Source organism: Megalopta genalis, chromosome 11 (assembly GCF_051020955.1).
Source record: "Megalopta genalis isolate 19385.01 chromosome 11, iyMegGena1_principal, whole genome shotgun sequence".
Lineage (NCBI taxonomy): Eukaryota > Metazoa > Arthropoda > Insecta > Hymenoptera > Halictidae > Megalopta > Megalopta genalis.
In genome coordinates this window covers 437,315-577,531 of record NC_135023.1, presented here as the reverse complement: position 1 = coordinate 577,531, position 140,217 = coordinate 437,315, and positions in this window count along the sequence as shown.

Below are 140,217 nucleotides of genomic sequence, written 5' to 3'. Positions count from 1 at the left end.
CTCGGCTCTCTAAACCGAGATCCGTGGGGGCGCCCATACAAGATGGCATTGGGACGATTGCGTCCCTGGGCGCCCCCCGTGACGGAGAGCCTGGATCCGGGGCTGCTCGGGCGGGTCGTGGACGCTTTATTCCCCGTTAGCGGGGAGGCGTCCCTTCCTGTCCCTCAGCCAGAGGAACATGAGTGGTCCCCGGATCTTGAGGTCGCGCCGGAGGAGATGGCCGGGGTCGTCAAATGGCTCCGGGGCAAGAATACCGCCCCGGGGCCGGACGGTATCCCCGGCCGGGTCTGGCTGCTCGCCGCGAGCGTCCTGGGGGAGAGGCTGAGGAGCCTCTACTCTGGGCTCCTGAGGTCGGGGACGTTCCCCGACCTATGGAGAGAAAGTCGGATGGTCCTCTTGAGGAAGGATGGGAGGCCGGCGGATTCTCCCTCCGCGTACCGGCCCATTTGTCTCCTGGATGAGGCGGGCAAGATCTTCGAGAAGATCATTGTTGCCCGCCTCTCCAGACACCTGTCCCGCGACGGCCCAGATCTGGCGGACTGCCAGTTTGGCTTCCGGGAGGGGCGATCGACGGTCGACGCAATCGACCGCCTCAAGTCCCTCTCGGACAATGCCGTGGCAAGGGGCGGGGTGTGCTTGGCGGTATCCATTGACATCGTCAATGCGTTCAACACCCTGCCCTGGTCCGCCATTAGGGAGGCCCTCGTCGATCACCAGGTGCCTCCCTATCTGAGGCGGGTGATCGGGGCCTACCTGCGGGACAGGTGGGTTGAATACCCGGGCCGGTGCGGGATGATACGGAGGGAAGTGGACCGCGGGGTCCCGCAGGGGTCCGTTTTAGGACCGCTCCTGTGGGACCTGGGTTACAACGCGGTCCTGGAGAAGGCCTCCCTGCCCGACGGTGCCACCCTCGTCTGCTACGCGGACGACACGTTGGTGGTCGCCGTCGGGAGTACCTTCGAGAGGACCATCCGACGAGCAGAGGTTGCGGTGGCAGCCGTCGTCGCGAGGATCCGCGATCTGGGGCTGAAAATAGCCCCGGAGAAGGCCGAGGCTGTCTGGTTTCACGGACGGCCTCGGTCTCGGCCACCGGCCAGATCGTGGATCCGGGTTGGAGAAGCCTGCGTCGAGGTGAAGTCCGAGTTGAAATATCTCGGACTGATCCTCGACAGCCACTGGTGCTTCGATGCGCATCTCGACCGTCTCGTCCCCCGAGTCGAAAAGGCGGCGGCCTCTTTGGGCCGCCTGCTGCCCAACCTCGGGGGACCGGGAGATTTGGTGCGCCGCCTATACCTGGGCGTGGTGCGGTCTATGGCCTTATACGGTGCCCCAATATGGGCGCCGTACGTGATGACCAGCCGGCGCAACACGCTGTTGTTGCGCCGGCTGCAGAGGCGGATGGCCATCCGCCTCATAAGAGGTTACCGCACCACGTCTACCGTGGCGGCGCTTGCTCTGGCGGGAGAACTTCCCTTCGAGCTTCAGGCGGCGGTGCGCGCCTATGTTTATGGGCGCACAAGCATCGCCAGCCGTGCTCGAGGGGCCCCGCCGGAGCGAGAGACGGTCGGGGGCTTCGAGCTCCAGGCCCGGAGATTAGCGCTCGCCAGATGGCGTGCCGAGCTTTGCTCCCACGCCGGCGAGCGCGTCCCCGGGGCTCTCCTGCCGCACTTCACCTCGTGGCGGGAGAGACGGCATGGCAGGCTCTCCTACCGAGCGACGCAGGTGTTCACCGGGCATGGCTGCTTCGGTGTCTACCTGTGTCGCATCGGGCGGGAAGCGACGACGGTGTGCCACCATTGTGGCGCGGAGGAAGACTCGGCGCAGCACACGCTGGAGGAATGTCCCGCCTTTTCAGCGCTGCGCCGAGTCCTAAAACGAGAAGTCGGCCACGACCTCGCACTCTCCAGCCTAGTTGGGGCCATGCTGGAGGGCCCGGGGAAGTGGGCGGCAGCAATCTCTTTCTGCGAGGAGGTTATGTCGCGGAAGGAGGCTGCCGAGCGGGATCGGGAGCTTACAGATCCCGCCCGACGTGCTCGGGGACGGCGTGCGCGCCCACGCCGAGAAACCCCGGGCAGCTGAGAGTGGGCGGGCGGCGGGTGTACCAGAACATGCTGGTTTCATTGCCCGCCGCCCGCCAACAGAGGAGGACGTCCACTGTTGGGAGTGGGGGATGACGAGTCGCCTGAAGGAGGCGACGGTAAACTGTGATCCTCCTCCAATATACTCGTCGTCCCCCCGGTGGCCGCTGTGATCAGGGCGGGGGCCCTGGTCACCTATCGCGCGGTCGCCGCGTCGGGGCGGTGCGGGGTGCGACCCCTCGCGCCGCGGAATTTAATTGGATTTTAGGGGGGAGGATTATATCTCCCCCGGGACGCGGCCGGCCATCCTTACCATCCTGATGGCCGGCCAGGCGAGGGGGAGCCGCGGTAGTGTTCTTCAAGAGTTCCCGTGGCTCCCCCGTTGAATCGCCAGCGATCGGTCCTGCGTCCTCAGGTCGCCGTGGAGGTTTTAGTGGGTCAAACCCCACACTACCCTCGTCCCGCTCCCCCGGGCGGGGCGGGGGTGTCTGGCGAGCAGATTTCCTCCACGTAAAATAAAAAAAAAAAAAAAAAGGTTATGTCAAGGTTATGTCAAGGTTCCCCCCCGAGTCCGCTACCTTGTCGTGGTGGGGGGGCTTCGTGCCCTAATGATCCTCAAGGCTGTGCTGGCGGGGAATTTATTCCCTGGCAGGTTCTACCATGCCGGAGTGGCTTGAGGTGAGGGGCCAACTAAAGTCGGACACATACCGTAAACCTGTGGTCATGTTTTACAGGAACGGGGGTCTTGCCTTAACCGGCCGGGCCGCGAGGATGACAACCTCTCTAAAAAATCCCTAGCCCCAAGCAGTGTTGCGCGGTGAAGAGGGCGTAGCTGGAGTAAGCGCCAGCTATGTTTGGTGGGTGCACCAATCGTTAGCGGACAACCCCGGGGTACCTGGCGACCCCCCGGGCGTATTAGCCTTCCCCGGGTATGGCGGCTCTACCCGGGGTGACCTCCTTTCCGACCACACTCGTGGGACCAATTATGGATTCTTTTTCACAAACAACCGGGGAGGGGGGAAACGAGCGTGAGGTGGAGGTGCGCGGGCCTATCGTGCGCCTCCAAAGATGTACACAGCCGGTGTCGCGGAGGCATCCTGCAACACGCGGCAAAAAGAGGACCGCAGCGGGCCTTGGTGAGTGCGATGACGGGGAGGAGTCAGATTTCTCTGTCTCCTCCCACCACTCATCGCAGAGTGTCCCGGGCTCTTCGTCGGCGAGGAAGAGAGGACGGCCGCCGACGACCGGCGAATATGTTGGCCTCGCAGAGGCCAAACTTAGGCTGGCCGAGGCTTCGCAGCTGGAGGCCGAGGCAAGGGAGGTGGCGGCGATATTCGACCCGGGTGCCCCCGTGCCGAGACCATCGCGGTCGAGCGTCCCGCTCCCGGACGAGACGGATATCGCGGAAAATTTCCGCAACCGTCCGACGCGGGATGTCGCGGCCGCTATATTGGAGAGCCTGGATGAGGTGGCCAGGATCTCCGGCGTTTCGAAGGGGCTGAAGGGCAACTTGGCCCGCGCCCTGAGGGTGGCCGCTTTAAACGGCAGGGTGGGGGTGTCCGAGCTTGCGGTTAGGTCAGCAACCGACGCCACGCGTGTCCTGGAGGCCGAGAATGCCGTCCTCAGGGGGCAAATGACGGAGCTGCAGGCGGAGGTGGCCCGGCTCCGGCAGGTGGTGGAGGCGAGAACGGCTGCTGCTGCAATGCCTCCGCCGCCACGCCCGGGAGAGGGCTCAGTATCGCCGCCGATCGTCGGCGCCCGGGATTGCCATCGCTCCGGGCAAGAAAAGTCCTCGCCGCCACCTGCGGCTGCGCCCGCAGACTTTCTGGCGCAAATAGGCGCCCTGATAGACGCCAAATTGGCGTCATTCAGGAGGGAGCTCGCGCCGCGAACGGACTCGGCCCTGCGATCGGTGGCCCCTGGGCCGTCCGTCCCCACACAGTCTTCGGACAGGGTGGGGCGGAGGGCGAAGAAGAAAAAGAAAGGTGGGAAATCTGGGGCGGCTATAGCGGCCCAGACGGAGCCCGCTCGACCGCGAGCAGAATCGGCGCTACCCTCTGCCGCGCCACCACCCCAGGAGGCGTGGTCCCAGGTGGTTGGCCGGAAGGCCAAAAAGGCGGCTGCCAAGGCCACTGCGGCCGCGAATAAAAAAGGACGGGTGGTCCCGGCGGCCCCCAGGAAGACACCCCTGCCTCCTCGACCGCCACGCACAGCAGCGGTTACCATAACGGTTCCGTCTGGCGTGGACATTACTTACGCGCAGGCGATGGCCACTGCCAGGTCCAAGGTGGACCTGGCAGAAATTGGCATCGCCTCGCTGAGGCCGCGAAGGGCGGTGACTGGGGGGTTAATTTTGGAGGTCCCTGGTACCGATGGGGCCGCCAAGGCCACCGTCCTCGCCACAAAAGTGGCGGAAGCACTGGCAGGCACCGGCGTAAAGGTCGCGCGTCCGGTCAAAAAGGCTGACCTTAGAGTGCGCGGCCTGGTCGATTCGACCACGCCGGCGGAGGTCGCAGCAGCTGTTGCCCGCGTGGGCGGGTGCAGCGAGGGGGACATCAATACCGGCGAAATCCGGTCTTCCCCCTCGGGATTGGGCACCCTCTGGGTCCGATGTCCTGCCGCGGCCGCTCGCAAGGTTGCTGTCGCGGGCCGGATAACCGTCGGCTGGACCCAGGCAGCCGTGGAGGCCCTGAGTGCCCGGCCTCTGCAGTGTTACCGTTGCCTTGGTGTTGGCCACACCAGTCAGCGGTGCACTTCTGCCGAGGATAGGTCCGACTGCTGCTATAGATGCGGCAGTCGGGACCATAAGGCGGCAGCCTGTACGGCCACGCCCAATTGTCCGCTTTGTGCGGGCGCGGGCAGGCCGTCTGGTCACCGCCTCGGCAGCCGGGCTTGCCCTGCCAGTGCGGGGCGGGGCAGGGGAGGCGGCCAAAGGCCGTCTGCCAGGTATAATAAAATGGGGAGGGAAACCACGATGGCCAAGGCAGCGACCACCGTGGCCAGCAACGAAAAGGTAGCATCGCCTGATGCTACCGCCGCGCCCGCGTGGGCGGATGGGGCCACTAAAGTCCCAGACGCCACCGCATGCGCGGCCGTGACGGCGATGGACACGGCTGTGTAATGGGGCCCCCGGGCCCGATAATACAAGTGAACCTCAACTGCTCGGCCAGAGCGCAGGAGCTCCTGTTTCAATGCATGGCCGAGCGGGGTGCCGGGTTGGCAGTCGTGGCGGAGCCGCACAGGGTCCCCAAACATCCACACTGGATGGGGGACTCGATTGGCTCCGCCGCGATTATTTGGGCTGGGAGGCCGGGGTCCCCGCCGTGCTCGCTTATCGAGCGCGGCCTGGGATACGTGGCCGTTGATTGGGGCGGCACCGCGTTTGTGGCGGTATACGCACCTCCAAGGTGGTCCCTCGAAGAGTTTGAGCAGTATCTGGACGGGGTAGGGAGATGCGTCTCCCGCTGCCATCCCCGTCCGGTGCTGGTCCTTGGGGACTTCAATGCCAAGGCCACGGCTTGGGGTTCCCCCGGGACTGACTCGAGGGGCCAGGAGGTGCTTGATTGGGCGGCGGGACTGGAGCTCCGTCTCCTGAACACGGGCTCGGTCCATACGTGCGTGCGGCATAACGGGGGGTCCATCGTTGACCTTTCGTGGGCAACGCCCCCGGCCGCGCGCCGTATTACGGGGTGGAGGGTGGCGGAAGGGGTCGAGACGTTGTCTGACCACAGATACATAGTTCTCGACCTCTCCGCCGCCCCACCGTCGACACTCCGTCGTCGCCCCGCCGATGAAGGTTCGCCTCGACCGCGGTGGGCGCTGAAGCGCCTCGACCAGGACGCTCTGATGGCGGCAGCCCACGTCGTGGCCTGGCCGGCAGCACCGGCCGGGCCAGTCGACGGGAATGGGGAGGCCCATTGGTTCCGGGGCGCAATGACGTCGGTTTGCGACGTCGCCATGCCCCGGGCCAGGGTCTTCCCGAGGAAGGCGGTGTACTGGTGGTCGCGTGAAATAGCGGAATTACGCACCGAGTGCGTCCGCGCGCGACGCCGGTACGCTCGCGCCCGTCGACGACGACGTACGGACGACGTGCTGGCTGCCCAGCTGTATGGGCGATATCGGGAGAAGGTGGTCGCCCTGCAGCTGGCCATCAGGCGAGCGAAGGACCAGGCCTGGCGCGATCTCCTCGGCTCTCTGAACCGAGATCCGTGGGGGCGCCCATACAAGATGTCTTTGGGACGATTGCGTCCCTGGGCGCCCCCCGTGACGGAGAGCCTGGATCCGGGGCTGCTCGGGCGGGTCGTGGACGCTTTATTCCCCGTTAGCGAGGAGCCGTCCCGGCCCGTCCCTGAGCCAGAGGAACATGAGTGGTCCCCGGATCTTGAGGTCGCGCCGGAGGAGATGGCCGGGGTCTTCAAATGGCTCCGGGGCAAGAATACCGCCCCGGGGCCGGACGGTATCCCCGGCCGGGTCTGGTTGCTCGCCGCGAGCGTCCTGGGGGAGAGGCTGAGAAGCCTCTACTCTGGGCTCCTGAGGTCGGGGACGTTCCCCGACCTATGGAGAGAAAGTCGGATGGTCCTCTTGAGGAAGGATGGGAGGCCGGGGGATTCTCCCTCCGCCTACCGGCCCATTTGTCTCCTGGATGAGGCGGGCAAGATCTTCGAGAAGATCATTGTTGCCCGCCTCTCCAGACACCTGTCCCGCGACGGCCCCGATCTAGCGGACTGCCAGTTTGGCTTCCGGGAGGGGCGATCGACGGTCGACGCTATCGACCGTCTCAAGTCCCTCTCGGACAATGCCGTGGCAAGGGGCGGGGTGTGCTTGGCGGTGTCAATTGACATCGTCAATGCGTTCAACACCCTGCCCTGGTCCGCCATTAGGGGGGCCCTCGTTGATCACCAGGTGCCTCCCTATCTGAGGCGGGTGATCGGGGCCTACCTGCGGGACAGGTGGGTCGAATACCCGGGCCGGTGCGGGATGATACGGAGGGAAGTGGACCGCGGGGTCCCGCAGGGGTCCGTTTTAGGACCGCTCCTGTGGGACCTGGGTTACAACGCGGTCCTGGAAAAGGCCTCCCTGCCCGACGGTGCCACCCTCGTCTGCTACGCGGACGACACGTTGGTGGTCGCCGTCGGGAGTACCTTCGAGAGGACCATCCGACGAGCAGAGGTTGCGGTGGCAGCCGTCGTCGCGAGGATCCGCGATCTGGGGCTGAAAATAGCCCCGGAGAAGGCCGAGGCTGTCTGGTTTCACGGACGGCCTCGGTCTCGGCCACCGGCCAGATCGTGGATCCGGGTTGGAGAAGCCTGCGTAGAGGTGAAGTCCCAGTTGAAATATCTCGGACTGATCCTCGACAGCCGCTGGAGCTTCGATGCGCATCTCGACCGTCTCGTCCCCCGAGTCGAAAAGGCGGCGGCCTCTTTGGGCCGCCTGCTGCCCAACCTCGGGGGACCGGGAGATTTGGTGCGCCGCCTATACCTGGGCGTGGTGCGGTCTATGGCCTTATACGGTGCCCCAATCTGGGCGCCGTACGTGATGACCAGCCGGCGCAACACGCTGTTGTTGCGCCGGCTGCAGAGGCGGATGGCCATCCGCCTCATAAGAGGTTACCGCACCACGTCTACCGTGGCGGCGCTTGCTCTGGCGGGAGAACTTCCCTTCGAGCTTCAGGCGGCGGTGCGCGCCTATGTTTATGGGCGCACAAGCATCGCCAGCCGTGCTCGAGGGGCCCTGCCGGAGCGAGAGACGGTCGAGGGCTTCGAGCTCCAGGCCCGGCGACTAGCGCTCGCCAGATGGCGTGCCGAGCTTTGCTCCCACGCCGGCGAGCGCGTCCCCGGGGCTCTCCTGCCGCACTTCACCTCGTGGCGGGAGAGACGGCATGGCAGGCTCTCCTACCGAGCGACGCAGGTGTTCACCGGGCATGGCTGCTTCGGTGTCTACCTGTGTCGCATCGGGCGGGAAGCGACGACGGTGTGCCACCACTGTGGCGCGGAGGAAGACTCGGCGCAGCACACGCTGGAGGAATGTCCCGCCTTTTCAGCGCTGCGCCGAGTCCTAAAACGGGAAGTCGGCCACGACCTCGCACTCTCCAGCCTAGTTGGGGCCATGCTGGAGGGCCCGGGGAAGTGGGCGGCAGCAATCTCTTTCTGCGAGGAGGTTATGTCGCGGAAGGAGGCTGCCGAGCGGGATCGGGAGCTTACAGATCCCGCCCGACGTGCCCGGGGACGGCGTGCGCGCCCGCGCCGAGAAACCCCGGGCAGCTGAGAGTGGGCGGGCGGCGGGTGTACCAGAACATGCTGGTTTCATTGCCCGCCGCCCGCCAACAGAGGAGGACCTCCACTGTTGGGAGTGGGGGATGACGAGTCGTCTGAGGGAGGCGAGTGTTAACTGTGATCCTCCTCCGATATACTCGTCGTCTCCCCGGCGGCCGCTGTGATCAGGGCGGGGGCCCTGGTCACCTATCGCGCGGTCGCCGTGTCGGGGCGGTTCGGGGTGCGACCCCTCGCGCCGCCGAATTTAAATGGATTTTAGGGGGGAGGATTTATTTTATTTCCCCCAGGGACGCGGCCGGCCATCGTTACCATCTTGATGGCCGGCCAGGCGAGGGGGAGCCGCGGTAGTGTTCTTCAAGAGTTCCCGTGGCTCCCCCGTTGAATCGCCAGCGATCGGTTCTGCGTCCTCAGGTCGCCGTGGAGGTTTTAGTGGGTCAAACCCCACACTACCCTCGTCCCGCTCCCCCGGGCGGGGCGGGGGTGTCTGGCAAGCAGATTTCCTCCACGTAAAATAAAAAAAAAAAAAAGGTTATGTCAAGGTTATGTCAAGGTTATGTCAAGGTTATGTCAAGGTTATGTCAAGGTTATGTCAAGGTTATGTCAAGGTTATGTCAAGGTTATGTCAAGGTTCCGCGAGCGTCCTGGGGGAGAGGCTGAGGAGCCTCTACTCTGGGCTCCTGAGGTCGGGGACGTTCCCCGACCTATGGAGAGAAAGTCGGATGGTCCTCTTGAGGAAGGATGGGAGGCCGGGGGATTCTCCCTCCGCGTACCGGCCCATTTGTCTCCTGGATGAGGCGGGCAAGATCTTCGAGAAGATCATTGTTGCCCGCCTCTCCAGACACCTGTCCCGCGACGGCCCCGATCTCGCGGACTGCCAGTTTGGCTTCCGGGAGGGGCGATCGACGGTAGACGCTATTGACCGTCTCAAGTCCCTCTCGGACAATGCCGTGGCAAGGGGCGGGGTGTGCTTGGCGGTGTCAATTGACATCGTCAATGCGTTCAACACCCTGCCCTGGTCCGCCATTAGGGGGGCCCTCGTTGATCACCAGGTGCCTCCCTATCTGAGGCGGGTGATCGGGGCCTACCTGCGGGACAGGTGGGTCGAATACCCGGGCCGGTACGGGATGATACGGAGGGAAGTGGACCGCGGGGTCCCGCAGGGGTCCGTTTTAGGACCGCTCCTGTGGGACCTGGGTTACAACGCGGTCCTGGAAAAGGCCTCCCTGCCCGACGGTGCCACCCTCGTCTGCTACGCGGACGACACGTTGGTGGTCGCCGTCGGAAGTACCTTCGAGAGGACCATCCGACGAGCAGAGGTTGCGGTGGCAGCCGTCGTCGCGAGGATCCGCGATCTGGGGCTGAAAATAGCCCCGGAGAAGGCCGAGGCTGTCTGGTTCCACGGACGGCCTCGGTCTCGGCCACCGGCCAGATCGTGGATCCGGGTTGGAGAAGCCTGCGTCGAGGTGAAGTCCCAGTTGAAATATCTCGGACTGATCCTCGACAGCCGCTGGAGCTTCGATGCGCATCTCGACCGTCTCGTCCCCCGAGTCGAAAAGGCGGCGGCCTCTTTGGGCCGCCTGCTGCCCAACCTCGGGGGACCGGGAGTTTTGGTGCGCCGCCTATACCTGGGCGTGGTGCGGTCTATGGCCTTATACGGTGCCCCAATCTGGGCGCCGTACGTGATGACCAGCCGGCGCAACACGCTGTTGTTGCGCCGGCTGCAGAGGCGGATGGCCATCCGCCTCATAAGAGGTTACCGCACCACGTCTACCGTGGCGGCGCTTGCTCTGGCGGGAGAACTTCCCTTCGAGCTTCAGGCGGCGGTGCGCGCCTATGTTTATGGGCGCACAAGCATCGCCAGCCGTGCTCGAGGGGCCCTGCCGGAGCGAGAGACGGTCGAGGGCTTCGAGCTCCAGGCCCGGCGACTAGCGCTCGCCAGATGGCGTGCCGAGCTTTGCTCCCACGCCGGCGAGCGCGTCCCCGGGGCTCTCCTGCCGCACTTCACCTCGTGGCGGGAGAGACGGCATGGCAGGCTCTCCTACCGAGCGACGCAGGTGTTCACCGGGCATGGCTGCTTCGGTGTCTACCTGTGTCGCATCGGGCGGGAAGCGACGACGGTGTGCCACCATTGTGGCGCGGAGGAAGACTCGGCGCAGCACACGCTGGAGGAATGTCCCGCCTTTTCAGCGCTGCGCCGAGTCCTAAAACGGGAAGTCGGCCACGACCTCGCACTCTCCAGCCTAGTTGGGGCCATGCTGGAGGGCCCGGGGAAGTGGGCGGCAGCAATCTCTTTCTGCGAGGAGGTTATGTCGCGGAAGGAGGCTGCCGAGCGGGATCGGGAGCTTACAGATCCCGCCCGACGTGCCCGGGGACGGCGTGCGCGCCCGCGCCGAGAAACCCCGGGCAGCTGAGAGTAGGCGGGCGGCGGGTGTACCAGAACATGCTGGTTTCATTGCCCGCCGCCCGCCAACAGAGGAGGACCTCCACTGTTGGGAGTGGGGGATGACGAGTCGTCTGAGGGAGGCGAGTGTTAACTGTGATCCTCCTCCGATATACTCGTCGTCCCCCCGGCGGCCGCTGTGATCAGGGCGGGGGCTCTGGTCACCTATCGCGCGGTCGCCGTGTCGGGGCGGTGCGGGGTGCGACCCCTCGCGCCGCCGAATTTAAATGGATTTTAGGGGGGATGATTTATTTTATTTCCCCCCGGGACGCGGCCGGCCATCGTTACCATCCTGATGGCCGGCCAGGCGAGGGGGAGCCGCGGTAGTGTTCTTCAAGAGTTCCCGTGGCTCCCCCGTTGAATCGCCAGCGATCGGTCCTGCGTCCTCAGGTCGCCGTGGAGGTTTTAGTGGGTCAAACCCCACACTACCCTCGTCCCGCTCCCCCGGGCGGGGCGGGGGTGTCTGGCGAGCAGATTTCCTCCACGTAAAATAAAAAAAAAAAAAAAAAAAAAAAAGGTTATGTCAAGGTTATGTCAAGGTTATGTCAAGGTTATGTCAAGGTTATGTCAAGGTTATGTCAAGGTTATGTCAAGGTTATGTCAAGGTTCCCTCGCTGAGGCCGCGAAGGGCGGTGACTGGGGGGTTAATTTTGGAAGTCCCTGGCACCGATGGGGCCGCCAAGGCCACCGTCCTCGCCACAAAAGTGGCGGAAGCGCTGGCAGGCACCGGCGTAAAGGTCGCGCGTCCGGTCAAAAAAGCTGACCTTAGGGTGCGCGGCCTGGTCGATTCGACCACGCCGGCGGAGGTCGCTGCGGCTGTTGCCCGCGTGGGCGGGTGCAGCGAGGGGGACATCAATACCGGCGAAATCCGGTCTTCCCCCTCGGGATTGGGCACCCTCTGGGTCCGATGTCCTGCCGCGGCCGCTCGCAAGGTTGCTGTCGCGGGCCGGATAACCGTCGGCTGGACCCATGCAGTCGTGGAGGCCCTGAGTGCCCGGCCTCTGCAGTGTTACCGTTGCCTTGATGTTGGCCACACCAGTCAGCGGTGCACTTCTGCCGAGGATAGGTCCGACTGCTGCTATAGATGCGGCAGTCGGGACCATAAGGTGGCAGCCTGTACGGCCACGCCCAATTGTCCGCTTTGTGCGGGCGCGGGCAGGCCTTCTGGTCACCGCCTCGGCGGCCGGGCGTGTCCTGTCAGTGCGAGGCGAGGCAAGGTAGGCGGCCAAAGGTCGTCTGCCAGATTCAATAAAAAAAAAGGGAAGGAAACCACGATGGCCAAGGCAGCGACCACCGTGGCCAGCAACGAAAAGGCGGCACCGCCTGATGCTACCGCCGCACCCGCGGGGGCGAATGGGGCCACTAAAGTCCCTGACGCCACCGCATCCGCGGCCGTGACGGCGATGGACACGGCTGTGTAATGGGGCCCCCGGGCCCGATAATACAAGTTAACCTCAACTGCTCGGCCAGAGCGCAGGATCTCCTGTTTCAATGCCTGGCCGAGCGGGGTGCCGGGTTGGCAGTCGTGGCGGAGCCGCACAGGGTCCCCAAACATCCACACTGGATGGGGGACTCGATTGGCTCCGCCGCGATTATTTGGGCTGGGAGGTCGGGGTCCCCGCCGTGCTCGGTTATCGAGCGCGGCCTGGGATACGTGGCCGTTGATTGGGGCGGAACCGCGGTTGTGGCGATATACGCACCTCCAAGGTGGTCCCTCGAAGAGTTTGAGCAGTATCTGGACGGGGTAGGGAGATGCGTCTCCCGCTGCCATCCCCGTCCGGTGCTGGTCCTGGGGGACTTCAATGCCAAGGCCACGGCTTGGGGTTCCCCCGGGACTGACTCGAGGGGCCGGGAGGTGCTGGATTGGGCGGCGGGACTGGAGCTCCGTCTCCTGAATACGGGCTCGGTCCATACGTGCGTGCGGCATAACGGGGGGTCCATCGTTGACCTTTCGTGGGCAACGCCCCCGGCCGCGCGCCGTATTACGGGGTGGAGGGTGGCGGAAGGGGTCGAGACGTTGTCTGACCACAGATACATAATTCTCGACCTCTCCGCCGCCCCACCATCGACACCCCGTCGTCGCCCCGCTGATGAAGGATCGCCTCAACCGCGGTGGGCGCTGAAGCGCCTCGACCAGGACGCTCTGATGGCGGCAGCCCACGTCGTGGCCTGGCCAGCAACACCGGCCGGGCCAGTCGACGGGAATGGGGAGGCCCGTTGGTTCCGGGGCGCAATGACGTCGGTTTGCGACGTCGCCATGCCCCGGGCCAGGGTCTTCCCGAGGAAGGCTGTGTACTGGTGGTCGCGTGCGATAGCTGAATTACGCACCGAGTGCGTCCGCGCGCGACGCCAGTACGCTCGCGCCCGTCGACGACGACGTACGGACGACGTGCTGGCTGCCCAGCTGTACGGGCGATATCGGGAGAAGGTGGTCGCCCTGCAGCTGGCCATCAGGCGAGCGAAGGACCAGGCCTGGCGCGATCTCCTCGGCTCTCTAAACCGAGATCCGTGGGGGCGCCCATACAAGATGGCATTGGGACGATTGCGTCCCTGGGCGCCCCCCGTGACGGAGAGCCTGGATCCGGGGCTGCTCGGGCGGGTCGTGGACGCTTTATTCCCCGTTAGCGAGGGGCCGTCCCGGCCCGTCCCTGAGCCAGAGGAACATGAGTGGTCCCCGGATCTTGAGGTCGCGCCGGAGGAGATGGCCGGGGTCGTCAAATGGCTCTGGGGCAAGAATACCGCCCCGGGGCCGGACGGTATCCCCGGCCGGGTCTGGTTGCTCGCCACGAGCGTCCTGGGGGAGAGGCTGAGGAGCCTCTACTCTGGGCTCCTGAGGTCGGGGACGTTCCCCGACCTATGGAGAGAAAGTCGGATGGTCCTCTTGAGGAAGGATGGGAGGCCGGGGGATTCTCCCTCCGCGTACCGGCCCATTTGTCTCCTGGATGAGGCGGGCAAGATCTTCGAGAAGATCATTGTTGCCCGCCTCTCCAGGCACCTGTCCCGCGACGGCCCAGATCTGGCGGACTGCCAGTTTGGCTTCCGGGAGGGGCGATCGACGGTCGACGCTATCGTCCGTCTCAAGTCCCTCTCGGACAATGCCGTGGCAAGGGGCGGGGTGTGCTTGGCGGTGTCCATTGACATCGTCAATGCGTTCAACACCCTGCCCTGGTCCGCCATTAGGGGGGCCCTCGTCGATCACCAGGTGCCTCCCTATCTGAGGCGGGTGATCGGGGCCTACCTGCGGGACAGGTGGGTCGAATACCCGGGCCGGTACGGGATGATACGGAGGGAAGTGGACCGCGGGGTCCCGCAGGGGTCTGTTTTAGGACCGCTCCTGTGGGACCTGGGTTACAACGCGGTCCTGGAAAAGGCCTCCCTGCCCGACGGTGCCACCCTCGTCTGCTACGCGGACGACACGTTGGTGGTCGCCGTCGGAAGTACCTTCGAGAGGACCATCCGACGAGCAGAGGTTGCGGTGGCAGCCGTCGTCGCGAGGATCCGCGATCTGGGGCTGAATATAGCCCCGGAGAAGGCCGAGGCTGTCTGGTTCCACGGACGGCCTCGGTCTCGGCCACCGGCCAGATCGTGGATCCGGGTTGGAGAAGCCTGCGTCGAGGTGAAGTCCCAGTTGAAATATCTCGGACTGATCCTCGACAGCCGCTGGAGCTTCGATGCGCATCTCGACCGTCTCGTCCCCCGAGTCGAAAAGGCGGCGGCCTCTTTGGGCCGCCTGCTGCCCAACCTCGGGGGACCGGGAGATTTGGTGCGCCGCCTATACCTGGGCGTGGTGCGGTCTATGGCCTTATACGGTGCCCCAATATGGGCGCCGTACGTGATGACCAGCCGGCGCAACACGCTGTCGTTGCGCCGGCTGCAGAGGCGGATGGCCATCCGCCTCATAAGAGGTTACCGCACCACGTCTACCGTGGCGGCGCTTGCTCTGGCGGGAGAACTTCCCTTCGAGCTTCAGGCGGCGGTGCGCGCTTATGTTTATGGGCGCTCAAGCATCGCCAGCCGTGCTCGAGGGGCCCCGCCGGAGCGAGAGACGGTCGAGGGCTTCGAGCTCCAGGCCCGGAGACTAGCGCTCGTCAGATGGCGTGCCGAGCTTTGCTCCCACGCCGGCGAGCGCGTCCCCGGGGCTCTCCTGCCGCACTTCACCTCGTGGCGGGAGAGACGGCATGGCAGGCTCTCCTACCGAGCGACGCAGGTGTTCACCGGGCATGGCTGCTTCGGTGTCTACCTGTGTCGCATCGGGCGGGAAGCGACGACGGTGTGCCACCATTGTGGCGCGGAGGAAGACTCGGCGCAGCACACGCTGGAGGAATGTCCCGCCTTTTCAGCGCTGCGCCGAGTCCTAAAACGGGAAGTCGGTCACGACCTCGCACTCTCCAGCCTAGTTGGGGCCATGCTGGAGAGCCCGGGGAAGTGGGCGGCAGCAATCTCTTTCTGCGAGGAGGTTATGTCGCGGAAGGAGGCTGCCGAGCGGGATCGGGAGCTTACAGATCCCGCCCGACGTGCCCGGGGACGGCGTGCGCGCCCACGCCGAGAAACCCCGGGCAGCTGAGAGTAGGCGGGCGGCGGGTGTACCAGAACATGCTGGTTTCATTGCCCGCCGCCCGCCAACAGAGGAGGACCTCCACTGTTGGGAGTTGGGGATGACGAGTCGCCTGAAGGAGGCGAGGGTTAACTGTGATCCTCCTCCAATATACTCGTCGTCTCCCCGGCGGCCGCTGTGATCAGGGCGGGGGCCCTGGTCACCTATCGCGCGGTCGCCGTGTCGGGGCGGTGCGGGGTGCGACCCCTCGCGCCGCCGAATTTAAATTAAAATGGATTTTAGGGGGGAGGATTTGTCTCCCCCCGGGACGCGGCCGGCCATCGTTACCATCTTGATGGCCGGCCAGGCGTGGGGGAGCCGCGGTAGTGTTCTTCAAGAGTTCCCGTGGCTCCCCCGTTGAATCGCCAGCGATCGGTCCTGCGTCCTCAGGTCGCCGTGGAGGTTTTAGTGGGTCAAACCCCACACTACCCTCGTCTCGCTCCCCCGGGCGGGGCGGGGGTGTCTGGCGAGCAGATTTCCTCCACGTAAAATAAAAAAAAAAAAAAAAAAAAAAAAAAAAAGGTTATGTCAAGGTTATGTCAAGGTTATGTCAAGGTTATGTCAAGGTTATGTCAAGGTTATGTCAAGGTTATGTCAAGGTTATGTCAAGGTTATGTCAAGGTTCCCCCCCGTGTCCGCTACCTTGTCGTGGTGGGGGGGCTTCGTGCCCTAATGATCCTCAAGGCTGTGCCGGCGGGGAATTTATTCCCTGGCAGGTTCTACCATGCCGGAGTGGCTTGAGGTGAGGGGCCAACTAAAGTCGGACACATACCGTAAACCTGTGGTCATGTTTTACAGGAACGGGGGTCTTGCCTTAACCGGCCGGGCCGCGAGGATGACAACCTCTCTAAAAAATCCCTAGCCCCAAGCAGTGTTGCGCGGTGATGAGGGTGTAGCTGGAGTAAGCGCCAGCTATGGTTGGTGGGTGCACCAATCTTTAGCGGACAACCCCGGGGTACCTGGCGACCCCCGGGTGTATTAGCCTTCCCCGGGTATGGCGGCTCTGCCCGGGGTGACCTTCTTTCCGACCACACTCGTGGGACCAATTATGGATTCTTTTTCACAAACAACCGGGGAGGGGGGAAACGAGCGTGAGGGGGAGGTGCGCGGGCCTATCGTGCGCCTCAAAAGATGTACTGTGCCGGTGTCGCGGAGGCATTCGGCGACACGCGGCAAAAAGAGGACCGCAGCGGGCCTTGGTGAGTGCGATGAGGGGGAGGAGTCAGATTTCTCTGTCTCCTCCCACCACTCATCGCAGAGTGTCCCGGGCTCGTCGTCAGCGAGGAAAAGAGGACGGCCGCCGACGACCGGCGAATATGTTGGCCTCGCAGAGGCCAAACTTAGGCTGGCCGAGGCTTCGCAGCTGGAGGCCGAGGCAAGGGAGGTGGCGGCGATATTCGACCCGGGAGCCCCCGTGCCGAGACCATCGCGGTCGAGCGTCCCGCTCCCGGACGAGACGGATATAGCGGAAAATTTCCGCAACCGTCCAACGCGGGATGTCGCGGCCGCTATATTGGAGAGCCTGGATGAAGTGGCCAGGATCTCCGGCGTGTCAAAGGGGCTGAAGGGCAATTTGGCCCGCGCCCTAAGGGTGGCCGCCTTAAACGGCAGGGTGGGGGTGTCCGAGCTTGCGGTTAGGTCAGCTACCGACGCCACGCGTGCCCTGGAGGCAGAGAATGCCGTCCTCAGGGGGCAAATGACGGAGCTGCGGGCGGAGGTGGCTCGGCTCCGGCAGGTGGTGGAGGCGAGTACGGCTGCTGGCGCAATGCCTCCGCCGCCGCGCCCGGGAGAGGGCTCAGTATCGCCGCCGATCGTCGCCGCCCGGGACTGCCAACGCTCCGGGCAAGAAAAGTCCTCGCCCCCACATGCGACTGCGCCCGCAGATTTTCTGGCGCAGATAAGCGCCCTGATAGACGCCAAATTGGCGTCATTCAGGAGGGAGCTCGCGCCGCGAACGGACTCGGCCCTGCGATCGGTGGCACCTGGGCCGTCCGTCCCCTCACAGTCTTCGGACAGGGTGGGGCGGAAGACGAAGAAGAAGAAGAAAGGTGGGAAAGCTGGGGCGGCTATAGCGGCCCAGACGGAGCCCGCTCGACCGCGAGCAGAATCGGCGCTACCCTCTGCCGCGCCTCCGCCCCAGGAGGCGTGGTCCCAGGTGGTTGGCCGCAAGGCTAAAAAGGCGGCTGCCAAGGCCACTGCGGCGGCGAATAATAAAAAAGGACGGGTGGTCCCGGCGGCCCCCAGGAAGACACCCCTGCCTCCGCGACCGCCACGCACAGCAGCGGTTACCATAACGGTTCCGTCTGGCGTGGACATTACTTACGCGCAGGCGATGGCCACTGCCAGGTCCAAGGTGGACCTGGCAGAAATTGGCATCGCCTCGCTGAGGCCGCGAAGGGCGGTGACTGGGGGGTTAATTTTGGAAGTCCCTGGCACCGATGGGGCCGCCAAGGCCACCGTCCTCGCCACGAAAGTGGCGGAAGCGCTGGCAGGCACCGGCGTAAAGGTCGCGCGTCCGGTCAAAAAAGCTGACCTTAGGGTGCGCGGCCTGGTCGATTCGACCACGCCGGCGGAGGTCGCTGCGGCTGTTGCCCGCGTGGGCGGGTGCAGCGAGGGGGACATCAATACCGGCGAAATCCGGTCTTCCCCCTCGGGATTGGGCACCCTCTGGGTCCGATGTCCTGCCGCGGCCGCTCGCAAGGTTGCTGTCGCGGGCCGGATAACCGTCGGCTGGACCCATGCAGCCGTGGAGGCCCTGAGTGCCCGGCCTCTGCAGTGTTACCGTTGCCTTGATGTTGGCCACACCAGTCAGCGGTGCACTTCTGCCGAGGATAGGTCCGACTGCTGCTATAGATGCGGCAGTCGGGACCATAAGGTGGCAGCCTGTACGGCCACGCCCAATTGTCCGCTTTGTGCGGGCGCGGGCAGGCCTTCTGGTCACCGCCTCGGCGGCCGGGCGTGTCCTGTCAGTGCGAGGCGAGGCAAGGTAGGCGGCCAAAGGTCGTCTGCCAGATTCAATAAAAAAGGGAAGGAAACCACGATGGCCAAGGCAGCGACCACCGTGGCCAGCAACGAAAAGGCGGCACCGCCTGATGCTACCGCCGCACCCGCGGGGGCGAATGGGGCCACTAAAGTCCCTGACGCCACCGCATCCGCGGCCGTGACGGCGATGGACACGGCTGTGTAATGGGGCCCCCGGGCCCGATAATACAAGTTAACCTCAACTGCTCGGCCAGAGCGCAGGATCTCCTGTTTCAATGCCTGGCCGAGCGGGGTGCCGGGTTGGCAGTCGTGGCGGAGCCGCACAGGGTCCCCAAACATCCACACTGGATGGGGGACTCGATTGGCTCCGCCGCGATTATTTGGGCTGGGAGGCCGGGGTCCCCGCCGTGCTCGCTTATCGAGCGCGGCCTGGGATACGTGGCCGTCGATTGGGGCGGCACCGCGGTTGTGGCGATATACGCACCTCCAAGGTGGTCCCTCGAAGAGTTTGAGCAGTATCTGGACGGGGTAGGGAGATGCGTCTCCCGCTGCCATCCCCGTCCGGTGCTGGTCCTGGGGGACTTTAATGCCAAGGCCACGGCTTGGGGTTCCCCCGGGACTGATTCGAGGGGCCGGGAGGTGCTGGATTGGGCGGCGGGACTGGAGCTCCGTCTCCTGAACACGGGCTCGGTCCATACGTGCGTGCGGCATAACGGGGGGTCCATCGTTGACCTTTCGTGGGCAACGCCCCAGGCCGCGCGCCGTATTACGGGGTGGAGGGTGGCGGAAGGGGTCGAGACGTTGTCTGACCACAGATACATAGTTCTCGACCTCTCCGCCGCCCCACCATCGACACCCCGTCGTCGCCCCGCCGATGAAGGTTCGCCTCAGCCGCGGTGGGCGCTGAAGCGCCTCGACCAGGACGCTCTGATGGCGGCAGCACACGTCGTGGCCTGGCCAGCAACACCGGCCGGGCCAGTCGACGGGAATGGGGAGGCCCGTTGGTTCCGGGGCGCAATGACGTCGGTTTGCGACGTCGCCATGCCCCGGGCCAAGGTCTTCCCGAGGAAGGCGGTGTACTGGTGGTCGCGCGAAATAGCGGAATTACGCACCGAGTGCGTCCGCGCGCGACGCCAGTACGCTCGCGCCCGTCGACGACGACGTACGGACGACGTGCTGGCTGCCCAGCTGTATGGGTGATATCGGGAGAAGGTGGTCGCCCTGCAGCTGGCCATCAGGCGAGCGAAGGACCAGGCCTGGCGCGATCTCCTCGGCTCTCTGAACCGAGATCCGTGGGGGCGCCCATACAAGATGGCATTGGGACGATTACGTCCCTGGGCGCCCCCCGTGACGGAGATCCTGGATCCGGGGCTGCTCGGGCGGGTCGTGGGCGCTTTATTCCCCGTTAGCGAGGAGGCGTCCCGGCCCGTCCCTGAGCCAGAGGAACATGAGTGGTCCCCGGATCTTGAGGTCGCGCCGGCGGAGATGGCCGCGGTCGTCAAATGGCTCCGGGGCAAGAATACCGCCCCGGGGCCGGACGGTATCCCCGGCCGGGCCTGGTTGCTCGCCGCGAGCGTCCTGGGGGAGAGGCTGAGGAGCCTCTACTCTGGGCTCCTAAGGTCGGGGACGTTCCCCGACCTATGGAGAGAAAGTCGGATGGTCCTCTTGAGGAAGGATGGGAGGTCGGGGGATTCTCCCTCCGCGTACCGGCCCATTTGTCTCCTGGATGAGGCGGGCAAGATCTTCGAGAAGATCATTGTTGCCCGCCTCTCCAGACACCTGTCCCGCGACGGCCCAGATCTGGCGGACTGCCAGTTTGGCTTCCGGGAGGGGCGATCGACGGTCGACGCAATCGACCGCCTCAAGTCCCTCTCGGACAATGCCGTGGCAAGGGGCGGGGTGTGCTTGGCGGTGTCCATTGACATCGTCAATGCGTTCAACACCCTGCCCTGGTCCGCCATTAGGGAGGCCCTCGTCGATCACCAGGTGCCTCCCTATCTGAGGCGGGTGATCGGGGCCTACCTGCGGGACAGGTGGGTTGAATACCCGGGCCGGTGCGGGATGATACGGAGGGAAGTGGACCGCGGGGTCCCGCAGGGTTCCGTTTTAGGACCGCTCCTGTGGGACCTGGGTTACAACGCGGTCCTGGAGAAGGCCTCCCTGCCCGACGGTGCCACCCTCGTCTGCTACGCGGACGACACGTTGGTGGTCGCCGTCGGGAGTACCTTCGAGAGGACCATCCGACGAGCAGAGGTTGCGGTGGCAGCCGTCGTCGCGAGGATCCGCGATCTGGGGCTGAAAATAGCCCCGGAGAAGGCCGAGGCTGTCTGGTTTCACGGACGGCCTCGGTCTCGGCCACCGGCCAGATCGTGGATCCGGGTTGGAGAAGCCTGCGTCGAGGTGAAGTCCGAGTTGAAATATCTCCGGACTGATCCTCGACAGCCACTGGTGCTTCGATGCGCATCTCGACCGTCTCGTCCCCCGAGTCGAAAAGGCGGCGGCCTCTTTGGGCCGCCTGCTGCCCAACCTCGGGGGACCGGGAGATTTGGTGCGCCGCCTATACCTGGGCGTGGTGCGGTCTATGGCCTTATACGGTGCCCAATATGGGCGCCGTACGTGATGACCAGCCGGCGCAACACGCTGTTGTTGCGCCGGCTGCAGAGGCGGATGGCTATCCCGCCTCATAAGAGGTTCCGCACCACGTCTACCGTGGCGGCGCTTGCTCTGGCGGGAGAACTTCCCTTCGAGCTTCAGGCGGCGGTGCGCGCCTATGTTTATAGGCGCACTAGCATCGCCAGCCGTGCTCGAGGGGCCCCGCCGGAGCGAGAGACGGTCGAGGGCTTCGGGCTCCAGGCCCGGCGACTAGCGCTCGCCAGATGGCGTTCCGAGCTTTGCTCCCACGCCGGCGAGCGCGTCCCCGGGGCTCTCCTGCCGCACTTCACCTCGTGGCGGGAGAGACGGCATGGCAGGCTCTCCTACCGAGCGACGCAGGTGTTCACCGGGCATGGCTGCTTCGGTGTCTACCTGTGTCGCATCGGGCGGGAAGCGACGACGGTGTGCCACCATTGTGGCGCGGAGGAAGACTCGGCGCAGCACACGCTGGAGGAATGTCCCGCCTTTTCAGCGCTGCGCCGAGTCCTAAAACGGGAAGTCGGTCACGACCTCGCACTCTCCAGCCTAGTTGGGGCCATGCTGGAGAGCCCGGGGAAGTGGGCGGCAGCAATCTCTTTCTGCGAGGAGGTTATGTCGCGGAAGGAGGCTGCCGAGCGGGATCGGGAGCTAACAGATCCCGCCCGACGTGCTCGGGGACGGCGTGCGCGCCCACGCCGAGAAACCCCGGGCAGCTGAGAGTAGGCGGGCGGCGGGTGTACCAGTACATGCTGGTTTCATTGCCCGCCGCCCGCCAACATAGGAGGACCTCCCCTGTTGTGAGTGGGGGATGGCGAGTCGCCTGAAGGAGGCGAGGGCTAATTGTGATCCTCCTCCAACATACTCGTCGTCCCCCCGGCGGCCGCTGTGATCAGGGCGGGGGCCCTGGTCACCTATCGTGCGGTCGCCGTGTCGGGGCGGTGCGGGGTGCGACCCCTCGCGCCGCCGAATTCAAATGGATTTTAGGGGGGAGGATTTATTTTATTTCCCCTCGGGACGCGGCCGGCCATCGTTACCATCTTGATGGCCGGCCAGGCGAGGGGGAGCCGCGGTAGTGTTCTTCAAGAGTTCCCGTGGCTCCCCCGTTGAATCGCCAGCGATCGGTCCTGCGTCCTCAGGTCGCCGTGGAGGTTTTAGTGGGTCAAACCCCACACTACCCTCGTCCCGCTCCCCCGGGCGGGGCGGGGGTGTCTGGCGAGCAGATTTCCTCCACGTAAAATAAAAAAAAAAAAAAAAGGTTATGTCAAGGTCCCCCCCCGTGTCCGCTACCTTGTCGTGGTGGGGGGGCTTCGTGCCCTAATGATCCTCAAGGCTGTGCCGGCGGGGAATTTATTCCCTGGCAGGTTCTACCATGCCGGAGTGGCTTGAGGTGAGGGGCCAACTAAAGTCGGACACATACCGTAAACCTGTGGTCATGTTTTACAGGAACGGGGGTCTTGCCTTAACCGGCCGGGCCGCGAGGATGAAAACCTCTCTAAAAAATCCCTAGCCCCAAGCAGTGTTGCGCGGTGATGAGGGTGTAGCTGGAGTAAGCGCCAGCTATGGTTGGTGGGTGCACCAATCTTTAGCGGACAACCCCGGGGTACCTGGCGACCCCCGGGTGTATTAGCCTTCCCCGGGTATGGCGGCTCTGCCCGGGGTGACCTTCTTTCCGACCACACTCGTGGGACCAATTATGGATTCTTTTTCACAAATAACCGGGGAGGGGGGAAACGAGCGTGAGGTGGAGGTGCGCGGGCCTATCGTGCGCCTCAAAAGATGTACAGAGCCGGTGTCGCGGAGGCATTCTGCAACACGCGGCAAAAAGAGGACCGCAGCGGGCCTTGGTGAGTGCGATGAGGGGGAGGAGTCAGATTTCTCTGTCTCCTCAAACCACTCATCGCAAAGTGTCCCGGGCTCGTCGTCAGCGAGGAAAAGAGGACGGCCGCCGACGACCGGCGAATATGTTGGCCTCGCAGAGGCCAAACTTAGGCTGGCCGAGGCCTCGCAGTTGGAGGCCGAGGCAAGGGAGGTGGCGGCGATATTCGACCCGGGTGCCCCCGTGCCGAGACCATCGCGGTCGAGCGTCCCGCTCCCGGACGAGACGGATATAGCGGAAAATTTCCGCAACCGTCCGACGCGGGATGTCGCGGCCGCTATATTGGAGAGCCTGGATGAAGTGGCCAGGATCTCCGGCGTTTCGAAGGGGCTGAAGGGCAACTTGGCCCGCGCCCTGAGGGTGGCCGCTTTAAACGGCAGGGTGGGGGTGTCCGAGCTTGCGGTTAGGTCAGCTACCGACGCCACGCGTGCCCTGGAGGCCGAGAATGCCGTCCTCAGGGGACAAATGACGGAGCTGCAGGCGGAGGTGGCCCGGCTCCGGCAGGTGGTGGAGGCGAGAACGGCTGCTGCCGCAATGCCTCCGCCGCCGCGCCCGGGAGAGGGCTCAGGTTCGCCGCCGATCGTCGCCGCCCGGGTCTGCCAACGCTCCGGGCAAGAAAAGTCCTCGCCCCCAGCTGCGGCTGCGCCCGCAGATTTTCTGGTGCAGATAAGCGCCCTGATAGACGCCAAATTGGCGTCATTCAGGAGGGAGCTCGCGCCGCGAAAGGACTCGGCCCTGCGATCGGTGGCCCCTGGGCCGTCCGTCCCCTCACAGACTTCGGACAGGGTGGGGCGGAAGACGAAGAAGAAGAAGAAAGGTGGGGAAGCTGGGGCGGATATAGCGGCCCAGACGGTGCCCGCCCGACCGCGAGCAGAACCGGCGCTACCCTCTGCCGCGCCTCCACCCCAGGAGGCGTGGTCCCAGGTGGTTGGCCGGAAGGCCAAAAAGGCGGCTGCCAAGGCCACTGCGGCCGCGAATAAAAAAGGTCGGGTGGTCCCGGCGGCCCCCAGGAAGACACCCCTGCCTCCTCGACCGCCACGCACAGCAGCGGTTACCATAACGGTTCCGTCTGGCGTGGACATTACTTACGCGCAGGCGATGGCCACTGCCAGGTCCAAGGTGGACCTGGCAGAAATTGGCATCGCCTCGTTGAGGCCGCGAAGGGCGGTGACTGGGGGGTTAATTTTGGAGGTCCCTGGCACCGATGGGGCCGCCAAGGCCACCGTCCTCGCCACGAAAGTGGCGGAAGCGCTGGCAGGCACCGGCGTAAAGGTCGCGCGTCCGGTCAAAAAAGCTGACCTTAGGGTGCGCGGCCTGGTCGATTCGACCACGCCGGCGGAGGTCGCTGCGGCTGTTGCCCGCGTGGGCGGGTGCAGCGAGGGGGACATCAATACCGGCGAAATCCGGTCTTCCCCCTCGGGATTGGGCACCCTCTGGGTCCGATGTCCTGCCGCGGCCGCTCGCAAGGTTGCTGTCGCGGGCCGGATAACCGTCGGCTGGACCCATGCAGCCGTGGAGGCCCTGAGTGCCCGGCCTCTGCAGTGTTACCGTTGCCTTGATGTTGGCCACACCAGTCAGCGGTGCACTTCTGCCGAGGATAGGTCCGACTGCTGCTATAGATGCGGCAGTCGGGACCATAAGGTGGCAGCCTGTACGGCCACGCCCAATTGTCCGCTTTGTGCGGGCGCGGGCAGGCCTTCTGGTCACCGCCTCGGCGGCCGGGCGTGTCCTGTCAGTGCGAGGCGAGGCAAGGTAGGCGGCCAAAGGTCGTCTGCCAGATTCAATAAAAAAGGGAAGGAAACCACGATGGCCAAGGCAGCGACCACCGTGGCCAGCAACGAAAAGGCGGCACCGCCTGATGCTACCGCCGCACCCGCGGGGGCGAATGGGGCCACTAAAGTCCCTGACGCCACCGCATCCGCGGCCGTGACGGCGATGGACACGGCTGTGTAATGGGGCCCCCGGGCCCGATAATACAAGTTAACCTCAACTGCTCGGCCAGAGCGCAGGATCTCCTGTTTCAATGCCTGGCCGAGCGGGGTGCCGGGTTGGCAGTCGTGGCGGAGCCGCACAGGGTCCCCAAACATCCACACTGGATGGGGGACTCGATTGGCTCCGCCGCGATTATTTGGGCTGGGAGGCCGGGGTCCCCGCCGTGCTCGCTTATCGAGCGCGGCCTGGGATACGTGGCCGTCGATTGGGGCGGCACCGCGGTTGTGGCGATATACGCACCTCCAAGGTGGTCCCTCGAAGAGTTTGAGCAGTATCTGGACGGGGTAGGGAGATGCGTCTCCCGCTGCCATCCCCGTCCGGTGCTGGTCCTGGGGGACTTTAATGCCAAGGCCACGGCTTGGGGTTCCCCCGGGACTGATTCGAGGGGCCGGGAGGTGCTGGATTGGGCGGCGGGACTGGAGCTCCGTCTCCTGAACACGGGCTCGGTCCATACGTGCGTGCGGCATAACGGGGGGTCCATCGTTGACCTTTCGTGGGCAACGCCCCAGGCCGCGCGCCGTATTACGGGGTGGAGGGTGGCGGAAGGGGTCGAGACGTTGTCTGACCACAGATACATAGTTCTCGACCTCTCCGCCGCCCCACCATCGACACCCCGTCGTCGCCCCGCCGATGAAGGTTCGCCTCAGCCGCGGTGGGCGCTGAAGCGCCTCGACCAGGACGCTCTGATGGCGGCAGCACACGTCGTGGCCTGGCCAGCAACACCGGCCGGGCCAGTCGACGGGAATGGGGAGGCCCGTTGGTTCCGGGGCGCAATGACGTCGGTTTGCGACGTCGCCATGCCCCGGGCCAAGGTCTTCCCGAGGAAGGCGGTGTACTGGTGGTCGCGCGAAATAGCGGAATTACGCACCGAGTGCGTCCGCGCGCGACGCCAGTACGCTCGCGCCCGTCGACGACGACGTACGGACGACGTGCTGGCTGCCCAGCTGTATGGGAGATATCGGGAGAAGGTGGTCGCCCTGCAGCTGGCCATCAGGCGAGCGAAGGACCAGGCCTGGCGCGATCTCCTCGGCTCTCTGAACCGAGATCCGTGGGGGCGCCCATACAAGATGGCATTGGGACGATTACGTCCCTGGGCGCCCCCCGTGACGGAGATCCTGGATCCGGGGCTGCTCGGGCGGGTCGTGGGCGCTTTATTCCCCGTTAGCGAGGAGGCGTCCCGGCCCGTCCCTGAGCCAGAGGAACATGAGTGGTCCCCGGATCTTGAGGTCGCGCCGGCGGAGATGGCCGCGGTCGTCAAATGGCTCCGGGGCAAGAATACCGCCCCGGGGCCGGACGGTATCCCCGGCCGGGCCTGGTTGCTCGCCGCGAGCGTCCTGGGGGAGAGGCTGAGGAGCCTCTACTCTGGGCTCCTAAGGTCGGGGACGTTCCCCGACCTATGGAGAGAAAGTCGGATGGTCCTCTTGAGGAAGGATGGGAGGTCGGGGGATTCTCCCTCCGCGTACCGGCCCATTTGTCTCCTGGATGAGGCGGGCAAGATCTTCGAGAAGATCATTGTTGCCCGCCTCTCCAGACACCTGTCCCGCGACGGCCCAGATCTGGCGGACTGCCAGTTTGGCTTCCGGGAGGGGCGATCGACGGTCGACGCAATCGACCGCCTCAAGTCCCTCTCGGACAATGCCGTGGCAAGGGGCGGGGTGTGCTTGGCGGTGTCCATTGACATCGTCAATGCGTTCAACACCCTGCCCTGGTCCGCCATTAGGGAGGCCCTCGTCGATCACCAGGTGCCTCCCTATCTGAGGCGGGTGATCGGGGCCTACCTGCGGGACAGGTGGGTTGAATACCCGGGCCGGTGCGGGATGATACGGAGGGAAGTGGACCGCGGGGTCCCGCAGGGTTCCGTTTTAGGACCGCTCCTGTGGGACCTGGGTTACAACGCGGTCCTGGAGAAGGCCTCCCTGCCCGACGGTGCCACCCTCGTCTGCTACGCGGACGACACGTTGGTGGTCGCCGTCGGGAGTACCTTCGAGAGGACCATCCGACGAGCAGAGGTTGCGGTGGCAGCCGTCGTCGCGAGGATCCGCGATCTGGGGCTGAAAATAGCCCCGGAGAAGGCCGAGGCTGTCTGGTTTCACGGACGGCCTCGGTCTCGGCCACCGGCCAGATCGTGGATCCGGGTTGGAGAAGCCTGCGTCGAGGTGAAGTCCGAGTTGAAATATCTCGGACTGATCCTCGACAGCCACTGGTGCTTCGATGCGCATCTCGACCGTCTCGTCCCCCGAGTCGAAAAGGCGGCGGCCTCTTTGGGCCGCCTGCTGCCCAACCTCGGGGGACCGGGAGATTTGGTGCGCCGCCTATACCTGGGCGTGGTGCGGTCTATGGCCTTATACGGTGCCCCAATATGGGCGCCGTACGTGATGACCAGCCGGCGCAACACGCTGTTGTTGCGCCGGCTGCAGAGGCGGATGGCTATCCGCCTCATAAGAGGTTACCGCACCACGTCTACCGTGGCGGCGCTTGCTCTGGCGGGAGAACTTCCCTTCGAGCTTCAGGCGGCGGTGCGCGCCTATGTTTATAGGCGCACTAGCATCGCCAGCCGTGCTCGAGGGGCCCCGCCGGAGCGAGAGACGGTCGAGGGCTTCGGGCTCCAGGCCCGGCGACTAGCGCTCGCCAGATGGCGTTCCGAGCTTTGCTCCCACGCCGGCGAGCGCGTCCCCGGGGCTCTCCTGCCGCACTTCACCTCGTGGCGGGAGAGACGGCATGGCAGGCTCTCCTACCGAGCGACGCAGGTGTTCACCGGGCATGGCTGCTTCGGTGTCTACCTGTGTCGCATCGGGCGGGAAGCGACGACGGTGTGCCACCATTGTGGCGCGGAGGAAGACTCGGCGCAGCACACGCTGGAGGAATGTCCCGCCTTTTCAGCGCTGCGCCGAGTCCTAAAACGGGAAGTCGGTCACGACCTCGCACTCTCCAGCCTAGTTGGGGCCATGCTGGAGAGCCCGGGGAAGTGGGCGGCAGCAATCTCTTTCTGCGAGGAGGTTATGTCGCGGAAGGAGGCTGCCGAGCGGGATCGGGAGCTAACAGATCCCGCCCGACGTGCTCGGGGACGGCGTGCGCGCCCACGCCGAGAAACCCCGGGCAGCTGAGAGTAGGCGGGCGGCGGGTGTACCAGTACATGCTGGTTTCATTGCCCGCCGCCCGCCAACATAGGAGGACCTCCCCTGTTGTGAGTGGGGGATGGCGAGTCGCCTGAAGGAGGCGAGGGCTAATTGTGATCCTCCTCCAACATACTCGTCGTCCCCCCGGCGGCCGCTGTGATCAGGGCGGGGGCCCTGGTCACCTATCGTGCGGTCGCCGTGTCGGGGCGGTGCGGGGTGCGACCCCTCGCGCCGCCGAATTCAAATGGATTTTAGGGGGGAGGATTTATTTTATTTCCCCTCGGGACGCGGCCGGCCATCGTTACCATCTTGATGGCCGGCCAGGCGAGGGGGAGCCGCGGTAGTGTTCTTCAAGAGTTCCCGTGGCTCCCCCGTTGAATCGCCAGCGATCGGTCCTGCGTCCTCAGGTCGCCGTGGAGGTTTTAGTGGGTCAAACCCCACACTACCCTCGTCCCGCTCCCCCGGACGGGGCGGGGGTGTCTGGCGAGCAGATTTCCTCCACGTAAAATAAAAAAAAAAAAAAAAGGTTATGTCAAGGTCCCCCCCCGTGTCCGCTACCTTGTCGTGGTGGGGGGGCTTCGTGCCCTAATGATCCTCAAGGCTGTGCCGGCGGGGAATTTATTCCCTGGCAGGTTCTACCATGCCGGAGTGGCTTGAGGTGAGGGGCCAACTAAAGTCGGACACATACCGTAAACCTGTGGTCATGTTTTACAGGAACGGGGGTCTTGCCTTAACCGGCCGGGCCGCGAGGATGAAAACCTCTCTAAAAAATCCCTAGCCCCAAGCAGTGTTGCGCGGTGATGAGGGTGTAGCTGGAGTAAGCGCCAGCTATGGTTGGTGGGTGCACCAATCTTTAGCGGACAACCCCGGGGTACCTGGCGACCCCCGGGTGTATTAGCCTTCCCCGGGTATGGCGGCTCTGCCCGGGGTGACCTTCTTTCCGACCACACTCGTGGGACCAATTATGGATTCTTTTTCACAAATAACCGGGGAGGGGGGAAACGAGCGTGAGGTGGAGGTGCGCGGGCCTATCGTGCGCCTCAAAAGATGTACAGAGCCGGTGTCGCGGAGGCATTCTGCAACACGCGGCAAAAAGAGGACCGCAGCGGGCCTTGGTGAGTGCGATGAGGGGGAGGAGTCAGATTTCTCTGTCTCCTCAAACCACTCATCGCAAAGTGTCCCGGGCTCGTCGTCAGCGAGGAAAAGAGGACGGCCGCCGACGACCGGCGAATATGTTGGCCTCGCAGAGGCCAAACTTAGGCTGGCCGAGGCCTCGCAGTTGGAGGCCGAGGCAAGGGAGGTGGCGGCGATATTCGACCCGGGTGCCCCCGTGCCGAGACCATCGCGGTCGAGCGTCCCGCTCCCGGACGAGACGGATATAGCGGAAAATTTCCGCAACCGTCCGACGCGGGATGTCGCGGCCGCTATATTGGAGAGCCTGGATGAAGTGGCCAGGATCTCCGGCGTTTCGAAGGGGCTGAAGGGCAACTTGGCCCGCGCCCTGAGGGTGGCCGCTTTAAACGGCAGGGTGGGGGTGTCCGAGCTTGCGGTTAGGTCAGCTACCGACGCCACGCGTGCCCTGGAGGCCGAGAATGCCGTCCTCAGGGGACAAATGACGGAGCTGCAGGCGGAGGTGGCCCGGCTCCGGCAGGTGGTGGAGGCGAGAACGGCTGCTGCCGCAATGCCTCCGCCGCCGCGCCCGGGAGAGGGCTCAGGTTCGCCGCCGATCGTCGCCGCCCGGGTCTGCCAACGCTCCGGGCAAGAAAAGTCCTCGCCCCCAGCTGCGGCTGCGCCCGCAGATTTTCTGGTGCAGATAAGCGCCCTGATAGACGCCAAATTGGCGTCATTCAGGAGGGAGCTCGCGCCGCGAAAGGACTCGGCCCTGCGATCGGTGGCCCCTGGGCCGTCCGTCCCCTCACAGACTTCGGACAGGGTGGGGCGGAAGACGAAGAAGAAGAAGAAAGGTGGGGAAGCTGGGGCGGATATAGCGGCCCAGACGGTGCCCGCCCGACCGCGAGCAGAACCGGCGCTACCCTCTGCCGCGCCTCCACCCCAGGAGGCGTGGTCCCAGGTGGTTGGCCGGAAGGCCAAAAAGGCGGCTGCCAAGGCCACTGCGGCCGCGAATAAAAAAGGTCGGGTGGTCCCGGCGGCCCCCAGGAAGACACCCCTGCCTCCTCGACCGCCACGCACAGCAGCGGTTACCATAACGGTTCCGTCTGGCGTGGACATTACTTACGCGCAGGCGATGGCCACTGCCAGGTCCAAGGTGGACCTGGCAGAAATTGGCATCGCCTCGTTGAGGCCGCGAAGGGCGGTGACTGGGGGGTTAATTTTGGAGGTCCCTGGCACCGATGGGGCCGCCAAGGCCACCGTCCTCGCCACAAAAGTGGCGGAAGCGCTGGCAGGCACCGGCGTAAAGGTCGCGCGTCCGGTCAAAAAAGCTGACCTTAGGGTGCGCGACCTGGTCGATTCGACCACGCCGGCGGAGGTCGCTGCGGCTGTTGCCCGCGTGGGCGGGTGCAGCGAGGGGGACATCAATACCGGCGAAATCCGGTCTTCCCCCTCGGGATTGGGCACCCTCTGGGTCCGATGTCCTGCCGCGGCCGCTCGCAAGGTTGCTGTCGCGGGCCGGATAACCGTCGGCTGGACCCAGGCAGCCGTGGAGGCCCTGAGTGCCCGGCCTCTGCAGTGTTACCGTTGCCTTGGTGTTGGCCACACCAGTCAGCGGTGCACTTCTGCCGAGGATAGGTCCGACTGCTGCTATAGATGCGGCAGTCGGGACCATAAGGTGGCAGCCTGTACGGCCACGCCCAATTGTCCCCTTTGTGCGGGCGCGGGCAAGCCGTCTGGTCACCGCCTCGGCAGCCGGGCATGTCCTGCCAGTGCGGGGCGAGGCAAGGTAGGCGGCCAAAGGCCGTCTGCCAGATTGAACAAAAAAAGGAGGGAAACCACGATGGCCAAGGCAGCGACCACCGTGGCCAGCAACGAAAAGGCGGCACCGCCTGATGCTACCGCCGCGCCCGCGGGGGCGGATGGGGCCATTAAAGTCCCTGACGCCACCGCATCCGCGGCCGTGACGGCGATGGACACGGCTGTGTAATGGGGCCCCCGGGCCCGATAATACAAGTTAACCTCAACTGCTCGGCCAGAGCGCAGGATCTCCTGTTTCAATGCCTGGCCGAGCGGGGTGCCGGGTTGGCAGTCGTGGCGGAGCCGCACAGGGTCCCCAAACATCCACACTGGATGGGGGACTCGATTGGCTCCGCCGCGATTATTTGGGCTGGGAGGTCGGGGTCCCCGCCGTGCTCGGTTATCGAGCGCGGCCTGGGATACGTGGCCGTTGATTGGGGCGGAACCGCGGTTGTGGCGATATACGCACCTCCAAGGTGGTCCCTCGAAGAGTTTGAGCAGTATCTGGACGGGGTAGGGAGATGCGTCTCCCGCTGCCATCCCCGTCCGGTGCTGGTCCTGGGGGACTTCAATGCCAAGGCCTCGGCTTGGGGTTCCCCCGGGACTGACTCGAGGGGCCGGGAGGTGCTGGATTGGGCGGCGGGACTGGAGCTCCGTCTCCTGAACACGGGCTCGGTCCATACGTGCGTGCGGCATAACGGGGGGTCCATCGTTGACCTTTCGTGGGCAACGCCCCAGGCCGCGCGCCGTATTACGGGATGGAGGGTGGCGGAAGGGGTCGAGACGTTGTCTGACCACAGATACATAGTTCTCGACCTCTCCGCAGCCCCACCATCGACACCCCGTCGTCGCCCCGCCGATGAAGGTTCGCCTCAGCCGCGGTGGGCGCTGAAGCGCCTCGACCAGGACGCTCTGATGGCGGCAGCACACGTCGTGGCCTGGCCAGCAACACCGGCCGGGCCAGTCGACGGGAATGGGGAGGCCCATTGGTTCCGGGGCGCAATGACGTCGATTTGCGACGTCGCCATGCCCCGGGCCAGGGTCTTCCCGAGGAAGGCGGTGTACTGGTGGTCGCGCGCGATAGCGGAATTACGCACCGAGTGCGTCCGCGCGCGACGCCAGTACGCTCGCGCCCGTCGACGACGACGTACGGACGACGTGCTGGCTGCCCAACTGTACGGGCGATATCGGGAGAAGGTGGTCGCCCTGCAGCTGGCCATCAGGCGGGCAAAGGACCAGGCCTGGCGCGATCTCCTCGGCTCTCTGAACCGAGATCCGTGGGGGCGCCCATACAAGATGGCATTGGGACGATTACGTCCCTGGGCGCCCCCCGTGACGGAGATCCTGGATCCGGGGCTGCTCGGGCGGGTCGTGAACGCTTTATTCCCCGTTAGCGGGGAGGCGTCCCTTCCTGTCCCTCAGCCAGAGGAACATGAGTGGTCCCCGGATCTTGAGGTCGCGCCGGAGGAGATGGCCGGGGTCGTCAAATGGCTCCGGGGCAAGAATACCGCCCCGGGGCCGGACGGTATCCCCGGCCGGGTCTGGTTGCTCGCCGCGAGCGTCCTGGGGGAGAGGCTGAGGAGCCTCTACTCTGGGCTCCTGAGGTCAGGGACGTTCCCCGACCTATGGAGAGAAAGTCGGATGGTCCTCTTGAGGAAGGATGGGAGGCCGGGGGATTCTCCCTCCGCGTACCGGCCCATTTGTCTCCTGGATGAGGCGGGCAAGATCTTCGAGAAGATCATTGTTGCCCGCCTCTCCAGACACCTGTCCCGCTACGGCCCCGATCTGGCGGACTGCCAGTTTGGCTTCCGGGAGGGGCGATCGACGGTAGACGCTATCGACCGTCTCAAGTCCCTCTCGGACAATGCCGTGGCAAGGGGCGGGGTGTGCTTGGCGGTGTCCATTGACATCGTCAATGCGTTCAACACCCTGCCCTGGTCCGCCATTAGGGAGGCCCTCGTCGATCACCAGGTGCCACCCTATCTGAGGCGGGTGATCGGGGCCTACCTGCGGGACAGGTGGGTTGAATACCCGGGCCGGTACGGGATGATACGGAAGGAAGTGGACCGCGGGGTCCCGCAGGGGTCCGTTTTAGGACCGCTCCTGTGGGACCTGGGTTACAACGCGGTCCTGGAGAAGGCCTCCCTGCCCGACGGTGCCACCCTCGTCTGCTACGCGGACGACACGTTGGTGGTCGCCGTCGGTAGTACCTTCGAGAGGACCATCCGACGAGCAGAGGTTGCGGTGGCAGCCGTCGTCGCGAGGATCCGCGATCTGGGGCTGAAAATAGCCCCGGAGAAGGCCGAGGCTGTCTGGTTTCACGGACGGCCTCGGTCTCGGCCACCGGCCAGATCGTGGATCCGGGTTGGAGAAGCCTGCGTAGAGGTAAAGTCCGAGTTGAAATATCTCGGACTGATCCTCGACAGCCGCTGGAGCTTCGATGCGCATCTCGGCCGTCTCGTCCCCCGAGTCGAAAAGGCGGCGGCCTCTTTGGGCCGCCTGCTGCCCAACCTCGGGGGACCGGGAGATTTGGTGCGCCGCCTATACCTGGGCGTGGTGCGGTCTATGGCCTTATACGGTGCCCCAATCTGGGCGCCGTACGTGATGACCAGCCGGCGCAACACGCTGTTGTTGCGCCGGCTGCAGAGGCGGATGACCATCCGCCTCATAAGAGGTTACCGCACCACGTCTACCGTGGCGGCGCTTGCTCTGGCGGGAGAACTTCCCTTCGAGCTTCAGGCGGCGGTGCGCGCCTATGTTTATGGGCGCACAAGCATCGCCAGCCGTGCTCGAGGGGCCCCGCCGGAGCGAGAGACGGTCGAGGGCTTCGAGCTCCAGGCCCGGAGACTAGCGCTCGCCAGATGGCGTGCCGAGCTTTGCTCCCACGCCGGCGAGCGCGTCCCCGGGGCTCTCCTGCCGCACTTCACCTCGTGGCGGGAGAGACGGCATGGCAGGCTCTCCTACCGAGCGACGCAGGTGTTCACCGGGCATGGCTGCTTCGGTGTCTACCTGTGTCGCATCGGGCGGGAAGCGACGACGGTGTGCCGCCATTGTGGCGCGGAGGAGGACTCGGCGCAGCACACGCTGGAGGAATGTCCCGCTTTTTCAGCGCTGCGCCGAGTCCTAAAACGAGAAGTCGGCCACGACCTCGCACTCTCCAGCCTAGTTGGGGCCATGCTGGAGAGCCCGGGGAAGTGGGCGGCAGCAGTCTCTTTCTGCGAGGAGGTTATGTCGCGGAAGGAGGCTGCCGAGCGGGATCGGGAGCTTACAGATCCCGCCCGACGTGCCCGGGGACGGCGTGCGCGCCCACGCCGAGAAACCCCGGGCAGCTGAGTGTAGGCGGGCGGCGGGTGTACCAGTGCATGCTGGTTTCATTGCCCGCCGCCCGCCAACAGAGGAGGACGTCCACTGTTGGGAGTGGGGGATGGCGAGTCGCCTGAAGGAGGCGAGGGTTAACTGTAATCCTCCTCCAATATACTCGCCGTCCCCCCGGCGGCCGCTGTGATCAGGGCGGGGGCCCTGGTCACCTATCGCGCGGTCGCCGTGTCGGGGCGGGGCGGGGTGCGACCCCTCGCGCCGCCGAATTTAAATGGATTTTAGGGGGGAGGATTTATTTTATTTCCCCCCGGGACGCGGCCGGCCATCGTTACCATCTTGATGGCCGGCCAGGCGAGGGGGAGCCGCGGTAGTGTTCTTCAAGAGTTCCCGTGGCTCCCCCGTTGAATCGCCAGCGATCGGTCCTGCGTCCTCTGGTCGCCGTGGAGGTTTTAGTGGGTCAATCCCCACACTACCTTCGTCCCGCTCCCCCGGGCGGGGCGGGGGTGTCTGGCGAGCAGATTTCCTCCACGTAAAATAAAAAAAAAAAAAAAAAAAAAGGTTATGTCAAGGTCCCCCCCATGTCCGCTACCTTGTCGTGGTGGGGGGGCTTCGTGCCCTAATGATCCTCAAGGCTGTGCCGGCGGGGAATTTATTCCCTGGCAGGTTCTACCATGCCGGAGTGGCTTGAGCTGAGGGGCCAACTAAAGTCGGACACATACCGTAAACCTGTGGTCATGTTTGGCGGTGGCGGTCTGTGGCCACCCAGGGTTGAGAGGCGACCCCCGAACTAGTCCTCGCGTAGGTTGTTGCTACTACCGAGTCGATGGATGCGTCGACGATGAAGGCATTTTAGACCGTCAGTGCGTCGTACATGTAGTACTTCGCATAATGGCGAGGCCCGAGATTAAGCATGCGGGCTGTGGCGTGTTCATGTACAGCATTGAATATGCTGTACTACTCCTTAGCGGGGGACTGTTGTCACTTGTGGCTGCAGTCCCCCGCGTCACGTTATGCGGTTTTTCTGGTCTAACTGGAATGCCGCATTTTCGTTGTCTGAACACGCCACGAAGCAACACGCCGTCGGATTGAATGTTGCTGCTGAGTCGATAGGTGCATCGGCGATGAAGGCACTCGAGAGACCGTCAGTGCGTTGTACATGTAGTGCTTCGCATAATGACGAGGCCCGTGATTAAGCAAGCGGGCTGTGGCGTGTTCTTGTGCAGCATTGAACATGCTGCACTACTCCCATCCGGGGGACTGTTGTCACTTGTGGCTTCAGTCCCCCGCGTTACGTTATGCGGTTTTTCTGGTCTGACTGGAATGCCGCATTTTCGTTATCTGAACACGCCACAAAGCAACACGCCGACGGAGTGAATGCTGCCGAGTTGACGGATGCATCAGATGCATCGGCGATGAGGGTATTTTGAGACCGCCAGTGCGTTGTACATGTAGTACTTCGCATAATGGCGAGGCCCTTGAACTAAGCATACGGGCTGTGGCGTGTTCATGTACAGCATTGAATATGCTGTACTACTCCCTACCGGGGGACTGTTGTCACTTGTGGCTGCAGTCCCCCGCGTCACGTTATGCGGTTTTTCTGGTCTGACCGGAATGCCGCATTTTCGTTGTCTGAGCGCGCCACGTAGCAACATGCCGCTGGATCTAGAAATCGGGATGCAACCAATCACCTGGGCAACCCAGGCCGCAAGGGGCAAACGTGCCCTAGCCACACTTGAGCCTCCACGAAAAAGGTACCGCTGGATAGCTCGTGTTCTCAAAACGCAGCGAACCGAACGAAGTGTGGTGGAGAGGAAGAGGCAGCCTCTCCGACTGCTGTCTCCCGCGTGTTTGCCGTGCGTGGCGACCCTTGTCGTCGGAAAAGAGGATCCTGGGATCTGAGGGGGCCCTCTCCTGCGGGTGAGACGTCCCCAACACGTACCTTTGGCCTCTGCTTCGGCTAGATGGGAGGCTGGACGAGAAAAGCAGCCCTGGTCCAGTCAATCGGCTTGGAACGACCATACGCTTCGGCGAGTGGGTTCTGACGGGCGAGGACGCGGGCTGGGTTGAGTAATCGGCCCAGTCAGCAGACTATGTCCGGTGCGTAGCCCTAACCCAGCCTGATGGCGGGTTCCAAAATGTGTGGGTCGGTGGTGGCCGGGGAGCGTACCGGATGAAAGAAAGATTCACATTATGGGATCTAAATCGAAAACACAAATTGAACGATCTAAGTCGGCGGGTCCAGCTCCTACTCGGAGTGAAGCCGTCGCCACAGACGCGGAAGCTACAGCAGCAGCTGTTAGCCCTCCTGCGTCTGCGAAAAAGACAAGGTCCGGGAAGGTGTTGAACATCGCCAATCCTCGTGTGACCTTGGAGAGATGCGTGACACCCACGCGAGCGGTCTCGGTGAAAACTGAGGCCACGGAAGAAGGCGCGCCGGACACCGGTAACGTGGGGACAGCGCCCAAGTCGGGGGACTCCCCCAGCCGCAAGGCTGGGAAGGGGAAACCCAAAAAAATCGAACAAGTCAAAGACACGCTCGTGAAGGTGCAACCGGCACCCGTGCGTGTCGAAGACCCCGAAGGTGGCGGTTGGAAAACCGTCACCAAAAAGTCGAAGCGTGCCAAGCCAGTCGCACCTACTGGCAAGGCCGCAGCAAACCAGGCCAGGAAATCGAAGGGGACGGTTTCCGGGCACAAGGTACGGCCTCTCGATCTCGTGAGAGACGAAGCCTTCAGGCGAGTATCGGAGATACGGACCTTTTGCTTTCGACCCGAGTCGAAAGTCAACAAGGAGTCCGGGTCGAAGATACTAGCAGAAGTCGGAGCACTCAACGAGTTGGTCCAGGAGCTGATTCAACGAAACAGCTTCGTCGAAGGGCAACTCGCCGCGGTCAGGGCGGACCTAAAAGCGCGCCCTGCCGTAATGAGTGCGGCGCGACCTGAGCCGTCCAAGGGATCCCTCCCGAAGACGGTCTCCAATGCCGCGCAGTTGACCTACGCCCAAGTGGCAAAGGTCAACCAGTCAGCGACTCCGGAGGCGAGAAGACCACCGACACAATACGTGGTGCGTATCTTCCCGCCAAAGGATAAAGGACAGAACAGCGATGCTACTAAGAGAGCTGTTCTGTCGATCGTAAAACCTGCGAAGGAGGCGATCCGTGTCAGATCGGTTCGACGCATCCACTCCGGTGGCATCGTCGTCGAAACCGATCGCAAGGAGGACCTAAAAGCCTTCGTAGGGAACAAGAAGCTGGCGAGTGCGGGACTGTCCGTCTCCTTGCCCAGCAAACGGGACCCCGAGGTCCTGATTTATGACATTCCGAAAGGGATGGGCAAGGAGGAAATTGCCTCCAGTCTTTGGAGGCAAAACCTCTCTGAGGCGTCCCAGAAGGATGTGCCTTCGGGTGTTCGGGTCAGTCGCATGGCTGGCAAGACCCCGGAGACAGCCAACTGGGTAGTGGCCGTCAGTCCGCAGATTCGTCGGCGGCTGGCGCAGAGAGGGGACCGGGTGTACCTTGGGTGGAGTTCCTGCCGTGTGCGGGACTTCATACAGGTCACCCGTTGCTATAAGTGCCAGCGCTTCGGGCACACCGCGAAGCGCTGTAAATTCAAAGAGGATGTCTGCGGACATTGTGCCGAAAAAGGGCACGGCTATGCGCTCTGCAGCAGGAAGAGCAAGCCTCCGGTTTGTTCCAACTGCAAAGACAGAGGGCGGCCACACGACCATAAGTCGCGAGACCCGGCCTGCGCCTCCTATCAGGAAGCGCTGGTTTTGGAGATGTCTCGCATTAGACAGGAATAATAATTTGAATCTCGAATGGATAGTACAAACGACCGGCGACGCTCGAGAGTCATACGGGTCATGCAGCATAACATGCAGCGGGCCCGAAACGTGACCGACGAAGTCCGGACTGAGATGCATAGGCGAGGGGTAGATGTGTTGCTTGCACAAGAGCCATATAGCTGGCGGGGTACTGTGCCCGGGCTAGGCTTGAGAACGAGGCTGATCACGGCAGGCGAACCGGTGATGGCTGCAATAGCGGTCAGAAACCCGGATCTAACCGTGGTCAAAGTCTCTAACTTGTGCGACACGCATTTGTCCTGTGTCAGCATCTCGGGTTCGTTTGGGAGCTTCTTCCTGATCAGCCAGTACTTTCAATGCTCCGATGACGTTGAATCAGGTCTGGCGCGGTTGGAGAGAGCTCTTTCCGCACTTAAGCATAACCGAGTCATTATCTCTGCCGACGTTAACGCGAAATCAGCCCAGTGGGGCAGCGCGGAGACGGACGTGAGAGGCCGTAAACTCGAAGAGTTTATCGTGAGCCATGGCTTGGTTGTCTTGAACGAGGCTGGAAACGCTCCGACGTTTTCCAGCCCTAGTGGACAGTCATACATCGACGTCACACTATCGACACCTGATATTTGCGACAAGGTGCGAGGTTGGAAGGTCCGCGAGGACCTGACGACCAGCGACCACCGAGTCATAGAGTTTTCTTTGAGTTTTTGCGCCGAGGACGGTGCTGCCGAAATTAGTAGCAACAGCAGCACCAACCGGAACGGATTATTACCAAGGTTCCGACTCCGAAGCGCAAAATGGCCCGAGTTCGACAAGGCGCTGCAGGAAAGTAAGAGGAGTATATCCCCCGATCCATTGAACAATAAGGGGGATGTCGAACATCTAGCACAGGAGATCGAAAGAATGATCGTCCAAGCGTGCGACTCCTCGATGCCAACCAAGCAGTGGCATTCAAAATCCGTCCCATGGTGGACGGCCGACCTGACGAGGCAAAAGAGGCGAGTCTACAAACTTAGACGAGCCTCGCAGAACGCAGCATGTTCAGAGGAGCAGAGGGCGGCCAAGAGGACCGAGTATCTTAAACAGAGAAAGGCCTACAAAGCCGCCATCAAAGCTGCTCGGTCGCACAGCTGGCGTGCATTCGTGACCGAGCAGGGAAACAAGGAACCCTGGGGCCTCATTTATAAGATCACGAGGCAGAAGATGACAGCCAGCACGGTCATCTCGAATATAAATCGTAACACTGCCCAGGGTTACACCACAGACTGGGACTCCACCGCTTCCGCGCTGCTGGAGGGGTTAATTCCGGACGATAGCCCCGCGAATGACTCCCCGGATCATGCGCGAGTCAGGAGGGAAGCTGCCATCGAGCCGGAGAGTGAGGACGCCAGTCCCTTCACCCTCTCGGAGCTCAGATCGGCGGTCAACCGACTGAAGAGCGGCAAGTGTCCAGGCCTAGATCGGATCGAGCCGGAGATTTTAAAACGTTCGTGTAATACAGTCTCACGCGAGCTCCTCCGACTCTACAACGGATGCCTGGCACACGGAGTCTTTCCCGTGGAATGGAAAGTCGGGTCCATCATTACCATCCTTAAAGGACCCGAGAAACCTGAAACGGAGATAAAGTCCTACAGACCAATATGCTTGCTTTCGGTCGTAGGCAAAGTCTTGGAGAAGCTAATCGCTACGCGATTAGCTAGTTTGTTTTTGCACCCCGACTACGCCTCCGATCGGCAATACGGATTCAGGCCGCATCGATCCACGACTGATGCCGTGGTAAAGATGAGGGAGCTTGCGTCCGGTCGAGAGGAAAAGTACGTCGTGGGTCTGCTCTTCGACATTGCTGCGGCCTTTGATAATGTCTGGTGGCCAAGCATACTCAACGCGTTGAGGAAGCGAGGCTGCCCAAAAAACCTATTTAGATTGGTGGTCGACTACTTCGACGGCCGCGTGGTGACTATGGTGTCTGATCGCGGTGCAGTGCGGAAGAAAGTCACTAAGGGCTGCCCACAGGGATCGATTCTTGGTCCGAGCTGTTGGAACTTAGTCTTCGACGAGGTTCTACAGCTCCTATCGAACGCCGGGCTCGCTTGCGAGCCCATCGCCTATGCAGACGACCTTCTTGTCCTGATCTTCGCGAACAGCAGGAAGGGTCTAGAAAGCAATGGCCAATTGGTTGTGGACACCATTTCTCGCTGGTGCGACCAGCAGAAATTGTCGCTGTCTGCGACCAAGACCGAGATGGTATTCTTAAAAGGCTCTCTCGACAGAGAGAGGCCACCTGTGATAAAAGTAGGAGGTCGGAATATTGCCGTCAAGGACTCTGTGCGTTACCTTGGCGTGCATTTTGACTCTAGACTGGGTATCCATTCCCATGTCGAGTATTTGAATGCTAAGTCCTTGCGAACGTTTAATGCGCTAGCAAGGATTGCTAAGTCGAACTGGGGATTGGGATATCGGACGATGCGTACTTTGTACCGCGGCTTGTTTGTCCCAATCGTCACGTATGCTGCCGCGGGCTGGGCAGACCGCCTTACCTCTGGGACGAGTAAAGTGCTCACCAGGGCGCAGAGGCATGTTCTGCTTGGCTGCGTCAAAGCCTACAGGACAGTCTCCACTGATGCGATCCCCGTGATCGCCGGGGAGATACCTGTGGACTTGGCGATAGCGGAGTTCAGCTGCGTGTACAAAGCCAGGAAGAAACTCGGGTTCCAACATGGAACCTATCAAGTGAGTCAGGCCGAATTGGCTGACGAAGTCGTCACCGAAGCCCAAGTTCGCAGAAGGCTGAGGGAGGCGACTTTAGAGATGTGGCAGCAGAGATGGTCGTCCTCGACGAAGGGTAGGGAAACCTTCCAATACTTCGGCGAGGTATCAGACCGTCTCTCAGCGAGCTGGATCAGAGTCGACCATGATGTAGCGCAGTTCTTGAGCGGACACGGAGACTTCCGTGCGAAGCTCAAGACGTTCGCCCTGGTCGACGACGAGTTGTGCGAATGTGGGGAGGAGGAAACTCCAAACCACGTCCTCTACGATTGTCAGCGTTACGTAGAGGACAGGGAACACCTACGCCAGGCGGCGATTCGAGAAGGATTTCAGTGGCCAATCGACAAAGCCAGCCTGGTGTCAGAGCAGCTGTTTCAGGAGTTCCGAAAATTCGCACGATCCGTAAGCAAGACTAAGAAGCGAACATAGAACGAAACTGCATACGGAGCGTGGACTCGTCCAGCTCCGTTGATGTACGGCATGCTGGGCGAACCCCTCGGGTTCGTCCCCTCGGGCCAGGCTGAAGCCCCTCTTGCGGAGATAAAAGACTTTAACACTACTCCGTAAGAGTGCCTGGATTGGGTTGGACTCGAGGTGGCAGTGGGAGTAGCACGCTGTCTTCCCCTGATACGATGGTGAACGAAGGTAGAGCCCGAACACCAGGCACAAGTCGCAAGAGCGGCCGGTATGGTCCACCAAGGACTTAGGTACGGCCCGTCTCTCAGAGACCACAGTTTGACGACAACACTAACTGTGGTCATGTTTTACAGGAACGGGGGTCTTGCCTTAACCGGCCGGGCCGCGAGGATGACAACCTCTCTAAAAAATCCCTAGCCTCAAGCAGTGTTGCGCGGTGATGAGGGTGTAGCTGGAGTAAGCGCCAGCTATGGTTGGTGGGTGCACCAATCTTTAGCGGACAACCCCGGGGTACCTGGCGACCCCCGGGTGTATTAGCCTTCCCCGGGTATGGCGGCTCTGCCCGGGGTGACCTTCTTTCCGACCACACTCGTGGGACCAATTATGGATTCTTTTAAACAAATAACCGGGGAGGGGGGAAACGAGCGTGAGGTGGAGGTGCGCGGGCCTATCGTGCGCCTCAAAAGATGTGCAGAGCCGGTGTCGCGGAGGCATTCTGCAACACGCGGCAAAAAGAGGACCGCAGCGGGCCTTGGTGAGTGCGATGAGGGGGAGGAGTCAGATTTCTCTGTCTCCTCCCACCACTCATCGCAGAGTGTCCCGGGCTCGTCGTCAGCGAGGAAAAGAGGACGGCCGCCGACGACCGGCGAATATGTTGGCCTCGCAGAGGCCAAACTTAGGCTGGCCGAGGCCTCGCAGTTGGAGGCCGAGGCAAGGGAGGTGGCGGCGATATTCGACCCGGGTGCCCCCGTGCCGAGACCATCGCGGTCGAGCGTTCCGCTCCCGGACGAGACGGATATCGCGGAAAATTTCCGCAACCGTCCGACGCGGGATGTAGCGGCCGCTATATTGGAGAGCCTGGATGAGGTGGCCAGAATCTCCGGTGTGTCAAAGGGGCTGAAGGGCAACTTGGCCCGCGCCCTGAGGGTGGCCGCCTTAAACGGCAGGGTGGGGGTGTCCGAGCTGGCAGTGAGGTCAGCTACCGACGCCACGCGTGTCCTGGAGGCCGAAAATGCCGTCCTCAGGGGGCAAATGATGGAGCTGCAGGCGGAGGTGGCCCGGCTCCGGCAGGTGGTGGAGGCGAGAACGGCTGCTGCCGCAATGCCTCCGCCGCCGCGCCGGGGAGAGGGCTCAGTATCGCCGCCGATCGTCGGCGCCCGGGATTGCCATCGCCCCGGGCAAGAAAAGTCCTCGCCACCACCTGCGGCTGCGCCCGCAGAATTTCTGGCACAGATAGGCGCCCTGATAGACGCCAAATTGGCGTGCTTCAGGAGGGAGCTCGCGCCGCGAACGGACTCGGCCCTGCGATCGGTGGCCCCTGGGCCGTCCGTCCCCTCACAGTCTTCGGACAGGGTGCGGCGGAAGACGAAGAAGAAGAAGAAAGGTGGGAAAGCTGGGACGGCTATAGCGGCCCAGACGGAGCCCGCTCGACCGCGAGCAGAATCGGCGCTACCCTCTGCTGCGCCTCCACCCCAGGAGGCGTGGTCCCAGGTGGTTGGCCGGAAGGCCAAAAAGGCGGCTGCCAAGGCCACAGCGGCCGCGAATAAAAAAGGACGGGTGGTCCCGGCGGCCCCCAGGAAGACACCCCTGCCTCCTCGACCACCACGCACAGCAGCGGTTACCATAACGGTTCCTTCTGGCGTGGACATTACTTACGCGCAGGCGATGGCCACTGCCAGGTCCAAGGTGGACCTGGCAGAAATTGGCATCGCCTCGCTGAGGCCGCGAAGGGCGGTGACTGGGGGGTTAATTTTGGAGGTCCCTGGCACCGATGGGGCCGCCAAGGCCACCGTCCTCGCCACAAAAGTGGCGGAAGCGCTGGCAGGCACCGGCGTCAAGGTCGCGCGTCCGGTCAAAAAAGCTGACCTTAGGGTGCGCGGCCTGGTCGATTCGACCACGCCGGCGGAGGTCGTTGCGGCTGTTGCCCGCGTGGGCGGGTGCAGCGAGGGGGACATCAATACCGGCGAAATCCGGGCTTCCCCCTCGGGATTGGGCACCCTCTGGGTCCGATGTCCTGCCGCGGCCGCTCGCAAGGTTGCTGTCGCGGGCCGTATAACTGTCGGCTGGACCCAGGCAGCCGTGGAGGCCCTGAGTGCCCGGCCTCTGCAATGTTACCGTTGCCTTGGTGTTGGCCACACCAGTCAGCGGTGCACTGCTGCCGAGGATAGGTCCGACTGCTGCTATAGATGCGGCAGTCGGGACCATGAGGTGGCAGCCTTTACGGCCACGCCCAATTGTCCGCTTTGTGCGGGCGCGGGCAAGCCGTCTGGTCACCGCCTCGGCAGCCGGGCATGTCCGGCCAGTGTGAGGCGAGGCAAGGTAGGCGGCCAAAGGTCGTCTGCCAGGTTTCTTAAAAAAGGGAAGGAAACCACGATGGCCAAGGCAGCGACCACCGTGGCCAGCAACGAAATGGCGGCACCGCCTGATGCTACCGCCGCGCCCGCGAGGGCGTATGAGGCCACTAAAGTCCCAGACGCCACCGCATCCGCGGCCGTGACGGCGATGGACACGGCTGTGTAATGGGGCCCCCGGGCCCGATAATACAAGTTAACCTCAACTGCTCGGCCAGAGCGCAGGACCTCCTGTTTCAATGCATGGCCGAGCGGGGTGCCGGGTTGGCAGTCGTGGCGGAGCCGCACAGGGTCCCCAAACATCCACACTGGATGGGGGACTCGATTGGCTCCGCCGCGATTATTTGGGCTGGGAGGCCGGGGTCCCCGCCGTGCTCGCTTATCGAGCGCGGCCTGGGATACGTGGCCGTTGAGTGTGGCGGCACCGTGGTTGTGGCGATATACGCACCTCCAAGGTGGACCCTCGGAGAGTTTGAGCAGTATCTGGACGGGGTAGGGAGATGCGTCTCCCGCTGCCATCCCCGTCCGGTGCTGGTCCTGGGGGACTTCAATGCCAAGGCCTCGGCTTGGGGTTCCCCCGGGACTGACTCGAGGGGCCGGGAGGTGCTGGATTGGGCGGCGGGACTGGAGCTCCGTCTCCTGAACACGGGCTCGGTCCATACGTGCGTGCGGCATAACGGGGGGTCCATCGTTGACCTTTCGTGGGCAACGCCCCCGGCCGCGCGCCGTATTACGGGATGGAGGGTGGCGGAAGGGGTCGAGACGTTGTCTGACCACAGATACATAGTTCTCGACCTCTCCGCCGCCCCACCATCGACACCCCGTCGTCGCTCCGCCGATGAAGGTTCGCCTCAGCCGCGGTGGGCGCTGAAGCGCCTCGACCAGGACGCTCTGATGGCGGCGGCCCACGTCGTGGTCTGGCCAGCAACACCGGCCGGGCCAGTCGACGTGAATGGGGAGGCCCATTGGTTCCGGGGCGCAATGACGTCGATTTGCGACGTCGCCATGCCACGGGCCAGGGTCTTCCCGAGGAAGGCGGTGTACTGGTGGTCGCGCGAGATAGCGGAATTACGCACCGAGTGCGTTCGCGCGCGACGCCAGTACGCTCGCGCCCGTCGACGACGACGTACGGACGACGTGCTGGCTGCCCAACTGTACGGGCGATATCGGGAGAAGGTGGTCGCCCTGCAGCTGGCCATCAGGCGAGCGAAGGACCAGGCCTGGCGCGATCTCCTCGGCTCTCTGAACCGAGATCCGTGGGGGCGCCCATACAAGATGGCTTTGGGACGATTGCGTCCCTGGGCGCCCCCCGTGACGGAGAGCCTGGATCCGGGGCTGCTCGGGCGGGTCGTGGACGCTTTATTCCCCGTTAGCGGGGAGGCGTCCCGGCCCGTCCCTGAGCCAGAGGAACATGAGTGGTCCCCGGATCTTGAGGTCGCGCCGGAGGAGATGGCCGCGGTCGTCAAATGGCTCCGGGGCAAGAATACCGCCCCGGGGCCGGACGGTATCCCCGGCCGGGTCTGGTTGCTCGCCGCGAGCGTCCTGGGGGAGAGGCTGAGGAGCCTCTACTCTGGGCTCCTGAGGTCGGGGACGTTCCCCGACCTATGGAGAGAAAGTCGGATGGTCCTCTTGAGGAAGGATGGGAGGCCGGGGGATTCTCCCTCCGCGTACCGGCCCATTTGTCTCCTGGATGAGGCGGGCAAGATCTTCGAGAAGATCATTGTTGCCCGCCTCTCCAGACACCTGTCCCGCGACGGCCCCGATCTAGCGGACTGCCAGTTTGGCTTCCGGGAGGGGCGATCGACGGTCGACGCTATCGACCGTCTCAAGTCCCTCTCGGACAATGCCGTGGCAAGGGGCGGGGTGTGCTTGGCGGTGTCCATTGACATCGTCAATGCGTTCAACACCCTGCCCTGGTCCGCCATTAGGGAGGCCCTCGTCGATCACCAGGTGCCTCCCTATCTGAGGCGGGTGATCGGAGCCTACCTGCGGGACAGGTGGGTCGAATACCCGGGCCGGTACGGGATGATACGGAGGGAGGTGGACCGCGGGGTCCCGCAGGGGTCCGTTTTAGGACCGCTCCTGTGGGACCTTGGTTACAACGCGGTCCTGGAAAAGGCCTCCCTGCCCGACGGTGCCACCCTCGTCTGCTACGCGGACGACACGTTGGTGGTCGCCGTCGGGAGTACCTTCGAGAGGACCATCCGACGAGCAGAGGTTGCGGTGGCAGCCGTCGTCGCGAGGATCCGCGATCTGGGGCTGAAAATAGCCCCGGAGAAGGCCGAGGCTGTCTGGTTTCACGGACGGCCTCGGTCTCGGCCACCGGCCAGATCGTGGATCCGGGTTGGAGAAGCCTGCGTCGAGGTGAAGTCCGAGTTGAAATATCTCGGACTGATCCTCGACAGCCGCTGGAGCTTCGATGCGCATCTCGACCGTCTCGTCCCCCGAGTCGAAAGGGCGGCGGCCTCTTTGGGCCGCCTGCTGCCCAACCTCGGGGGACCGGGAGATTTGGTGCGCCGCCTATACCTGGGCGTGGTGCGGTCTATGGCCTTATACGGTGCCCCAATATGGGCGCCGTACGTGATTACCAGCCGGCGCAGCACGCTGTTGTTGCGCCGGCTGCAGAGGCGGATGGCCATCCGCCTCATAAGAGGTTACCGCACCACGTCTACCGTGGCGGCGCTTGCTCTGGCGGGAGAACTTCCCTTCGAGCTTCAGGCGGCGGTGCGCGCCTATGTTTATAGGCGCACAAGCATCGCCAGCCGTGCTCGAGGGGCCCCGCCGGAGCGAGAGATGGTCGGGGGCTTCGAGCTCCAGGCCCGGAGACTAGCGCTCGCCAGATGGCGTGCCGAGCTTTGCTCCCACGCCGGCGAGCGCGTCCCCGGGGCTCTCCTGCCGCACTTCACCTCGTGGCGGGAGAGACGGCATGGCAGGCTCTCCTACCGAGCGACGCAGGTGTTCACGGGGCATGGCTGCTTCGGTGTCTACCTGTTTCGCATCGGGCGGGAAGCGACGACGGTGTGCCACCATTGTGGCGCGGAGGAAGACTCGGCGCAGCACACGCTGGAGGAATGTCCCGCCTTTTCAGCGTTGCGCCGAGTCCTAAAACGAGAAGTCGGCCACGACCTCGCAATCTCCAGCCTAGTTGGGGCCATGCTGGAGGGCCCGGGGAAGTGGGCGGCAGCAATCTCTTTCTGCGAGGAGGTTATGTCGCGGAAGGAGGCTGCCGAGCGGGATCGGGAGCTTACAGATCCCGCCCGACGTGCCCGGGGACGGCGTGCGCGCCCACGCCGAGAAACCCCGGGCAGCTGAGAGTAGGCGGGCGGCGGGTGTACCGGAACATGCTGGTTTCATTGCCCGCCGCCCGCCAACAGAGGAGGACGTCCACTGTTGGGTGTGGGGGATGACGAGTCGCCTGGAGGAGGCGAGGTTTAACTGTGATCCTCCTCCAATATACTCGTCGTCCCCCCGGCGGCCGCTGTGATCAGGGCGGGGGCCCTGGTCACCTATCGCGCGGTCGCCGTGTCGGGGCGGTGCGGGGTGCGACCCCTCGCGCCGCCGAATTTAAATGGATTTAGGGGGGAGGATTATATCTCCCCCGGGACGCGGCCGGCCATCCTTACCATCCTGATGGACGGCCAGGCGAGGGGGAGCCGCGGTAGTGTTCTTCAAGAGTTCCCGTGGCTCCCCCGTTGAATCGCCAGCGATCGGTCCTGCGTCCTCAGGTCGCCGTGGAGGTTTTAGTGGGTCAAACCCCACACTACCCTCGTCCCGCTCCCCCGGGCGGGGCGGGGGTGTCTGGCGAGCAGATTTCCTCCACGTAAAATGAAAAAAAAAAAAAAAAAAAAAAAAAAAAGGTTATGTCAAGGTCCCCCCCCGAGTCCGCTACCTTGTCGTGGTGGGGGGGCTTCGTGCCCTAATGATCCTCAAGGCTGTGCCGGCGGGGAATTTATTCCCTGGCAGGTCCTACCATGCCGGAGTGGCTTGAGCTGAGGGGCCAACTAAAGTCGGACACATACCGTAAACCTGTGGTCATGTTTTACAGGAACGGGGGTCTTGCCTTAACCGGCCGGGCCGCGAGGATGACAACCTCTCTAAAAAATCCCTAGCCCCAAGCAGTGTTGCGCGGTGAAGAGGGCGTAGCTGGAGTAAGCGCCAGCTATGGTTGGTGGGTGCACCAATCGTTAGCGGACAACCCCGGGGTACCTGGCGACCCCCCGGGCGTATTAGCCTTCCCCGGGTATGGCGGCTCTACCCGGGGTGACCTCCTTTCCGACCACACTCGTGGGATTAAGTATGGAGTCTACTTTTTCACAAACAACCGGGGAGGGGGGAAACGAGCGTGTGGGGGAGGTGCGCGGGCCTATCGTGCGCCTCAAAAGATGCACAGAGCCGGTGTCGCGGAGGCATTCGGCGACACGCGGCAAAAAGAGGACCGCAGCGGGCCTTGGTGAGTGCGATGAGGGGGAGGAGTCAGATTTCTCTGTCTCCTCCCACCACTCATCGCAGAGTGTCCCGAGCTCGTCGTCAGCGAGGAAGAGAGGACGGCCGCCGACGACCGGCGAATATGTTGGCCTCGCAGAGGCCAAACTTAGGTTGGCCGAAGCTTCGCAGCTGGAGGCCGAGGCAAGGGAGGTGGCGGCGATATTCGACCCGGGAGCCCCTGTGCCGAGACCATCGCGGTCGAGCGTCCCGCTCCCGGACGAGACGGATATCGCGGAAAATTTCCGCAACCGTCCGACGCGGGATGTCGCGGCCGCTATATTGGAGAGCCTGGATGAGGTGGCCAGGATCTCCGGCGTTTCGAAGGGGCTGAAGGGCAACTTGGCCCGCGCCCTGAGGGTGGCCGCCTTAAACGGCAGGGTAGGGGTGTCGGAGCTGGCAGTGAGGTCAGCAACCGACGCCACGCGTGTCCTGGAGGCCGAAAATGCCGTCCTCAGGGGACAAATGACGGAGCTGCAGGCGGAGGTGGCACGGCTCCGGCAGGTGGTGGAGGCGCGAACGGCTGCTGCCGCAATGCCTCCGCCACCGCGCCCGGGAGAGGGCTCAGTATCGCCGCCGATCGTCGGCGCCCGGGATTGCCATCGCTCCTGGCAAGAAAAGTCCTCGCCACCGCCTGCGGCTGCGCCCGCAGATTTTCTGGCGCAAATAGGCGCCCTGATAGACGCCAAATTGGCGTCATTCAGGAAGGAGCTCGCGCCGCGAACGGACTCGGCCCTGCGATCGGTGGCCCCTGGGCCGTCCGTCCCCTCACAGTCTTCGGACAGGGTGGGGCGGAGGGCGAAGAAGAAGAAGAAAGGTGGGAAAGCTGGGGCGGCTAAAGCGGCCCAGACGGAGCCCGCTCGACCGCGAGCCGAATTGGCCCCACACTCCGCCGCGCCTCCACCCCAGGAGGCGTGGTCCCAGGTGGTTGGCCGGAAGGCCAAAAAGGCGGCTGCCAGGGCCACTGCGGCCGCGAATAAAAAAGGACGGGTGGTCCCGGCGGCCCCCAGGAAGACACCCCTGCCTCCTCGACCGCCACGCACAGCAGCGGTTACCATAACGGTTCCGTCTGGCGTGGACATTACTTACGCGCAGGCGATGGCCACTGCCAGGTCCAAGGTGGACCTGGCAGAAATTGGCATCGCCTCGCTGAGGCCGCGAAGGGCGGTGACTGGGGGGTTAATTTTGGAGGTCCCTGGCACCGATGGGGCCGCCAAGGCCACCGTCCTCGCCACAAAAGTGGCGGAAGCGCTGGCAGGCACCGGCGTAAAGGTCGCGCGTCCGGTCAAAAAAGCTGACCTTAGGGTGCGCGGCCTGGTCGATTCGACCACGCCGGCGGAGGTCGCTGCGGCTGTTGCCCGCGTGGGCGGGTGCAGCGAGGGGGACATCAATACCGGCGAAATTCGGTCTTCCCCCTCGGGATTGGGCACCCTCTGGCTCCAATGTCCTGCCGCGGCCGCTCGCAAGGTTGCTGTCGCGGGCCGGATAACTGTCGGCTGGACCCAGGCAGCCGTGGAGGCCCTGAGTGCCCGGCCTCTGCAGTGTTACCGTTGCCTTGGTGTTGGCCACACCAGTCAGCGGTGCACTTCTGCCGAGGATAGGTCCGACTGCTGCTATAGATGCGGCAGTCGGGACCATAAGGTGGCAGCCTGTACGGCCACGCCCAATTGTCCGCTTTGTGCGGGCGCGGGCAAGCCGTCTGGTCACCGCCTCGGCAGCCGGGCATGTCCTGCCAGTGTGAGGCGAGGCAAGGTAGGCGGCCAAAGGCCGTCTGCCAGACTTTATAAGAAAGGGAAGGTAACCACGATGGCCAAGGCAGCGACCACCGTGGCCAGCAACGGAAAGGCAGCATCGCCTGATGCTGCAGCCGCGCCCGCGGGGGCGGATGGGGCTATTAAAGTCCCAGACGCCACCGCATCCGCGGCCGTGACGGCGATGGACACAGCTGTGTAATGGGGCCCCCGGGCCCGATAATACAAGTTAACCTCAACTGCTCGGCCAGAGCGCAGGATCTCCTGTTTCAATGCATGGCTGAGCGGGGTGCCGGGTTGGCAGTCGTGGCGGAGCCGCACAGGGTCCCCAAACATCCACACTGGATGGGGGACTCGATTGGCTCCGCCGCGGTTATTTGGGCTGGGAGGCCGGGGTCCTCGCCGTGCTCGATTATCGAGCGCGGCCTGGGATACGTGGCCGTTGATTGGGGCGGCACCGCGGTTGTGGCGATATACGCACCTCCAAGGTGGTCCCTCGAAGAGTTTGAGCAGTATCTGGACGGGGTAGGGAGATGCGTCTCCCGCTGCCATCCCCGTCCGGTGCTGGTCCTGGGGGACTTCAATGCCAAGGCCATGGCTTGGGGTTCTCCCGGGACTGACTCGAGGGGCCAGGAGGTGCTTGATTGGGCGGCGGGACTGGAGCTCCGTCTCCTGAACACGGGCTCGGTCCATACGTGCGTGCGGCATAACGGGGGGTCCATCGTTGACCTTTCGTGGGCAACGCCCCCGGCCGCGCGCCGTGTTACGGGGTGGAGGGTGGCGGAAGGGGTCGAGACGTTGTCTGACCACAGATACATAGTTCTCGACCTCTCCGCCGCCCCACCGTCGACACTCCGTCGTCGCCCCGCCGATGAAGGTTCGCCTCGTCCGCGGTGGGCGCTGAAGCGCCTCGACCAGGACGCTCTGATGGCGGCAGCCCACGTCGTGGCCTGGCCAGCAACACCGACCGGGCCAGTCGACGGGAATGGGGAGGCCCATTGGTTCCGGGGCGCAATGACGTCGGTTTGCGACGTCGCCATGCCACGGGCCAGGGTCTTCCCGAGGAAGGCGGTGTACTGGTGGTCGCGCGAGATGGCGGAATTACGCACCGAGTGCGTTCGCGCGCGACGCCAGTACGCTCGCGCCCGTCGACGACGACGAACGGACGACGTGCTGGCTGCCCAGCTGTACGGGCTATATCGGGAGAAGGTGATCGCCCTGCAGCTGGCCATCAGGCGGGCAAAGGACCAGGCCTGGCGCGATCTCCTCGGCTCTCTGAACCGAGATCCGTGGGGGCGCCCATACAAGATGGCATTGGGACGATTACGTCCCTGGGCGCCCCCCGTGACGGAGAGCCTGGATCCGGGGCTGCTCGGGCGGGTCGTGGACGCTTTATTCCCCGTTAGCGGGGAGGCGTCCCGGCCCGTTCCTGAGCCAGAGGAACACGAGTGGTCCCCGGATCTTGAGATCGCGCCGGAGGAGATGGCCGGGGTCGTCAAATGGCTCCGGGGCAAGAATACCGCCCCGGGGCCGGACGGTATCCCCGGCCGGGTCTGGTTGCTCGTCGCGAGCGTCCTGGGGGAGAGGCTGAGGAGCCTCTACTCTGGGCTCCTGAGGTCGGGGACGTTCCCTGACCTATGGAGAGAAAGTCGGATGGTCCTCTTGAGGAAGGATGGGAGGCCGGGGGATTCTCCCTCCGCGTACCGGCCCATCTGTCTCCTGGATGAGGCGGGCAAGATCTTCGAGAAGATCATTGTTGCCCGCCTCTCCAGACACCTGTCCCGCGACGGCCCCGATCTAGCGGACTGCCAGTTTGGCTTCCGGGAGGGGCGATCGACGGTCAACGCCATCGACCGTCTCAAGTCCCTCTCGGACAATGCCGTGGCAAGGGGCGGGGTGTGCTTGGCGGTGTCCATTGACATCGTCAATGCGTTCAACACCCTGCCCTGGTCCGCCATTAGGGAGGCCCTCGTCGATCACCAGGTGCCTCCCTATCTGAGGCGGGTGATCGGGGCCTACCTGCGGGACAGGTGGGTTGAATACCCGGGCCGGTGCGGGATGATACGGAGGGAAGTGGACCGCGGGGTCCCGCAGGGGTCCGTTTTAGGACCGCTCCTGTGGGACCTGGGTTACAACGCGGTCCTGGAGAAGGCCTCCCTGCCCGACGGTGCCACCCTCGTCTGCTACGCGGACGACACGTTGGTGGTCGCCGTCGGGAGTACCTTCGAGAGGACCATCCGACGAGCAGAGGTTGCGGTGGCAGCCGTCGTCGCGAGGATCCGCGATCTGGGGCTGAAAATAGCCCCGGAGAAGGCCGAGGCTGTCTGGTTTCACGGACGGCCTCGGTCTCGGCCACCGGCCAGATCGTGGATCCGGGTTGGAGAAGCCTGCGTCGAGGTGAAGTCCGAGTTGAAATATCTCGGACTGATCCTCGACAGCCGCTGGAGCTTCGACGCGCATCTCGACCGTCTCGTCCCCCGAGTCGAAAGGGCGGCGGCCTCGTTGGGCCGCCTGCTGCCCAACCTCGGGGGACCGGGTGATTTGGTGCGCCGCCTATACCTGGGCGTGGTGCGGTCTATGGCCTTATACGGTGCCCCAATATGGGCGCCGTACGTGATGACCAGCCGGCGCAACACGCTGTTGTTGCGCCGGCTGCAGAGGCGGATGGCCATCCGCCTCATAAGAGGTTACCGCACCACGTCTACCGTTGCGGCGCTTGCTCTGGCGGGAGAACTTCCCTTCGAGCTTCAGGCGGCGATGCGCGCCTATGTTTATGGGCGCACAAGCATCGCCAGCCGTGCTCGAGGGGCCTCGCCGGAGCGAGAGATGGTCGAGGGCTTCGAGCTCCAGGCCCGGAGACTAGCGCTCGCCAGATGGCGTGCCGAGCTTTGCTCCCACGCCGGCGAGCGCGTCCCCGGGGCTCTCCTGCCGCACTTCACCTCGTGGCGGGAGAGACGGCATGGCAGGCTCTCCTACCGAGCGACGCAGGTGTTCACCGGGCATGGCTGCTTCGGTGTCTACCTGTGTCGCATCGGGCGGGAAGCGACGACGGTGTGCCACCATTGTGGCGCGGAGGAAGACTCGGCGCAGCACACGCTGGAGGAATGTCCCGCCTTTTCAGCGCTGCGCCGAGTCCTAAAACGGGAAGTCGGTCACGACCTCGCACTCTCCAGCCTAGTTGGGGCCATGCTGGAGAGCCCGGGGAAGTGGGCGGCAGCAATCTCTTTCTGCGAGGATGTTATGTCGCGGAAGGAGGCTGCCGAGCGGGATCGGGAGCTTACAGATCCCGCCCGACGTGCCCGGGGACGGCGTGCGCGCCCACGCCGAGAAACCCCGGGCAGCTGAGAGTAGGCGGGCGGCGGGTGTACCAGAACATGCTGGTTTCATTGCCCGCCGCCCGCCAACAGAGGAGGACCTCCACTGTTGGGAGTGGGGGATGACGAGTCGCCTGATGGAGGGGAGGGTTAACTGTGATCCTCCTCCAATATACTCGTCGTCCCCCCGGCGGCCGCTGTGATCATGGCGGGGGCCCTGGTCACCTATCGCGCGGTCGCCGTGTCGGGGCGGTGCGGGGTGCGACCCCTCGCGCCGCCGAATTTAAATGGATTTTAGGGGGGAGGATTTATTTTATTTCCCCCGGGGACGCGGCCGGCCATCGTTACCATCCTGATGGCCGGCCAGGCGAGGGGGAGCCGCGGTAGTGTTCTTCAAGAGTTCCCGTGGCTCCCCCGTTGAATCGCCAGCGATCGGTCCTGCGTCCTCAGGTCGCCGTGGAGGTTTTAGTGGGTCAAACCCCACACTACCCTCGTCCCGCTCCCCCGGGCGGGGCGGGGGTGTCTGGCGAGCAGATTTCCTCCACGTAAAATAAAAAAAAAAAAAGGTTATGTCAAGGTCCCCCCCGTGTCCGCTACCTTGTCGTGGTGGGGGGGCTTCGTGCCCTAATGATCCTCAAGGCTGTGCCGGCGGGGAATTTATTCCCTGGCAGGTTCTACCATGCCGGAGTGGCTTGAGGTGAGGGGCCAACTAAAGTCGGACACATACCGTAAACCTGTGGTCATGTTTTACAGGAACGGGGGTCTTGCCTTAACCGGCCGGGCCGCGAGGATGACAACCTCTCTAAAAAATCCCTAGCCCCAAGCAGTGTTGCGCGGTGAAGAGGGCGTAGCTGGAGTAAGCGCCAGCTATGGTTGGTGGGTGCACCAATCGTTAGCGGACAACCCCGGGGTACCTGGCGACCCCCCGGGCGTATTAGCCTTCCCCGGGTATGGCGGCTCTACCCGGGGTGACCTCCTTTCCGACCACACTCGTGGGATTAAGTATGGAGTCTACTTTTTCACAAACAACCGGGGAGGGGGGAAACGAGCGTGAGGTGGAGGTGCGCGGGCCTATCGTGCGCCTCAAAAGATGCACAGAGCCGGTGTCGCGGAGGCATTCGGCGACACGCGGCAAAAAGAGGACCGCAGCGGGCCTTGGTGAGTGCGATGAGGGGGAGGAGTCAGATTTCTCTGTCTCCTCCCACCACTCATCGCAGAGTGTCCCGGGCTCGTCGTCAGCGAGGAAAAGAGGACGGCCGCCGACGACCGGCGAATATGTTGGCCTCGCAGAGGCCAAACTTAGGCTGGCCGAGGCTTCGCAGCTGGAGGCCGAGGCAAGGGAGGTGGCGGCGATATTCGACCCGGGTGCCCCCGTGCCGAGACCATCGCGGTCGAGCGTCCCGCTCCCGGACGAGACGGATATCGCGGAAAATTTCCGCAACCGTCCGACGCGGGATGTCGCGGCCGCTATATTGGAGAGCCTGGATGAGGTGGCCAGGATCTCCGGCGTTTCGAAGGGGCTGAAGGGCAACTTGGCCCGCGCCCTGAGGGTGGCCGCTTTAAACGGCAGGGTAGGGGTGTCCGAGCTTGCGGTTAGGTCAGCTACCGACGCCACGCGTGTCCTGGAGGCCGAAAATGCCGTCCTCAGGGGGCAAATGACGGAGCTGCAGGCGGAGGTGGCCCGGCTCCGGCAGGTGGTGGAGGCGAGAACGGCTGCTGCCGCAATGCCTCCGCCGCCACGCCCGGGAGAGGTCTCAGTATCGCCGCCGATCGTCGCCGCCCGGGACTGCCAACGCTCCGGGCAAGAAAAGTCCTCGCCCCCACCTGCGGCTGCGCCCGCAGATTTTCTGGTGCAGATAAGCGCCCTGATAGACGCCAAATTGGCGTCATTCAGGAGGGAGCTCGCGCCGCGAACGGACTCGGCCCTGCGATCGGTGGCACCTGGGCCGTCCGTCCCCTCACAGTCTTCGGACAGGGTGGGGCGGAAGGGGAAGAAGAAGAAGAAAGGTTGGAAAGCTAGGACGGCTATAGCGGCCCAGACGGAGCCCGCTCGACCGCGAGCAGAATCGGCGCTACCCTCTGCCGCGCCTCCGCCCCAGGAGGCGTGGTCCCAGGTGGTTGGCCGGAAGGCTAAAAAGGCGGCTGCCAAGGCCACTGCGGCGGCGAATAATAAAAAAGGACGGGTGGTCCCGGCGGCCCCCAGGAAGAGACCCCTGCCTCCGCGACCGCCACGCACAGCAGCGGTTACCATAACGGTTCCGACTGGCGTGGAGATGACCTACGCGCAGGCGATGGCCACTGCCAGGTCCAAGGTGGACCTGGCAGAAATTGGCATCGCCTCGCTGAGGCCGCGAAGGGCGGTGACTGGGGGGTTAATTTTGGAGGTCCCTGGCACCGACGGTGCCGCCAAGGCCACCGTCCTCGCCACAAAAGTGGCGGAAGCGCTGGCAGGCACCGGCGTAAAGGTCGCGCGTCCGGTCAAAAAAGCTGACCTTAGGGTGCGCGGCCTGGTCGATTCGACTACGCCGGCGGAGGTCGCTGCGGCTGTTGCCCGCGTGGGCGGGTGCAGCGAGGGGGACATCAATACCGGCGAAATCCGGTCTTCCCCCTCGGGATTGGGCACCCTCTGGCTCCGATGTCCTGCCGCGGCCGCCCGCAAGGTTGCTGTCGCGGGCCGGATAACCGTCGGCTGGACCCAGGCAGCCGTGGAGGCCCTGAGTGCCCGGCCTCTGCAGTGTTACCGTTGCCTTGGTGTTGGCCACACCAGTCAGCGGTGCACTTCTGCCGAGGATAGGTCCGACTGCTGTTATAGATGCGGCAGTCGGGACCATAAGGTGGCAGCCTGTACGGCCACGCCCAATTGTCCGCTTTGTGCGGGCGCGGGCAAGCCGTCTGGTCACCGCCTCGGCAGCCGGGCATGTCCTGCCAGTGCGGGGCGAGGCAAGGGAGGCGGCCAAAGGCCGTCTGCCAGATTGAATAAAAAAAGGAAGGAAACCGCGATGGCCAAGGCAGTGACCACCGTGGCCAGCAACGTAAAGGCGGCACCGCCTGATGCTACCGCCGCACCCACGAGGGCGGATGGGGCCACTAAAGTCCCAGACGCCACCGCATCCGCGGCCGTGACGGCGATGGACACGGCTGTGTAATGGGGCCCCCGGGCCCGATAATACAAGTTAACCTCAACTGCTCGGCCAGAGCGCAGGATCTCCTGTTTCAATGCCTGGCCGAGCGGGGTGCCGGGTTGGCAGTCGTGGCGGAGCCGCACAGGGTCCCCAAACATCCACACTGGATGGGGGACTCGATTGGCTCCGCCGCGATTATTTGGGCTGGGAGGTCGGGGTCCCCGCCGTGCTCGCTTATCGAGCGCGGCCTGGGATACGTGGCCGTTGATTGGGGCGGCATCGCGGTTGTGGCGATATACGCACCTCCAAGTTGGTCCCTCGAAGAGTTTGAGCAGTATCTGGACGGGGTAGGGAGATGCGTCTCCCGCTGCCATCCCCGTCCGGTGCTGGTCCTGGGGGACTTCAATGCCAAGGCCACGGCTTGGGGTTCCCCCGGGACTGACTCGAGGGGCCGGGAGGTGCTGGATTGGGCGGCGGGACTGGAGCTCCGTCTCCTGAATACGGGCTCGGTCCATACGTGCGTGCGGCATAACGGGGGGTCCATCGTTGACCTTTCGTGGGCAACGCCCCCGGCCGCGCGCCGTATTACGGGGTGGAGGGTGGCGGAAGGGGCCGAGACGTTGTCTGACCACAGATACATAATTCTCGGCCTCTCCGCCGCCCCACCATCGACACCCCGTCGTCGCCCCGCTGATGAAGGATCGCCTCAACCGCGGTGGGCGCTGAAGCGCCTCGACCAGGACGCTCTGATGGCGGCAGCCCACGTCGTGGCCTGGCCAGCAACACCGGCCGGGCCAGTCGACGGGAATGGGGAGGCCCGTTGGTTCCGGGGCGCAATGACGTCGGTTTGCGACGTCGCCATGCCCCGGGCCAGGGTCTTCCCGAGGAAGGCTGTGTACTGGTGGTCGCGTGCGATAGCTGAATTACGCACCGAGTGCGTCCGCGCGCGACGCCAGTACGCTCGCGCCCGTCGACGACGACGTACGGACGACGTGCTGGCTGCCCAGCTGTACGGGCGATATCGGGAGAAGGTGGTCGCCCTGCAGCTGGCCATCAGGCGAGCGAAGGACCAGGCCTGGCGCGATCTCCTCGGCTCTCTAAACCGAGATCCGTGGGGGCGCCCATACAAGATGGCATTGGGACGATTGCGTCCCTGGGCGCCCCCCGTGACGGAGAGCCTGGATCCGGGGCTGCTCGGGCGGGTCGTGGACGCTTTATTCCCCGTTAGCGAGGGGCCGTCCCGGCCCGTCCCTGAGCCAGAGGAACATGAGTGGTCCCCGGATCTTGAGGTCGCGCCGGAGGAGATGGCCGGGGTCGTCAAATGGCTCCGGGGCAATAATACCGCCCCGGGGCCGGACGGTATCCCCGGCCGGGTCTGGTTGCTCGCCACGAGCGTCCTGGGGGAGAGGCTGAGGAGCCTCTACTCTGGGCTCCTGAGGTCGGGGACGTTCCCCGACCTATGGAGAGAAAGTCGGATGGTCCTCTTGAGGAAGGATGGGAGGCCGGGGGATTCTCCCTCCGCGTACCGGCCCATTTGTCTCCTGGATGAGGCGGGCAAGATCTTCGAGAAGATCATTGTTGCCCGCCTCTCCAGGCACCTGTCCCGCGACGGCCCAGATCTGGCGGACTGCCAGTTTGGCTTCCGGGAGGGGCGATCGACGGTCGACGCTATCGTCCGTCTCAAGTCCCTCTCGGACAATGCCGTGGCAAGGGGCGGGGTGTGCTTGGCGGTGTCCATTGACATCGTCAATGCGTTCAACACCCTGCCCTGGTCCGCCATTAGGGGGGCCCTCGTCGATCACCAGGTGCCTCCCTATCTGAGGCGGGTGATCGGGGCCTACCTGCGGGACAGGTGGGTCGAATACCCGGGCCGGTACGGGATGATACGGAGGGAAGTGGACCGCGGGGTCCCGCAGGGGTCTGTTTTAGGACCGCTCCTGTGGGACCTGGGTTACAACGCGGTCCTGGAAAAGGCCTCCCTGCCCGACGGTGCCACCCTCGTCTGCTACGCGGACGACACGTTGGTGGTCGCCGTCGGAAGTACCTTCGAGAGGACCATCCGACGAGCAGAGGTTGCGGTGGCAGCCGTCGTCGCGAGGATCCGCGATCTGGGGCTGAAAATAGCCCCGGAGAAGGCCGAGGCTGTCTGGTTTCACGGACGGCCTCGGTCTCGGCCACCGGCCAGATCGTGGATCCGGGTTGGAGAAGCCTGCGTCGAGGTGAAGTCCGAGTTGAAATATCTCGGACTGATCCTCGACAGCCGCTGGAGCTTCGATGCGCATCTCGACCGTCTCGTCCCCCGAGTCGAAAAGGCGGCGGCCTCTTTGGGCCGCCTGCTGCCCAACCTCGGGGGACCGGGAGATTTGGTGCGCCGCCTATACCTGGGCGTGGTGCGGTCTATGGCCTTGTACGGTGCCCCAATATGGGCGCCGTACGTGATGACCAGCCGGCGCAACACGCTGTTGTTGCGCCGGCTACAGAGGCGGATGGCCATCCGCCTCATAAGAGGATACCGCACCACGTCTACCGTGGCGGCGCTTGCTCTGGCGGGAGAACTTCCCTTCGAGCTTCAGGCGGCGGTGCGCGCCTATATTTATAGGCGCACTAGTATCGCCAGCCGTGCTCGAGGGGCCCCGCCGGAGCAAGAGACGGTCGAGGGCTTCGAGCTCCAGGCTCGGCGACTAGCGCTCGCCAGATGGCGTGCCGAGCTTTGCTCCCACGCCGGCGAGCGCGTCCCCGGGGCTCTCCTGCCGCACTTCACCTCGTGGCGGGAGAGACGGCATGGCAGGCTCTCCTACCGAGCGACGCAGGTGTTCACCGGGCATGGCTGCTTCGGTGTGTACCTGTGTCGCATCGGGCGGGAAGCGACGACGGTGTGCCACCACTGTGGCGCGGAGGAAGACTCGGCGCAGCATACGCTGGAGGAATGTCCCGCCTTTTCAGCGCCGCGCCGAGTCCTAAAACGGGAAGTCGGCCGCGACCTCGCACTCTCCAGCCTAGTTGGGGCCATGCTGGAGGGCCCGGGGAAGTGGGCGGCAGCAATCTCTTTCTGCGAGGAGGTTATGTCGCGGAAGGAGGCTGCCGAGCGGGATCGGGAGCTTACAGATCCCGCCCGACGTGCCCGGGGACGGCGTGCGCGCCCACGCCGAGAAACCCCGGGCAGCTGAGAGTAGGCGGGCGGCGGGTGTACCAGTACATGCTGGTTTCATTGCCCGCCGCCCGCCAACAGAGGAGGACCTCCCCTGTTGTGAGTGGGGGATGGCGAGTCGCCTGAAGGAGGCGAGGGCTAATTGTGATACTCCTCCAACATACTCGTCGTCCCCCCGGCGGCCGCTGTGATCAGGGCGGGGGCCCTGGTCACCTATCGCGCGGTCGCCGTGTCGGGGCGGTTCGGGGTGCGACCCCTCGCGCCGCCGAATTTAATTGGATTTTAGGGGGGAGGATTTATTTTATTTCCCCCCGGGACGCGGCCGGCCATCGTTACCATCCTGATGGCCGGCCAGGCGAGGGGGAGCCGCGGTAGTGTTCTTCAAGAGTTCCCGTGGCTCCCCCGTTGAATCGCCAGCGATCGGTTCTGCGTCCTCAGGTCGCCGTGGAGGTTTTAGTGGGTCAAACCCCACACTACCCTCGTCCCGCTCCCCCGGGCGGGGCGGGGGTGTCTGGCAAGCAGATTTCCTCCACGTAAAATAAAAAAAAAAAAAAAAAGGTTATGTCAAGGCCCCCCCCCGAGTCCGCTACCTTGTCGTGGTGGGGGGGCTTCGTGCCCCAATGATCCTCAAGGCTGTGCCGGCGGGGAATTTATTCCCTGGCAGGTTCTACCATGCCGGAGTGGCTTGAGCTGAGGGGCCAACTAAAGTCGGACACATACCGTAAACCTGTGGTCATGTTTTACAGGAACGGGGGTCTTGCCTTAATCGGCCGGGCCGCGAGGATGACAACCTCTCTAAAAAATCCCTAGCCCCAAGCAGTGTTGCGCGGTGATGAGGGTGTAGCTGGAGTAAGCGCCAGCTATGGTTGGTGGGTGCACCAATCTTTAGCGGACAACCCCGGGGTACCTGGCGACCTCCGGGTGTATTAGCCTTCCCCGGGTATGGCGGCTCTGCCCGGGGTGACCTTCTTTCCGACCACACTCGTGGGACCAATTATGGATTCTTCTATACAAATAACAGGGGTGGGGGGAAACGAGCGTGAGGGTGAGGTGCGCGGGCCTATCGTGCGCCTCAAGAGATGTACAGAGCCGGTGTCGCGGAGGCATTCGGCAACACGCGGCAAAAAGAGGACCGCAGCGGGCCTTGGTGAGTGCGATGAGGGGGAGGAATCAGATTTCTCTGTCTCCTCCCACCACTCATCGCAGAGTGTCCCGGGCTCGTCGTCAGCGAGGAAGAGAGGACGGCCGCCGACGACCGGCGAATATGTTGGCCTCGCAGAGGCCAAACTTAGGCTGGCCGAGGCCTCACAGTTGGAGGCCGAGGCAAGGGAAGTGGCGGCGATATTCGACCCGGGTGCCCCCGTGCCGAGACCATCGCGGTCGAGCGTTCCGCTCCCGGCCGAGACGGATATCGCGGAAAATTTCCGCAACCGTCCGACGCGGGATGTCGCGGCCGCTATATTGGAGAACCTGGATGAGGTGGCCAGGATCTCCGGTGTGTCAAAGGGGCTGAAGGGCAACTTGGCCCGCGCCCTGAGGGTGGCCGCCTTAAACGGCAGGGTGGGGGTGTCCGAGCTTGCGGTTAGGTCGGCTACCGACGCCACGCGTGCCCTGGAGGCCGAGAATGCCGTCCTGAGGGGGCAAATGACGGAGCTGCAGGCGGAGGTGGCCCGGCTCCGGCAGGTGGTGGAGGCGAGAACGGCTGCTGCCGCAATGCCTCCGCCGCCGCGCCCGGGAGAGGGCTCAGTATCGCCGCCGATCGTCGGCGCCCGGGATTGCCATCGCTCCGGGCAAGAAAAGTCCTCGCCCCCACCTGCGGCTGCGCCTGCAGATTTTCTGGTGCAGATAAGCGCCCTGATAGACGCCAAATTGGCGTCATTCAGGAGGGAGCTCGCGCCGCGAACGGAATCGGCCCTGCGATCGGTGGCACCTGGGCCGTCCGTCCCCTCACAGTCTTCGGACAGGGTGGGGCGGAAGACGAAGAAGAAGAAGAAAGGTGGGAAAGCTGGGGCGGCTATAGCGGCCCAGACGGAGCCCGCTCGACCTCTAGCAGAATTGGCCCCACACTCCGCCGCGCCTACACCCCAGGAGGCGTGGTCCCAGGTGGTTGGCCGGAAGGCCAAAAAGGCGGCTGCCAAGGCCACTGCGGCCGCGAATAAAAAAGGACGTGTGGTCCCGGCGGCCCCCAGGAAGACACCCCTGCCTCCTCGACCGCCACGCACAGCAGCGGTTACCATAACGGTTCCGTCTGGCGTGGACATTACTTACGCGCAGGCGATGGCCACTGCCAGGTCCAAGGTGGACCTGGCAGAAATTGGCATCGCCTCGCTGAGGCCGCGAAGGGCGGTGACTGGGGGGTTAATTTTGGAGGACCCTGGCACCGATGGGGCCGCCAAGGCCACCGTCCTCGCCACAAGAGTGGCGGAAGCGCTGGCAGGCACCGGCGTAAAGGTCGCGCGTCCGGTCAAAAAAGCTGAACTTAGGGTGCGCGGCCTGGTCGATTCGACCACGCCGGCGGAGGTCGCTGCGGCTGTTGCCCGCGTGGGCGGGTGCAGCGAGGGGGACATCAATACCGGCGAAATCCGGGCTTCCCCCTCGGGATTGGGCACCCTCTGGGTCCGATGTCCTGCCGCGGCCGCTCGCAAGGTTGCTGTCGCGGGCCGGATAACTGTCGGCTGGACCCAGGCAGCCGTGGAGGCCCTGACTGCCCGGCCTCTGCAGTGTTACCGTTGCCTTGGTGTTGGCCACACCAGTCAGCGGTGCACTTCTGCCGAGGATAGGTCCGACTGCTGCTATAGATGCGGCAGTCGGGACCATAAGGTGGCAGCCTGTACGGCCACGCCCAATTGTCCCCTTTGTGCGGGCGCGGGCAAGCCGTCTGGTCACCGCCTCGGCAGCCGGGCATGTCCTGCTAGTGCGGGGCGAGGCAAGGGAGGCGGCCAAAGGTCGTCTGCCAGATTTAATAAAAAGAGGAAGGAAACCACGATGGCCAAGGCAGCGACCACCGTGGCCAGCAACGAAAAGGCGGCACCGCCTGATGCTACCGCCGCGCCCGCGTGGGCGGATGGGGCCACTAAAGTCCCAGACGCCACCGCATCCGCGGCCGTGACGGCGATGGACACGGCTGTGTAATGGGGCCCCCGGGCCCGATAATACAAGTTAACCTCAACTGCTCGGCCAGAGCGCAGGATCTCCTGTTTCAATGCATGGCCGAGCGGGGTGCCGGGTTGGCAGTCGTGGCGGAGCCGCACAGGGTCCCCAAACATCCACACTGGATGGGGGACTCGATTGGCTCCGCCGCGATTATTTGGGCTGGGAGGCCGGGGTCCCCGCCGTGCTCGCTTATCGAGCGCGGCCTGGGATACGTGGCCGTCGATTGGGGCGGCACTGCGGTTGTGGCGATATACGCACCTCCGAGGTGGTCCCTCGAAGAGTTTGAGCAGTATCTGGACGGGGTAGGGAGATGCTTCTCCCGCTGCCATCCCCGTCCGGTGCTGGTCCTGGGGGACTTCAATGCCAAGGCCACGGCTTGGGGTTCTCCCGGGACTGACTCGAGGGGCCGGGAGGTGCTGGATTGGGCGGCGGGATTGGAGCTCCGTCTCCTGAACACGGGCTCTGTCCATACGTGCGTGCGGCATAACGGGGGGTCCATCGTTGACCTTTCGTGGGCAACGCCCCCGGCCGCGCGCCGTGTTACGGGGTGGAGGGTGGCGGAAGGGGTCGAGACGTTGTCTGACCACAGATACATAGTTCTCGACCTCTCCGCCGCCCCACCATCGACACCCCGTCGTCGCCCCGCCGATGAAGGTTCGCCTCAGCCGCGGTGGGCGCTGAAGCGCCTCGACCAGGACGCTCTGATGGCGGCAGCCCACGTCATGGCCTGGCCAGCAACACCGGCCGGGCCAGTCGACGGGAATGGGGAGGCCCGTTGGTTCCGGGGCGCAATGACGTCGGTTTGCGACGTCGCCATGCCCCGGGCCAGGGTCTTCCCGAGGAAGGCGGTGTACTGGTGGTCGCGCGCGATAGCGGAATTACGCACCGAGTGCGTCCGCGCGCGACGCCAGTACGCTCGCGCCCGTCGACGACGACGTACGGACGACGTGCTGGCTGCCCAGCTGTACGGGCGATATCGGGAGAAGGTGGTCGCCCTGCAGCTGGCCATCAGGCGAGCGAAGGACCAGGCCTGGCGCGATCTCCTCGGCTCTCTGAACCGGGATCCGTGGGGGCGCCCATACAAGATGGCATTGGGACGATTGCGTCCCTGGGCGCCCCCCGTGACGGAGAGCCTGGACCCGGGGCTGCTCGGTCGGGTCGTGGACGCGTTATTCCCCGTTAGCGGGGAGGCGTCCCGGCCCGTCCCTGAGCCAGAGGAACACGAGTGGTCCCCGGATCTTGAGGTCGCGCCGGAGGAGATGGCCGCGGTCGTCAAATGGCTCCGGGGCAAGAACACCGCCCCGGGGCCGGACGGTATCCCCGGCCGGGTCTGGTTGCTCGCCGCGAGCGTCCTGGGGGAGAGGCTGAGGAGCCTCTACTCTGGGCTCCTGAGGTCGGGGACGTTCCCTGACCTATGGAGAGAAAGTCGGATGGTCCTCTTGAGGAAGGATGGGAGGCCGGGGGATTCTCCCTCCGCGTACCGGCCCATTTGTCTCCTGGATGAGGCGGGCAAGATCTTCGAGAAGATCATTGTTGCCCGCCTCTCCAGACACCTGTCCCGCGACGGCCCCGATCTAGCGGACTGCCAGTTTGGTTTCCGGGAGGGGCGATCGACGGTCGACGCTATCGACCGTCTCAAGTCCCTCTCGGACAATGCCGTGGCAAGGGGCGGGGTGTGCTTGGCGGTGTCCATTGACATCGTCAATGCGTTCAACACCCTGCCCTGGTCCGCCATTAGGGGGGCCCTCGTCGATCACCAGGTGCCTCCCTATCTGAGGCGGGTGATCGGAGCCTACCTGCGGGACAGGTGGGTCGAATACCCGGACCGGTACGGGATGATACGGAGGGAAGTGGACCGCGGGGTCCCGCAGGGGTCCGTTTTAGGACCGCTCCTGTGGGACCTGGGTTACAACGCGGTCCTGGAGAAGGCCTCCCTGCCCGACGGTGCCACCCTCGTCTGCTACGCGGACGACACGTTGGTGGTCGCCGTCGGTAGTACCTTCGAGAGGACCATCCGACGAGCAGAGGTTGCGGTGGCAGCCGTCGTCGCGAGGATCCGCGATCTGGGGCTGAAAATAGCCCCGGAGAAGGCCGAGGCTGTCTGGTTTCACGGACGGCCTCGGTCTCGGCCACCGGCCAGATCGTGGATCCGGGTTGGAGAAGCCTGCGTCGAGGTGAAGTCCGAGTTGAAATATCTCGGACTGATCCTCGACAGCCACTGGTGCTTCGATGCGCATCTCGACCGTCTCGTCCCCCGAGTCGAAAAGGCGGCGGCCTCTTTGGGCCGCCTGCTGCCCAACCTCGGGGGACCGGGAGATTTGGTGCGCCGCCTATACCTGGGCGTGGTGCGGTCTATGGCCTTATACGGTGCCCCAATATGGGCGCCGAGCGTGATGACCAGCCGGCGCAACACGCTATTGTTGCGCCGGCTGCAGAGGCGGATGGCCATCCGCCTCATAAGAGGTTACCGCACCACGTCTGCCGTGGCGGCGCTTGCTCTGGCGGGAGAACTTCCCTTCGAGCTACAGGCGGCGGTGCGCGCCTATGTTTATGGGCGCACAAGCATCGCCAGCCGTGCTCGAGGGGCCCCGCCGGAGCGAGAGACGGTCGGGGGCTTCGAGCTCCAGGCCCGGAGACTAGCGCTCGCCAGATGGCGTGCCGAGCTTTGCTCCCACGCCGGCGAGCGCGTCCCCGGGGCTCTCCTGCCGCACTTCACCTCGTGGCGGGAGAGACGGCATGGCAGGCTCTCCTACCGAGCGACGCAGGTGTTCACCGGGCATGGCTGCTTCGGTGTCTACCTGTGTCGCATCGGGCGGGAAGCGACGACGGTGTGCCACCATTGTGGCGCGGAGGAAGACTCGGCGCAGCACACGCTGGAGGAATGTCCCGCCTTTTCAGCGCTGCGCCGAGTCCTAAAACGGGAAGTCGGTCACGACCTCGCACTCTCCAGCCTAGTTGGGGCCATGCTGGAGAGCCCGGGGAAGTGGGCGGCAGCAATCTCTTTCTGCGAGGATGTTATGTCGCGGAAGGAGGCTGCCGAGCGGGATCGGGAGCTTACAGATCCCGCCCGACGTGCCCGGGGACGGCGTGCGCGCCCACGCCGAGAAACCCCGGGCAGCTGAGAGTAGGCGGGCGGCGGGTGTACCAGAACATGCTGGTTTCATTGCCCGCCGCCCGCCAACAGAGGAGGACCTCCACTGTTGGGAGTGGGGGATGACGAGTCGCCTGATGGAGGGGAGGGTTAACTGTGATCCTCCTCCAATATACTCGTCGTCCCCCCGGCGGCCGCTGTGATCATGGCGGGGGCCCTGGTCACCTATCGCGCGGTCGCCGTGTCGGGGCGGTGCGGGGTGCGACCCCTCGCGCCGCCGAATTTAAATGGATTCTAGGGGGGAGGATTTATTTCCCCCCGGGACGCGGCCGGCCATCGTTACCATGTTGATGGCCGGCCAGGCGAGGGGGAGCCGCGGTAGTGTTCTTCAAGAGTTCCCGTGGCTCCCCCGTTGAATCGCCAGCGATCGGTCCTGCGTCCTCAGGTCGCCGTGGAGGTTTTAGTGGGTCAAATCCCACACTACCCTCGTCCCGCTCCCCCGGGCGGGGCGGGGGTGTCTGGCGAGCAGATTTCCTCCACGTAAAATAAAAAAAAAAAAAAAGGTTATGTCAAGGCCCCCCCCCGTGTCCGCTACCTTGTCGTGGTGGGGGGGCTTCGTGCCCTAATGATCCTCAAGGCTGTGCCGGCGGGGAATTTATTCCCTGGCAGGTTCTACCATGCCGGAGTGGCTTGAGGTGAGGGGCCAACTAAAGTCGGACACATACCGTAAACCTGTGGTCATGTTTTACAGGAACGGGGGTCTTGCCTTAACCGGCCGGGCCGCGAGGATGACAACCTCTCTAAAAAATCCCTAGCCCCAAGCAGTGTTGCGCGGTGAAGAGGGCGTAGCTGGAGTAAGCGCCAGCTATGGTTGGTGGGTGCACCAATCGTTAGCGGACAACCCCGGGGTACCTGGCGACCCCCCGGGCGTATTAGCCTTCCCCGGGTATGGCGGCTCTACCCGGGGTGACCTCCTTTCCGACCACACTCGTGGGATTAAGTATGGAGTCTACTTTTTCACAAACAACCGGGGAGGGGGGAAACGAGCGTGAGGTGGAGGTGCGCGGGCCTATCGTGCGCCTCAAAAGATGCACAGAGCCGGTGTCGCGGAGGCATTCGGCGACACGCGGCAAAAAGAGGACCGCAGCGGGCCTTGGTGAGTGCGATGAGGGGGAGGAGTCAGATTTCTCTGTCTCCTCCCACCACTCATCGCAGAGTGTCCCGGGCTCGTCGTCAGCGAGGAAAAGAGGACGGCCGCCGACGACCGGCGAATATGTTGGCCTCGCAGAGGCCAAACTTAGGCTGGCCGAGGCTTCGCAGCTGGAGGCCGAGGCAAGGGAGGTGGCGGCGATATTCGACCCGGGAGCCCCCGTGCCGAGACCATCGCGGTCGAGCGTCCCGCTCCCGGACGAGACGGATATAGCGGAAAATTTCCGCAACCGTCCAACGCGGGATGTCGCGGCCGCTATATTGGATAGCCTGGATGAAGTGGCCAGGATCTCCGGCGTGTCAAAGGGGCTGAAGGGCAATTTGGCCCGCGCCCTAAGGGTGGCCGCCTTAAACGGCAGGGTGGGGGTGTCCGAGCTTGCGGTTAGGTCAGCTACCGACGCCACGCGTGCCCTGGAGGCAGAGAATGCCGTCCTCAGGGGGCAAATGACGGAGCTGCGGGCGGAGGTGGCTCGGCTCCGGCAGGTGGTGGAGGCGAGTACGGCTGCTGCCGCAATGCCTCCGCCGCCGCGCCCGGGAGAGGGCTCAGTATCGCCGCCGATCGTCGCCGCCCGGGACTGCCAACGCTCCGGGCAAGAAAAGTCCTCGCCCCCACATGCGACTGCGCCCGCAGATTTTCTGGCGCAGATAAGCGCCCTGATAGACGCCAAATTGGCGTCATTCAGGAGGGAGCTCGCGCCGCGAACGGACTCGGCCCTGCGATCGGTGGCACCTGGGCCGTCCGTCCCCTCACAGTCTTCGGACAGGGTGGGGCGGAAGACGAAGAAGAAGAAGAAAGGTGGGAAAGCTGGGGCGGCTATAGCGGCCCAGACGGAGCCCGCTCGACCGCGAGCAGAATCGGCGCTACCCTCTGCCGCGCATCCGCCCCAGGAGGCGTGGTCCCAGGTGGTTGGCCGCAAGGCTAAAAAGGCGGCTGCCAAGGCCACTGCGGCGGCGAATAATAAAAAAGGACGGGTGGTCCCGGCGGCCCCCAGGAAGACACCCCTGCCTCCGCGACCGCCACGCACAGCAGCGGTTACCATAACGGTTCCGTCTGGCGTGGACATTACTTACGCGCAGGCGATGGCCACTGCCAGGTCCAAGGTGGACCTGGCAGAAATTGGCATCGCCTCGCTGAGGCCGCGAAGGGCGGTGACTGGGGGGTTAATTTTGGAAGTCCCTGGCACCGATGGGGCCGCCAAGGCCACCGTCCTCGCCACAAAAGTGGCGGAAGCGCTGGCAGGCACCGGCGTAAAGGTCGCGCGTCCGGTCAAAAAAGCTGACCTTAGGGTGCGCGGCCTGGTCGATTCGACCACGCCGGCGGAGGTCGCTGCGGCTGTTGCCCGCGTGGGCGGGTGCAGCGAGGGGGACATCAATACCGGCGAAATCCGGTCTTCCCCCTCGGGATTGGGCACCCTCTGGGTCCGATGTCCTGCCGCGGCCGCTCGCAAGGTTGCTGTCGCGGGCCGGATAACCGTCGGCTGGACCCATGCAGCCGTGGAGGCCCTGAGTGCCCGGCCTCTGCAGTGTTACCGTTGCCTTGATGTTGGCCACACCAGTCAGCGGTGCACTTCTGCCGAGGATAGGTCCGACTGCTGCTATAGATGCGGCAGTCGGGACCATAAGGTGGCAGCCTGTACGGCCACGCCCAATTGTCCGCTTTGTGCGGGCGCGGGCAGGCCTTCTGGTCACCGCCTCGGCAGCCGGGCATGTCCTGCCAGTGCGAGGCGAGGCAAGGTAGGCGGCCAAAGGTCGTCTGCCAGATTCAATAAAAAAGGGAAGGAAACCACGATGGCCAAGGCAGCGACCACCGTGGTCAGCAACGGAAAGGCGGCACCGCCTGATGCTACCGCCGCGCCCGCGTGGGCGGATGGGGCCACTAAAGTCCCAGACGCCACCGGATCCGCGGCCGTGACGGCGATGGACACGGCTGTGTAATGGGGCCCCCGGGCCCGATAATACAAGTTAACCTCAACTGCTCGGCCAGAGCGCAGGATCTCCTGTTTCAATGCCTGGCCGAGCGGGGTGCCGGGTTGGCAGTCGTGGTGGAGCCGCACAGGGTCCCCAAACATCCACACTGGATGGGGGACTCGATTGGCTCCGCCGCGATTATTTGGGCTGGGAGGCCGGGGTCCCCGCCGTGCTCGCTTATCGAGCGCGGCCTGGGATACGTGGCCGTCGATTGGGGCGGCACCGCGGTTGTGGCGATATACGCACCTCCAAGGTGGTCCCTCGAAGAGTTTGAGCAGTATCTGGACGGGGTAGGGAGATGCGTCTCCCGCTGCCATCCCCGTCCGGTGCTGGTCCTGGGGGACTTTAATGCCAAGGCCACGGCTTGGGGTTCCCCCGGGACTGATTCGAGGGGCCGGGAGGTGCTGGATTGGGCGGCGGGACTGGAGCTCCGTCTCCTGAACACGGGCTCGGTCCATACGTGCGTGCGGCATAACGGGGGGTCCATCGTTGACCTTTCGTGGGCAACGCCCCAGGCCGCGCGCCGTATTACGGGGTGGAGGGTGGCGGAAGGGGTCGAGACGTTGTCTGACCACAGATACATAGTTCTCGACCTCTCCGCCGCCCCACCATCGACACTCCGTCGTCGCCCCGCCGATGAAGGTTCGCCTCGACCGCGGTGGGCGCTGAAGCGCCTCGACCAGGACGCTCTGATGGCGGCGGCCCACGTCGTGGCCTGGCCAGCAACACCGGCCGGGCCAGTCGACGGGAATGGGGAGGCCCATTGGTTCCGTGGCGCAATGACGTCCATTTGCGACGTAGCCATGCCCCGGGCCAGGGTCTTCCCGAGGAAGGCGGTGCACTGGTGGTCGCGCGCGATAGCGGAGTTACGCACCGAGTGCGTCCGCGCGCGACGCCAGTACGCTCGCGCCCGTCGACGACGACGTACGGACGACGTTCTGGCTGCCCAGCTGTACGGGCTATATCGGGAGAAGGTGGTCGCCCTGCAGCTGGCCATCAGGCGAGCGAAGGACCAGGCCTGGCGCGATCTCCTCGGCTCTCTGAACCGAGATCCGTGGGGGCGCCCATACAAGATGGCATTGGGACGATTGCGTCCCTGGGCGCCCCCCGTGACGGAGAGCCTGGATCCGGGGCTGCTCGGGCGGGTCGTGGACGCTTTATTCCCCGTTAGCGGGGAGGCGTCCCGGCCCGTCCCTGAGCCAGAGGAACATGAGTGGTCCCCGGATCTTGAGGTCGCGCCGGAGGAGATGGCCTGGGTCGTCAAATGGCTCCGGGGCAAGAATGCCGCCCCGGGGCCGGACGGTATCCCCGGCCGAGTCTGGTTGCTCGCCACGAGCGTCCTGGGGGAGAGGCTGAGGAGCCTCTACTCTGGGCTCCTGAGGTCGGGGACGTTCCCCGACCTATGGAGAGAAAGTCGGATGGTCCTCTTGAGAAAGGATGGGAGGCCGGGGGATTCTCCCTCCGCGTACCGGCCCATTTGTCTCCTGGATGAGGCGGGCAAGATCTTCGAGAAGATCATTGTTGCCCGCCTCTCCAGACACCTGTCCCGCGACGGCCCAGATCTGGCGGACTGCCAGTTTGGCTTCCGGGAGGGGCGATCGACGGTCGACGCTATCGACCGTCTCAAGTCCCTCTCGGACAATGCCGTGGCAAGGGGCGGGGTGTGCTTGGCGGTGTCCATTGACATCGTCAATGCGTTCAACACCCTGCCCTGGTCCGCCATTAGGGAGGCCCTCGTCGATCACCAGGTGCCTCCCTATCTGAGGCGGGTGATCGGGGCCTACCTGCGGGACAGGTGGGTTGAATACCCGGGCCGGTGCGGGATGATACGGAGGGAAGTGGACCGCGGGGTCCCGCAGGGGTCCGTTTTAGGACCGCTCCTGTGGGACCTAGGTTACAACGCGGTCCTGGAAAAGGCCTCCCTGCCCGACGGTGCCACCCTCGTCTGCTACGCGGACGACACGTTGGTGGTCGCCGTCGGGAGTACCTTCGAGAGGACCATCCGTCGATCAGAGGTTGCGGTGGCAGCCGTCGTCGCGAGGATCCACGATCTGGGGCTGGAAATAGCCCCGGAGAAGGCCGAGGCTGTCTGGTTTCACGGACGGCCTCGGTCTCGGCCACCGGCCAGATCGTGGATCCGGGTTGGAGAAGCCTGCGTCGAGGTGAAGTCCGAGTTGAAATATCTCGGACTGATCCTCGACAGCCACTGGTGCTTCGGTGCGCATCTCGACCGTCTCGTCCCCCGAGTCGAAAAGGCGGCGGCCTCTTTGGGCCGCCTGCTGCCCAACCTCGGGGGACCGGGAGATTTGGTGCGCCGCCTATACCTGGGCGTGGTGCGGTCTATGGCCTTATACGGTGCCCCAATCTGGGCGCCGTACGTGATGACCAGCCGGCGCAACACGCTGTTGTTGCGCCGGCTGCAGAGGCGGATGGCCATCCGCCTCATAAGAGGTTACCGCACCACGTCTACCGTGGCGGCGCTTGCTCTGGCGGGAGAACTTCCCTTCGAGCTTCAGGCGGCGGTGCGCGCCTATGTTTATGGGCGCACAAGCATCGCCAGCCGTGCTCGAGGGGCCCCGCCGGAGCGAGAGACGGTCGAGGGCTTCGAGCTCCAGGCCCGGAGACTAGCGCTCGCCAGATGGCGTGCCGAGCTTTGCTCCCACGCCGGCGAGCGCGTCCCCGGGGCTCTCCTGCCGCACTTCACCTCGTGGCGGGAGAGACGGCATGGCAGGCTCTCCTACCGAGCGACGCAGGTGTTCACCGGGCATGGCTGCTTCGGTGTCTACCTGTGTCGCATCGGGCGGGAAGCGACGACGGTGTGCCACCATTGTGGCGCGGAGGAAGACTCGGCGCAGCACACGCTGGAGGAATGTCCCGCCTTTTCAGCGCTGCGCCGAGTCCTAAAACGGGAAGTCGGTCACGACCTCGCACTCTCCAGCCTAGTTGGGGCCATGCTGGAGAGCCCGGGGAAGTGGGCGGCAGCAATCTCTTTCTGCGAGGATGTTATGTCGCGGAAGGAGGCTGCCGAGCGGGATCGGGAGCTTACAGATCCCGCCCGACGTGCCCGGGGACGGCGTGCGCGCCCACGCCGAGAAACCCCGGGCAGCTGAGAGTAGGCGGGCGGCTGGTGTACCAGAACATGCTGGTTTCATTGCCCGCCGCCCGCCAACAGAGGAGGACCTCCACTGTTGGGAGTGGGGGATGACGAGTCGTCTGAGGGGGGCGAGTGTTAACTGTGATCCTCCTCCAATATACTCGTCGTCCCCCCGGCGGCCGCTGTGATCAGGGCGGGGGCCCTGGTCACCTATCGCGCGGTCGCCGTGTCGGGGCGGTGCGGGGTGCGACCCCTCGCGCCGCCGAATTTAAATGGATTTTAGGGGGGAGGATTATATCTCCCCCCGGGACGCGGCCGGCCATCGTTGCCATCTTGATGGCCGGCCAGGCGAGGGGGAGCCGCGGTAGTGTTCTTCAAGAGTTCCCGTGGCTCCCCCGTTGAATCGCCAGCGATCGGTCCTGCGTCCTCAGGTCGCCGTGGAGGTTTTAGTGGGTCGATCCCCACACTACCCTCGTCCCGCTCCCCCGGGCGGGGCGGGGGTGTCTGGCGAGCAGATTTCCTCCACGTAAAATAAAAAAAAAAAAAAAAAAAAAAAAAGGTTATGTCAAGGCCCCCCCCGTGTCCGCTACCTTGTCGTGGTGGGGGGGCTTCGTGCCCTAATGATCCTCAAGGCTGTGCCGGCGGGGAATTTATTCCCTGGCAGGTTCTACCATGCCGGAGTGGCTTGAGGTGAGGGGCCAACTAAAGTCGGACACATACCGTAAACCTGTGGTCATGTTTTACAGGAACGGGGGTCTTGCCTTAACCGGCCGGGCCGCGAGGATGACAACCTCTCTAAAAAATCCCTAGCCCCAAACAGTGTTGCACGGTGATGAGGGTGTAGCTGGAGTAAGCGCCAGCTATGGTTGGTGGGTGCACCAATCTTTAGCGGACAACCCCGGGGTACCTGGCGACCCCCCGGGCGTATTAGCCTTCCCCGGGTATGGCGGCTCTACCCGGGGTGACCTCCTTTCCGACCACACTCGTGGGATTAAGTATGGAGTCTACTTTTTCACAAACAACCGGGGAGGGGGGAAACGAGCGTGAGGTGGAGGTGCGCGGGCCTATCGTGCGCCTCAAAAGATGCACAGAGCCGGTGTCGCGGAGGCATTCGGCGACACGTGGCAAAAAGAGGACCGCAGCGGGCCTTGGTGAGTGCGATGAGGGGGAGGAGTCAGATTTCTCTGTCTCCTCCCACCACTCATCGCAGAGTGTCCCGGGCTCGTCGTCAGCGAGGAAAAGAGGACGGCCGCCGACGACCGGCGAATATGTTGGCCTCGCAGAGGCCAAACTTAGGCTGGCCGAGGCTTCGCAGCTGGAGGCCGAGGCAAGGGAGGTGGCGGCGATATTCGACCCGGGAGCCCCCGTGCCGAGACCATCGCGGTCGAGCGTCCCGCTCCCGGACGAGACGGATATAGCGGAAAATTTCCGCAACCGTCCAACGCGGGATGTCGCGGCCGCTATATTGGAGAGCCTGGATGAAGTGGCCAGGATCTCCGGCGTGTCAAAGGGGCTGAAGGGCAATTTGGCCCGCGCCCTAAGGGTGGCCGCCTTAAACGGCAGGGTGGGGGTGTCCGAGCTTGCGGTTAGGTCGGCTACCGACGCCACGCGTGCCCTGGAGGCAGAGAATGCCGTCCTCAGGGGGCAAATGACGGAGCTGCGGGCGGAGGTGGCTCGGCTCCGGCAGGTGGTGGAGGCGAGTGCGGCTGCTGCCGCAATGCCTCCGCCGCCGCGCCCGGGAGAGGGCTCAGTATCGCCGCCGATCGTCGCCGCCCGGGACTGCCAACGCTCCGGGCAAGAAATGTCCTCGCCCCCACATGCGACTGCGCCCGCAGATTTTCTGGCGCAGATAAGCGCCCTGATAGACGCCAAATTGGCGTCATTCAGGAGGGAGCTCGCGCCGCGAACGGACTCGGCCCTGCGATCGGTGGCACCTGGGCCGTCCGTCCCCTCACAGTCTTCGGACAGGGTGGGGCGGAAGACGAAGAAGAAGAAGAAAGGTGGGAAAGCTGGGGCGGCTATAGCGGCCCAGACGGAGCCCGCTCGACCGCGAGCAGAATCGGCGCTACCCTCTGCCGCGCCTCCGCCCCAGGAGGCGTGGTCCCAGGTGGTTGGCCGCAAGGCTAAAAAGGCGGCTGCCAAGGCCACTGCGGTGGCGAATAATAAAAAAGGACGGGTGGTCCCGGCGGCCCCCAGGAAGACACCCCTGCCTCCGCGACCGCCACGCACAGCAGCGGTTACCATAACGGTTCCGTCTGGCGTGGACATTACTTACGCGCAGGCGATGGCCACTGCCAGGTCCAAGGTGGACCTGGCAGAAATTGGCATCGCCTCGCTGAGGCCGCGAAGGGCGGTGACTGGGGGGTTAATTTTGGAAGTCCCTGGCACCGATGGGGCCGCCAAGGCCACCGTCCTCGCCACAAAAGTGGCGGAAGCGCTGGCAGGCACCGGCGTAAAGGTCGCGCGTCCTATCAAAAAAGCTGACCTTAGGGTGCGCGGCCTGGTCGATTCGACCACGCCGGCGGAGGTCGCTGCGGCTGTTGCCCGCGTGGGCGGGTGCAGCGAGGGGGACATCAATACCGGCGAAATCCGGTCTTCCCCCTCGGGATTGGGCACCCTCTGGGTCCGATGTCCTGCCGCGGCCGCTCGCAAGGTTGCTGTCGCGGGACGGATAACCGTCGGCTGGACCCATGCAGCCGTGGAGGCCCTGAGTGCCCGGCCTCTGCAGTGTTACCGTTGCCTTGATGTTGGCCACACCAGTCAGCGGTGCACTTCTGCCGAGGATAGGTCCGACTGCTGCTATAGATGCGGCAGTCGGGACCATAAGGTGGCAGCCTGTACGGCCACGCCCCATTGTCCGCTTTGTGCGGGCGCGGGCAGGCCTTCTGGTCACCGCCTCGGCGGCCGGGCGTGTCCTGTCAGTGCGAGGCGAGGCAAGGTAGGCGGCCAAAGGTCGTCTGCCAGATTCAATAAAAAAGGGAAGGAAACCACGATGGCCAAGGCAGCGACCACCGTGGCCAGCAACGAAAAGGCGGCACCGCCTGATGCTACCGCCGCACCCGCGGGGGCGAATGGGGCCACTAAAGTCCCTGACGCCACCGCATCCGCGGCCGTGACGGCGATGGACACGGCTGTGTAATGGGGCCCCCGGGCCCGATAATACAAGTTAACCTCAACTGCTCGGCCAGAGCGCAGGATCTCCTGTTTCAATGCCTGGCCGAGCGGGGTGCCGGGTTGGCAGTCGTGGCGGAGCCGCACAGGGTCCCCAAACATCCACACTGGATGGTGGACTCGATTGGCTCCGCCGCGATTATTTGGGCTGGGAGGCCGGGGTCCCCGCCGTGCTCGCTTATCGAGCGCGGCCTGGGATACGTGGCCGTCGATTGGGGCGGCACCGCGGTTGTGGCGATATACGCACCTCCAAGGTGGTCCCTCGAAGAGTTTGAGCAGTATCTGGACGGGGTAGGGAGATGCGTCTCCCGCTGCCATCCCCGTCCGGTGCTGGTCCTGGGGGACTTTAATGCCAAGGCCACGGCTTGGGGTTCCCCCGGGACTGACTCGAGGGGCCGGGAGGTGCTTGATTGGGCGGCGGGACTGGAGCTCCGTCTCCTGAACACGGGCTCGGTCCACACGTGCGTGCGGCATAACGGGGGGTCCATCGTTGACCTTTCGTGGGCAACGCCCCCGGCCGCGCGCCGTATTACGGGGTGGAGGGTGGCGGAAGGTGTCGAGACGTTGTCTGACCATAGATACATAGTTCTCGACCTCTCCGCCGCCCCACCATCGACACCCCGTCGTCGCCTCGCCGATGAGGGTTCGCCTCAACCGCGGTGGGCGCTGAAGCGCCTCGACCAGGACGCTCTGATGGCGGCAGCCCACGTCGTGGCCTGGCCAGCAACACCGGCCGGGCCAGTCGACGGGAATGGGGAGGCCCATTGGTTCCGGGGCGCAATGACGTCGATTTGCGACGTCGCCATGCCCCGGGCCAGGGTCTTCCCGAGGAAGGCGGTGTACTGGTGGTCGCGCGAAATAGCGGAATTACGCACCGAGTGCGTCCGCGCGCGGCGTCAGTACGCTCGCGCCCGTCGACGACGACGTGCGGACGACGTGCTGGCTGCCCAGCTGTACGGGCGATATCGGGAGAAGGTGGTCGCCCTGCAGCTGGCCATCAGGCGAGCGAAGGACCAAGCCTGGCACGATCTCCTCGGCTCTCTGAACCGAGATCCGTGGGGGCGCCCATACAAGATGGCATTGGGGCGATTACGTCCCTGGGCGCCACCCGTGACGGAGAGCCTGGATCCCGGACTGCTCGGGCGGGTCGTGGACGCTTTATTCCCCGTTAGCGGGGAGGCGTCCCGGCCCGTCCCTGAGCCAGAGGAACATGAGTGGTCCCCGGATCTTGAGGTCGCGCCGGAGGAGATGGCCGCGGTCGTCAGATGGCTCCGGGGCAAGAATACCGCCCCGGGGCCGGACGGTATCCCCGGCCGGGTCTGGTTGCTCGCCGCGAGCGTCCTGGGGGAGAGGCTGAGGAGCCTCTACTCTGGGCTCCTGAGGGCGGGGACGTTCCCCGACCTATGGAGAGAAAGTCGGATGGTCCTCTTGAGGAAGGATGGGAGGCCGGGGGAATCTCCCTCCGCGTACCGGCCCATTTGTCTCCTGGATGAGGCTGGCAAGATCTTCGAGAAGATCATTGTTGCCCGCCTCTCCAGACACCTGTCCCGCGACGGCCCATATCTGGCGGACTGCCAGTTTGGCTTCCGGGAGGGGCGATCGACGGTCGACGCTATCGACCGTCTCAAGTCCCTCTCGGACAATGCCGTGGCAAGGGGCGGGGTGTGCTTGGCGGTGTCCATTGACATCGTCAATGCGTTCAACACCCTGCCCTGGTCCGCCATTAGGGAGGCCCTCGTCGATCACCAGGTGCCTCCCTATCTGAGGCGGGTGATCGGGGCCTACCTGCGGGACAGGTGGGTCGAATACCCGGGCCGGTACGGGATGATACGGAGGGAAGTGGACTGCGGGGTCCCGCAGGGGTCCGTTTTAGGACCACTCCTGTGGGACCTGGGTTACAACGCGGTCCTGGAAAAGGCCTCCCTGCCCGACGGTGCCACCCTCGTCTGCTACGCGGACGACACGTTGGTGGTCGCCGTCGGGAGTACCTTCGAGAGGACCATCCGACGAGCAGAGGTTGCGGTGGCAGCCGTCGTCGCGAGGATCCGCGATCTGGGGCTGAAAATAGCCCCGGAGAGGGCCGAGGCTGTCTGGTTCCACGGACGGCCTCGGTCTCGGCCACCGGCCAGATCGTGGATCCGGGTTGGAGAAGCCTGCGTAGAGGTGAAGTCCGAGTTGAAATATCTCGGACTGATCCTCGACAGCCGCTGGAGCTTCGATGCGCATCTCGACCGTCTCGTCCCCCGAGTCGAAAAGGCGGCGGCCTCTTTGGGCCGCCTGCTGCCCAACCTCGGGGGACCGGGAGATTTGGTGCGCCGCCTATACCTGGGCGTGGTGCGGTCTATGGCCTTATACGGTGCCCCAATATGGGCGCCGTACGTGATGACCAGCCGGCGCAACACGCTGTTGTTGCGCCGGCTGCAGAGACGGATGGCTATCCGCCTCATAAGAGGTTACCGCACCACGTCTACCGTGGCGGCGCTTGCTCTGGCGGGAGAACTTCCCTTCGAGCTTCAGGCGGCGGTGCGCGCCTATGTTTATAGGCGCACTAGCATCGCCAGCCGTGCTCGAGGGGCCCCGCCGGAGCGAGAGACGGTCGAGGGCTTCGGGCTCCAGGCCCGGCGACTAGCGCTCGCCAGATGGCGTTCCGAGCTTTGCTCCCACGCCGGCGAGCGCGTCCCCGGGGCTCTCCTGCCGCACTTCACCTCGTGGCGGGAGAGACGGCATGGCAGGCTCTCCTACCGAGCGACGCAGGTGTTCACCGGGCATGGCTGCTTCGGTGTCTACCTGTGTCGCATCGGGCGGGAAGCGACGACGGTGTGCCACCATTGTGGCGCGGAGGAAGACTCGGCGCAGCACACGCTGGAGGAATGTCCCGCCTTTTCAGCGCTGCGCCGAGTCCTAAAACGGGAAGTCGGTCACGACCTCGCACTCTCCAGCCTAGTTGGGGCCATGCTGGAGAGCCCGGGGAAGTGGGCGGCAGCAATCTCTTTCTGCGAGGAGGTTATGTCGCGGAAGGAGGCTGCCGAGCGGGATCGGGAGCTTACAGATCCCGCCCGACGTGCCCGGGGACGGCGTGCGCGCCCACGCCGAGAAACCCCGGGCAGCTGAGAGTAGGCGGGCGGCGGGTGTACCAGTACATGCTGGTTTCATTGCCCGCCGCCCGCCAACATAGGAGGACCTCCCCTGTTGTGAGTGGGGGATGGCGAGTCGCCTGAAGGAGGCGAGGGCTAATTGTGATCCTCCTCCAACATACTCGTTGTCCCCCTGGCGGCCGCTGTGATCAGGGCGGGGGCCCTGGTCACCTATCGCGCGGTCGCCGTGTCGGGGCGGTGCGGGGTGCGACCCCTCGCGCCGCCGAATTTAAATGGATTTAAGGGGGGAGGATTTATTTTATTTCCCCCCGGGACGCGGCCGGCCATCGTTACCATCTTGATGGCCGGCCAGGCGAGGGGGAGCCGCGGTAGTGTTCTTCAAGAGTTCCCGTGGCTCCCCCGTTGAATCGCCAGCGATCGGTCCTGCGTCCTCAGGTCGCCGTGGAGGTTTTAGTGGGTCAAACCCCACACTACCCTCGTCCCGCTCCCTCGGGCGGGGCGGGGGTGTCTGGCGAGCAGATTTCCTCCACGTAAAATAAAAAAAAAAAAAAAAAAAAAAAAAAAAAAAAAGGTTATGTCAAGGTTATGTCAAGGTTATGTCAAGGTTATGTCAAGGTCCCCCCCGTGTCCGCTACCTTGTCGTGGTGGGGGGGCTTCGTGCCCTAATGATCCTCAAGGCTGTGCCGGCGGGGAATTTATTCCCTGGCAGGTTCAACCATGCCGGAGTGGCTTGAGGTGAGGGGCCAACTAAAGTCGGACACATACCGTAAACCTGTGGTCATGTTTTACAGGAACGGGGGTCTTGCCTTAACCGGCCGGGCCGCGAGGATGACAACCTCTCTAAAAAATCCCTAGCCCCAAGCAGTGTTGCGCGGTGAAGAGGGCGTAGCTGGAGTAAGCGCCAGCTATGGTTGGTGGGTGCACCAATCGTTAGCGGACAACCCCGGGGTACCTGGCGACCCCCCGGGCGTATTAGCCTTCCCCGGGTATGGCGGCTCTACCCGGGGTGACCTCCTTTCCGACCACACTCGTGGGACCAATTATGGATTCTTTTTCACAAATAACCGGGGAGGAGGGAAACGAGCGTGAGGTGGAGGTGCGCGGGCCTATCGTGCGCCTCAAAAGATGCACAGAGCCGGTGTCGCGGAGGCATTCGGCGACACGCGGCAAAAAGAGGACCGCAGCGGGCCTTGGTGAGTGCGATGAGGGGGAGGAGTCAGATTTCTCTGTCTCCTCCCACCACTCATCGCAGAGTGTCCCGGGCTCGTCGTCAGCGAGGAAAAGAGGACGGCCGCCGACGACCGGCGAATATGTTGGCCTCGCAGAGGCCAAACTTAGGCTGGCCGAGGCTTCGCAGCTGGAGGCCGAGGCAAGGGAGGTGGCGGCGATATTCGACCCGGGAGCCCCCGTGCCGAGACCATCGCGGTCGAGCGTCCCGCTCCCGGACGAGACGGATATAGCGGAAAATTTCCGCAACCGTCCAACGCGGGATGTCGCGGCCGCTATATTGGAGAGCCTGGATGAAGTGGCCAGGATCTCCGGCGTGTCAAAGGGGCTGAAGGGCAATTTGGCCCGCGCCCTAAGGGTGGCCGCCTTAAACGGCAGGGTGGGGGTGTCCGAGCTTGCGGTTAGGTCAGCTACCGACGCCACGCGTGCCCTGGAGGCAGAGAATGCCGTCCTCAGGGGGCAAATGACGGAGCTGCGGGCGGAGGTGGCTCGGCTCCGGCAGGTGGTGGAGGCGAGTACGGCTGCTGCCGCAATGCCTCCGCCGCCGCGCCCGGGAGAGGGCTCAGTATCGCCGCCGATCGTCGCCGCCCGGGACTGCCAACGCTCCGGGCAAGAAAAGTCCTCGCCCCCACATGCGACTGCGCCCGCAGATTTTCTGGCGCAGATAAGCGCCCTGATAGACGCCAAATTGGCGTCATTCAGGAGGGAGCTCGCGCCGCGAACGGACTCGGCCCTGCGATCGGTGGCACCTGGGCCGTCCGTCCCCTCACAGTCTTCGGACAGGGTGGGGCGGAAGACGAAGAAGAAGAAGAAAGGTGGGAAAGCTGGGGCGGCTATAGCGGCCCAGACGGAGCCCGCTCGACCGCGAGCAGAATCGGCGCTACCCTCTGCCGCGCCTCCGCCCCAGGAGGCGTGGTCCCAGGTGGTTGGCCGCAAGGCTAAAAAGGCGGCTGCCAAGGCCACTGCGGCGGCGAATAATAAAAAAGGACGGGTGGTCCCGGCGGCCCCCAGGAAGACACCCCTGCCTCCGCGACCGCCACGCACAGCAGCGGTTACCATAACGGTTCCGTCTGGCGTGGACATTACTTACGCGCAGGCGATGGCCACTGCCAGGTCCAAGGTGGACCTGGCAGAAATTGGCATCGCCTCGCTGAGGCCGCGAAGGGCGGTGACTGGGGGGTTAATTTTGGAAGTCCCTGGCACCGATGGGGCCGCCAAGGCCACCGTCCTCGCCACAAAAGTGGCGGAAGCGCTGGCAGGCACCGGCGTAAAGGTCGCGCGTCCGGTCAAAAAAGCTGACCTTAGGGTGCGCGGCCTGGTCGATTCGACCACGCCGGCGGAGGTCGCTGCGGCTGTTGCCCGCGTGGGCGGGTGCAGCGAGGGGGACATCAATACCGGCGAAATCCGGTCTTCCCCCTCGGTATTGGGCACCCTCTGGGTCCGATGTCCTGCCGCGGCCGCTCGCAAGGTTGCTGTCGCGGGCCGGATAACCGTCGGCTGGACCCATGCAGCCGTGGAGGCCCTGAGTGCCCGGCCTCTGCAGTGTTACCGTTGCCTTGATGTTGGCCACACCAGTCAGCGGTGCACTTCTGCCGAGGATAGGTCCGACTGCTGCTATAGATGCGGCAGTCGGGACCATAAGGTGGCAGCCTGTACGGCCACGCCCAATTGTCCGCTTTGTGCGGGCGCGGGCAGGCCTTCTGGTCACCGCCTCGGCGGCCGGGCGTGTCCTGTCAGTGCGAGGCGAGGCAAGGTAGGCGGCCAAAGGTCGTCTGCCAGATTCAATAAAAAAGGGAAGGAAACCACGATGGCCAAGGCAGCGACCACCGTGGCCAGCAACGAAAAGGCGGCACCGCCTGATGCTACCGCCCCACCCGCGGGGGCGAATGGGGCCACTAAAGTCCCTGACGCCACCGCATCCGCGGCCGTGACGGCGATGGACACGGCTGTGTAATGGGGCCCCCGGGCCCGATAATACAAGTTAACCTCAACTGCTCGGCCAGAGCGCAGGATCTCCTGTTTCAATGCCTGGCCGAGCGGGGTGCCGGGTTGGCAGTCGTGGCGGAGCCGCACAGGGTCCCCAAACATCCACACTGGATGGGGGACTCGATTGGCTCCGCCGCGATTATTTGGGCTGGGAGGCCGGGGTCCCCGCCGTGCTCGCTTATCGAGCGCGGCCTGGGATACGTGGCCGTCGATTGGGGCGGCACCGCGGTTGTGGCGATATACGCACCTCCAAGGTGGTCCCTCGAGGAGTTTGAGCAGTATCTGGACGGGGTAGGGAGATGCGTCTCCCGCTGCCATCCCCGTCCGGTGCTGGTCCTGGGGGACTTTAATGCCAAGGCCACGGCTTGGGGTTCCCCCGGGACTGATTCGAGGGGCCGGGAGGTGCTGGATTGGGCGGCGGGACTGGAGCTCCGTCTCCTGAACACGGGCTCGGTCCATACGTGCGTGCGGCATAACGGGGGGTCCATCGTTGACCTTTCGTGGGCAACGCCCCAGGCCGCGCGCCGTATTACGGGGTGGAGGGTGGCGGAAGGGGTCGAGACGTTGTCTGACCACAGATACATAGTTCTCGACCTCTCCGCCGCCCCACCATCGACACTCCGTCGTCGCCCCGCCGATGAATGTTCGCCTCGACCGCGGTGGGCGCTGAAGCGCCTCGACCAGGACGCTCTGATGGCGGCGGCCCACGTCGTGGCCTGGCCAGCAACACCGGCCGGGCCAGTCGACGGGAATGGGGAGGCCCATTGGTTCCGTGGCGCAATGACGTCCATTTGCGACGTAGCCATGCCCCGGGCCAGGGTCTTCCCGAGGAAGGCGGTGTACTGGTGGTCGCGCGCGATAGCGGAGTTACGCACCGAGTGCGTCCGCGCGCGACGCCAGTACGCTCGCGCCCGTCGACGACGACGTACGGACGACGTGCTGGCTGCCCAGCTGTATGGGAGATATCGGGAGAAGGTGGTCGCCCTGCAGCTGGCCATCAGGCGAGCGAAGGACCGAGCCTGGCGCGATCTCCTCGGCTCTCTGAACCGAGATCCGTGGGGGCGCCCATACAAGATGGCATTGGGACGATTACGTCCCTGGGCGCCCCCCGTGACGGAGAGCCTGGATCCCGGGCTGCTCGGGCGGGTCGTGGACGCGTTATTCCCCGTTGGCGGGGAGGCGTCCCGGCCCGTCCCTGAGCCAGAGGAACATGAGTGGTCCCCGGATCTTGAGGTCGCGCCGGAGGAGATGGCCGGGGTCGTCAAATGGCTCCGGGGCAAGAATACCGCCCCGGGGCCGGACGGTATCCCCGGCCGGGTCTGGTTGCTCGCCGCGAGCGTCCTGGGGGAGAGGCTGAGGAGCCTCTACTCTGGGCTCCTGAGGTCCGGGACGTTCCCCGACCTATGGAGAGAAAGTCGGATGGTCCTCTTGAGGAAGGATGGGAGGCCGGGGGATTCTCCCTCCGCCTACCGGCCCATTTGTCTCCTGGATGAGGCGGGCAAGATCTTCGAGAAGATCATTGTTGCCCGCCTCTCCAGACACCTGTCCCGCGACGGCCCAGATCTGGCTGACTGCCAGTTTGGCTTCCGGGAGGGGCGATCGACGGTCGACGCTATCGACCGTCTCAAGTCCCTCTCGGACAATGCCGTGGCAAGGGGCGGGGTGTGCTTGGCGGTGTCCATTGACATCGTCAATGCGTTCAACACCCTGCCCTGGTCCGCCATTAGGGGAGCCCTCGTCGATCACCAGGTGCCTCCCTATCTGAGGCGGGTGATCGGGGCCTACCTGCGGGACAGGTGGGTCGAATACCCGGGCCGGTACGGGATGATACGGAGGGAAGTGGACTGCGGGGTCCCGCAGGGGTCCGTTTTAGGACCGCTCCTGTGGGACCTGGGTTACAACGCGGTCCTGGAAAAGGCCTCCCTGCCCGACGGTGCCACTCTCGTCTGCTACGCGGATGACACGTTGGTGGTCGCCGTCGGGAGTACCTTCGAGAGGACCATCCGACGAGCAGAGGTTGCGGTGGCAGCCGTCGTCGCGAGGATCCGCGATCTGGGGCTGAAAATAGCCCCGGAGAAGGCCGAGGCTGTCTGGTTTCACGGACGGCCTCGGTCTCGGCCACCGGCCAGATCGTGGATCCGGGTTGGAGAAGCCTGCGTCGAGGTGAAGTCCGAGTTGAAATATCTCGGACTGATCCTCGACAGCCGCTGGAGCTTCGATGCGCATATCGACCGTCTCGTCCCCCGAGTCGAAAAGGCGGCGGCCTCTTTGGGCCGCCTGCTGCCCAACCTCGGGGGACCGGGAGATTTGGTGCGCCGCCTATACCTGGGCGTGGTGCGGTCTATGGCCTTATACGGTGCCCCAATATGGGCGCCGTACGTGACGACCAGCCGGCGAAACACGCTGTTGTTGCGCCGGCTGCAGAGGCGGATGGCCATCCGCCTCATAAGAGGTTACCGCACCACGTCTACCGTGGCGGCGCTTGCTCTGGCGGGTGAACTTCCCTTCGAGCTTCAGGCGGCGGTGCGCGGCTATGTTTACAGGCGCACTAGCATCGCCAGCCGTGCTCGAGGGGCCCCGCCGGAGCGAGAGACGGTCGAGGGCTTCGAGCTCCAGGCCCGGAGACTAGCGCTCGCCAGATGGCGTGCCGAGCTTTGCTCCCACGCCGGCGAGCGCGTCCCCGGGGCTCTCCTGCCGCACTTCACCTCGTGGCGGGAGAGACGGCATGGCAGGCTCTCCTACCGAGCGACGCAGGTGTTCACCGGGCATGGCTGCTTCGGTGTCTACCTGTGTCGCATCGGGCGGGAAGCGACGACGGTGTGCCACCATTGTGGCGCGGAGGAAGACTCGGCGCAGCACACGCTGGAGGAATGTCCCGCCTTTTCAGCGCTGCGCCGAGTCCTAAAACGGGAAGTCGGTCACGACCTCGCACTCTCCAGCCTAGTTGGGGCCATGCTGGAGAGCCCGGGGAAGTGGGCGGCAGCAATCTCTTTCTGCGAGGAGGTTATGTCGCGGAAGGAGGCTGCCGAGCGGGATCGGGAGCTTACAGATCCCGCCCGACGTGCCCGGGGACGGCGTGCGCGCCCACGCCGAGAAACCCCGGGCAGCTGAGAGTAGGCGGGCGGCGGGTGTACCAGAATATGCTGGTTTCATTGCCCGCCGCCCGCCAACAGAGGAGGACGTCCACTGTTGGGAGTGGGGGATGACGAGTCGTCTGAGGGGGGCGAGTGTTAACTGTAATCCTCCTCCAATATACTCGTCGTCCCCCCGGCGGCCGCTGTGATCAGGGCAGGGGCCCTGGTCACCTATCGCGCGGTCGCCGTGTCGGGGCGGTGCGGGGTGCGACCCCTCGCGCCGCCGAATTTAAATGGATTTTAGGGGGGAGGATTTATTTATTTCCCCCCGGGACGCGGCCGGCCATCGTTACCATCTTGATGGCCGGCCAGGCGAGGGGGAGCCGCGGTAGTGTTCTTCAAGAGTTCCCGTGGCTCCCCCGTTGAATCGCCAGCGATCGGTCCTGCGTCCTCAGGTCGCCGTGGAGGTTTTAGTGGGTCAAACCCCACACTACCCTCGTCCCGCTCCCCTGGGCGGGGCGGGGGTGTCTGGCGAGCAGATTTCCTCCACGTAAAATAAAAAAAAAAAAAAAAAGGTTATGTCAAGGTTATGTCGGTCCCCCCCCGTGTCCGCTACCTTGTCGTGGTGGGGGGCTTCGTGCCCTAATGATCCTCAAGGCTGTGCCGGCGGGGAATTTATTCCCTGGCAGGTTCTACCATGCCGGAGTGGCTTGAGGTGAGGGGCCAACTAAAGTAAGACACATACCGTAAACCTGTGGTCATGTTTTACAGAAACGGGGGTCTTGCCTTAACCGGCCGGGCCGCGAGGATGACAACCTCTCTAAAAAATCCCTAGCCCCAAGCAGTGTTACGCGGTGATGAGGGTGTAGCTGGAGTAAGCGCCAGCTATGGTTGGTGGGTGCACCAATCTTTAGCGGACAACCCCGGGGTACCTGGCGACCCCCGGGTGTATTTGCCTTCCCCGGGTATGGCGGCTCTGCCCGGGGTGACCTTCTTTCCGACCACACTCGTGGGACCAATTATGGATTCTTTTAAACAAATAACCGGGGAGGGGGGAAACGAGCGTGAGGTGGAGGTGCGCGGTCCTATCGTGCGCCTCAAAAGATGTACAGAGCCGGTGTCGCGGAGGCATTCTGCAACACGCGGCAAAAAGAGGACCGCAGCGGGCCTTGGTGAGTGCGATGAGGGGGAGGAGTCAGATTTCTCTGTCTCCTCAAACCACTCATCGCAGAGTGTCCCGGGCTCGTCGTCAGCGAGGAAAAGAGGACGGCCGCCGACGACCGGCGAATATGTTGGCCTCGCAGAGGCCAAACTTAGGCTGGCCGAGGCTTCGCAGCTGGAGGCCGAGGCGAGGGAGGTGGCGGCGATATTCGACCCGGGAGCCCCCGAGCCGAGACCATCGCGGTCGAGCGTCCCGCTCCCGGACGAGACGGATATAGCGGAAAATTTCCGCAACCGTCCGACGCGGGATGTCGCGGCCGCTATATTGGAGAGCCTGGATGAAGTGGCCAGGATCTCCGGCGTGTCAAAGGGGCTGAAGGGCAATTTGGCCCGCGCCCTGAGGGTGGCCGCCTTAAACGGCAGGGTAGGGGTGTCGGAGCTGGCAGTGAGGTCAGCTACCGACGCCACGCGTGTCCTGGAGGCCGAAAATGCAGTTCTCAGGGGGCAAATGACGGAGCTGCAGGCGGAGGTGGCCCGGCTCCGGCAGGTGGTGGAGGCGAGAACGGCTGCTGCCGCAATGCCTCCGCCACGGCGCCCGGGAGAGGGCTCAGTATCGCCGCCGATCGTCGGCGCCCGGGATTGCCATCGCTCCGGGCAAGAAAAGTCCTCGCCACCACCTGCGTCTGCGCCCGCAGATTTTCTGGCGCAAATAGGCGCCCTGATGGACGCCAAATTGGCGTCATTCAGGAAGGAGCTCGCGCCGCGAACGGACTCGGCCCTACGATCGGTGGCCCCTGGACCGTCCGTCCCCTCACAGTCTTCGGACGGGGTGGGGCGGAGGGCGAAGAAGAAAAAGAAAGGTGGGAAATCTGGGGCGGCTATAGCGGCCCAGACGGAGCCCGCTCGACCACGAGCAGAATTGGCCCCACACTCCGCCGCGCCTCCACCTCAGGAGGCGTGGTCCCAGGTGGTTGGCCGGAAGGCCAAAAAGGCGGCTGCCAAGGCCACTGCGGCCGCGAATAGAAAAGGACGGGTGGTCCCGGCGGCCCCCAGGAAGACACCCCTGCCTCCTCGACCGCCACGCACAGCAGCGGTTACCATAACGGTTCCGTCTGGCGTGGACATTACTTACGCGCAGGCGATGGCCACTGCCAGGTCCAAGGTTGACCTGGCAGAAATTGGCATCGCCTCGCTGAGGCCGCGAAGGGCGGTGACTGGGGGGTTAATTTTGGAGGTCCCTGGCACCGATGGGGCCGCCAAGGCCACCGTCCTCGCCACAAAAGTGGCGGAAGCGCTGGCAGGCACCGGCGTAAAGGTCGCGCGTCCGGTCAAAAAAGCTGACCTTAGGGTGCGCGGCCTGGTCGATTCGACCACGCCGGCGGAGGTCGCTGCGGCTGTTGCCCGCGTGGGCGGGTGCAGCGAGGGGGACATCAATACCGGCGAAATCCGGGCTTCCCCCTCGGGATTGGGCACCCTCTGGGTCCGATGTCCTGCCGCGGCCGCTCGCAAGGTTGCTGTCGCGGGCCGGATAACTGTCGGCTGGACCCAGGCAGCCGTGGAGGCCCTGAGTGCCCGGCCCCTGCAGTGTTACCGTTGCCTTGGTGTTGGCCACACCAGTCAGCGGTGCACTTCTGCCGAGGATAGGTCCAACTGCTGCTATAGATGCGGCAGTCGGGACCATAAGGTGGCAGCCTGTACGGCCACGCCCAATTGTCCGCTTTGTGCGGGCGCGGGCAAGCCGTCTGGTCACCGCCTCGGGAGCCGGGCATGTCCTGCCGGTGCGGGGCGAGGCAAGGGGGGCGGCCAAAGGTCGTCTGCCAGATTTAATAAAAAAGGGAAGGGAACCACGATGGCCAAGGCAGCGACCACCGTGGCCAGCAACGAAAAGGCGGCACCTCCTGATGCTACCGCCGCACCCGCGGGGGCGGATGGGACCAATAAAGTCCCAGACGCCACCGCATCCGCGGCCGTGACGGCGATGGACACGGCTGTGTAATGGGGCCCCCGGGCCCGATAATACAAGTTAACCTCAACTGCTCGGCCAGAGCGCAGGATCTCATGTTTCAATGCCTGGCCGAGCGGGGTGCCGGGTTGGCAGTCGTGGCGGAGCCGCACAGGGTCCCCAAACATCCACACTGGATGGGGGACTCGATTGGCTCCGCCGCGATTATTTGGGCTGGGAGGCCGGGGTCCCCGCCGTGCTCGCTTATCGAGCGCGGCCTGGGATACGTGGCCGTTGATTGGGGCGGCACCGCGGTTGTGGCGATATACGCACCTCCAAGGTGGTCCCTCGAAGAGTTTGAGCAGTATCTGGACGGGGTAGGGAGATGCGTCTCCCGCTGCCATCCCCGTCCGGTGCTGGTCCTGGGGGACTTTAATGCCAAGGCCACGGCTTGGGGTTCCCCCGGGACTGATTCGAGGGGCCGGGAGGTGCTGGATTGGGCGGCGGGACTGGAGCTCCGTCTTCTGAACACGGGCTCGGTCCATACGTGCGTGCGGCATAACGGGGGGTCCATCGTTGACCTTTCGTGGGCAACGCCCCCGGCCGCGCGCCGTATTACGGGGTGGAGGGTGGCGGAAGGGGTCGAGACGTTGTCTGACCACAGATACATAGTTCTCGACCTCTCCGGCGCCCCACCATCGACACCCCGTCGTCGCCCCGCCGATGAGGGTTCGCCTCAGCCGCGGTGGGCGCTGAAGCGCCTCGACCAGGACGCTCTGATGGCGGCAGCACACGTCGTGGCCTGGCCAGCAACACCGGCTGGGCCAGTCGACGGGAATGGGGAGGCCCAGTGGTTCCGGGGCGCAATGACGTCGATTTGCGACGTCGCCATGCCCCGGGCCAGGGTCTTCCCGAGGAAGGCGGTGTACTGGTGGTCGCGAGAAATAGCGGAATTACGCACCGAGTGCGTCCGCGCGCGACGCCAGTACGCTCGCGCCCGTCGACGACGACGTACGGACGACGTGCTGGCTGCCCAGCTGTATGGGAGATATCGGGAGAAGGTGGTCGCCCTGCAGCTGGCCATCAGGCGAGCGAAGGACCAGGCCTGGCGCGATCTCCTCGGCTCTCTGAACCGAGATCCGTGGGGGCGCCCATACAAGATGGCATTGGGACGATTACGTCCCTGGGCGCCCCCCGTGACGGAGAGCCTGGATCCGGGGCTGCTCGGGCGGGTCGTGGACGCTTTATTCCCCGTTAGCGGGGAGGCGTTCCGGCCCGTCCCTGAGCCAGAGGAACATGAGTGGTCCCCGGATCTTGAGGTCGCGCCGGAGGAGATGGCCGGGGTCGTCAAATGGCTCCGGGGCAAGAATACCGCTCCGGGGCCGGACGGTATCCCCGGCCGGGTCTGGTTGCTCGCCGCGAGCGTCCTGGGGGAGAGGCTGAGGAGCCTCTACTCTGGGCTCCTGAGGTCGGGGACGTTCCCCGACCTATGGAGAGAAAGTCGGATGGTCCTCTTGAGGAAGGATGGGAGGCCGGGGGATTCTCCCTCCGCGTACCGGCCCATTTCTCTCCTGGATGAGGCGGGCAAGATCTTCGAGAAGATCATTGTTGCCCGCCTCTCCAGACACCTGTCCCGCGACGGCCCAGATCTGGCGGACTGCCAGTTTGGCTTCCGGGAGGGGCGATCGACGGTCGACGCTATCGACCGTCTCAAGTCCCTCTCGGACAATGCCGTGGCAAGGGGCGGGGTGTGCTTGGCGGTGTCCATTGACATCGTCAATGCGTTCAACACCCTGCCCTGGTCCGCCATTAGGGAGGCCCTCGTCGATCACCACGTGCCTCCCTATCTGAGGCGGGTGATCGGGGCCTACCTGCGGGACAGGTGGGTTGAATACCCGGGCCGGTGCGGGATGATACGGAGGGAAGTGGACCGCGGGGTCCCCCAGGGGTCCGTTTTAGGACCGCTCCTGTGGGACCTGGGTTACAACGCGGTCCTGGAGAAGGCCTCCCAGCCCGACGGTGCCACCCTCGTCTGCTACGCGGACGACACGTTGGTGGTCGCCGTCGGGAGTACCTTCGAGAGGACCATCCGGCGAGCAGAGGTTGCGGTGGCAGCCGTCGTCGCGAGGATCCGCGATCTGGGGCTGAAAATAGCCCCGGAGAAGGCCGAGGCTGTCTGGTTTCACGGCCGGCCTCGGTCACGGCCACCGGCCAGATCGTGGATCCGGGTTGGAGAAGCCTGCGTAGAGGTGAAGTCCGAGTTGAAATATCTCGGACTGATCCTCGACAGCCGCTGGAGCTTCGATGCGCATCTCGACCGTCTCGTCCCCCGAGTCGAAAAGGCGGCGGCCTCTTTGGGCCGCCTGCTGCCCAACCTCGGGGGACCGGGAGATTTGGTGCGCCGCCTATACCTGGGCGTGGTGCGGTCTATGGCCTTATACGGTGCCCCAATATGGGCGCCGTACGTGATGACCAGCCGGCGCAGCACGCTGTTGTTGCGCCGGCTGCAGAGGCGGATGGCCATCCGCCTCATAAGAGGTTACCGCACCACGTCTACCGTGGCGGCGCTTGCTCTGGCGGGAGAACTTCCCTTCGAGCTTCAGGCGGCGGTTCGCTCCTGTGTTTATAGGTGCACTAGCATCGCCAGCCGTGCTCGAGGGGCCCCGCCGGAGCGTGAGACGGTCGAGGGCTTCGAGCTCCAGGCCCGGCGACTAGCGCTCGCCAGATGGCGTGCCGAGCTTTTCTCCCACGCCGGCGAGCGCGTCCCCGGGGCTCTCCTGCCGCACTTCACCTCGTGGCGGGAGAGACGGCATGGCAGGCTCTCCTACCGAGCGACGCAGGTGTTCACCGGGCATGGCTGCTTCGGTGTCTACCTGTGTCGCATCGGGCGGGAAGCGACGACGGTGTGCCACCACTGTGGCGCGGAGGAAGACTCGGCGCAGCACACGCTGGAGGAATGTCCCGCCTTTTCAGCGCTGCGCCGAGTCCTAAAACGAGAAGTCGGCCACGACCTCGCACTCTCCAGCCTAGTTGGGGCCATGCTGGAGGGCCCGGGGAAGTGGGCGGCAGCAATCTCTTTCTGCGAGGAGGTTATGTCGCGGAAGGAGGCTGCCGAGCGGGATCGGGAGCTTACAGATCCCGCCCGACGTGCCCGGGGACGGCGTGCGCGCCCACGCCGAGAAACCCCGGGCAGCTGAGAGTAGGCGGGCGGCGGGTGTACCAGAACATGCTGGTTTCATTGCCCGCCGCCCGCCAACAGAGGAGGACCTCCACTGTTGGGAGTGGGGGATGACGAGTCGCCTGAAGGAGGCGAGGGTTAACTGTAATCCTCCTCCAATATACTCGTCGTCCCCCCGGCGGCCGCTGTGATCAGGGCGGGGGCCCTGGTCACCTATCGCGCGGTCGCCGTGTCGGGGCGGTGCGGGGTGCGACCCCTCGCGCCACCGAATTTAAATGGATTTTAGGGGGGAGGATTTATCTCCCCCCGGGACGCGGCCGGCCATCGTTACCATGTTGATGGCCGGCCAGGCGAGGGGGAGCCGCGGTAGTGTTCTTCAAGAGTTCCCGTGGCTCCCCCGTTGAATCGCCAGCGATCGGTCCTGCGTCCTCAGGTCGCCGTGGAGGTTTTAGTGGGTCAAACCCCACACTACCCTCGTCCCGCTCCCCCGGGCGGGGCGGGGGTGTCTGGCGAGCAGATTTCCTCCACGTAAAATAAAAAAAAAAAAAAAAAAAAAAAAAAAAAGGTTATGTCGGTCCCCCCCCCGTGTCCGCTACCTTGTCGTGGTGGGGGGGCTTCGTGCCCTAATGATCCTCAAGGCTGTGCCGGCGGGGAATTTATTCCCTGGCAGGTTCTACCATGCCGGAGTGGCTTGAGGTGAGGGGCCAACTAAAGTCGGACACATACCGTAAACCTGTGGTCATGTTTTACAGGAACGGGGGTCTTGCCTTAACCGGCCGGGCCGCGAGGATGACAACCTCTCTAAAAAATCCCTAGCCCCAAGCAGTGTTGCGCGGTGAAGAGGGCGTAGCTGGAGTAAGCGCCAGCTATGGTTGGTGGGTGCACCAATCGTTAGCGGACAACCCCGGGGTACCTGGCGACCCCCCGGGCGTATTAGCCTTCCCCGGGTATGGCGGCTCTACCCGGGGTGACCTCCTTTCCGACCACACTCGTGGGATTAAGTATGGAGTCTACTTTTTCACAAACAACCGGGGAGGGGGGAAACGAGCGTGAGGTGGAGGTGCGCGGGCCTATCGTGCGCCTCAAAAGATGCACAGAGCCGGTGTCGCGGAGGCATTCGGCGACACGCGGCAAAAAGAGGACCGCAGCGGGCCTTGGTGAGTGCGATGAGGGGGAGGAGTCAGATTTCTCTGTCTCCTCCCACCACTCATCGCAGAGTGTCCCGGGCTCGTCGTCAGCGAGGAAAAGAGGACGGCCGCCGACGACCGGCGAATATGTTGGCCTCGCAGAGGCCAAACTTAGGCTGGCCGAGGCTTCGCAGCTGGAGGCCGAGGCAAGGGAGGTGGCGGCGATATTCGACCCGGGTGCCCCCGTGCCGAGACCATCGCGGTCGAGCGTTCCGCTCCCGGACGAGACGGATATCGCGGAAAATTTCCGCAACCGTCCGACGCGGGATGTAGCGGCCGCTATATTGGAGAGCCTGGATGAGGTGGCCAGAATCTCCGGTGTGTCAAAGGGGCTGAAGGGCAACTTGGCCCGCGCCCTGAGGGTGGCCGCCTTAAACGGCAGGGTGGGGGTGTCCGAGCTGGCAGTGAGGTCAGCTACCGACGCCACGCGTGTCCTGGAGGCCGAAAATGCCGTCCTCAGGGGGCAAATGACGGAGCTGCAGGCGGAGGTGGCCCGGCTCCGGCAGGTGGTGGAGGCGAGAACGGCTGCTGCCGCAATGCCTCCGCCGCCGCGCCCGGGAGAGGGCTCAGTATCGGCGCCGATCGTCGGCGCCCGGGATTGCCATCGCTCCGGGCAAGAAAAGTCCTCGCCACCACCTGCGGCTGTGCCCGCAGATTTTCTGGCGCAAATAGGCGCCCTGATAGACGCCAAATTGGCGTCATTCAGGAGGGAGCTCGCGCCGCGAACGGACTCGGCCCTGCGATCGGTGGCCCCTGGGCCGTCCGTCCCCTCACAGTCTTCGGACAGGGTGCGGCGGAAGACGAAGCAGAATAAGAAAGTTGGGAAAGCTGGGGCGGCTATAGCGGCCCAGACGGAGCCCGCTCGACCGCGAGCAGAATCGGCGCTACCCTCTGCCGCGCCTCCGCCCCAGGAGGCGTGGTCCCAGGTGGTTGGCCGGAAGGCCAAAAAGGCGGCTGCCAAGGCCACTTCGGCCGCGAATAAAAAAGGACGGGTGGTCCCGGCGGCCCCCAGGAAGACACCCCTGCCTCCTCGACCGCCACGCACAGCAGCGGTTACCATAACGGTTCCGTCTGGCGTGGACATTACTTACGCGCAGGCGATGGCCACTGCCAGGTCCAAGGTGGACCTGGCAGAAATTGGCATCGCCTCGCTGAGGCCGCGAAGGGCGGTGACTGGGGGGTTAATTTTGGAAGTTCCTGGCACCGATGGGGCCGCCAAGGCCACCGTCCTCGCCACAAAAGTGGCGGAAGCGCTGGCAGGCACCGGCGTAAAGGTCGCGCGTCCGGTCAAAAAAGCTGACCTTAGGGTGCGCGGCCTGGTCGATTCGACCACGCCGGCGGAGGTCGCTGCGGCTGTTGCCCGCGTGGGCGGGTGCAGCGAGGGGGACATCAATACCGGCGAAATCCGGTCTTCCCCCTCGGGATTGGGCACCCTCTGGGTCCGATGTCCTGCCGCGGCCGCTCGCAAGGTTGCTGTCGCGGGCCGGATAACCGTCGGCTGGACCCATGCAGCCGTGGAGGCCCTGAGTGCCCGGCCTCTGCAGTGTTACCGTTGCCTTGATGTTGGCCACACCAGTCAGCGGTGCACTTCTGCCGAGGATAGGTCCGACTGCTGCTATAGATGCGACAGTCGGGACCATAAGGTGGCAGCCTGTACGGCCACGCCCAATTGTCCGCTTTGTGCGGGCGCGGGCAGGCCTTCTGGTCACCGCCTCGGCGGCCGGGCGTGTCCTGTCAGTGCGAGGCGAGGCAAGGTAGGCGGCCAAAGGTCGTCTGCCAGATTCAATAAAAAAGGGAAGGAAACCACGATGGCCAAGGCAGCGACCACCGTGGCCAGCAACGAAAAGGCGGCACCGCCTGATGCTACCGCCGCACCCGTGGGGGCGAATGGGGCCACTAAAGTCCCTGACGCCACCGCATCCGCGGCCGTGACGGCGATGGACACGGCTGTGTAATGGGGCCCCCGGGCCCGATAATACAAGTTAACCTCAACTGCTCGGCCAGAGCGCAGGATCTCCTGTTTCAATGCCTGGCCGAGCGGGGTGCCGGGTTGGCAGTCGTGGCGGAGCCGCACAGGGTCCCCAAACATCCACACTGGATGGGGGACTCGATTGGCTCCGCCGCGATTATTTGGGCTGGGAGGTCGGGGTCCCCGCCGTGCTCGCTTATCGAGCGCGGCCTGGGATACGTGGCCGTTGATTGGGGCGGCACCGCGGTTGTGGCGATATACGCACCTCCAAGGTGGTCCCTCGAAGAGTTTGAGCAGTATCTGGACGGGGTAGGGAGATGCGTCTCCCGCTGCCATCCCCGTCCGGTGCTGGTCCTGGGGGACTTTAATGCCAAGGCCACGGCTTGGGGTTCCCCCGGGACTGATTCGAGGGGCCGGGAGGTGCTGGATTGGGCGGCGGGACTGGAGCTCCGTCTCCTGAACACGGGCTCGGTCCATACGTGCGTGCGGCATAACGGGGGGTCCATCGTTGACCTTTCGTGGGCAACGCCCCCGGCCGCGCGCCGTATTACGGGGTGGAGGGTGGCGGAAGAGGTCGAGACGTTGTCTGACCACAGATACATAGTTCTCGGCCTCTCCGCCGCCCCACCATCGACACCCCGACGTCGCCCCGCCGATGAGGGTTCGCCTCAGCCGCGGTGGGCGCTGAAGCGCCTCGACCAGGACGCTCTGATGGCGGCAGCACACGTCGTGGCCTGGCCAGCAACACCGGTCGGGCCAGTCGACGGGAATGGGGAGGCCCATTGGTTCCGGGGCGCAATGACGTCGGTTTGCGACGTCGCCATGCCACGGGCCAGGGTCTTCCCGAGGAAGGCGGTGTACTGGTGGTCGCGCGAGATAGCGGAATTACGCACCGAGTGCGTTCGCGCGCGACGCCAGTACGCTCGCGCCCGTCGACGACGACGAGCGGACGACGTGCTGGCTGCCCAGCTGTACGGGCTATATCGGGAGAAGGTGGTCGCCCTGCAGCTGGCCATCAGGCGAGCGAAGGACCAGGCCTGGCGCGATCTCCTCTGCTCTCTGAACCGAGATCCGTGGGGGCGCCCATACAAGATGGCATTGGGACGATTACGTCCCTGGGCGCCCCCCGTGACGGAGAGCCTGGATCCGGGGCTGCTCGGGCGGGTCGTGGACGCTTTATTCCCCGTTAGCGGGGAGGCGTCCCGGCCCGTCCCTGAGCCAGAGGAACATGAGTGGTCCCCGGATCTTGAGGTCGCGCCGGAGGAGATGGCCGGGGTCGTCAAATGGCTCCGGGGCAAGAATACCGCCCCGGGGCCGGACGGTATCCCCGGCCGGGTCTGGTTGCTCGCCGCGAGCGTCCTGGGGGAGAGGCTGAGGAGCCTCTACTCTAGGCTCCTGAGGTCGGGGACGTTCCCCGACCTATGGAGAGAAAGTCGGATGGTCCTCTTGAGGAAGGATGGGAGGCCGGGGGATTCTCCCTCCGCGTACCGGCCCATTTGTCTCCTGGATGAGGCGGGCAAGATCTTCGAGAAGATCATTGTTGCCCGCCTCTCCAGACACCTGTCCCGCGACGGCCCAGATCTGGCGGACTGCCAGTTTGGCTTCCGGGAGGGGCGATCGACGGTCGACGCAATCGACCGTCTCAAGTCCCTCTCGGACAATGCCGTGGCAAGGGGCGGGGTGTGCTTGGCGGTGTCCATTGACATCGTCAATGCGTTCAACACCCTGCCCTGGTCCGCCATTAGGGAGTCCCTCGTCGATCACCAGGTGCCTCCCTATCTGAGGCGGGTGATTGGGGCCTACCTGCGGGACAGGTGGGTTGAATACCCGGGCCGGTACGGGATGATAAGGAGGGAAGTGGACCGCGGGGTCCCACAGGGTTCCGTTTTAGGACCGCTCCTGTGGGACCTGGGTTACAACGCGGTCCTGGAAAAGGCCTCCCTGCCCGACGGTGCCACCCTCGTCTGCTACGCGGACGACACGTTGGTGGTCGCCGTCGGGAGTACCTTCGAGAGGACCATCCGACGAGCAGAGGTTGCGGTGGCAGCCGTCGTCGCGAGGATCCGCGATCTGGGGCTGAAAATAGCCCCGGAGAAGGCCGAGGCTGTCTGGTTTCACGGACGGCCTCGGTCTCGGCCACCGGCCAGATCGTGGATCCGGGTTGGAGAAGCCTGCGTAGAGGTGAAGTCCGAGTTGAATTATCTCGGACTGATCCTCGACAGCCGCTGGAGCTTCGATGCGCATCTCGACCGTCTCGTCCCCCGAGTCGAAAAGGCGGCGGCCTCTTTGGGCCGCCTGCTGCCCAACCTCGGGGGACCGGGAGATTTGGTGCGCCGCCTATACCTGGGCGTGGTGCGGTCTATGGCCTTATACGGTGCCCCAATATGGGCGCCGTACGTGATGACCAGCCGGCGCAACACGCTGTTGTTGCGCCGGCTGCAGAGGCGGATGGCCATCCGCCTCATAAGAGGTTACCGCACCACGTCTACCGTGGCGGCGCTTGCTCTGGCGGGAGAACTTCCCTTCGAGCTTCAGGCGGCGGTGCGCGCCTATGTTTATGGGCGCACAAGCATCGCCAGCCGTGCTCGAGGGGCCCCGCCGGAGCGAGAGACGGTCGAGGGCTTCGAGCTCCAGGCCCGGAGACTAGCGCTCGCCAGATGGCGTGCCGAGCTTTGCTCCCACGCCGGCGAGCGCGTCCCCGGGGCTCTCCTGCCGCACTTCACCTCGTGGCGGGAGAGACGGCATGGCAGGCTCTCCTACCGAGCGACGCAGGTGTTCACCGGGCATGGCTGCTTCGGTGTCTATCTGTGTCGCATCGGGCGGGAAGCGACGACGGTGTGCCACCACTGTGGCGCGGAGGAAGACTCGGCGCAGCACACGCTGGAGGAATGTCCCGCCTTTTCAGCGCTGCGCCGAGTCCTAAAACGAGAAGTCGGCCACGACCTCGCACTCTCCAGCCTAGTTGGGGCCATGCTGGAGGGCCCGGGGAAGTGGGCGGCAGCAATCTCTTTCTGCGAGGAGGTTATGTCGCGGAAGGAGGCTGCCGAGCGGGATCGGGAGCTGACCGATACCGCCCGACGTGCCCGGGGACGGCGTGCGCGCCCACGCCGAGAAACCCCGGGCAGCTGAGAGTAGGCGGGCGGCGGGTGTACCAGAACATGCTGGTTTCATTGCCCGCCGCCCGCCAACAGAGGAGGACCTCCACTGTTGGGAGTGGGGGATGACGAGTCGCCTGAAGGAGGCGAGGTTTAACTGTGATCCTCCTCCAATATACTCGTCGTCCCCCCGGCGGCCGCTGTGATCAGGGCGGGGGCCCTGGTCTCCTATCGCGCGGTCGCCGTGTCGGGGCGGTGCGGGGTGCGACCCCTCGCGCCGCCGAATTTAATTGGATTTTAGGGGGGAGGATTTATTTTATTTCCCCCCGGGACGCGGCCGGCCATCGTTACCATCCTGATGGCCGGCCAGGCGAGGGGGAGCCGCGGTAGTGTTCTTCAAGAGTTCCCGTGGCTCCCCCGTTGAATCGCCAGCGATCGGTTCTGCGTCCTCAGGTCGCCGTGGAGGTTTTAGTGGGTCAAACCCCACACTACCCTCGTCCCGCTCCCCCGGGCGGGGCGGGGGTGTCTGGCAAGCAGATTTCCTCCACGTAAAATAAAAAAAAAAAAAAAAAAGGTTATGTCGGTCCCCCCCCGTGTCCGCTACCTTGTCGTGGTGGGGGGGCTTCGTGCCCTAATGATCCTCAAGGCTGTGCCGGCGGGGACTTTATTCCCTGGCAGGTTCTACCATGCCGGAGTGGCTTGAGGTGAGGGGCCAACTAAAGTCGGACACATACCGTAAACCTGTGGTCATGTTTTACAGGAACGGGGGTCTTGCCTTAACCGGCCGGGCCGCGAGGATGACAACCTCTCTAAAAAATCCCTAGCCCCAAGCAGTGCTGCGCGGTGATGAGGGTGTAGCTGGAGTAAGCGCCAGCTATGGTTGGTGGGTGCACCAATCTTTAGCGGACAACCCCGGGGTACCTGGCGACCCCCGGGTGTATTAGCCTTCCCCGGGTATGGCGGCTCTGCCCGGGGTGACCTTCTTTCCGACCACACTCGTGGGGCCAATTATGGATTCTTTTTCACAAATAACCGGGGAGGGGGGAAACGAGCGTGAGGTGGAGGTGCGCGGGCCTATCGTGCGCCTCAAAAGATGTACAGAGCCGGTGTCGCGGAGGCATTCTGCAACACGCGGCAAAAAGAGGACCGCAGCGGGCCTTGGTGAGTGCGATGAGGGGGAGGAGTCAGATTTCTCTGTCTCCTCAAACCACTCATCGCAGAGTGTCCCGGGCTCGTCGTCAGCGAGAAAGAGAGGACGGCCGCCGACGACCGGCGAATATGTTGGGCTCGCAGAGGCCAAACTTAGGCTGGCCGAGGCTTCGCAGCTGGAGGCCGAGGCAAGGGAGGTGGCGGCGATATTCGACCCGGGAGCCCCCGTGCCGAGACCATCGCGGTCGAGCGTCCCGCTCCCGGACGAGACGGATATAGCGGAAAATTTCCGCAACCGTCCGACGCGGGATGTCGCGGCCGCTATATTGGAGAGCCTGGATGAGGTGGCCAGGATCTCCGGCGTTTCGAAGGGGCTGAAGGGCAACTTGGCCCGCGCCCTGAGGGTGGCCGCTTTAAACGGCAGGGTGGGGGTGTCCGAGCTTGCGGTTAGGTCAGCTACCGACGCCACGCGTGCCCTGGAGGCCGAGAATGCCGTCCTCAGGGGGCAAATGACGGAGCTGCGGGCGGAGGTGGCCCGGCTCCGGCAGGTGGTGGAGGCGAGAACGGCTGCTGCCGCAATGCCTCCTCCGCCGCGACCGGGAGAGGGCTCAGTATCGCCGCCGATCGTCGGCGCCCGGGATTGCCATCGCTCCGGGCAAGAAAAGTCCTCGCCACCACCTGCGGCTGCGCCCGCAGATTTTCTGGCACAGATAGGCGCCCTGATAGACGCCAAATTGGCGTGCTTCAGGAGGGAGCTCGCGCCGCGAACGGACTCGGCCCTGCGATCGGTGGCCCCTGGGCCGTCCGTCCCCTCACAGTCTTCGGACAGGGTGCGGCGGAAGACGAAGAAGAAGAAGAAAGGTGGGAAAGCTGGGACGGCTATAGCGGCCCAGACGGAGCCCGCTCGACCGCGAGCAGAATCGGCGCTACCCTCTGCTGCGCCTCCACCCCAGGAGGCGTGGTCCCAGGTGGTTGGCCGGAAGGCCAAAAAGGCGGCTGCCAAGGCCACAGCGGCCGCGAATAAAAAAGGACGGGTGGTCCCGGCGGCCCCCAGGAAGACATCCCTGCCTCCTCGACCGCCACGCACAGCAGCGGTTACCATTACTGTTCCGTCTGGCGTGGACATTACCTACGCGCAGGCGATGGTCACTGCCAGGTCCAAGGTTGACCTGGCAGAAATTGGCATCGCCTCGCTGAGGCCGCGAAGGGCGGTGACTGGGGGGTTAATTTTGGAGGTCCCTGGCACCGATGGGGCCGCCAAGGCCACCGTCCTCGCCACAAAAGTGGCAGAAGCGCTGGCAGGCACCGGCGTAAAGGTCGCGCGTCCGGTCAAGAAATCTGACCTTAGGGTGCGCGGCCTGGTCGATTCGACCACGCCGGCGGAGGTCGCTGCGGCTGTTGCCCGCGTGGGCGGGTGCAGCGAGGGGGACATCAATACCGGCGAAATCCGGTCTTCTCCCTCGGGATTGGGCACCCTCTGGGTCCGATGTCCTGCCGCGGCCGCTCGCAAGGCTGCTGTCGCGGGCCGGATAACCGTCGGCTGGACCCAGGCAGCCGTGGAGGCCCTGAGTGCCCGGCCTCTGCAGTGTTACCGTTGCCTTGGTGTTGGCCACACCAGTCAGCGGTGCACTTCTGCCGAGGATAGATCCGACTGCTGTTATAGATGCGGCAGTCGTGACCACAAGGTGGCAGTCTGTACGGCCTCGCCCAATTGTCCGCTTTGTGCTGGCGCGGGCAAGCCGTCTGGTCACCGCCTCGGCAGCCAAGCATGTCCTGCCGGTGTGAGGCGAGGCAAGGTAGGCGGCCAAAGACCGTCTTCCAGACTTAATAAAAAAGGGAAGGTAACCACGATGGCCAAGGCAGCGACCACCGTGGCCAGCAAGGAAAAGGCGGCACCGCCTGATGCTACCGCCGCGCCCGCGGGGGCGGATGGGGCCACTAAAGTCCCAGACGCCACCGCATCCGCGGCCGTGACGGCGATGGACACGGCTGTGTAATGGGGCCCTCGGGCCCGATAATACAAGTTAACCTCAACTGCTCGGCCAGAGCGCAGGATCTCCTGTTTCAATGCCTGGCCGAGCTGGGTGCCGGGTTGGCAGTCGTGGCGGAGCCGCACAGGGTCCCCAAACATCCACACTGGATGGGGGACTCGATTGGCTCCGCCGCGATTATTTGGGCTGGGAGGCCGGGGTCCCCGCCGTGCTCGCTTATCGAGCGCGGCCTGGGATACGTGGCCGTCGATTGGGGCGGCACCGCGGTTGTGGCGATATACGCACCTCCAAGGTGGTCCCTCGAAGAGTTTGAGCAGTATCTGGACGGGGTAGGGAGATGCGTCTCCCGCTGCCATCCCCGTCCGGTGCTGGTCCTGGGGGACTTTAATGCCAAGGCCACGGCTTGGGGTTCCCCCGGGACTGATTCGAGGGGCCGGGAGGTGCTGGATTGGGCGGCGGGACTGGAGCTCCGTCTCCTGAACACGGGCTCGGTCCATACGTGCGTGCGGCATAACGGGGGGTCCATCGTTGACCTTTCGTGGGCAACGCCCCAGGCTGCGCGCCGTATTACGGGGTGGAGGGTGGCGGAAGGGGTCGAGACGTTGTCTGACCACAGATACATAGTTCTCGACCTCTCCGCCGCCCCACCATCGACACTCCGTCGTCGCCCCGCCGATGAAGGTTCGCCTCGACCGCGGTGGGCGCTGAAGCGCCTCGACCAGGACGCTCTGATGGCGGCGGCCCACGTCGTGGCCTGGCCAGCAACACCGGCCGGGCCAGTCGACGGGAATGGGGAGGCCCATTGGTTCCGTGGCGCAATGACGTCCATTTGCGACGTAGCCATGCCCCGGGCCAGGGTCTTCCCGAGGAAGGCGGTGTACTGGTGGTCGCGCGCGATAGCGGAATTACGCACCGAGTGCGTCGGCGCGCGACGCCGGTACGCACGCGCCCGTCGACGACGACGTACGGACGACGTGCTGGCTGCCCAGCTGTACGGGCGATATCGGGAGAAGGTGGTCGCCCTGCAGCTGGCCATCAGGCGAGCGAAGGACCAGGCCTGGCGCGATCTCCTCGGCTCTCTGAACCGAGATCCGTGGGGGCGCCCATACAAGATGGCATTGGGACGATTGCGTCCCTGGGCGCCCCCCGTGACGGAGAGCCTGGATCCGGGGCTGCTCGGGCGGGTCGTGGACGCTTTATTCCCCGTTAGCGGGGAGGCGTCCCGGCCTGTCCCTGAGCCAGAGGAACATGAGTGGTCCCCGGATCTTGAGGTCGCGCCGGAGGAGATGGCCGGGGTCGTCAAATGGCTCCGGGGCAAGAATACCGCCCCGGGGCCGGACGGTATCCCCGGCCGGGTCTGGCTGCTCGCCGCGAGCGTCCTGGGCGAGAGGCTGAGGAGCCTCTACTCTGGGCTCCTGAGGTCGGGGACGTTCCCCGACCTATGGAGAGAAAGTCGGATGGTCCTCTTGAGGAAGGATGGGAGGCCGGGGGATTCTCCCTCCGCGTACCGGCCCATTTGTCTCCTGGATGAGGCGGGCAAGATCTTCGAGAAGATCATTGTTGCCCGCCTCTCCAGACACCTGTCCCGCGACGGCCCAGATCTGGCGGACTGCCAGTTTGGCTTCCGGGAGGGGCGATCGACGGTCGACGCAATCGACCGTCTCAAGTCCCTCTCGGACAATGCCGTGGCAAGGGGCGGGGTGTGCTTGGCGGTGTCCATTGACATCGTCAATGCGTTCAACACCCTGCCCTGGTCCGCCATTAGGGAGGCCCTCGTCGATCACCAGGTGCCTCCCTATCTGAGGCGGGTGATCGGGGCCTACCTGCGGGACAGGTGGGTTGAATACCCGGGCCGGTGCGGGATGATACGGAGGGAAGTGGACCGCGGGGTCCCGCAGGGGTCCGTTTTAGGACCGCTCCTGTGGGACCTAGGTTACAACGCGGTCCTGGAAAAGGCCTCCCTGCCCGACGGTGCCACCCTCGTCTGCTACGCGGACGACACGTTGGTGGTCGCCGTCGGGAGTACCTTCGAGAGGACCATCCGTCGAGCAGAGGTTGCGGTGGCAGCCGTCGTCGCGAGGATCCACGATCTGGGGCTGAAAATAGCCCCGGAGAAGGCCGAGGCTGTCTGGTTTCACGGACGGCCTCGGTCTCGGCCACCGGCCAGATCGTGGATCCGGGTTGGAGAAGCCTGCGTCGAGGTGAAGTCCGAGTTGAAATATCTCGGACTGATCCTCGACAGCCACTGGTGCTTCGATGCGCATCTCGACCGTCTCGTCCCCCGAGTCGAAAAGGCGTCGGCCTCTTTGGGCCGCCTGCTGCCCAACCTCGGGGGACCGGGAGATTTGGTGCGCCGCCTATACCTGGGCGTGGTGCGGTCTATGGCCTTATACGGTGCCCCAATATGGGCGCCGTACGTGATGACCAGCCGGCGCAACACGCTATTGTTGCGCCGGCTGCAGAGGCGGATGGCCATCCGCCTCATAAGAGGTTACCGCACCACGTCTACCGTGGCGGCGCTTGCTCTGGCGGGAGAACTTCCCTTCGAGCTTCAGGCGGCGGCGCGCGCCTATGTTTATGGGCGCACAAGCATCGCCAGCCGTGCTCGAGGGGCCCCGCCGGAGCTAGAGACGGTCCAGGGCTTCGAGCTCCAGGCCCGGAGACTAGCGCTCGCCAGATGGCGTGCCGAGCTTTGCTCCCACGCCGGCGAGCGCGTCCCCGGGGCTCTCCTGCCGCACTTCACCTCGTGGCGGGAGAGACGGCATGGCAGGCTCTCCTACCGAGCGACGCAGGTGTTCACCGGGCATGGCTGCTTCGGTGTCTACCTGTGTCGCATCGGGCGGGAAGCGACGACGGTGTGCCACCATTGTGGCGCGGAGGAAGACTCGGCGCAGCACACGCTGGAGGAATGTCCCGCCTTTTCAGCGCTGCGCCGAGTCCTAAAACGGGAAGTCGGTCACGACCTCGCACTCTCCAGCCTAGTTGGGGCCATGCTGGAGAGCCCGGGGAAGTGGGCGGCAGCAATCTCTTTCTGCGAGGATGTTATGTCGCGGAAGGAGGCTGCCGAGTGGGATCGGGAGCTTACAGATCCCGCCCGACGTGCCCGGGGACGGCGTGCGCGCCCACGCCGAGAAACCCCGGGCAGCTGAGAGTAGGCGGGCGGCGGGTGTACCAGAACATGCTGGTTTCATTGCCCGCCGCCCGCCAACAGAGGAGGACCTCCACTGTTGGGAGTGGGGGATGACGAGTCGCCTGATGGAGGGGAGGGTTAACTGTGATCCTCCTCCAATATACTCGTCGTCCCCCCGGCGGCCGCTGTGATCATGGCGGGGGCCCTGGTCACCTATCGCGCGGTCGCCGTGTCGGGGCGGTGCGGGGTGCGACCCCTCGCGCCGCCGAATTTAAATGGATTTTGGGGGGGAGGATTTATTTTATTTCCCCCCGGGACGCGGCCGGCCATCGTTACCACCTTGATGGCCGGCCAGGCGAGGGGGAGCCGCGGTAGTGTTCTTCAAGAGTTCCCGTGGCTCCCCCGTTGAATCGCCAGCGATCGGTGTAGCGTCCTCAGGTCGCCGTGGAGGTTTTAGTGGGTCGAACCCCACACTACCCTCGTCCCGCTCCCCCGGGCGGGGCGGGGGTGTCTGGCGAGCAGATTTCCTCCACGTAAAATTAAAAAAAAAAGGTTATGTCGGTCGGATAAGGGACTGTCATGCGTAACTAAGGTCTTTTGGCCATAGCCTCTGCAGTTCAAGTCTTCCCCACCTTCACGTGGTACCGGCTGTTCTCGCCGAAGGGGTTCAGGCTCTCGAATGACGCAGCAACAGTGGTAGCTGTCGACGGGCACAACCACTCACTTTCATATACACACACTTTTCTACGCGTGCTTCCGGGCACCCTTTGTCTCGGGGAGAGTGTAAGAGAGGCCTTCCCCTTTTTCCGGGGAGCCAGTGGATGAATTGAGTAACCCTATAAACGGGTTCACTCGTGAATGAAGGGGGCCTACCTATAAACGGGAATGCCCTGGCGGGTTATGAATGGTCCGGGTACCTGGTCAATAGGTACACCGGAATATGAATGAGTCTCCGAGTTCGAGGGGTCGCTGTCTGGGAGTACGGTGCAGTGATCGTCGGGGGAGGGAATGATCGGGGGTCCTGAGGGGACTTCCTCGTGTCCGTGTGCGCCCCCTATCTGGAGGGTACAGCGGTTAAAACCGGTGGGCACTGCCGGGCCGCCATTAGTAGGGGGGCCCGAACCCAGCCCAGCCAGTTGGGAGGCAGCCCTGCACAGTGGTAGGGCGAATACGCTAAATCCCGCTTCTCGTAGTAGTGCCGAGTGGCGTCCGGACGGGTACCCTGCTGCGGGGAGCGGGGGGGGAACCGACGAGGCCACCGGATTGTAGGGACGCTCGGACATCGGGGGGGTCCAGGACGGGCTGCCGGTGCCCCTTCTCCCGGCGATCCTCCTGACCATATTACACACCTACACTCTCTTACACTGTTTTTGTCCCCTTTTTGTTTAATTCTTTTTTTAAAAATGAATAAAGATATTGAAAATAAGCAGGCTTTTTCAGTGCCGCCTGCGTCCCTCGGTTTATCCGAGGTAAGGGTGCTTCCCGGCACCCGCAATTCCGCCAAGTCGGTAGGCAACCAGGCCGACTTGGACGTGCTGGCTACTGGAAGTCAGCGCTTCGACCTCGTGCAGGAGGGCTCGCCCTTCCTGCCGAGGAAGAGTCTGGCACGGTCTCCGCCGTCGGGATCTCGCGATCCTGCACGTGAGGCCGTGGACCAGGAGAATCCCCGGACGGCGGCCGTTACGGCCTCCTCTCCGGTGCCCAATCCCCCCTCCCCTCCCTTCTTCTCCCCTCTCCCTCCTTCCTCTCTATTTTCCTTTCCCCCTTCACCTACCCTCGGCTCTGCCAAGGGTTCGGGGGGTGGTAAGAGTAAAAGTAAGACGAAGAGAAAGAGGACCGCGTTTTCGTCTCCCGAGGAAGCGATTGGCGGTTCCTCGGACGAGTCTGCCACGACGAGCGGCTGCGTGAGCCCCCTGCCTGGCCTGGAAACGCAGGTAAAAAAGGCGGTTGCGGGCACACGAGCGCTCTGCAAGAGGCTATGCGCCTCCACGGAAATGGAGGAAGACACGAGGAAATTGTTCAACTCAATCATAAGAAGCCTCAACGAAGTGCAACACGCGGTCAAGGCTATGAGGAGGAACGAGCGTGCCCCTTCAACCTTAACTCCAGCCCACCGCCCTCCAACACGGAGCTCCCCAGCTCCGGACGCGAAGTCTGGAGGTCGCGGGGTTAATACGGGCACGCAGACCGAGCCTGCGACGGAGAGGATGGACACCGAGTGCATCGCCCCGCCGAGGACCAGGTCTTGTGGCACTCAGACCTGCGACCCGCAGGAGGTGGACGATCATGACGTTGCGGACTGGACGCGCGGGGCCAGGGACTGGCCATCTCTCCGAGCACTGGTGGACAGGAGGTGGGCGGAATCGTCGTTCGTGAACACGACAATTGTCGAGGGTAACCCCCTCGTTGGCTGTCCGGACGACGATCTGGCGTGCTTCGCCCCAGCTGACCTCGAGGTGGGAACGGGCCCTGCCCGCTTCCTTCTAGACCGGATACCGGGGGTTGCTGACCTGAGGACGGACCCTCCATCGGTTGGTGAGTCCACATTTCTCACCCTCAGGACATCCATTCCGCGCCGCGATGCCCCCCCCAGAATCCGCGAGAAAAAAATATTTTTCGCGGCTGACAGGGCAACCGGGTCCAGCACCTTCGCGGCGGAAAACGCGTACAGGGCACTCGCGCACTTAAGGGAACTGGGAGTCAAGATGGCATGCAAGTGCATAGCCATTGCCTCCCACCCCGACATTCCTTCGGAGCCTTTCCGAAAGATGCTCGAGGCGGTTTTTTCGGGAACCGGGGTTGCAATTAAGATCTGGGGGATCCCAGCCGGCCAAATGCGTCGCCCCCCCGAGCAGCCCTCCGACACGGTACTGGTGAGGGGCGAGAACCTCACGTACGCTCAGATGCTTCGGGCCGTAAAGGATAAGGTCGACATCGACGGCGCGGGGATTCTCGTCTCCGACGTCAGGACCAGCAGGGATGGACATATGCTCATACAAGTGAGGGGCGACGGGGCGAAGGCCAGGGCCCTCAGCTCCCTGGTTAACGAAAAGGTACAAGGGCTTAGGGCGTCGGTCGGGGTGGGAAGGGGCCCTCTCCGCACCTTGCACCTCCGCCGTGTCGAAGGCGACGCGACCGTCGACGACATAAAGGCGGCTATTCACAGGAGGCTGCCCGAATTTCCATCTGACAGCTACAAGATACGCGCTCTCCGGCCGGCGTTTGCTGGGAGGCAGAATGCATCTATTCTGGCTCCCGCGTCGGTGGCGGCGCGTATCCTCGCCCTCAGCCCGCTACGCGTGGGCTGGAGCTGCTGTCTGGTAACTGAGCGCGAGGAAATCCTCCAGTGCTTCAGGTGCCGGGGATACGGACATCGGGCCGCTGATTGTAAAGGGCCAGACCGTACAAAGGTCTGCCGCAAATGCGGCGCTGATGATCACCGGGCGGGCGAGTGTAAGGGGCGCGAGAGGTGCGTGGTCTGCGACCAGGACGGGCACCGGGACGGGGGTCTCAGATGTCCTGCCTACCGCAGGGCCCTTGAAGAGGCCAGGAGCAAGGGGGGGAAGCCTCCTTCTATCGAACGACGTCCAAAAATAACGCCGCGAGCGCGAGCCTCTCCCCCTTCGGTTGAAAAGGGGATTGGCTCGTCCGCGGTGCGTAATCATAATATAACACCTGAGCAGTCTGCTCGTCGGAATGAAGCAGGCATTAGTTCTGGGGGCGGTGGTACGCGCGCGGGTGGATGTCCGCAGCCTGCACCGCGCGGTGCACCGGCCGGGGGGGTACCCCCTGTGCCAAGTAGCGCGTCGCCAACGCGCAGCGATGTCTGCGCAGACCAAGGCGCAGACTCGGCCCTTCGCCGCGAGCCGTGCCGGAAAGAGCCGAAGCTCAGGCTGAAGAGAGCGCCGGCCCAGGGACGCGCGGGGGGAGACGGGCTGACGAGTCCGAATGACGTCGTCTTGCGTCCGCGCAGCACGGAACGCGCAGGCGGCGGCGCAGGCGCGGCCGAGCTGGGCGAAATTACACGACAGGAGCCGAGCGGCTCAACAAGCACTGCGGAGCAGGGACGTGCGGAGAGGGACGGTCCTCTCCGTCAAAATATAGAAAATAAGGCTGACGTCACGTAACGTCTGTTTCGATACGCGACTGACACGCACGGTTTTTTGTGCAAGAGTTTTTGTGCGAGGTACATTTCTTGTCGGCCTACTTCTAAAACTTTTTCTTTTTCTTACAGTTCTTTTCTTTTGTATAACGTTAGCTTATCGGTCGTTAACCGATAAGTTTTGAAATTTTAATTTAATTAATTTTATTAGTGAAGTGCAGTGTGTGGGTGCAACGGCAACGCCGAGCTTAACATTGCTGCACGGAATTTACTGTTTGGTTCACCAGAATACCTTCGCTTCAATTTTAGCAGAGCGCAAACGTCTCGCCGACGGTAAATCCCATATTTACTCTCAATTTTCAATTTTCACGAGACGTTATACTAGTGCGGCGCAATGGCTAATATGGCCAGTTTACAGAGTATCCGGCTGGGGGGTCTCAATGTTCTCCAGATCAACTTGCATAGGTGTCGGCTAGCCCACGACCTGCTCCAGCAGGCCGTGCACGAGCTCGAGGTCGACGTTGTCCTCGTGTCGGAGCCCTGGACCGTTCCAGGTGACTGGCACAGGGATGAAACCGGAAAGGCGGCTGTCTGGGTCACGGGGAGGGGCGCCGCGGGGGCGGGAGCTAGGTATGTTGGTGCCGTTCGGGGGGCGGTGGCGGTCGGCGTGGGTGATCTCACCCTCGTTGGCTGTTATTTCTCCCCGAATATCCCGCTCACCGAATTCGGTGTCCTTCTCGGTGGGCTTGAGGCCCTAATTGGAAAAGTTCCTTTGGGCCAGATTGCAGTGGGCGGGGACTTCAACGCGAAGTCCCCGGCCTGGGGATCGGTCTGCTCTGATGCAAGGGGGCATGCCGTCCTCGAGCTTGTTAATAGGATTGGACTCGTCCCGGTGAGAAGCGCCGGGGCGTTTACGTTCGAGCGGGGGAGCCAACGCTCCCTTATAGATTTTATGCTTTGTGGCGGGGGCGCCTATGCAAGGTTGACGGAGAGCAGAATTCTCGACGTTGAGACTGCCTCCGATCATCGGTACATTTTACACAAGTTTGTAGACTGCGCTGCCGGGCGGGGACCGTTCAGTGGCCCTCCGCGCCGGAGCGTAGATATTAAACGTTTCATAAAAGAGTATCACAAGTTTGCGCATGAAGCTAACCCTCTCAGTATTGTTACTGTTGAGGACGTGGACGCGTACATAGACATGATTGTCGACCTGGCCGGACGAGCGTCTCGCACCCTCCACCCCGGGCTGCGCGATAAGCGTCCCGTGTGGTGGTGGAGTAGCGAGATCGCGACGGCCAGGAAAATGGTTTGCAAGGCCAGGCGAAGCCTGCAGAGGGCCAGGCGCGGTCGGGACGCCGGGGCCCTGGAAGTTCGTATCTCGGCGTATAAAGTCCTTAAAAAGGACCTGGCACGCTCTATAGCGATTGCCAAGTCCGCCGCGTGGAAAAAGTTTACTGATAGCGTGGAGGCTGATGTGTGGGGCCGGCCGTACCTGTGGGTCAGCGGCAGGGTCAAGGGACGCTCTCCGCCAGCATCCCTTAGTGCCGGCGAGGTGGCGGACGTCGTCCGCAAGCTTTTTGTAACGGAGCCTCCTAGTGGGGCTCCTTTCCCTCGAATTGAGGAGTTTATATCAGAGTGCCCTGCCTCTTCTAGGCAGTTTTTTACAGAGGACGAGGTCGAGGCGGCCATCAAAAAGGTCAAGAGGAAGGCGGCCGGCGTCGACGGCATAGCGTCCTCCGTGGTCTGGGCTCTTGGGAGAGAGGCGCTCAGCCACGTCGCCCACCTTTTCAACACATGCCTCGAATTGGGATATTTCCCGGAGGCGTGGAAGGTGGGCCGGCTGGTGTTGATCCCTAAGAAGCCTGGACCCGGGGGCGTGGTGTCGTGGCGCCCACTTTGCCTTCTCTCGAACTTCTCCAAGGCGTTTGAGTATTGTCTCAAGGAGCGCCTGGCGTCCGTGGTGGCCTTCGCAAGCAATCAATTTGGCTTTGTCAAGCGCAAAAGCACGGTCGATGCCATGTGTCGCCTCATCGACACATGGGACGCTGCCAAGCGTACAGGATTGCATTGTGTAATGGTTGCCTTGGACGTCAGGAATGCCTTTAACACCGTAAGGTGGGACGGTATTTTGGGCGCCTTGGCGGGGAAAGGGGTCTCGGCTCCGCTGTTGCGCGTGCTGAGTAGCTATCTCAGTGGGCGCGTGGTGGAGGCGACGACCCCGTCCGGACCTGAGCGTTTTCCAGTTCATGCCGGGGTGCCTCAGGGCTCCGTTCTCGGCCCCTGGTTCTGGAACGCCCAATACGATGGCCTCCTCGAGATGTCTCTTCCCAGGCACTGTAGTCTAATAGGATTTGCGGACGACGTCGCCCTGCTCGTCGGCGCGCGCAGTGCCGACCGCGTGGTTGCGTTGGCCGAGCAAACGCTCGCCCGCATCCGCGCGTGGTTCGGGGACAACCATCTAGAGCTGGCGGAGGAGAAGACCGAGGTCCTGCACCTGACCAGCAGGAAGGCTCCGGGGCCCCTCCAGCTGGCCCTCGGTTCGGCGTCCCTTCGAGGCGGCGGATGCGTGCGCTACCTCGGACTGCTGATCGAGGGAAATCAGTGTTTTCGTGCACATGTCAGGCGAAGCTGCGAGAAGGCAGCCAAGTACGCGGGCCTGCTAGCCCGAATCCTTCCCAATATCCGGGGCGGGGGCTACTGGGCTCGGCTGCTCTATTATAGGGTGGTCGAGTCGGTGGTCCTCTACGCGGCCCCTGCTTGGGCGCACGTGGCGTCGAGGTGCGGCAACGATAAGGCCATTAACGCGGTCCAGCGTTCGATCCTGGCCCGAGTGGCCAGGTCGTACAGGACCGTGTCCCTCGACGCCGTTTGTGTTCTGGCGGGCGTGCCGCCTCTGGTGTTGGTGGCGGAGGAAAGGCTTCGCATTTTTCGCAGGCTGTCCACCCTCGACCGGGGCTCGGAGGGCTTCGTGTCGGAGGCTGGGCGGGTTAAGGCTGAGGAAAGGCTTGTCACGCTACAGCGTTGGCAAGACAGATGGGACGCTGCAAAGCATGGACGCTGGACCCACCGCTTGATTCCCGTTATCAGCGAGTGGGTCCAGTGGGGCCCTAAAATTCTCAGTTTTCACCTGACCCAGTTTATCACCGGGCACGGATGCTTCTCTGAGTATCAGTCGAGGATGGGCTTTTTGTCGAGTGATCTCTGCCTGGCATGTGGGCGCGGGCCTGATGGCCCCGTTCATGCGTTCTTGGAGTGCGGGCGTTTTGCTGCCGAGAGGGGCGCCGCCGAGGGTTCGATGGGTACAGCTATCAGCCTCGGCAATTTTATGGCGCTTTTAAAAAACGACACCACCAGGACAATTCTCGTTCGCTACATCACCGGTGTTGCCAAGCAACGAGAAGAGCTTGACCGGATAGAAAAGCGACGGCACTGTAGGATGCGAGGCACCTCCAGTTGATCTGGTTGGGTCAATAGTCTATGCGTTCACTATTTATTTATTTATTATTTATTCTTTTTTTTTTTTCTCACTTTTATTTATGTACTTATTTATTTTCTATTTTATGTCACTTATTTATAGATGTTTGTTCTAGACTTCGGTTCCCCTAGGTTTGTCTAGGTGCTCCATGGCTATTTTTTCTTGACTTTAGGATTTTCTAGCATAGGCTTACCGTGGCCTTTGTCAAACGGTCATGACAGACGATCCAGACACCCACCGTGCAGGAATCCCGAGAGGGGACGCCGCGGTGGGTGTTCTGCGTAAAGGCTGACGCCTGAGGAGGGGTTTAGTGGGTATACTTGGTATTGCACCTTTCGCCAGGGAGTCCCACACTCCCGCCCACCAACATCCAGGGGCGGCGTGCGCAAAGCATTCCCCTCCTCCTGAAAAAAAAAAAAAAAAAAAAAATGTCAAGGTTATGTCAAGGTTCCCCCCCGAGTCCGCTACCTTGTCGTGGTGGGGGGGCTTCGTGCCCTAATGATCCTCAAGGCTGTGCCGGCGGGGAATTTATTCCCTGGCAGGTTCTACCATGCCGGAGTGGCTTGAGGTGAGGGGCCAACTAAAGTCGGACACATACCGTAAACCTGTGGTCATGTTTTACAGGAACGGGGGTCTTGCCTTAACCGGCCGGGCCGCGAGGATGACAACCTCTCTAAAAAATCCCTAGCCCCAAGCAGTGTTGCGCGGTGATGAGGGTGTAGCTGGAGTAAGCGCCAGCTATGGTTGGTGGGTGCACCAATCTTTAGCGGACAACCCCGGGGTACCTGGCGACCCCCGGGTGTATTAGCCTTCCCCGGGTATGGCGGCTCTGCCCGGGGTGACCTTCTTTCCGACCACACTCGTGGGACCAATTATGGATTCTTTTAAACAAATAACCGGGGAGGGGGGAAACGAGCGTGAGGTGGAGGTGCGCGGTCCTATCGTGCGCCTCAAAAGATGTACAGAGCCGGTGTCGCGGAGGCATTCCGCAACACGCGGCAAAAAGAGGACCGCAGCGGGCCTTGGTGAGTGCGATGAGGGGGAGGAGTCAGATTTCTCTGTCTCCTCCCACCACTCATCGCAGAGTGTCCCGGGCTCGTCGTCAGCGAGGAAAAGAGGACGGCCGCCGACGACCGGAGAATATGTTGGCCTCGCAGAGGCCAAACTTAGGCTGGCCGAGGCTTCGCAGCTGGAGGCCGAGGCAAGGGAGGTGGCGGCGATATTCGACCCGGGAGCCCCTGTGCCGAGACCATCGCGGTCGAGCGTCCCGCTCCCGGACGAGACGGATATCGCGGAAAATTTCCGCAACCGTCCGACGCGGGATGTCGCGGCCGCTATATTGGTGAGCCTGGATGAGGTGGCCAGGATCTCCGGCGTTTCGAAGGGGCTGAAGGGCAACTTGGCCCGCGCCCTGAGGGTGGCCGCCTTAAACGGCAGGGTAGGGGTGTCGGAGCTGGCAGTGAGGTCAGCAACCGACGCCACGCGTGTCCTGGAGGCCGAGAATGCCGTCCTCAGGGGGCAAATGACGGAGCTGCAGGCGGAGGTGGCCCGGCTCCGGCAGGTGGTGGAGGCGAGAACGGCTGCTGCTGCAATGCCTCCGCCGCCACGCCCGGGAGAGGGCTCAGTATCGCCGCCGATCGTCGGCGCCCGGGATTGCCATCGCTCCGGGCAAGAAAAGTCCTCGCCACCACCTGCGGCTGCGCCCGCAGACTTTCTGGCGCAAATAGGCGCCCTGATAGACGCCAAATTGGCGTCATTCAGGAGGGAGCTCGCGCCGCGAACGGACTCGGCCCTGCGATCGGTGGCCCCTGGGCCGTCCGTCACCACACAGTCTTCGGACAGGGTGGGGCGGAGGGCGAAGAAGAAGAAGAAAGGTGGGAAATCTGGGGCGGCTATAGCGGCCCAGACGGAGCCCGCTCGACCGCGAGCAGAATCGGCGCTACCCTCTGCCGCGCCACCACCCCAGGAGGCGTGGTCCCAGGTGGTTGGCCGGAAGGCCAAAAAGGCGGCTGCCAAGGCCACTGCGGCCGCGAATAAAAAAGGACGGGTGGTCCCGGCGGCCCCCAGGAAGACACGCCTGCCTCCTCGACCGCCACGCACAGCAGCGGTTACCATAACGGTTCCGTCTGGCGTGGACATTACTTACGCGCAGGCGATGGCCACTGCCAGGTCCAAGGTGGACCTGGCAGAAATTGGCATCGCCTCGCTGAGGCCGCGAAGGGCGGTGACTGGGGGGTTAATTTTGGAGGTCCCTGGCACCGATGGGGCCGCCAAGGCCACCGTCCTCGCCACAAAAGTGGCGGAAGCGCTGTCAGGCACCGGCGTAAAGGTCGCGCGTCCGGTCAAAAAAGCTGACCTTAGGGTGCGCGGCCTGGTCGATTCGACCACGCCGGCGGAGGTCGCTGCGGCTGTTGCCCGCGTGGGCGGGTGCAGCGAGGGGGACATCAATACCGGCGAAATCCGGTCTTCCCCCTCGGGATTGGGCACCCTCTGGGTCCGATGTCCTGCCGCGGCCGCTCGCAAGGTTGCTGTCGCGGGCCGGATAACCGTCGGCTGGACCCAGGCAGCCGTGGAGGCCCTGAGTGCCCGGCCTCTGCAGTGTTACCGTTGCCTTGGTGTTGGCCACACCAGTCAGCGGTGCACTTCTGCCGAGGATAGGTCCGAATGCTGCTATAGATGCGGCAGTCGGGACCATAAGGTGGCAGCCTGTACGGCCACGCCCAATTGTCCGCTTTGTGCGGGCGCGGGCAAGCCGTCTGGTCACCGCCTCGGCAGCCGGGCTTGTCCTGCCAGTGCGGGGCGGGGCAGGGGAGGCGGCCAAAGGCCGTCTGCCAGGTATAATAAAAAGGGGAGGGAAACCACAATGGCCAAGGCAGCGACCACCGTGGCCAGCAACGAAAAGGTAGCATCGCCTGATGCTACCGCCGCATCCACGAGGGCGGATGGGGCCACTAAAGTCCCAGACGCCACCGCATCCGCGGCCGTGACGGCGATGGACACGGCTGTGTAATGGGGCCCCCGGGCCCGATAATACAAGTTAACCTCAACTGCTCGGCCAGAGCGCAGGATCTCCTGTTTCAATGCCTGGCCGAGCGGGGTGCCGGGTTGGCAGTCGTGGCGGAGCCGCACAGGGTCCCCAAACATCCACACTGGATGGGGGACTCGATTGGCTCCGCCGCGATTATTTGGGCTGGGAGGCCGGGGTCCCCGCTGTGCTCGCTTATCGAGCGCGGCCTGGGATACGTGGCCGTTGATTGGGGCGGCACCGCGGTTGTGGCGGTATACGCACCTCCAAGGTGGTCCCTCGAAGAGTTTGAGCAGTATCTGGACGGGGTAGGGAGATGCGTCTCCCGCTGCCATCCCCGTCCGGTGCTGGTCCTGGGGGACTTTAATGCCAAGGCCACGGCTTGGGGTTCCCCCGGGACTGATTCGAGGGGCCGGGAGGTGCTGGATTGGGCGGCGGGACTGGAGCTCCGTCTCCTGAACACGGGCTCGGTCCATACGTGCGTGCGGCATAACGGGGGGTCCATCGTTGACCTTTCGTGGGCAACGCCCCAGGCCGCGCGCCGTATTACGGGGTGGAGGGTGGCGGAAGGGGTCGAGACGTTGTCTGACCACAGATACATAGTTCTCGACCTCTCCGCCGCCCCACCATCGACACTCCGTCGTCGCCCCGCCGATGAAGGTTCGCCTCGACCGCGGTGGGCGCTGAAGCGCCTCGACCAGGACGCTCTGATGGCGGCGGCCCACGTCGTGGCCTGGCCAGCAACACCGGCCGGGCCAGTCGACGGGAATGGGGAGGCCCGTTGGTTCCGGGGCGCAATGACGTCGGTTTGCGACGTCGCCATGCCACGGGCCAGGGTCTTCCCGGGGAAGGCGGTGTACTGGTGGTCGCGCGAGATAGCGGAATTACGCACCGAGTGCGTTCGCGCGCGACGCCAGTACGCTCGCGCCCGTCGACGAAGACGTACGGACGACGTGCTGGCTGCCCAGCTGTACGGGCTATATCGGGAGAAGGTGATCGCCCTGCAGCTGGCCATCAGGCGGGCAAAGGACCAGGCCTGGCGCGATCTCCTCGGCTCTCTGAACCGAGATCCGTGGGGGCGCCCATACAAGATGGCATTGGGACGATTACGTCCCTGGGCGCCTCCCGTGACGGAGATCCTGGATCCGGGGCTGCTCGGGCGGGTCGTGGACGCTTTATTCCCCGTTAGCGAGGAGCCGTCCCGGCCCGTCCCTGAGCCAGAGGAACATGAGTGGTCCACGGATCTTGAGGTCGCGCCGGAGGAGATGGCCGCGGTCGTCCAATGGCTCCGGGGCAAGAATACCGCCCCGGGGCCGGACGGTATCCCCGGCCGAGTCTGGTTGCTCGCCACGAGCGTCCTGGGGGAGAGGCTGAGGAGCCTCTACTCTGGGCTCCTGAGGTCGGGGACGTTCCCCGACCTATGGAGAGAAAGTCGGATGGTCCTCTTGAGGAAGGATGGGGGGCCGGCGGATTCTCCCTCCGCGTACCGGCCCATTTGTCTCCTGGATGAGGCGGGCAAGATCTTCGAGAAGATCATTGTTGCCCGCCTCTCCAGACACCTGTCCCGCGACGGCCCAGATCTGGCGGACTGCCAGTTTGGCTTCCGGGAGGGGCGATCGACGGTCGACGCTATCGACCGTCTCAAGTCCCTCTCCGACAATGCCGTGGCAAGGGGCGGGGTGTGCTTGGCGGTGTCCATTGACATCGTCAATGCGTTCAACACCCTGCCCTGGTCCGCCATTAGGGAGGCCCTCGTCGATCACCAGGTGCCGCCCTATCTGAGGCGGGTGATCGGGGCCTACCTGCGGGACAGGTGGGTCGAATTCCCGGGCCGGTACGGGATGATACGGAGGGAAGTGGACCGCGGGGTCCCGCAGGGGTCCGTTTTGGGACCGCTCCTGTGGGACCTGGGTTACAACGCGGTCCTGGAAAAGGCCTCCCTGCCCGACGGTGCCACTCTCGTCTGCTACGCGGACGACACGTTGGTGGTCGCCGTCGGGAGTACCTTCGAGAGGACCATCCGACGAGCAGAGGTTGCGGTGGCAGCCGTCGTCGCGAGGATCCGCGATCTGGGGCTGAAAATAGCCCCGGAGAAGGCCGAGGCTGTCTGGTTTCACGGACGGCCTCGGTCTCGGCCACCGGCCAGATCGTGGATCCGGGTTGGAGAAGCCTGCGTCGAGGTGAAGTCCGAGTTGAAATATCTCGGACTGATCCTCGACAGCCACTGGTGCTTCGATGCGCATCTCGACCGTCTCGTCCCCGGAGTCGAAAAGGCGGCGGCCTCTTTGGGTCGCCTGCTGCCCAACCTCGGGGGACCGGGAGATTTGGTGCGCCGCCTATACCTGGGCGTGGTGCGGTCTATGGCCTTATACGGTGCCCCAATCTGGGCGCCGTACGTGATGACCAGCCGCCGCAACACGCTGTTGTTGCGCCGGCTGCAGAGGCGGATGGCCATCCGCCTCATAAGAGGTTACCGCACCGCGTCTACCGTGGCGGCGCTTGCTCTGGCGGGAGAACTTCCCTTCGAGCTTCAGGCGGCGGTGCGCGCCTATGTTTACAGGCGCACAAGCATCGCCAGCCGTGCTCGAGGGGCCCCGCCGGAGCGAGAGGCGGTCGACGGCTTCGAGCTCCAGGCCCGGCGACTAGCGCTCGCCAGATGGCGTGCCGAGCTTTGCTCCCACGCCGGCGAGCGCGTCCCCGGGGCTCTCCTGCCGCACTTCACCTCGTGGCGGGAGAGACGGCATGGCAGGCTCTCCTACCGAGCGACGCAGGTGTTCACCGGGCATGGCTGCTTCGGTGTCTACCTGTGTCGCATCGGGCGGGAAGCGACGACGGTGTGCCACCATTGTGGCGCGGAGGAAGACTCGGCGCAGCACACGCTGGAGGAATGTCCCGCCTTTTCAGCGCTGCGCCGAGTCCTAAAACGAGAAGTCGGCCACGACCTCGCACTCTCCAGCCTAGTTGGGGCCATGCTGGAGGGCCCGGGGAAGTGGGCGGCAGCAATCTCTTTCTGCGAGGAGGTTATGTCGCGGAAGGAGGCTGCCGAGCGGGGTCGGGAGCTTACAGATCCCGCCCGACGTTCCCGGGGACGGCGTGCGCGCCCACGCCGAGAAACCCCGGGCAGCTGAGAGTAGGCGGGCGGCGGGTGTACCAGAACATGCTGGTTTCATTGCCCGCCGCCCGCCAACAGAGGCGGACCTCCACTGTTGGGAGTGGGGGATGACGAGTCGCCTGAAGGAGGCGAGGGTTAACTTTAATCCTCCTCCAATATACTCGTCGTCCCCCCGGCGGCCGCTGTGATCAGGGCGGGGGCCCTGGTCACCTATCGCGCGGTCGCCGTGTCGGGGCGGTGCGGGGTGCGACCCCTCGCGCCGCCGAATTTAAATGGATTTAGGGGGGAGGATTATATCTCCCCCGGGACGCGGTCGGCCATCGTTACCATCCTGATGGCCGGCCAGGCGAGGGGGAGCCGCGGTAGTGTTCTTCAAGAGTTCCCGTGGCTCCCCCGTTGAATCGCCAGCGATCGGTCCTGCGTCCTCAGGTCGCCGTGGAGGTTTTAGTGGGTCAATCCCCACACTACCCTCGTCCCGCTCCCCCGGGCGGGGCGGGGGTGTCTGGCGAGCAGATTTCCTCCACGTAAAATAAAAAAAAAAAAAAAGGTTATGTCAAGGTTCCCCCCCGAGTCCGCTACCTTGTCGTGGTGGGGGGGCTTCGTGCCCTAATGATCCTCAAGGCTGTGCCGGCGGGGAATTTATTCCCTGGCAGGTTCTACCATGCCGGAGTGGCTTGAGGTGAGGGGCCAACTAAAGTCGGACACATACCGTAAACCTGTGGTCATGTTTTACAGGAACGGGGGTCTTGCCTTAACCGGCCGGGCCGCGAGGATGACAACCTCTCTAAAAAATCCCTAGCCCCAAGCAGTGTTGCGCGGTGATGAGGGTGTAGCTGGAGTAAGCGCCAGCTATGGTTGGTGGGTGCACCAATCTTTAGCGGACAACCCCGGGGTACCTGGCGACCCCCGGGTGTATTAGCCTTCCCCGGGTATGGCGGCTCTGCCCGGGGTGACCTTCTTTCCGACCACACTCGTGGGACCAATTATGGATTCTTTTAAACAAATAACCGGGGAGGGGGGAAACGAGCGTGAGGTGGAGGTGCGCGGGCCTATCGTGCGCCTCAAAAGATGTGCAGAGCCGGTGTCGCGGAGGCATTCTGCAACACGCGGTAAAAAGAGGACCGCAGCGGGCCTTGGTGAGTGCGATGACGGGGAGGAGTCAGATTTCTCTGTCTCCTCCCACCACTCATCGCAGAGTGTCCCGGGCTCTTCGTCGGCGAGGAAGAGAGGACGGCCGCCGACGACCGGCGAATATGTTGGCCTCGCAGAGGCCAAACTTAGGCTGGCCGAGGCCTCGCAGTTGGAGGCCGAGGCAAGGGAGGTGGCGGCGATATTCGACCCGGGTGCCCCCGTGCCGAGACCATCGCTGTCGAGCGTTCCGCTCCCGGACGAGACGGATATCGCGGAAAATTTCCGCAACCGTCCGACGCGGGATGTCGCGGCCGCTATATTGGAGAGCCTGGATGAGGTGGCCAGGATCTCCGGTGTGTCAAAGGGGCTGAAGGGCAACTTGGCCCGCGCCCTGAGGGTGGCCGCTTTAAACGGCAGGGTAGGGGTGTCCGAGCTTGCGGTTAGGTCAGCTACCGACGCCACGCGTGCCCTGGAGGCTGAGAATGCCGTCCTCAGGGGGCAAATGACGGAGCTGCGGGCGGAGGTGGCCCGGCTCCGGCAGGTGGTGGAGGCGAGTACGGCTGCTGCCGCAATGCCTCCGCCGCCGCGCCCGGGAGAGGGCTCAGTATCGCCGCCGATCGTCGCCGCCCGGGACTGCCAACGCTCCGGGCAAGAAAAGTCCTCGCCCCCACCTGCGGTTGCGCCCGCAGATTTTCTGGCGCAGATAAGCGCCCTGATAGACGCCAAATTGGCGTCATTCAGGAGGGAGCTCGCGCCGCGAACGGACTCGGCCCTGCGATCGGTGGCACCTGGGCCGTCCGTCCCCTCACAGTCTTCGGACAGGGTGGGGCGGAAGACGAAGAAGAAGAAGAAAGGTGGGAAAGCTGGGGCGGCTATAGCGGCCCAGACGGAGCCCGCTCGACCTCGAGCAGAATTGGCCCCACACTCCGCCGCGCTTCCACACCAGGAGGCGTGGTCCCAGGTGGTTGGGCGGAAGGCCAAAAAGGCGGCTGCCAAGGCCACTGCGGCCGCGAATAGAAAAGGACGGGTGGTCCCGGCGGCGCCCAGGAAGACACCCCTGCCTCCTCGACCGCCACGCACAGCAGCGGTTACCATAACGGTTCCGTCTGGCGTGGACATTACTTACGCGCAGGCGATGGCCACTGCCAGGTCCAAGGTGGATCTGGCAGAAATTGGCATCGCCTCGCTGAGGCCGCGAAGGGCGGTGACTGGGGGGTTAATTTTGGAGGTCCCTGGTACCGATGGGGCCGCCAAGGCCACCGTCCTCGCCACAAAAGTGGCGGAAGCGCTGGCTGGCACCGGCGTAAAGGTCGCGCGTCCGGTCAAAAAAGCTGACCTTAGGGTGCGCGGCCTGGTCGATTCGACCACGCCGGCGGAGGTCGCTGCGGCTGTTGCCCGCGTGGGCGGGTGCAGCGAGGGGGACATCAATACCGGCGAAATCCGGTCTTCCCCCTCGGGATTGGGCACCCTCTGGGTCCGATGTCCTGCCGCGGCCGCTCGCAAGGTTGCTGTCGCGGGCCGGATAACCGTCGGCTGGACCCAGGCAGCCGTGGAGGCCCTGAGTGCCCGGCCTCTGCAGTGTTACCGTTGCCTTGGTGTTGGCCACACCAGTCAGCGGTGCACTTCTGCCGAGGATAGGTCCGACTGCTGCTATAGATGCGGCAGTCGGGACCATAAGGTGGCAGCCTGTACGGCCACGCCCAATTGTCCCCTTTGTGCGGGCGCGGGCAAGCCGTCTGGTCACCGCCTCGGCAGCCAGGCATGTCCTGCTAGTACGGGGCGAGGCAAGGGAGGCGGCCAAAGGCCGTCTGCCAGATTTAATAAAAAGAGGAAGGAAACCACGATGGCCAAGGCAGCGACCACCGTGGCCAGCAACGAAAAGGCGGCACCGCCTGATGCTACCGCCGCGCCCGCGTGGGCGGATGGGGCCACTAAAGTCCCAGACGCCACCGCATCCGCGGCCGTGACGGCGATGGACACGGCTGTGTAATGGGGCCCGCGGGCCCGATAATACAAGTTAACCTCAACTGCTCGGCCAGAGCGCAGGACCTCCTGTTTCAATGCATGGCCGAGCGGGGTGCCGGGTTGGCAGTCGTGGCGGAGCCGCACAGGGTCCCCAAACATCCACACTGGATGGGGGACTCGAATGGCTCCGCCGCGATTATTTGGGCAGGGAGGCCGGGGTCCCCGCCGTGCTCGCTTATCGAGCGCGGCCTGGGATACGTGGCCGTTGATTGGGGCGGCACCGCGGTTGTGGCGATATACGCACCTCCAAGGTGGTCCCTCGAAGAGTTTGAGCAGTATCTGGACGGGGTAGGGAGATGCGTCTCCCGCTGCCATCCCCGTCCGGTGCTGGTCCTGGGGGACTTCAATGCCAAGGCCACGGCTTGGGGTTCCCCCGGGACTGACTCGAGGGGCCGGGAGGTGCTGGATTGGGCGGCGGGACTGGAGCTCCGTCTCCTGAACACGGGTTCGGTCCATACGTGCGTGCGGCATAACGGGGGGTCCATCGTTGACCTTTCGTGGGCAACGCCCCCGGCCGCGCGCCGTATCACGGGGTGGAGGGTGGCGGAAGGGGTCGAGACGTTGTCTGACCACAGATACATAGTTCTCGACCTCTCCGCCGCCCCACCATCGACACCCCGTCGTCGCCCCGCCGATGAAGGTTCGCCTCAGCCGCGGTGGGCGCTGAAGCGCCTCGACCAGGACGCTCTGATGGCGGCAGCCCACGTCGTGGCCTGGCCAGCAACACCAGCCGGGCCAGTCGACGGGAATGGGGAGGCCCATTGGTTCCGGAGCGCAATGACGTCGATTTGCGACGTCGCCATGCCACGGGCCAGGGTCTTCCCGAGGAAGGCGGTGTACTGGTGGTCGCGCGCGATAGCGGAATTACGCACCGAGTGCGTCCGCGCGCGACGCCAGTACGCTCGCGCCCGTCGACGACGACGAACGGACGACGTGCTGGCTGCCCAGCTGTACGGGCTATATCGGGAGAAGGTGGTCGCCCTGCAGCTGGCCATCAGGCGGGCAAAGGACCAGGCCTGGCGCGATCTCCTCGGCTCTCTGAACCGAGATCCGTGGGGGCGCCCATACAAGATGGCATTGGGACGATTGCGTCCCTGGGCGCCCCCCGTGACGGAGATCCTGGATCCGGGGCTGCTCGGGCGGGTCGTGGACGCTTTATTCCCCGTTAGCGGTGAGGCGTCCCGGCCCGTCCCTGAGCCAGAGGAACATGAGTGGTCCCCGGATCTTGAGGTCGCGCCGGAGGAGATGGCCGGGGTCGTCAAATGGCTCCGGGGCAAGAATACCGCCCCGGGGCCGGACGGTATCCCCGGCCGGGTCTGGCTGCTCGCCGCGAGCGTCCTGGGCGAGAGGCTGAGGAGCCTCTACTCTGGGCTCCTGAGGTCGGGGACGTTCCCCGACCTATGGAGAGAAAGTCGGATGGTCCTCTTGAGGAAGGATGGGAGGCCGGGGGATTCTCCCTCCGCGTACCGGCCCATTTGTCTCCTGGATGAGGCGGGCAAGATCTTCGAGAAGATCATTGTTGCCCGCCTCTCCAGACACCTGTCCCGCGACGGCCCAGATCTGGCGGACTGCCAGTTTGGCTTCCGGGAGGGGCGATCGACGGTCGACGCAATCGACCGTCTCAAGTCCCTCTCGGACAATGCCGTGGCAAGGGGCGGGGTGTGCTTGGCGGTGTCCATTGACATCGTCAATGCGTTCAACACCCTGCCCTGGTCCGCCATTAGGGAGGCCCTCGTCGATCACCAGGTGCCTCCCTATCTGAGGCGGGTGATCGGGGCCTACCTGCGGGACAGGTGGGTTGAATACCCGGGCCGGTGCGGGATGATACGGAGGGAAGTGGACCGCGGGGTCCCGCAGGGTTCCGTTTTAGGACCGCTCCTGTGGGACCTGGGTTACAACGCGGTCCTGGAGAAGGCCTCCCTGCCCGACGGTGCCACCCTCGTCTGCTACGCGGACGACACGTTGGTGGTCGCCGTCGGGAGTACCTTCGAGAGGACCATCCGACGAGCAGAGGTTGCGGTGGCAGCCGTCGTCGCGAGGATCCGCGATCTGGGGCTGAAAATAGCCCCGGAGAAGGCCGAGGCTGTCTGGTTTCACGGACGGCCTCGGTCTCGGCCACCGGCCAGATCGTGGATCCGGGTTGGAGAAGCCTGCGTCGAGGTGAAGTCCGAGTTGAAATATCTCGGACTGATCCTCGACAGCCACTGGTGCTTCGATGCGCATCTCGACCGTCTCGTCCCCCGAGTCGAAAAGGCGGCGGCCTCTTTGGGCCGCCTGCTGCCCAACCTCGGGGGACCGGGAGATTTGGTGCGCCGCCTATACCTGGGCGTGGTGCGGTCTATGGCCTTATACGGTGCCCCAATATGGGCGCCGTACGTGATGACCAGCCGGCGCAACACGCTGTTGTTGCGCCGGCTGCAGAGACGGATGGCTATCCGCCTCATAAGAGGTTACCGCACCACGTCTACCGTGGCGGCGCTTGCTCTGGCGGGAGAACTTCCCTTCGAGCTTCAGGCGGCGGTGCGCGCCTATGTTTATAGGCGCACTAGCATCGCCAGCCGTGCTCGAGGGGCCCCGCCGGAGCGAGAGACGGTCGAGGGCTTCGGGCTCCAGGCCCGGCGACTAGCGCTCGCCAGATGGCGTTCCGAGCTTTGCTCCCACGCCGGCGAGCGCGTCCCCGGGGCTCTCCTGCCGCACTTCACCTCGTGGCGGGAGAGACGGCATGGCAGGCTCTCCTACCGAGCGACGCAGGTGTTCACCGTGCATGGCTGCTTCGGTGTCTACCTGTGTCGCATCGGGCGGGAAGCGACGACGGTGTGCCACCATTGTGGCGCGGAGGAAGACTCGGCGCAGCACACGCTGGAGGAATGTCCCGCCTTTTCAGCGCTGCGCCGAGTCCTAAAACGGGAAGTCGGTCACGACCTCGCACTCTCCAGCCTAGTTGGGGCCATGCTGGAGAGCCCGGGGAAGTGGGCGGCAGCAATCTCTTTCTGCGAGGAGGTTATGTCGCGGAAGGAGGCTGCCGAGCGGGATCGGGAGCTTACAGATCCCGCCCGACGTGCCCGGGGGCGGCGTGCGCGCCCGCGCCGAGAAACCCCGGGCAGCTGAGAGTAGGCGGGCGGCGGGTGTACCAGTACATGCTGGTTTCATTGCCCGCCGCCCGCCAACAGAGGAGGACGTCCACTGTTGGGAGTGGGGGATGACGGGTCGCCTGAAGGAGGCGAGGACTAATTGTAATCCTCCTCCAATATACTCGTCGTCCCCCCGGCGGCCGCTGTGATCAGGGCGGGGGCCCTGGTCACCTATCGCGCGGTCGCCGTGTCGGGGCGGTGCGGGGTGCGACCCCTCGCGCCGCCGAATTTAAATGGATTTTAGGGGGGAGGATTTATTTTATTTCCCCCCGGGACGCGGCCGGCCATCGTTACCATCCTGATGGCCGGCCAGGCGAGGGGGAGCCGCGGTAGTGTTCTTCAAGAGTTCCCGTGGCTCCCCCGTTGAATCGCCAGCGATCGGTCCTGCGTCCTCAGGTCGCCGTGGAGGTTTTAGTGGGTCAAACCCCACACTACCCTCGTCCCGCTCCCCCGGGCGGGGCGGGGGTGTCTGGCGAGCAGATTTCCTCCACGTAAAATAAAAAAAAAAAAAAAAAAGGGTTATGTCAAGGTTATGTCAAGGTTATGTCAAGGTTATGTCAAGGTTATGTCAAGGTTCCCCGAGTCGAAAAGGCGGCGGCCTCTTTGGGCCGCCTGCTGCCCAACCTCGGGGGACCGGGAGATTTGGTGCGCCGCCTATACCTGGGCGTGGTGCGGTCTATGGCCTTATACGGTGCCCCAATATGGGCGCCGTACGTGATGACCAGCCGGCGCAACACGCTGTTGTTGCGCCGGCTGCAGAGGCGGATGGCCATCCGCCTCATAAGAGGTTACCGCACCACGTCAACCGTGGCGGCGCTTGCTCTGGCGGGAGAACTTCCCTTCGAGCTTCAGGCGGCGGTGCGCGCCTATGTTTATAGGCGCACAAGCATCGCCAGCCGTGCTCGAGGGGCCCCGCCGGAGCGAGAGACGGTCGAGGGCTTCGAGCTCCAGGCCCGGCGACTAGCGCTCGCCAGATGGCGTGCCGAGCTTTGCTCCCACGCCGGCGAGCGCGTCCCCGGGGCTCTCCTGCCGCACTTCACCTCGTGGCGGGAGAGACGGCATGGCAGGCTCTCCTACCGAGCGACGCAGGTGTTCACCGGGCATGGCTGCTTCGGTGTCTACCTGTGTCGCATCGGGCGGGAAGCGACGACGGTGTGCCACCATTGTGGCGCGGAGGAAGACTCGGCGCAGCACACGCTGGAGGAATGTCCCGCCTTTTCAGCGCTGCGCCGAGTCCTAAAACGAGAAGTCGGCCACAACCTCGCACTCTCCAGCCTAGTTGGGGCCATGCTGGAGGGCCCGGGGAAGTGGGCGGCAGCAATATCTTTCTGCGAGGAGGTTATGTCGCGGAAGGAGGCTGCCGAGCGGGATCGGGAGCTTACAGATCCCGCCCGACGTGCCCTGGGAAGGCGTGCGCGCCCACGCCGAGGAACCCCGGGCAGCTGAGAGTAGGCGGGCGGCGGGTGTACCAGTACATGCTGGTTTCATTGCCCGCCGCCCGCCAACAGAGGAGGACCTCCCCTGTTGTGAGTGGGGGATGACGAGTCGCCTGAGGGAGGCGAGGGTTAACTGTAATCCTCCTCCAATATACTCGTCGTCCCCCCGGCGGCCGCTGTGATCAGGGCGGGGGCCCTGGTCACCTACCGCGCGGTCGCCGTGTCGGGGCGGTGCGGGGTGCGACCCCTCGCGCCGCCGAATTTAAATGGATTTTAGGGGGGAGGATTTAATTTATTTCCCCCCGGGACGCGGCCGGCCATCGTTACCACCTTGATGGCCGGCCAGGCGAGGGGGAGCCGCGGTAGTGTTCTTCAAGAGTCCCCGTGGCTCCCCCGTTGAATCGCCAGCGATCGGTCCTGCGTCCTCGGGTCGCCGTGGAGGTTTTAGTGGGTCAAACCCCACACTACCCTCGTCCCGCTCCCCCGGGCGGGGCGGGGGTGTCTGGCGAGCAGATTTCCTCCACGTAAAATAAAAAAAAAAAAAAAAAAAGGTTCCCCCCGTGTCCGCTACCTTGTCGTGGTGGGGGGGCTTCGTGCCCTAATGATCCTCAAGGCTGTGCCGGCGGGGAATTTATTCCCTGGCAGGTTCTACCATGCCGGAGTGGCTTGAGGTGAGGGGCCAACTAAAGTCGGACACATACCGTAAACCTGTGGTCATGTTTTACAGGAACGGGGGTCTTGCCTTAACCGGCCTGGCCGCGAGGATGACAACCTCTCTAAAAAATCCCTAGCCCCAACCAGTGTTGCGCGGTGAAGAGGGCGTAGCTGGAGTAAGCGCCAGCTATGGTTGGTGGGTGCACCAATCGTTAGCGGACAACCCCGGGGTACCTGGCGACCCCCCGGGCGTATTAGCCTTCCCCGGGTATGGCGGCTCTACCCGGGGTGACCTCCTTTCCGACCACACTCGTGGGATTAAGTATGGAGTCTACTTTTTCACAAACAACCGGGGAGGGGGGAAACGAGCGTGAGGTGGAGGTGCGCGGGCCTATCGTGCGCCTCAAAAGATGCACAGAGCCGGTGTCGCGGAGGCATTCGGCGACACGCGGCAAAAAGAGGACCGCAGCGGGCCTTGGTGAGTGCGATGAGGGGGAGGAGTCAGATTTCTCTGTCTCCTCCCACCACTCATCGCAGAGTGTCCCGGGCTCGTCGTCAGCGAGGAAAAGAGGACGGCCGCCGACGACCGGCGAATATGTTGGCCTCGCAGAGGCCAAACTTAGGCTGGCCGAGGCTTCGCAGCTGGAGGCCGAGGCAAGGGAGGTGGCGGCGATATTCGACCCGGGAGCCCCCGTGCCGAGACCATCGCGGTCGAGCGTCCCGCTCCCGGACGAGACGGATATAGCGGAAAATTTCCGCAACCGTCCAACGCGGGATGTCGCGGCCGCTATATTGGAGAGCCTGGATGAAGTGGCCAGGATCTCCGGCGTGTCAAAGGGGCTGAAGGGCAACTTGGCCCGCGCCCTAAGGGTGGCCGCCTTAAACGGCAGGGTGGGGGTGTCCGAGCTTGCGGTTAGGTCGGCTACCGACGCCACGCGTGCCCTGGAGGCAGAGAATGCCGTCCTCAGGGGGCAAATGACGGAGCTGCGGGCGGAGGTGGCTCGGCTCCGGCAGGTGGTGGAGGCGAGTACGGCTGCTGCCGCAATGCCTCCGCCGCCGCGCCCGGGAGAGGGCTCAGTATCGCCGCCGATCGTCGCCGCCCGGGACTGCCAACGCTCCGGGCAAGAAAAGTCCTCGCCCCCACATGCGACTGCGCCCGCAGATTTTCTGGCGCAGATAAGCGCCCTGATAGACGCCAAATTGGCGTCATTCAGGAGGGAGCTCGCGCCGCGAGCGGACTCGGCCCTGCGATCGTTGGCACCTGGGCCGTCCGTCCCCTCACAGTCTTCGGACAGGGTGGGGCGGAAGACGAAGAAGAAGAAGAAAGGTGGGAAAGCTGGGGCGGCTATAGCGGCCCAGACGGAGCCCGCTCGACCGCGAGCAGAATCGGCGCTACCCTCTGCCGCGCCTCCGCCCCAGGAGGCGTGGTCCCAGGTGGTTGGCCGCAAGGCTAAAAAGGCGGCTGCCAAGGCCACTGCGGCGGCGAATAATAAAAAAGGACGGGTGGTCCCGGCGGCCCCCAGGAAGACACCCCTGCCTCCGCGACCGCCACGCACAGCAGCGGTTACCATAACGGTTCCGTCTGGCGTGGACATTACTTACGCGCAGGCGATGGCCACTGCCAGGTCCAAGGTGGACCTGGCAGAAATTGGCATCGCCTCGCTGAGGCCGCGAAGGGCGGTGACTGGGGGGTTAATTTTGGAAGTCCCTGGCACCGATGGGGCCGCCAAGGCCACCGTCCTCGCCACAAAAGTGGCGGAAGCGCTGGCAGGCACCGGCGTAAAGGTCGCGCGTCCTATCAAAAAAGCTGACCTTAGGGTGCGCGGCCTGGTCGATTCGACCACGCCGGCGGAGGTCGCTGCGGCTGTTGCCCGCGTGGGCGGGTGCAGCGAGGGGGACATCAATACCGGCGAAATCCGGTCTTCCCCCTCGGGATTGGGCACCCTCTGGGTCCGATGTCCTGCCGCGGCCGCTCGCAAGGTTGCTGTCGCGGGCCGGATAACCGTCGGCTGGACCCATGCAGCCGTGGAGGCCCTGAGTGCCCGGCCTCTGCAGTGTTACCGTTGCCTTGATGTTGGCCACACCAGTCAGCGGTGCACTTCTGCCGAGGATAGGTCCGACTGCTGCTATAGATGCGGCAGTCGGGACCATAAGGTGGCAGCCTGTACGGCCACGCCCAATTGTCCGCTTTGTGCGGGCGCGGGCAGGCCTTCTGGTCACCGCCTCGGCGGCCGGGCGTGTCCTGTCAGTGCGAGGCGAGGCAAGGTAGGCGGCCAAAGGTCGTCTGCCAGATTCAATAAAAAAGGGAAGGAAACCACGATGGCCAAGGCAGCGACCACCGTGGCCAGCAACGAAAAGGCGGCACCGCCTGATGCTACCGCCGCACCCGCGGGGGCGAATGGGGCCACTAAAGTCCCTGACGCCACCGCATCCGCGGCCGTGACGGCGATGGACACGGCTGTGTAATGGGGCCCCCGGGCCCGATAATACAAGTTAACCTCAACTGCTCGGCCAGAGCGCAGGATCTCCTGTTTCAATGCCTGGCCGAGCGGGGTGCCGGGTTGGCAGTCGTGGCGGAGCCGCACAGGGTCCCCAAACATCCACACTGGATGGGGGACTCGATTGGCTCCGCCGCGATTATTTGGGCTGGGAGGCCGGGGTCCCCGCCGTGCTCGCTTATCGAGCGCGGCCTGGGATACGTGGCCGTCGATTGGGGCGGCACCGCGGTTGTGGCGATATACGCACCTCCAAGGTGGTCCCTCGAAGAGTTTGAGCAGTATCTGGACGGGGTAGGGAGATGCGTCTCCCGCTGCCATCCCCGTCCGGTGCTGGTCCTGGGGGACTTTAATGCCAAGGCCACGGCTTGGGGTTCCCCCGGGACTGATTCGAGGGGCCGGGAGGTGCTGGATTGGGCGGCGGGACTGGAGCTCCGTCTCCTGAACACGGGCTCGGTCCATACGTGCGTGCGGCATAACGGGGGGTCCATCGTTGACCTTTCGTGGGCAACGCCCCAGGCCGCGCGCCGTATTACGGGGTGGAGGGTGGCGGAAGGGGTCGAGACGTTGTCTGACCACAGATACATAGTTCTCGACCTCTCCGCCGCCCCACCATCGACACTCCGTCGTCGCCCCGCCGATGAAGGTTCGCCTCGACCGCGGTGGGCGCTGAAGCGCCTCGACCAGGACGCTCTGATGGCGGCGGCCCACGTCGTGGCCTGGCCAGCAACACCGGCCGGGCCAGTCGACGGGAATGGGGAGGCCCGTTGGTTCCGGGGCGCAATGACATCGGTTTGCGACGTCGCCATGCCCCGGGCCAGGGTCTTCCCGAGGAAGGCGGTGTACTGGTGGTCGCGCGAGATAGCGGAATTACGCACCGAGTGCGTTCGCGCGCGACGCCATTACGCTCGCGCCCGTCGACGACGACGAACGGACGACGTGCTGGCTGCCCAGCTGTACGGGCGATATCGGGAGAAGGTGGTCGCCCTGCAGCTGGCCATCAGGCGAGCGAAGGACCAGGCCTGGCGCGATCTCCTCGGCTCTCTAAACCGAGATCCGTGGGGGCGCCCATACAAGATGGCATTGGGACGATTGCGTCCCTGGGCGCCCCCCGTGACGGAGAGCCTGGATCCGGGGCTGCTCGGGCGGGTCGTGGACGCTTTATTCCCCGTTAGCGGGGAGGCGTCCCGGCCTGTCCCTGAGCCAGAGGAACATGAGTGGTCCCCGGATCTTGAGGTCGCGCCGGAGGAGATGGCCGGGGTCGTCAAATGGCTCCGGGGCAAGAATACCGCCCCGGGGCCGGACGGTATCCCCGGCCGGGTCTGGCTGCTCGCCGCGAGCGTCCTGGGCGAGAGGCTGAGGAGCCTCTACTCTGGGCTCCTGAGGTCGGGGACGTTCCCCGACCTATGGAGAGAAAGTCGGATGGTCCTCTTGAGGAAGGATGGGAGGCCGGGGGATTCTCCCTCCGCGTACCGGCCCATTTGTCTCCTGGATGAGGCGGGCAAGATCTTCGAGAAGATCATTGTTGCCCGCCTCTCCAGACACCTGTCCCGCGACGGCCCAGATCTGGCGGACTGCCAGTTTGGCTTCCGGGAGGGGCGATCGACGGTCGACGCAATCGACCGCCTCAAGTCCCTCTCGGACAATGCCGTGGCAAGGGGCGGGGTGTGCTTGGCGGTGTCCATTGACATCGTCAATGCGTTCAACACCCTGCCCTGGTCCGCCATTAGGGAGGCCCTCGTCGATCACCAGGTGCCTCCCTATCTGAGGCGGGTGATCGGGGCCTACCTGCGGGACAGGTGGGTTGAATACCCGGGCCGGTGCGGGATGATACGGAGGGAAGTGGACCGCGGGGTCCCGCAGGGGTCCGTTTTAGGACCGCTCCTGTGGGACCTAGGTTACAACGCGGTCCTGGAAAAGGCCTCCCTGCCCGACGGTGCCACCCTCGTCTGCTACGCGGACGACACGTTGGTGGTCGCCGTCGGGAGTACCTTCGGGAGGACCATCCGACGAGCAGAGGTTGCGGTGGCAGCCGTCGTCGCGAGGATCCGCGATCTGGGGCTGAAAATAGCCCCGGAGGAGGCCGAGGCTGTCTGGTTTCACGGACGGCCTCGGTCTCGGCCACCGGCCAGATCGTGGATCCGGGTTGGAGAAGCCTGCGTCGAGGTGAAGTCCGAGTTGAAATATCTCGGACTGATCCTCGACAGCCACTGGTGATTCGATGCGCATCTCGACCGTCTCGTCCCCCGAGTCGAAAAGGCGGCGGCCTCTTTGGGCCGCCTGCTGCCCAACCTCGGGGGACCGGGAGATTTGGTGCGCCGCCTATACCTGGGCGTGGTGCGGTCTATGGCCTTATACGGTGCCCCAATCTGGGCGCCGTACGTGATGACCAGCCGGCGCAACACGCTATTGTTGCGCCGGCTGCAGAGGCGGATGGCCATCCGCCTCATAAGAGGTTACCGTACCACTTCTACCGTGGCGGCGCTTGCTCTGGCGGGAGAACTACCCTTCGAGCTTCAGGCGGCGGTGCGCGCCTAAGTTTACAGGCGCACAAGCATCGCCAGCCGTGCTCGGGGGTCCCCGCCGGAGCGAGAGGCGGTCGGGGGCTTCGAGCTCCAGGCCCGGCGACTAGCGCTCGCCAGATGGCGTGCCGAGCTGTGCTCCCACGCCGGCGAGCGCGTCCCCGGGGCTCTCCTGCCGCACTTCACCTCGTGGCGGGAGAGACGGCATGGCAGGCTCTCCTACCGAGCGACGCAGGTGTTCACCGGGCATGGCTGCTTCGGTGTCTACCTGTGTCGCATCGGGCGGGAAGCGACGACGGTGTGCCACCACTGTGGCGCGGAAGAAGACTCGGCGCAGCACACGCTGGAGGAATGTTCCGCCTTTTCAGCGCTGCGCCGAGTCCTAAAACGAGAAGTCGGCCACGACCTCGCACTCTCCAGCCTAGTTGGGGCCATGCTGGAGGGCCCGGGGAAGTGGGCGGCAGCAATCTCTTTCTGCGAGGAGGTTATGTCGCGGAAGGAGGCTGCCGAGCGGGATCGGGAGCTTACAGATCCCGCCCGACGTGCCCGGGGACGGCGTGCGCGCCCACGCCGAGAAACCCCGGGCAGCTGAGAGTAGGCGGGCGGCGGGTGTACCAGAACATGCTGGTTTCATTGCCCGCCGCCCGCCAACAGAGGAGGACCTCCACTGTTGGGAGTGGGGGATGACGAGTCGCCTGAAGGAGGCGAGGGTTAACTGTAATCCTCCTCCAACATACTCGTCGTCCCCCCGGCGGCCGCTGTGATCAGGGCGGGGGCCCTGGTCACCTATCGCGCGGTCGCCGTGCTGTGGCGGTACGGGGTGCGACCCCTCGCGCCGCCGAATTTAAATGGATTTTAGGGGGGAGGATTTATTTTATTTCCCCCCGGGACGCGGCCGGCCATCGTTACCATCTTGATGGCCGGCCAGGCGAGGGGGAGCCGCGGTAGTGTTCTTCAAGAGTTCCCGTGGCTCCCCCGTTGAATCGTCAGCGTTCGGTCATGCGTCCTCAGGTCGCCGTGGAGGTTTTAGTGGGTCGATCCCCACACTACCCTCGTCCCGCTCCCCCGGGCTGGGCGGGGGTGTCTGGCGAGCAGATTTCCTCCACGTAAAATAAAAAAAAAAAAAAAAAAAAGGTTATGTCAAGGTTCCCCCCCGTGTCCGCTACCTTGTCGTGGTGGGGGGGCTTCGTGCCCTAATGATCCTCAAGGCTGTGCCGGCGGGGAATTTATTCCCTGGCAGGTTCTACCATGCCGGAGTAGCTTGAGGTGAGGGGCCAACTAAAGTCGGACACATACCGTAAACCTGTGGTCATGTTTTACAGGAACGGGGGTCTTGCCTTAACCGGCCGGGCCGCGAGGATGACAACCTCTCTAAAAAATCCCTAGCCCCAAGCAGTGTTGCGCGGTGAAGAGGGCGTAGCTGGAGTAAGCGCCAGCTATGGTTGGTGGGTGCACCAATCGTTAGCGGACAACCCCGGGGTACCTGGCGACCCCCCGGGCGTATTAGCCTTCCCCGGGTATGGCGGCTCTACCCGGGGTGACCTCCTTTCCGACCACACTCGTGGGATTAAGTATGGAGTCTACTTTTTCACAAACAACCGGGGAGGAGGGAAACGAGCGTGAGGTGGAGGTGCGCGGGCCTATCGTGCGCCTCAAAAGATGCACAGAGCCGGTGTCGCGGAGGCATTCGGCGACACGCGGCAAAAAGAGGACCGCAGCGGGCCTTGGTGAGTGCGATGAGGGGGAGGAGTCAGATTTCTCTGTCTCCTCCCACCACTCATCGCAGAGTGTCCCGGGCTCGTCGTCAGCGAGGAAAAGAGGACGGCCGCCGACGACCGGCGAATATGTTGGCCTCGCAGAGGCCAAACTTAGGCTGGCCGAGGCTTCGCAGCTGGAGGCCGAGGCAAGGGAGGTGGCGGCGATATTCGACCCGGGAGCCCCCGTGCCGAGACCATCGCGGTCGAGCGTCCCGCTCCCGGACGAGACGGATATAGCGGAAAATTTCCGCAACCGTCCAACGCGGGATGTCGCGGCCGCTATATTGGAGAGCCTGGATGAAGTGGCCAGGATCTCCGGCGTGTCAAAGGGGCTGAAGGGCAATTTGGCCCGCGCCCTGAGGGTGGCCGCCTTAAACGGCAGGGTAGGGGTGTCCGAGCTGGCAGTGAGGTCGGCTACCGACGCCACGCGTGTCCTGGAGGCCGAAAATGCCGTCCTCAGGGGGCAAATGATAGAGCTGCAGGCGGAGGTGGCCCGGCTCCGGCAGGTGGTGGAGGCGAGAACGGCTGCTGCCGCAATGCCTCCGCCGCTGCGCCCGGGAGAGGGCTCAGTATCGCCGCCGATCGTCGGCGCCCGGGATTGCCATCGCTCCGGGCAAGAAAAGTCCACGCCACCACCTGCGGCTGCGCCCGCAGATTTTCTGGCACAAATAGGCGCTCTGATAGACGCCAAATTGGCGTCATTCAGGAGGGAGCTCGCGCCGCGAACGGACTCGGCCCTGCGGTCGGTGGCCCCTGGGCCGTCCGTCCCCACACAGTCTTCGGACAGGGTGGGGCGGAAGACGAAGAAGAAGAAGAAAGGTGGGAAAGCTGGGGCGGCTAAAGCGGCCCAGACGGAGCCCGCTCGACCGCGAGCAGAATCGGCGCTACACTCTGCCGCGCCCCCACCCCAGGAGGCGTGGTCCCAGGTGGTTGGCCGGAAGGCTAAAAAGGCGGCTGCCAAGGCCACTGCGGCCGCGAATAGAAAAGGACGGGTGGTCCCGGCGGCCCCCAGGAAGACACCCCTGCCTCCTCGACCGCCACGCACAGCAGCGGTTACCATAACGGTTCCGTCTGGCGTGGACATTACTTACGCGCAGGCGATGGCCACTGCCAGGTCCAAGGTGGACCTGGCAGAAATTGGCATCGCCTCGCTGAGGCCGCGAAGGGCGGTGACTGGGGGGTTAATTTTGGAGGTCCCTGGCACCGATGGGGCCGCCAAGGCCACCGTCCTCGCCACAAAAGTGGCGGAAGCGCTGGCAGGCACCGGCGTAAAGGTCGCGCGACCGGTCAAAAAAGCTGTCCTTAGGGTGCGCGGCCTGGTCGATTCGACTACGCCGGCGGAGGTCGCTGCGGCTGTTGCCCGCGTGGGCGGGTGCAGCGAGGGGGACATCAATACCGGCGAAATCCGGTCTTCCCCCTCGGGATTGGGCACCCTTTGGGTCCGATGTCCTGCCGCGGCCGCTCGCAGGGTTGCTGTCGCGGGCAGGATAACCGTCGGCTGGACCCAGGCAGCCGTGGAGGCCCTGAGTGCCCGGCCTCTGCAGTGTTACCGTTGCCTTGGTGTTGGCCACACCAGTCAGCGGTGCACTTCTGCCGAGGATAGGTCCGACTGCTGCTATAGATGCGGCAATCGGGACCATAAGGTGGCAGCCTGTACGGCCACGCCCAATTGTCCGCTTTGTGCGGGCGCGGGCAAGCCGTCTGGTCACCGCCTCGGCAGCCGGGCATGTCCTGCCAGTGTGAGGCGAGGCAAGGTAGGCGGCCAAAGGTCGTCTGCCAGATTCAATAAAAAAGGGAAGGTAACCACGATGGCCAAGGCAGCGACCACCGTGGCCAGCAACGAAAAGGCGGCACCGCCTGATGCTACCGCCGCACCCGCGGGGGCGAATGGGGCCACTAAAGTCCCTGACGCCACCGCATCCGCGGCAGTGACGGCGATGGACACGGCTGTGTAATGGGGCCCCCGGGCCCGATAATACAAGTTAACCTCAACTGCTCGGCCAGAGCGCAGGATCTCCTGTTTCAATGCCTGGCCGAGCGGGGTGCCGGGTTGGCAGTCGTGGCGGAGCCGCACAGGGTCCCCAAACATCCACACTGGATGGGGGACTCGATTGGCTCCGCCGCGATTATTTGGGCTGGGAGGCCGGGGTCCCCGCCGTGCTCGCTTATCGAGCGCGGCCTGGGATACGTGGCCGTCGATTGGGGCGGCACCGCGGTTGTGGCGATATACGCACCTCCAAGGTGGTCCCTCGAAGAGTTTGAGCAGTATCTGGACGGGGTAGGGAGATGCGTCTCCCGCTGCCATCCCCGTCCGGTGCTGGTCCTGGGGGACTTTAATGCCAAGGCCACGGCTTGGGGTTCCCCCGGGACTGATTCGAGGGGCCGGGAGGTGCTGGATTGGGCGGCGGGACTGGAGCTCCGTCTCCTGAACACGGGCTCGGTCCATACGTGCGTGCGGCATAACGGGGGGTCCATCGTTGACCTTTCGTGGGCAACGCCCCAGGCCGCGCGCCGTATTACGGGGTGGAGGGTGGCGGAAGGGGTCGAGACGTTGTCTGACCACAGATACATAGTTCTCGACCTCTCCGCCGCCCCACCATCGACACTCCGTCGTCGCCCCGCCGATGAAGGTTCGCCTCGACCGCGGTGGGCGCTGAAGCGCCTCGACCAGGACGCTCTGATGGCGGCGGCCCACGTCGTGGCCTGGCCAGCAACACCGGCCGGGCCAGTCGACGGGAATGGGGAGGCCCATTGGTTCCGTGGCGCAATGACGTCCATTTGCGACGTAGCCATGCCCCGGGCCAGGGTCTTCCCGAGGAAGGCGGTGTACTGGTGGTCGCGCGCGATAGCGGAGTTACGCACCGAGTGCGTCCGCGCGCGACGCCAGTACGCTCGCGCCCGTCGACGACGACGTACGGACGACGTTCTGGCTGCCCAGCTGTACGGGCGATATCGGGAGAAGGTGGTCGCCCTGCAGCTGGCCATCAGGCGAGCGAAGGACCAGGCCTGGCGCGATCTCCTCGGCTCTCTAAACCGAGATCCGTGGGGGCGCCCATACAAGATGGCATTGGGACGATTGCGTCCCTGGGCGCCCCCCGTGACGGAGAGCCTGGATCCGGGGCTGCTCGGGCGGGTCGTGGACGCTTTATTCCCCGTTAGCGGGGAGGCGTCCCGGCCTGTCCCTGAGCCAGAGGAACATGAGTGGTCCCCGGATCTTGAGGTCGCGCCGGAGGAGATGGCCGGGGTCGTCAAATGGCTCCGGGGCAAGAATACCGCCCCGGGGCCGGACGGTATCCCCGGCCGGGTCTGGCTGCTCGCCGCGAGCGTCCTGGGCGAGAGGCTGAGGAGCCTCTACTCTGGGCTCCTGAGGTCGGGGACGTTCCCCGACCTATGGAGAGAAAGTCGGATGGTCCTCTTGAGGAAGGATGGGAGGCCGGGGGATTCTCCCTCCGCGTACCGGCCCATTTGTCTCCTGGATGAGGCGGGAAAGATCTTCGAGAAGATCATTGTTGCCCGCCTCTCCAGACACCTGTCCCGCGACGGCCCAGATCTGGCGGACTGCCAGTTTGGCTTCCGGGAGGGGCGATCGACGGTCGACGCTATCGACCGTGTCAAGTCCCTCTCGGACAATGCCGTGGCAAGGGGCGGGGTGTGCTTGGCGGTGTCCATTGACATCGTCAATGCGTTCAACACCCTGCCCTGGTCCGCCATTAGGGAGGCCCTCGTTTATCACCAAGTGCCTCGCTATCTGAGGCGGGTGATCGGGGCCTACCTGCGGGATAGGTGGGTCGAATACCCGGGCCGGTACGGGATGATACGGAGGGAAGTGGACCGCGGGGTCCCGCAGGGGTCCGTTTTAGGACCGCTCCTGTGGGACCTGGGTTACAACGCGGTCCTGGAGAAGGCCTCCCTGCCCGACGGTACCACCCTCGTCTGCTACGCGGACGACACGTTGGTGGTCGCCGTCGGGAGTACCTTCGAGAGGACCATCCGTCGAGCAGAGGTTGCGGTGGCAGCCGTCGTCGCGAGGATCCGCGATCTGGGGCTGAAAATAGCCCCGGAGAAGGCCGAGGCTGTCTGGTTCCACGGACGGCCTCGGTCTCGGCCACCGGCCAGATCGTGGATCCGGGTTGGAGAAGCCTGCGTCGAGGTGAAGTCCGAGTTGAAATATCTCGGACTGATACTCGACAGCCGCTGGAGCTTCGATGCGCATCTCGACCGTCTCGTCCCCCGAGTCGAAAAGGCGGCGGCCTCTTTGGGCCGTCTGCTGCCCAACCTCGGGGGACCGGGAGATTTGGTGCGCCGCCTATACCTGGGCGTGGTGCGGTCTATGGCCTTATACGGTGCCCCAATCTGGGCGCCGTACGTGATGACCAGCCGGCGCAACACGCTGTTGTTGCGCCGGCTGCAGAGGCGGATGGCCATCCGCCTCATAAGAGGTTACCGCACCACGTCTACCGTGGCGGCGCTTGCTCTGGCGGGTGAACTTCCTTTCGAGCTTCAAGCGGCGGTGCGCGCCTATGTTTATAGGCGCACTGGCATCGCCAGCCGTGCTCGAGGGGCCCCGCCGGAGCGTGAGACGGTCGAGGGCTTCGAGCTCCAGGCCCGGCGACTAGCGCTCGCCAGATGGCGTGCCGAGCTTTGCTCCCACGCCGGCGAGCGCGTCCCCGGGGCTCTCCTGCCGCACTTCACCTCGTGGCGGGAGAGACGGCATGGCAGGCTCTCCTACCGAGCGACGCAGGTGTTCACCGGGCATGGCTGCTTCGGTGTCTACCTGTGTCGCATCGGACGGGAAGCGACGACGGTGTGCCACCATTGTGGCGCGGAGGAAGACTCGGCGCAGCACACGCTGGAGGAATGTCCCGCCTTTTCAGCGCTGCGCCGAGTCCTAAAACGAGAAGTCGGGCACGACCTCGCACTCTCCAGCCTAGTTGGGGCCATGCTGGAGGGCCCGGGGAAGTGGGCGGCAGCAATCTCTTTCTGCGAGGAGGTTATGTCGCGGAAGGAGGCTGCCGAGCGGGATCGGGAGCTTACAGATCCCGCCCGACGTGCCCGGGGACGGCGTGCGCGCCCACGCCGAGAAACCCCGGGCAGCTGAGAGTAGGCGGGCGGCGGGTGTACCAGAATATGCTGGTTTCATTGCCCGCCGCCCGCCAACAGAGGAGGACGTCCACTGTTGGGAGTGGGGGATGACGAGTCGCCTGAGGGAGGCGAAGGTTAACTGTGATCCTCCTCCAGTATACTCGTCGTCCCCCCGGCGGCCGCTGTGATCAGGGCGGGGGCCCTGGTCACCCATCGCGCGGTCGCCGTGTCGGGGCGGTGCGGGGTGCGACCCCTCGCGCCGCCGAATTTAAATGGATTTTAGGGGGGAGGATTATATCTCCCCACGGGACGCGGCCGGCCATCGTTACCATAGTGATGGCCGGCCAGGCGAGGGGGAGCCGCGGTAGTGTTCTTCAAGAGTTCCCGTGGCTCCCCCGTTGAATCGCCAGCGATCGGTCCTGCGTCCTCAGGTCGCCGTGAAGGTTATGTCAAGGTTATGTCAAGGTTATGTCAAGGTTATGTCAAGGTTATGTCAAGGTTATGTCAAGGTTATGTCAAGGTTATGTCAAGGTTATGTCAAGGTTATGTCAAGGTTATGTCAAGGTTATGTCAAGGTTATGTCAAGGTTATGTCAAGGTTATGTCAAGGTTATGTCAAGGTTATGTCAAGGTTATGTCAAGGTTATGTCAAGGTTATGTCAAGGTTATGTCAAGGTTATGTCAAGGTTATGTCAAGGTTATGTCAAGGTTATGTCAAGGTTATGTCAAGGTTATGTCAAGGTTATGTCAAGGTTATGTCAAGGTTATGTCAAGGTTATGTCAAGGTTATGTCAAGGTTATGTCAAGGTTATGTCAAGGTTATGTCAAGGTTATGTCAAGGTTCCCCCCCGTGTCCGCTACCTTGTCGTGGTGGGGGGGCTTCGTGCCCTAATGATCCTCAAGGCTGTGCCGGCGGGGAATTTATTCCCTGGCAGGTTCTACCATGCCGGAGTGGCTTGAGGTGAGGGGCCAACTAAAGTCGGACGCATACCGTAAACCTGTGGTCATGTTTTCCAGGAACGGGGGTCTTGCCTTAACCGGCCGGGCCGCGAGGATGACAACCTCTCTAAAAAATCCCTAGCCCCAAGCAGTGTTGCGCGGTGATGAGGGTGTAGCTGGAGTAAGCGCCAGCTATGGTTGGTGGGTGCACCAATTTTTAGCGGACAACCCCGGGGTACCTGGCGACCCCCCGGGCGTATTAGCCTTCCCCGGGTATGGCGGCTCTGCCCGGGGTGACCTTCTTTCCGACCACACTCGTGGGACCAATTATGGATTCTTTTAAACAAATAACCGGGGAGGGGGGAAACGAGCGTGAGGTGGAGGTGCGCGGGCCTATCGTGCGCCTCAAAAGATGCACAGAGCCGGTGTCGCGGAGGCATTCGGCGACACGCGGCAAAAAGAGGACCGCAGCGGGCCTTGGTGAGTGCGATGAGGGGGAGGAGTCAGATTTCTCTGTCTCCTCCCACCACTCATCGCAGAGTGTCCCGGGCTCGTCGTCAGCGAGGAAAAGAGGACGGCCGCCGACGACCGGCGAATATGTTGGCCTCGCAGAGGCCAAACTTAGGCTGGCCGAGGCTTCGCAGCTGGAGGCCGAGGCAAGGGAGGTGGCGGCGATATTCGACCCGGGAGCCCCCGTGCCGAGACCATCGCGGTCGAGCGTCCCGCTCCCGGACGAGACGGATATAGCGGAAAATTTCCGCAACCGTCCAACGCGGGATGTCGCGGCCGCTATATTGGAGAGCCTGGATGAAGTGGCCAGGATCTCCGGCGTGTCAAAGGGGCTGAAGGGCAATTTGGCCCGCGCCCTAAGGGTGGCCGCCTTAAACGGCAGGGTGGGGGTGTCCGAGCTTGCGGTTAGGTCAGCTACCGACGCCACGCGTGCCCTGGAGGCAGAGAATGCCGTCCTCAGGGGGCAAATGACGGAGCTGCGGGCGGAGGTGGCTCGGCTCCGGCAGGTGGTGGAGGCGAGTACGGCTGCTGCCGCAATGCCTCCGCCGCCGCGCCCGGGAGAGGGCTCAGTATCGCCGCCGATCGTCGCCGCCCGGGACTGCCAACGCTCCGGGCAAGAAAAGTCCTCGCCCCCACATGCGACTGCGCCCGCAGATTTTCTGGCGCAGATAAGCGCCCTGATAGACGCCAAATTGGCGTCATTCAGGAGGGAGCTCGCGCCGCGAACGGACTCGGCCCTGCGATCGGTGGCACCTGGGCCGTCCGTCCCCTCACAGTCTTCGGACAGGGTGGGGCGGAAGACGAAGAAGAAGAAGAAAGGTGGGAAAGCTGGGGCGGCTATAGCGGCCCAGACGGAGCCCGCTCGACCGCGAGCAGAATCGGCGCTACCCTCTGCCGCGCCTCCGCCCCAGGAGGCGTGGTCCCAGGTGGTTGGCCGCAAGGCTAAAAAGGCGGCTGCCAAGGCCACTGCGGCGGCGAATAATAAAAAAGGACGGGTGGTCCCGGCGGCCCCCAGGAAGACACCCCTGCCTCCGCGACCGCCACGCACAGCAGCGGTTACCATAACGGTTCCGTCTGGCGTGGACATTACTTACGCGCAGGCGATGGCCACTGCCAGGTCCAAGGTGGACCTGGCAGAAATTGGCATCGCCTCGCTGAGGCCGCGAAGGGCGGTGACTGGGGGGTTAATTTTGGAAGTCCCTGGCACCGATGGGGCCGCCAAGGCCACCGTCCTCGCCACAAAAGTGGCGGAAGCGCTGGCAGGCACCGGCGTAAAGGTCGCGCGTCCGGTCAAAAAAGCTGACCTTAGGGTGCGCGGCCTGGTCGATTCGACCACGCCGGCGGAGGTCGCTGCGGCTGTTGCCCGCGTGGGCGGGTG